Source organism: Cupressus sempervirens, chromosome 4 (genome assembly GCF_028749045.1).
Source record: "Cupressus sempervirens isolate cs-2001-9-10 chromosome 4, ASM2874904v1, whole genome shotgun sequence".
Taxonomy (NCBI): Eukaryota; Viridiplantae; Streptophyta; class Pinopsida; order Cupressales; family Cupressaceae; genus Cupressus; species Cupressus sempervirens.
In genome coordinates, this window is record NC_143121.1 from 625,150,424 (window position 1) to 625,294,602 (window position 144,179).

Sequence of the window (144,179 nt, forward strand, 5' to 3'; positions counted from 1 at the left end):
ATCAAGCTAATTCCTAAAATGAGGAAAAAATATTTTTTATTTTGAATGTGATCAATAGCTACCAAGCATATTGGAGAGAATGTCATCAATGTGCAAGCAAATTGTTGTCTAGTGCTTCTGAAAAATTATGTCTATTTTATGAGAATGTGCGAGGTTTTAAGGTTGGGTATCCTATCATTCTTGTGTGGGGTTTTATGTAGTTCAATGATGGGGCTTTTTCAAGGTGCTTGCTTTGGACTTCTTTTGTTTATTGGTGGTGCTTTCAAGGTGGTTGTTTGTGGGTATTGTTGTTAGCAGGGTTGTGGCTTTTTAAGTTTGGAGGTTTGTTTTCCCTTTGTTTGGATGGAGGTTCTCATGGCTTTTAACAGCCTCATGGTTATAGGTGTTGGGTCATTTCTTGGACCTTATGTAGCTGTGCATGTACCTAATTCTTTTTATATTAGGGTGAGCTCTAAATTGCACAAAGTGAACGGGTGCCTTCCAAAGAGTAATGATCGTCACATTCTTGACATTCATCTTGAATCAATTATGGAAGATGTGGCTTATTGGAGTAAGAATGCTCTCATTTCTAAAGTTTTGGGGACTCAAATTTCTTTGTCAGCTTTAGAAGCTTGGATTCATCAAACAAGGCAAGTTGAAGGAGATACAAAGATTATGCTTGATGCAAACAACTATTTTATTGTTTTCTTTACATGAATCATGCTTTTGAGGGAGGTCCATGTTTGAATAATCATGTGGATTTGTTTTTTAAACCCTGGCATGTGGGATTAAATTTTGCAGAAGAATTGTCCTTAAGGGTGCTAGTTTGGGTTCATCTGACACAACTTCCTCAAGAGTCCTAAAGGGAGCATATTAGACGACAAATTGTTGCTTTGTTAGGGAAGCCAACTACAAAGAAAAGTTAAAACCCTTGACAACAATGTATTTTTTTTTTTTTATATTTATGTTGAAATTAATTTGAATAATTAATTGTCATATTCTTTGGAAACATGTTTAGGCTCTTCTACATGGATGCAACAATTAAATTATGAATCTCTTCCTTTCCAATGTTGAATATGTCATGAGTATGGCCACCTCCAGTGTCAATGTACTCGGGTTAATAAGGGGATTGGTAGCTCTGCTAGTGCATTTACCAGTTCTCCTTCTTCTTCAAACCCAAATATGGATAAAGAGGGAAAAGGGAAAGCTCCTATGAAAGGTGTTAATGGTAAGGAATTTTTTACATCAATTAGGTCTTGTACTAAAGGCTGGGGGCAAAAAAGGTCCTATAAGGATTGGTAGGCTGATGAGAAATTTAACTAGTTTGAGGCTCTGGATACTCTAGCCTTAGAAAAAGGGATTCAAAGTGAGGTTTCTTCTGATGCAACTAGTATAATGTGGGAAATATACATCAGCATATTATTGTTATGTGTTGGGTTGTTATACAACACCAATGGGTTTCCCCTATTACTCCTAGTTTAGAGACTTCAAGAGACCCTGCAAATTTACAAGATGATGTTATGTTGGCAAGTTTGGCTAAGGAGGTGCAAGCATCTGGTAAGGTAAAAGGTATTCGCAGGCTTTGGGATTGCAATGACAACCCCTTGAGAAAGTCTCTTTTGATACTTCCTCAAAAAGGTGTCCACACAAAGGATCAGGTGAAGATTAAATCAAATAGAGAATAATTGTTGGAATCTCTCTGAAATCCTACTACTTCAATTGAAACCCCCACTAGCCATGTGGCCCCTACTAATCCTATTGCTTCTACTCCTATACTACAAGAAGTCTTTGTAGACAATACTTTTGTCTCTTCAGCACTCTAGACCTCGTACTAATAGGTGTCCTAGCAAGGTCTCCTTTGTTGGTGAGCCCAAGGATAGCATCACTTGAACAATTGCCCGACAGCGTAGGAAGAACTATTCTTCAAACTTTCACTCATCTTCTCATGGGGCATGAGTTTGGCCTTTCCTTCATCACTCTCAAGGGCGTCAATTTCCCTTTTCCATACCTACAAACCACCATGGAATGTTGTTTATGGGGTGGTTTCTCCTCTAGCACATGATTCCCTTTTGTCATTAGGTGACCATGTTGTGTTGTTGAATGGAGCTTCTGCTCCTTTGGCACATGCCTCCCCTTTGAAGTTGGATCTCTAGGTTGGTGTTGACCTTTTTAGCAATGTAAGACGAGGACTCGTACCCCCTCCCAAATCTTGAAGTACCCATCCCGAAACTTCCCCACATCGGATCCTGAGTACCCAAGTACCCCCACCTCTGCCATTCTACAACAATGTCGCTATTGGGATGGGTACTTGAGTTTGTATTTGAATTTTGATTTTTTGAATGTTACTATTGGATATGTAATATATTACCATGTTGAATGTTCAACAGTTCTAGTTCATGTTGCAATTTTTCTATACTTGAGTATTTTAATTTGATATGTTTTACTAAAACATCATTTCATAACTAGCATTTCAAGTTCTATATGTATACTATACAACACCCCTCCCTCCCCCATCCACCACTAGTCGTCGTTCCCTGGTCATTCCCCCATCATCCCGAAAATGAGGCTCATTTTCCCCGTCCCGAAAACTTGTCCTGACATCCCCACATCCCAATGTACCTCAATATTTGTGTTATGCTGCTTTTTAGTGTTGCTCTGCCTAGGGTTTTCTCGCCTATTATTGTTGTTGTTGTGGGTATTAGATGAGATCCCGCTTCCATTTCTACTACTAGTGATGGAGAGTTTTGCTTATGTGGTTGGTAATAATGTTGCTCATCCTTTGAGGGAGAGAACTCATCTTATTCCCATTGCTAAATAATCCCCAGCGGTGGTCAACTATCAAGATGATATAGAAAAAGTCGAATTCTACCGATGTAGAGGTCTAGTTTGCAAATTCTAAAACCTTTGGCCTTCTCTTTGTAACCTTCATAGTTGGCTGTTGAATTCCTAGAGGTCTCTTGTTGCAAGTTAGATTGAGCTCTTCACCTATGCTAATTCCTTTCATTGTGCTCTTTGCCCCTTTTGAGGACAAAAATTTGGTGTTGGATAAGTTGCGAGCATGGAGAGTACTCTCTCCCTTGTGCCTTGGCAACTTCCTTCAACAAAGACATACATGAACCTGTATTGTCAGACCAGGACACCATGACCAAAACCTGTACCCATCGACATAGCAGTAAAAAATTACATAGATCAATGCAATTCACTGAAGATGAAAAGCTTGTAATTCAACAAAGTAAACAGATTGTGATAGGCAATCTTATCTTACAATTTATAACCAGAAAATACAAAAATGTATAAAAAAGTATGATACAAAAATAATCTCTGGGAGGAAAACTTAAAAGTTGAACAATAGAATAGAAAAGAAAAGTAGGAAATTTTCAACAGATGGAAGAATTATTGTGATCAAGACTTGGGAAAGTCATTCTAGCATCCAAATAGATGTTCAGGAATTTAAGGATACACAATCCAGTCCAAATAATTTCTAGATTACTGGGGTCCCTGCTAGTATACAATGAAATACAAAACCTATCTGATAGAATTTAAACGTATTATCCAGAGTCAACCTTGGGCAACATATATACATCATTTTTTTCCAGCCCTTCTCAACAAAAAATTTGGTATCTGTCTGTGTCACTGTTAAGGTCCCAAAGAAGTTTTGGTTATTTATCTTGCCACAAGTTAACACTAATAACAACTTCACAATAACATCCAACACTCAAGTTCAAAGACTTTACCTAAATTCCAAGAACTTTCCTTGAGATACACTTTGAATAACAGCATAAATGCCAACCCTCATGATATGCAATAGTTAAGTTCAAGGAGTGTACCTAAGTTCCACAAACTTTGCTGGAGACATACATAATAAAAGAGCACAGAATGCCTACTCTCAGATGCCTCATAATGTAATCCGCCATTGAAGTGAATTAGAAAGTAACATCCAAAAGGTCACAAGTATAACACCAACATTATAATGCATTAATGCAATCACAAATGCAGAATTAATATACAAAAAAAAAAAACTCTTAATCAGTGCCTCCTTTAATTTCATTGCCTTCTGAACACATTTCCAATGTAGCTCCTTCATCACTAGGATCTTTGATTTTATTACGGTCTTTCCTCTGAGCAGCAATTTTCTTCCCATACTTGGCATATGCCAAACTTAGAGCTGACTGTACTGATAGCTCAGGCTGTTTGGCTTCCAAAGCCTCATCAACTTTATCCCTGCCCGTTTCTTTGGATTCTTTAGTTCCTTCATCATTCTCTGTTTTGTCCTGGTTTGTGACTTCTGTTCTCATAGGGCTCCTGCTGTATTTTGTGACCCGCCTAAAGGGCTCATGAAATGCATCATAAAGCCGCTTTACCTGCATGAGTAAGCATGAGAGGTAATGACACTGAAAAGTTTTTTTTTAAAATAGCATGACTGTTAACTAGTACACAAAAAAGTACAAAGATAAGAGGAATTCTCATACATGGAATAATGTAATTCAAACCAAATGACTGTAAAATTAGAAGGAGAAAATAAGTCGGCAACATCAAACATGAAAAATAAAGCTAGAATTGGGAGAAATTTGTAATTGTGCAATAGCTTCGACCCACACATATCGAGATAATTTCAGGAAAAAGCTACACAAGTTTTTCACTGCTCAATTTGTCAGCTGCTAGATAACTTTGTCAAATTTATCTAGTGACAAAATGGACCACTCGTACAAACTGCATACAACCTAGGTTCAAAACTTAAAGAGGACGCAGTCCAAGAAAAAACAAGCCTCATGAGGCTCATGATATCCTATGCAAGCAGGAAGGGAGGAAGGCGCACTCCCAATGAAACAAATGGCCTTTTGACCACTTTCCTTCTAAAAAAGGAAACTGTCAGCCAGGCTTTATCAAAAAATAAACAAAAAAATGTGTTTTTCTTTCCCAGGTTTAGTCTAGAAGGATAGCATTGATAAAAGCATAAATCTACATACTTTTAATAAGCCAAAGTGAATAGGAATAAGATGGTGTGCTTGGGAAAAGAGATTGTTTTTGAAGGGGTCTTTTGTAAAAGATTCAAATTTGTTTTCCTTTTAGTCAATGAAATCACATTTTTGAAGAAAATGTTGCTACACATGTTTTAGTAGTAATAATCTCCTGTCTGTTGTTAAAAAAAATTGATAAATGATGTGATAAAAATAAAGATCATACCTAGTAATACACGCAGCACATTCCCCTTATGTGCTTATCAAATGGTATTTCAATTTTTTATCATAGGATATGTTTGGACTTCGGAGATTATAATTTTATGGCAGCTGTACAAGGAAAAGCATGGACAAAATAAAATTGAAAAATACTGTGATAAAAAATATAGATTATACCTGGTAATACAATCAGCACATTCTCCTTACATGCTTATAAAATGGTATTTTGAACATAAGGTAGGATATGTTACAAGATAATAATTTTATGGCACCTATACCAGGAAAATCATGGACTCTGGGATTGCATTATTCAGGGGAAAAGGTTGAACCACCTTTGATGGGGAGGATTTTTACCCTAACCAGCCAACTGTATCTGAAGCCCTAAAATTCATAAAATCATATAATTCTCTCATAATGTCATGGCTAAGATGGGATATCAAGGATGGGACCTGAGCATTACTTTAGGAGGGGTCCTTGGTCTTGAGTATCCCCTTCACTCAGCAATAGCAATTTATTACTTTTACTATTTTAAAGATTGAGACAAACTTGGTTTGTAAGAGTAAAAGATCATACTCATGTTGTCAACAGGCAGAGTCTAATGTCCCTTTCCAATCTGGACTTGACTTTTTGTTCAAATATTCTTATATTGATGACTTACTTTGCAAGCTTGCTTAAACAAACAATTCAGAACATTTCTGTTTGTAGACATTGGCAATTCTTGAGCCCTCAATATATAAGTTTCGAATTAGTCTCATTTGTAGTCAACACCAATGACGTTTATAGAGAATCTACTATACGAGATTAACATTGGAAACATCAATTCCTACAGATGCAAAACGATAATCATGTTTGCTGCCCATATTACTTATATCCATTGTTTACCACCACAATTTCTATTTAATCTGATATTACTCAATGAATCCGCAAATAATATTATATATATTAATAATTATTACTGATATCCTCTTTAAAATATAAAAATACTTATACTGTTGTGATGGATCTAGTCTAATCACTTGTCTGATCATACATGCACTAATAATGATCTAGCAATGGCCAAAAATAGGCTATTGGTATTTTAAAATGTATCACCTAGTGCTTATGTAATATTGAAACACTGCCTTTGATTAAATTCTCTATCGTATATGTTTCTCTTCAACCTCACAGTTGATTACCTCCCTTGAATTTGAACAACTCTAGGATTAATCAAGTAATGATGGAATGGTCGGTTTGAAAACATCTCCTTGGGACTTATTAAGGCTCTGTTGGTATATGCCCGTAGTCTCATGAATGAATCACTTTCTCTCATGCTCGTAATTTTTAGATATATTCATCATTGTCTTAGTTTTCTGTAGTTTTCAACTAGCAAATTACAACGTATAATCAACACAGCCATTTTTATTTGGTATTTGATTCTTCTTCTTGACCATCTAAGTCCCTTTTTCTCAGATTATTACCGAATATACTTGGACTGAATATTAATCTTCCTGTGTATCAGTATAGAATTGAATATATTTCTGAGTCTTCTTTTCCCACAGTCTGTTCTTTTTCCTTTTTAACATGTATTTATTGTCTTTTCAATCGATGGCGACATAGGATTATGACTTGTCCCATATCTACATCTCCATACCTGGCATTTTGATGCTAGATATACCTCCATTCTCTTCTTGGTCGATAGTCTGTTATAGTTCTCCCTAATATATTTTCTTAATTCTCCTCCTCTAATCCCCTCTTCTTTATTTTTATCATTTCCTTATCCCTGTTCTCTCTTCCATACCCATTTCACTTCCTCACCATGGTTGATTGGAGAAATATTGGTTTGATCTCCTTTATAATCGCTGGTCTTTCCTTACTTTTTTCCTCTGTCTAAGCTCTGTCATTCCTTTGACCTCTGTGTAGAGTCTCCTTCATATCACTACTTCCTTTGTTGTTGGATGACTGTCAGATAATTGGAAAACTGGAAAAGTGCTTAGCCTTCTTAATTTTTTTCCCCTTCTTTCTCTGAATCAATTGCTGCCTCTCTTATACATTTACATACAGCGGACATATCACTTCCAATTCATGAGACACGTCCTTCCATCGTGGTTACTTAGGTGGCTGTTCGATTATATCCGCCTCATTGAACTCTTGAGCTTTTGTTAGATTATGTTTGTTAGCATATTTATCTTTGAGTAACATTATTATTTTATATATATATATATATATATATATATATATATATATATATATATATATATATATATATATATATATATATATTTGTTATAGATGTAATAATGTATTTCACATTGATATTATGATAATATATCAAATAATTAGAAATTAGTAATTATGATGATTATATAGTTTAACATATTGTAAATTAATAACAGTTTAAATTTTATTTTATTTTTATATATTTATTTATTATTAAATCGTATTTTAGAAGGGACATTACTCAGAGATCTTGGGGAAGAATGGATTGGAACTTGATTTTGGCAGGAATATCATTGAGGCCCATCAACAAAGACAGCATCTTTTCCAATTCTTTTTCCAGAGAAAAAATCGGCTCATTTTAGACCAAGACAAATCAGACTATTTATTAGAGAAGCTTATAACATTACCAATCACTTGGCATGCATGTCTACAAGATTCCATGAAGTAAACTTAGACCATAGACATGCAGTATAACGCAGCAGCAACTTACTTGCCAATAAAAAAACTCGCCTTCACTTAAATATGTCCATTTGGCTCCAAAAAGAAAACATCATTTCAGAGTCCTTTATTTATATTGGACAAATGGTGTTTATGTTTGCAAGGGTTTGGTAGGTATTAGTGATATAGAGTCGAGCAGAGATATAGTGCACCATACTTCTTCCATTGGAAGACATATACAGGGATTAGGAGCTGCTGGTCACCATTGCAAAAGGTTCAAGGCCCTGAGCCATTATGAGTTAAATGGATCATCAGTGCAAGATGAATCCACAACACATATTTGTTACTAGATGAAAACTATATATATATATATATATTAGAAAAAATGAGGGGTGAAATGTTTTATCTAAGTGGACAAATGGCAGGAATTATACCTTAATCAACTTTCTCGTGGCCTAAGAAGAACAATTGGTGTTTTTTAAGTCAATTGATGCCTCCAATGAAGCAAAAGATGTTGAGAATTTGTATGGAACTTATTGGATGAGGTGCTAATGGAGGTTGAAGTGATGAATGTTCTCAAACCAGTGACAAACAATGCAACTACATATATGTTATTTGATAGGTCAAAGTACCATACTTTGTTTTGGAGCCCTCCAATATTGCCCACATTGAACTTTCCCTTGTGTATATATCGAAAGTTAGTTGGGTGACACACATGATGAAAGATGCAAGGAATGTCACAAAATACATTTATAACCACACATGGGTAGTGAATCTCATAAGGGTGTGTTGTGATGGCAAAGGGCTTGTGCAACTGAGGCGCAATTTGTGACAAAATTTCCAAGCTTCTAGAGTATCACAGCCACATTGCTCAACCTCAAACAAGTGTTTGTTAACAAAAGATAGTTGGACTGCCATTGTAAACTGCCAAACTAGAAAGAGTCAGGAAGACCATTTTTATCATACATTTGCCAAAGGAATGGAAGAGATGATCGAGGTAAGTTCTAAATCAAAATTTCCTTTGGTTATTTTTAGTTATAATAGTATAATTTGCTAATATTGTAGATTTCTGATATTAAATTTACTAACATTAAGTCTAGCTTTATGATTTCATTTTCTTATGCTCTCAAGTGTCAAAATTGTTGGTTAGAGAATAAGGTAAAGTTAGGAAGCCATTCATGAGGAGTTCATCGCATTCACAACACAATCATATGGCTCAAGATCCCATTGGTGATGATGCAGTTAAAATCATTAAACTATCCAATTCAAGGATGCCCATCCTGTTGCAATATGTTTTTTTGAGCTTTCGTCATATTATTAATTTATAGTTTATGAACATTAAAAGTATAACTTGTAATTTTGTACTAAACTCTAACTTTGATCTCTGCACGAAGGAAATCAGTCATAGGTTCCATAGATACACTAATATGCTAATATATGTAAAGGTCGCCGGAAAATAATTGCTGCTGGCAAGGGTTGCTGTCCTTAAATCTTTCAAATGCTGATTGCAGCCCATTGTTTAATGATTGATGTAGACAGGAGCATGGCAGCATTATGAATTGTGTGTGTGTGTGAGTGTGGGAGGAGGGGGGGGTATCATTGAGTCCATAGATCATCACTTGATTGTATCTTTTTTCTTCTCGAAAGGAGTTTTGTCCCAATGAGTTTTCTCTTTCCTTTGTTTGTGAGAGATCATTTGTACATGGGTGCCTAGCAGGGAGTAGTAGCCAGAACCCATCATAATAATCTACGCCCTAAGTAGCACTTTAGGGGGAGTGTGGAGTGAATAAGGTCTTGTACCAAGTGTTTTTGCTGGTCCCTAGTAAGAGAATTAATCCTAGGTGCCCTTCTAGAAGATTGATTGGCTGTCAAATGATCTTACCTTTTGACAACTAATTTAAGTTATCTAGGTCACCCCTTAGTTGTCTCACTGTATAGGATTAAGACACGTGTCACAATCTCATCTAATCCTACCTCTCACCTTGCCTTTATAAGCAAGGTTACCTCATTATATATTTAATATTCAATCAACCTTGGTATTGTTGAAGCAAGCCGTCTTTTCTATTCGCTCTTGTGGAAGTTATTTTAGTCTTGCAAGGATTGTAGGGGTATTGAGGAGTCACCAATCAACTCCTACACTTCCCATTCAGTCGTGTGGTGATTGAGAAAACTGCGAAAAAAATGTAAGATCAATGATAAAGAATTCCAGGTGAAAATGCTGAATCAGAGAAAGCTGGGATAGCTTTATACATTTCTGTCTGTTCCCCTCTCTCCTTAATGTATATTTCAGAGGAGCCCTTATAATAGAAGATCACAATGAGAGGACCTTTGGTCAGCTCAAGCTTTTTAAGTTTTCCTAACAATTCCATTTGCCTGAGATTTATGGTAATTGCCAACATTGTTTATAGGTCTGAAGTCCATTTACTAAAAATGAAACAACAATAAAAGATGAAAGTAGACACATTATATGGGAAAACAACAAACAAACACTGTCAAGACCAAATGATATAATAATAAATGAGATGTAAATTCTAACAGAGTATTGATCATTAGAAGATAAGAATAATACCTTGTGTTCCCCAATTCCAGGACAACGAGCTAAATCTTCCATAGAAGCCCCAATGATTCCTGACAATGTCTGCACATGTCAACAGAATTGATCAATAAATGCTAGTAGAAAGGAATAGAAAATTACATTTATAAAATATAACAGAATTTCTGTTACATTATACTACTTATAGTTTAAGAAAATAAGTATAGATTGTAATTGTTGAAAAAAATTATTAAAAGATCAATATAATAAAGTTTATAAAGATCGATAAAACAAAATCATGTACCCTGAATGAGAATAGCATACAACAGATGTAAACCATTACCTGTGACTTTCATGCATGTCATACTTGTTTGAATGAAGACCATAGTTATTAGAACCACTGAAACCTAGGGATTCGCACCCCCCCCACTCCCCAAAAAAAAAATTTCTCAAAAGTATTCGTCCGCAGGGCATCCCCGCATCGGGCACTTTAAGTACCTAAGTACCCCCACCTCTGCCATTCCACAACCAAGCTGTGGTCAGGACAATTACTTTTTTTTAATGTTACTATTGTGTATGTATTGAGTGTTCAATGGTGTTACATCCCCTATTTTGTTTAATTTTAAATATTCTATATAGCTGTTGAGACTTCATGCGAATTTGAGTTGGTTGGTTAAATTTGTTAATCATTATGGTTTCATGTGAAAATGAAGTGTTAGTTATTTGTTATGATTTCATGGAATTGGAAATATTGGTTAATCATTATGTGTGAATTGGAAATGGTTATTAACATGGTCATTGTTATGATTAATTTTGATTTCATTAAATAATTTGGAAATATGTTATTACCATAGTAAATTTCTTCTTGCAGGAAAATTTCTTCTTGCAGGAACGTGATGGAGGAAAGCATTGCCAAAGAGGGAATTGGGCATGAGGGTACCAACCTGCCATTGAGCCAACAAGTATGAGTCCTAACCACCATGGCCAGTGGAAAATGAACTAGTCAAGCAAGGGTATACCAAGTGACCACCGTGAACTAACCAAGTCAACACATTTAATAAGATAATAACCCCAATCACCCATCGCCCCCCACCATAGCCATAGCCATAGAACGAGCTAAGAACAATTGTTACCTTGATGAAGTGAGTCAACCTCAAAACTTGCTTGTAATGTCAGACATGTTCTAGTATAATGACACCATGGTACTTACATGTATTTGTAGATGTACATACATATATACGTATGTATGCATATATTCAAATATGGCGTACATGTATGTATGTGTATACTAAAATATGACATATACACAAAAATACATATATTTAGACTACTACGTATACGTACGTATGTGTGTACGTTACATATACAATTGTATGTGAATCTGAGATGGTATCATTATAATTAAACATAAGGAGCAAATTATTATTTCCATCTTATGTCAATACTTCACTATTATTTCCATTGGCCTTTTATTCTAGAACCCATCAGCCTTTTATTTCTTTTATTGGCTTTTGAATTTCAAATCAAGAATGTAACTTATGCCGCCACCTTTCAAGACACCTTGTACGTAAATCCTCTTGGAGATTATAATTTGTAAACCGAGCATGGTTTGAGGGATGCAAATTAGTATACCATTCTATACTCTGCAATAACCCTCTTTCATTTTTGTGATTATTTTTTTAGCAACAGCAAACCATTCCAAGCTCTTCTTTCCTCTTTCATACCAACGATCCTAGTCACTCCAGGAAATTTAGTTTATACAATTTGAGGAGTCGATCTAGGCCATTGCATGCTACTATCCGACAGTCAAGACTTGAAGTACCTCTACCATTGCAGCCTGCCAGGTTGTGCGTCTTTATGCACTTTATCCTTTCTCATTTCTTATGAATTGAAAGCTTTGAGATCGAGCTTTTTGTATGAATGATTTTTAAAAAAATAATATGAACTATGCCAGACAGATTAAGATCCCTGACTGAATGATTAATTATATATGATAGAGTTATCCAGTATGACTGATTTTATGAACAATACCGACCAGATTAAGTGGTGCATGCAATCGGTCTGATTACAAGTTGATTTATCTGCTGTTTATTATCTTGTTTTTCATTTCAGAACTTAAATTAATTGGAGAAGAAAACCAAAACTGTACACTCTTATTGGGTATAAATAATATGCCTCTAAGATAAGATGAGGCACCTTCACAGTGAGTTAACAATACTATCTTGTATTGCCGTGAGGCCTTTTCTAATATCTACTATAGGAACAGGTTGGGCAAAGAAATCTTGTCCATGGTAAACAAAAATTATCCAAGATTCATGGACAGCCACACCGTGATTCATCAAAGATGACCAGTGAGGTTGAAATGAAAGGTGTAGGCTGATAATAATTGATGGTGGGAATTACCTGTGAGACAAGAGGTGGAAATCAGTACAAACCAAACAGTAAATGAACATAAGCAAACATATTAAACCAAGTCAGCTCACAGTGGTCAATAGGGTAGAGGTCTTGTTTGTCAAGTGGAGCAGTGGGTGATCAAGTACAGAGTGCCCATACAAAACCTTGGCCAAGGTAGGTTAGTGGAAATACTTGCTGCTATGATCACTAGAGGTCAGGGTAGCTTGCAGATGGATAGATGGGCTGATGGGAAGGACTCCAAAGTCTAGCCAGCTGTATAGCTGACACTAACACCACGATGCTCGGGTGGCAGGACAAAGTGGTGTCCCATGCCTAATCTCACACAGGGTAGGGCCATTCTAGTTGAGAATGAGAGGGGATACATGTGGTCCATGGTTGGGAGATTAAGCCTCTGACAATGCTTCTCCTCTCCACCGAATGCTAGGACTTGCACAAGACAAAGTCAAGATGTGCATTCTTAAGCCTTCACTATTATCAGGTATCTTTCTTTTTATATGTTATTCAAGTTCAATTAATTATGAAATTATAATGTGATTATTACAAATATTTTCTTCAAATTAAAAATCGTATGATCAGTTGAAATTAGTAGAAAATGATCTCTCTTTCCATTAAGTAATGGTTAGTTATGGTGACAATTATAAATTGCATTTGTTGGTTGAATGCTCTTTTTCAATTGTTAGTTAAGATAATACAGAAATTCAGTTACTCTTCTATAACTGTTAACCCTCTTTCATATGAATTATTTGTTATGACTGTCTTTTCTTGCATGTGAATATGAAAAGTGATTGTGTTCAATAATATGTTAGTTGTTAGCTAAGACTAGGAAAATTAGTGTGTTACAAATGGTTCTAGCTCGTCTTGCAATTTTTCTATGTTCACATATGTCAATTTGGTATGTTATACTGAAATATCATTTCATAACTAGCATTTCAAGTTCTATATGTATCATATACAACAACCCCCCTGCCCCCCGCCATCCCGAAATTGAGGCTCTTTGTCCCGTCATCCCGGAAATGCGCCCCAACTTACCCCAGCACCATTACATTGACCAGAACACATATGCAAGCAAAAAAAAATTAAAAATTTCATTGAGGTATTAGTAATATAATCCTAGAGGTTTTGGTTGGATCTTATAAACAATATTCATTCAAAAGAAAAATATGCGAGTCTGAAAACTTAAAACATTGAAAATATATCTTGCAGTTCAAACATAAATTAAATTTGGCCACATGCATGCCAACTTTTTCCTAGGATTGTTCCCCTCAAGGTCTTCTAAATTGAGATAATAGTACCAAGTATAAAGCCAAAAACTGAAGTTACAAATGTTGAGGTAATTTAATCTATACTAGAATGTTTTTCAAAATATTTCTAGTTAGAAATTTTTTAATGTCTTCAAAAAAAAAAATCTCCATTAATGGGTACATGATATACACACACACTCATAATTTATTAATTGCCAATAAAACAATATTTAAATACCACATAATTGGTAAAAACGAAAAATACTCAAATTCATAATTCAGTATTTTGTCAAATGTCAATACGCATTGATAACTAGAATCAAATAGTTAATAATATTCATATTGCTATTTGTAATGTCTCCTTTTTGGGATTGCCCTAAAATCACAATTTCTATAAAAATAACAATTGTAAGATGGTTAGAGATTTAACTTTACCACTTGAAATGCCTTTTAACAAGTAAATCCTCAATATATATATATACACAAACTAATTATATTGTCAGTGCGGTATAATCTGCCATAAGCTTTATAAATTGATAATACAAAGAGATACACAATCCTAACCTAGGGATTACGTAACAATATAATGCATATTTAGGTTTATAAAAGAAACATGCTTATAGCACTTATCTTCCATGATCTTAACCATAATGAGGAATGAGATAAGAAAAACATGATGAGGTCCCCTTATTGTCTCTGCTCTAGGCCCAAGAGCGAAAACTCTATCCCCTTAGCCCCATGCTCCATAGGGTTTGCATAACTAATAGAACCTTTACCACTCTATCTTACTCACCTCATCTGATTAAAGATCCTTTACATAGCTATCGCAATAACTCTCCCATATGTGTTGATGGAAAGATTACAATAGGGTGGCCTTAACTCAACCCTAGGCCCAAGAGTGGAAATTGTGCTCGTTGGCCTCATGCTCCATGAGGTGGTGTACCTAGTGAGGACTCATTGTTCCCCCGTATGCAATTGCTTCCTATCCATATGGACTATCCTTCACAAATATTGCCTTTGTATGATGATAGCCTATGCCCATCCCACCACAAGCCTTATCCCTTGCCTTTATATGATGTAGCCCATGCCCATTACACCACAAGCCTTATCCATTGCCTTTGTATGATATAGCATAGCTCATTCCAACACAAGACTTATCCCTTGCCTTTGTACAATATAGCATAGCCGATTCCACCGTAAGACTTGCCTATCTTGCAAGCTATTACAACCAATTTTCATTGTTGCCTTTGAGATAATATATTATTTTCCCCTTTTTCAATTTCTTCTTTGAATGGAACCTTCTCTTCCTTAATATCTCATTTGAGTGTAGGGAGTCATGCCAGTTCCTTTGTCAATGCCCTTTATGAAAGGGTCACACCATTTGGTTATAAAAAGATACATTTAATTGACAACTATTGCCCCTTTCCCTCCTTATTTAATCTTCACCTATTTCTCACTTATCAAATCTACCTTTACTACTTTTCATATCTATACATATCCCATTTAAGATCTACACGTCCTCTTATTTCTTCTTTCCTTCTCAATTCTTATTTCAGATCCCTTCTTATAGTTATCATCTAAATCTGCTCTAGATCTTGTCTGCCCCTTTTTCCCCCATTCCATTTGATCCTTCTTCTCCTTTATATCTTCCCATTCAAGGGAGAGGTCACACATCTTCATCGTGTCTTCCTTTAGGAAAGAGTCTTGACCCTTCATAATTGTCTGTGTTTTGAAAAGTCAGAACCCTCCATAATTACAACCATTTTGAAGAGTTGCAACCCTTCACCTTTTAAAAGTCACCTTCTTTTTTTTTTCTTTTCCTTTCCCCTTAACTCTTAACTCTTGTGCCCCACTCTTTCTTCCTCCCATCTTTTTTTTCATATGTGGTTCTCATCTCTACCTTTATACCTCTCATTTGAGACAGACACAACATTTTCATTTGTGCCTTTTGACCTTTTGTTTAACTTTAACTAATATTTGTTTTTTTTTAATGTTTTTTAAATCAGTATTGTTTATCATTTAATCCTATTTCAAGAAGGGTACATGACACTATTCATCAAAAGCATCAAAGTCAACATTTGTTTCAATTTCACCTTACCACAATGAGTTACAATGCCACTTCCACTAGCCATGTACCATACAAGTTGTCTCATCTAAAGATATTTTTGGACAAGTTGTGCAACAATAACATCTAAGTCAACACACTCGAGTTATTTCCCAATTCCTCATTGCCACCTCATTGTAATCAAGTTTCTTACATGACAAAAGATTCTAATAACTTGAGGGGGTTTAGCGTCGCGACACCATTTTCACAATTCTATCATGCAAGGCTGAAATTATGTATATAAGTGCTTTTTTATTTATAAAAAAGCTTGAAAAACTAATAGGACTGCAATGATATCTGATAATGTTTCAATGACTAAGAGAACAGTGATTGATGATTTCCCTCTTGCACAGATTCACCAATCTTGTTCCCCCTCTTGATATACTTCACAAAAACAAGTTATTTGTTTTGTTTGTCTTGCATGAGTCTGACAATGCTAGAATTGCCAAAGTCAATAACCTCAGCAAGATTCTACCTATTGTTGCATTAGAGGCATATCCAAGGATGCTGCAACAGAGTACCCTCTTTCTATTTCTTCTTTATTCTCATTCCTTGAATCAATTAAAGTGCAAGACTAAATCCCTCTCACACAATCATGATTCCACTCATGATGCTCACTGCTCAACCCCCATATCAGAATCTTGAGAGAGATGAGAAGGTAGTATCTGCTTGCTATTTTATGGACTAAAGATTGTAACTATTTGCAAACACATGAAAAAGAGAAAGATGAAGCGTGTTCCCGCTTCTACCTGTCGAAGATAGTAGCTGCGATAGAGATCTTTATCTCTGGAAATATGAACATTATTACCGTTATTGTTATGTTCAGCTGAAAAGGACACTTTTGTTTAATTGTAATATTAAATGTAAATGACATGCGTCATTCTCATGCATTGAGGCATGAATATTCGATGAGTTGTAATTAATTATAGGAGTTATAGGAATCTCAAGACACCTTCAGTTATAATGTGAAGAGTCTCTCCTATTGTTATATATATCGCATCAAGCGATAGGCTTTGTACACTTGAAGTTTATTATCAATAAAATGATCGTTTTGTTGTGTGGCTGGGTTTTTCCCTTCATTCTCGAAGGGTTTTCCCAGGATATTTCTGGTGTTCCTTGTTTCAGTTTTATCTCTTTCTTACTGTTGGTTATTTTCATGGTTTTCTAGGCTCTAGTTTCAACACTACCTACATTTATGCTTAGAAAGTTGTAAACCCATTGGAACACCCATGATAACTAGATGTAAGTTGTCTAGAAAAGATGAAAAACCTACTATTGAACCTAGAAAGTACATTTATGCTAAGATCTCATCTGCACTTTTATTTCATTTTAACATCAAAGATCCATGTTGCAGTGCCCATGAAAAATTTGATAACATTCTCAATTTAATCTTGATGATAATGTTTAGTACAAGAAAACATCTCGATGTCCACAAAAGCCCAGATAAAATGCAATGTTTCCTTTATGAATGGTAACATTTCAAAGCCAAGGCCAAAAAAACATGGTTACATGTACTGCAGATTCAAATCAAAAGGCTCAAAGGTGGGAGCTTTTTTAAAAAATTTGTAAAGGGGCATCATCAAGCAACAAGGAACCAGCTCGATCAACTACTCGAATTCCCCACAGAATAGCAACTACAGGAACACATATTTCTCACATTGGTGTATGTCATCCAACAAGTATGAACCAGTTGATCCAATCTCAGAGAAAATCAAAAACAAGTTTTCCAATTGGTCACCATTCATTGTGCTCCTTGAAGTCACAATTGAATATCTAAAACTATGGCCAATTAAGTCAGTGACATTTTCAGCAGTTCCACTCAGTGCTCAAATATATGTAAAAACTATCCAACATCTTGGGGTCATATTGGAGCTATAGAGCATCAAAATGGAGTCTGGCTTTATAGATTTGATGGTGAATTCAAGCATATCGGAAGATATGTCTTTGGAGGAACATAAATGAAACAAGTAGAGAAACACCACTCATATCACACATTCACTAGAGGACTTGGTCTTTATGCATCTTCAGAAAAATAAGCAAGCATTTCTCAAGCTTGGAGATAAACAAAAGTTGGCATCAAGTTTCAATGAACCTTCCAAAATACTACAAGAAGTTGGAAAAGTTCCCTACAAATTGGATCTCCCTTTGTATTCTAAAATGCACATTGTTTTCCACAACTCCTATTTAAGTTGGCAACATGTTTCAATGAACCTTTCAAAATGCTACAAAAAGTTGGCAATGTTCCCTACAAGTTGGATCTCCCTTTGTATTATAAAATGCACTTTGCTTTCCACATCTCCTATTTAAAGGTCTTTGAAAAACACATTCACATTCAATCAACACTACTCAAATTAGGTTAGGAAGGATTCATCATCCTTGAGCTGGAAGCTATTGTGGTCCAATGTTAGTTATTACCTCATAACCTGACCTTTTTTATGAGTATTATGATAATCGTAGTCAGGTATCTAGTTATTTGAAGTTCATGGGAAGTGTATTGATTTATATTTATCCCACATTAGCTATACCTCATAAGTGACTCTTTGTAAAGCCTTTATATTGAGGTTGTAATAAAAGAGAAGATTGACCTGGATATCATATTGTATTGGAGCAGTGCTCTTAAGAAGGTTGCCCCCTCAAAGAGGCCAGTACTTGTTTAAGATATTTAAATATTCGCAGCTATTGTTCCATGCATTGTGTTTGTTTATTCTCTGTCACATGTTTTGCTTCTATTTGCTCATATTTTGCAGGTGAGATTTTAGAAGGTTCAACATTTAGAGTATCTTTTCTCCTTGGGTTGAATGCATCTTTAATTGAAAGTTAAGTAATTAATAATCTTAAATTATTGAGACATTTTTCTTGTCCTATTTTGGAGTTGTATAAATACAGACTATTTCCATATCAAGCAGAATTAATTTGGGTGTGTCATGTTGGGTGTTGCAAGGGATTTTTTTCTTTTGGTGACATGTGCCCGATAAACTATGTTTTGATTACTCTTTACTTATCCAAGTATAAAGGTCTTTTGTTTTCAAATTAGAGAGGGATCTATTGGGGTCCTTACCTATGAAGAAAAGTTCGGTAAGAAATCCAAAGCATAGTTCAAAATATCTCAGATATATCTGAGATAAGTCTACTTGTGATATTTTTGGCTCCTGAGAAGTAATGTCAAATTATCTCAAATAAGTCATCACAGAGAAGTTTCAGAAAATCACAGAAAACTTAGTAAAATATCCACAATATTTCTCTATTTTATTGCAATAAATAGCAAACTTATCACCTGATGGCTCAGAAAAGGGAAAAACAAACAGATTTGGAGAGGAGAGAGAAGGTTCCATTAGGAAATGGAAAAACAGAATTTTGACTGAAAAACAAATTTTAAGTTCCTGACGTTTTCCCAAAAAATTTCCGACTTATATCCAATATTTTTCGATATCGTTTTTTTACCCTCAACAATAAGTTACTAATAACAATATTTTGAACTATGCTACAAAGAGACGTTGAATATACAAATGAGATTAGACTAGGGAGGCATGATAAATATTTAGGTAAAAAGGTTTTTTTTTTTTATTAAATTAGATAGGGCTCTATTGGGACCCTCACCTATGAAGAAATACTCAATAAGTACTAGAAAGATCCATTGAAAATACAAATGGCATCCAACTACAGAGACACGATTGTTCACCCCACAATAAAAACTCCCAATCTCCAAATCATCAAACAACTGCCACAGACAGGTGTGAAAGGAAACAAAATGGACACTAAACACCCATACCAGCGAGTACAGGACTAAAATTCTGACACCAAACCAAAATATAGACAAAGTGAAGCTGTGATAGATTCCAATCAAGGATCTAGCTCAAGAAACAGCTACCATTCTTCTAACCTAAAGGGATGCGAACTTCGCCATGGTCCATTGGGAGCTTGAGCTAATTATTTCTAATGTTTCCTGTTGTGACCTTTCCACCTCAGGTTTGTACCCTCTGCATTTCTTTTATTTCTCCCAATAGGTGAATTTCTTGTCCTAACCACTCAGAAATTTAAAAATGAATCTCCTCCTCCCAATAAACAACACCCTTTCTAAAAAGGCCTGAATCTGAATCCTTCCCCTCTACTCAACCACTGACTATATTTTTTATGCGGCATTGTCTGCTCCCAGACTGCCATAAAACAGCCATGATTACTCCAAATAAAATCAGCAATGGGCATGTATTTGGGTATAAATCTTGTTTCCAGGACTCTGAGCCAATTGCAAAGGAGATAACTTTTGCCAGATTATGAGGTTCTCTACAGTAGAGATTTAAGAGCATCTGCATGTCTGACCACTTGGTTTGTAACCTAATGGTTAGCTAGAAAGGATGCACACCAGTTCTCTCTATAGGTACTGCTGAGAATACATTGGAGCATAATGGTCCCATAGCATAAAGTTTGTTAATGTTATAAGTGATTTTCTCAGGTCAGTTAGAATTAGAGCATACTGACTTGCAGACATTATGATTAAGTTTTGCTTCTTGATAACATTAGTTGGCTTCACCCTATTTAGTTATATATACATTTATACTTAATATTGATCATCAATGATACTGACCTTGAGAGATTGACTATTATTCTATATCATATTTTTTGAATCTCTCTTCATTTGATTTGGAATTTTTTAGAAAACATTGGCACGGAGGAAAAGCGCTTGCTACTTGGCAAATGTAACTTGCTCTTTGCGCTGAAGTGAACGTGTGGAGTTTCTGGGTGTGATCCCCAAATATCCTTTTTGGGGGTCTACACCAAAGTTTTCTTATGTCCTTTTGTTTGAGTCTGGCTCTTTCGCTCGTGTGTCCCTCCCCTGCTTTTATTTTCCCTCTGCTTTTTTATTGTTTTTTCTTCCCTGCCATTGTACTTTCCCTTGGCTTGCTGTTGGAGCTCGACGGGTTAGACAGGTTTGCATTTTTGTGATCTTGCTTAGATGGCTTCAGATGATCCTGGGGGTATGCGGTAGAGTACGCTTGATGAGACAACCATGGCAAATAGAGAGAACATTGCCATAAATAATGGTATAAACATGGATTTGGTTAATCAGAATGCCCAAATTTTTCAGAACAATCTGCTACTGAAGGTAGTTTATCGAAGGAAGTTAAACCCTCGTACAAAGCCATCCTCACAAAGGATTCTGAAACTATTTGTCCTCCCTCAGCAGAATTTGATGGAAAGTCCGTGGTGGCAGGTGAAACTATTTGTCCTCAAACAGCCGGAGGAGTTTTGGGGGGAACAGCCAAAGTAACTGGAGAATGTGGCGGAATCTCTGTTGGAAATACCGGAGAAGGAGGGGACGGTAAGGTCCCTCCTGCCTCTTGTAAAACTCTTCACTTGTCTCCTAATGAAGATATGGAGACTGCTATTAGGAATGAGCGAACAAGAATGAAGAATTTTGCATTATTTTTGCTGCTGTTGATTCTGAATAAACCTTCAAAAAAGGTTTTTTGATGAATGGTTTAAAAAAGTTTGAAGTGCTAAATTCGGTATTCAAATTAGTTTTTGTAGAATGCTTCAGAAAGGTTTATTTGTTATATAGATTAAAAATCACGCTATGCAGGAATTAGTATTGAAAAGAACCTTTTGGAATGTGGGCAAAACTACCTTTAGTACTTTTCCTTGGTCAGCGGATGGTAATTTTGATCAGGTCATGGCCAGATCCCCTCCTCATTGGTTAGAAATTATCAATCTCCAACCTGAATTTTGGTTGTTCCTTTCTCACATGTTGAAACAATTAGGCTTTGTTCCTCATGCTGAAGAATCTAAGATACCTCACCTTAATGCCAGGGTCCTCATTGCCCTCTCTCCTAAAGTGGATGTTCCTAAGAAACTGGTCTTAAAGCTGGATGAAGTTGTCTTTAAATGGGAGGTTAATCTCTTAGGTAATCAAAATGCTTGTTTTTTTCTGCAAGAAAACTGGCCGTAGTAAGAAGAATTGCCCTAATCTTAATGCTGCATCTAGTAAACCTAAGCCCTCTCTTTGTAGCACTGTTGTTGTTAATCCTCCTCCGGAGCCCTCTAGCCACGGTGTTCCTAAGTCATCTTCTGAGTCTCCAGATGTTCAAACCTATTGTCATCCTGTGCCTGATATTCCTACCAACAATGCTTTTATTTCGTTCTCCAATCCATTGTTCGAAGAAGATTATGAAGTCATTTCTACTAATGATACTTCTAATGTTGAGAATACAGTGATCTATAAGCAAGATTCTTTATGTAAGAATAACCCCAGCAATCCAGTCAGGAAAAATACTCAACTGTTGGCTTTAGAATCTATTAATGACAGAGCAGCAAGAATGAAATAAGGAAACTCCAAAATCATCTACTGCATCATTAAAGCATAGCAACCTTATTAAAGAACAGAGTATTGAGGAAAGGAATATTAATTTGAAGGAACCTGTAAAGGTTACTCCCCAAGTAGTTCCTCAAGATAAGGATGATGCGACTGAAATGACAGAGGCTCACCAAGAAGGTTTAAGAATAGAGAGGAGGCTTCTGTATCAAATAGTGAATATGACACTGAAACTTATAAGGCTCAGGAAAATGTCTCATGCATGAATGCAATAAATTCTAATGGATTTTATTGTAGTCGGGGACAAAAATAAAGAAAAGTAAAGGAAAATGCTTGACACGAACTCAATTTCTAAAAATAACAGATTGAACAATAGGGCCAAAAGACTTGAGATTCCCGATTGTTTTAATAGCCTTTGTGGTATTCGTAAAACCCCAAATAAACTGTGATGTTTAAATTTGCAAGTTGGGATGTTAGGGGACTAGAAATGCCTGACAGAAAATATGTAGTTGGGGATTGGAGAAATAAGTTGCAGTCCATTGATTTTGTATTTTTGCAAGAAATTAAGGTGGTTGGGGATCATGCCTTTACCATGATGAAAATTATCTGGAATGATGCTAAACACTTCTACTCTTCCCATTACAAGGGTAGAGGGGGGGTGGGCATCTTGCGTCACCCTAAATAGGAAGCATTTATTTAGGATCATGGATTCTCCCCTTGTAACAGAGCAATTTGGATTACCTTCACTGTTCATAATACAACTATTGGTATATGTAATGTTTATGTTGCTAATGACTACTGTGATAGAGCTAAACTTTGCAACTTCATGGCCATGTTTTTGCCTAAAGCCCATTGGATCGCTGTTGGGGACTTTATCATGATTGAATATGAAGAAGACAAAAGTATTGGTGTTAAAATCTCTTGGAAAGGCAATGAGCTTTTCTTTTGGAACAAATTTAATAGAAGGCTCAACCTCATGTACCCTATTGGTAAAAAAAAGCTTCTTTCCTGATATTTGCTATACGTGGACTAACAATCAGATTCACAGAAACAAGGTGTATTGTGAATTGGATAGAGCTTATACAAATGCCTCCTATTCTTTCCCTTCTAATCTTGGAGCCTCTCCAATTCAAGTGTCTCCAGCATCCATCTCAGATCACTCCCCTATTTGCTTTACAGTGGAAGTAGAAAGTTTGAGCAACATCGGATCTGACTGTAGACCAAAAGGTTCCTTCAAATTAAATGTCTCCCTTCTCAATGATCTTGAAACCTCTGAAGCTATCCAAATGGCTACCCACATATCTAGACTGTGTAATAAGAATACAAGCTTCATTGATCAACGGAGTTTCTCCATCAACATTTGGAAAAAGTTATTCCAAATCGTGGGGAAAAAGAATGATAAATATAGAACTAGGGAAGAATCCTATCTGCTGAACAGACTTAATGATCTGGAACTTGATCTCTAGAGGCAGAGAGAGGATAATATCACTGCTCGACATCTTTCCACCACCAAAATGGAGCTCAGGAAAATCCAGAATTATAGATTCCAGGGTCAATAAATCAGAGCCAATGCTAACTGGATCCATGAAGGAGACAAAGGATTTAAGTTTTTTTTTAACCTGATTAGATCTAAGCAAAAGAGAGATCTAATAGAGAGTATGCAAGGAGACATGGGTTCCACTAGTGATCCTCGTGACATTACTCAGATCTTCTCTAAATATTATGATAAACTATTTACTTATGAGTTTAGTAATGATCAAGAGATTGCCCTTGCAAAATGTGTGAAGCTTATTCCAAACAAAGTGTCAGAAGAATAGAAGAAAACCTTGAGTCAATCTATATCTATTGATGAGATTAAAGCAGCTACCAGAGATATGGCCAATGACAAATCCCCTGGGATTGATGGTCTCCCGGCTGAATTTTATAAGAAGAATATAGATTGGATTTCCTTGGAATTATTCAATCTATATAATGAAGCATACTTTAGAGGATCTTTGGTTTAAGCCATCAATAGGGGTCATCAAACTCATTCCTAAGAAAGATGATAAATCGCAGATTGGTAACTGGAGACCAATTACACTTCTTAATCTTTCATACAAAATCATTGCCAAATTACTTGCTAGAAGATAGTTGGTTTACTAAAGGAAGTAGTAACAGAGACACAGACTGGATTTATTAAAGGAAGATACATTCTTGAAAATCTGATAACAAATTGGGAGGCTTTAAATTGCACCGAGGAGAGTGGACAAGAGGCTGCTATAATTCTGGATTTTGAAAAAGCTTATGACAGGATTGAGTGGCCATTTGTGCTAGGGATGCTCACAGCCTTGGGCCTTCCTTCATACTTTTGCAACTGGATCAAGGTCTTGTTCAAAGATTCTTCTATTGTACTTGATATCAGGCAATCCCTCTGAACCAATTGTCCTTCAAAGATCCATCCAGCAAGGATGCCCTATTGCACCCTCAATATATGTTCTAGTTGCTGATGCTCTATTCTATATTCTAAGATCTTCCACTCTAGGGCCTCCTCTCAAGAGCATTTCACTTCCTAATCAGGATAATCTCCTCAATACTCAATTTGCAGAATGATGCAACTCTCTTCATTGAGATTAAAGAAGAAAACTTTGATAATATGGTACTCAGACTTCTATTCTTTTGTTCGGTTTCTGGAGCTAAGATTGTCCCTCACAAATCAATAGTCATGGGATGGAATGACTTAAGCCCTACTTGGTTTGATCAGAAAGGCTGGACATGGGGTAGTCCAAACAGTATTGTTAGGTACTTGGGAATCCCTTTTGTTGTATTTCCCTCAATCAAAGATATGTGGAACTGGATATATTCTAAGATTGAAAAGAAACATCAAAAATGGAAGTCTCATCTTTTATCATTAGCTGGAAGAGCACAGATTGTTCAAAAGGTGCGCTCCTCACAATCACTATATTTTGCTTCTGCTTGGCTCTTTAACAGTTATCAGATTGAAAAGCTTGACGGAATATTGAGGGACTTTCTTTGGTCAGATGGTAAGGGCAATAGGAAAAGACATGCAGTGAATTGGAAATGGTGTTGTATACCTAGATCTTGGGGAGGCCTTGGGATGAGAGATCTTAATACACATGAAATAGCATTAGCATCTAAATGGATTCTTAAATCCATCTCTGGCAATGAACCCTGGAAAGTTCTAGTAAGGAACAATATTGTGAGATATGCTATTTAAAAGGGTAAAAGGTGGAAAGATATTCCCTTTGCTGATATTATTCTTGGTGATTTTGAGATCAAGGTTTTTGGATCTAATGTTTTTGCCTCCATTTGGAAAGCCTAGACACAAGTAAGAAGGTTACTATGTTCCAAAGGTGCAGTAGATGGTCCTCCTTGCTTCTCTGTGATTAGTAGAACAATCTGGTGGGGTATTCAGTTCAAAGGTAAGCCTTTACCTCTGACCCAGAGCTGTTCTGAAAAATTTGGTGTGATAAGGCATTAAGCTCATTGGCAATATTCTTATTAATAGCAGGTTGGGGACCTAGGAAGATTGTAAGGCTAAATTTGATATCCCAGTCACCCATACGAAAACATATTCCATCCTTAAGAAAGTGGTAGGATCTTTCTTTCTAGGTAAGCTGGTCTGCAATACAGAAATTTATAAAGAGTTCAAATGGAAAGAAGGATCTGCTTATACAGACATCAATACTAGAAAGATTTATAGCATGATTAAAGAGGACTCATCTATCTTGAAAGCATTGAATAAAAATTGGTCTATAAACTGGCAGGAGTCCAATTGGCATTTCATTCTTGATTTTTTATGGCACCAAGCCACAGAGCCTAAAAAAGTTTGTTTTCGTTGGATGCTCTTGTTGAGGAAACTTGTCATTGCTGACAACCTCTGTCATTATTATGTCCCTCCTGTTGTTTGTATGCATTGTTTTGTTCCTGAATCTTTCGAACATGTTTTTTTATGCAAATTTGCTATTCTGATTTGGTCTTCCTTCTTTGGCAGACCTATTGATTGGAATAAACCTTTTTTTTTCTTGGATTGAAATCTTGGCTGGATTTGTTAACTCCTTTGATCTTAAGCTCAATAAATTTTGGTCTGTCTTTACTAATGAAGTCTTATGGTGTCTTTGATCTTAAGCTCAATAAATAGGGATCTTACTAGGTTTTCTATAAAACTCACCTATTTACTTATCATGTCTCAGGTCTCAGCTGTTTTAGAAATCCCAAAGAGTAGGTTCATGATCTTGCTGCAGGAAGGTGCAATGCTGATATACAAAGCAGATTTCAAATCTGCTCATTACTTCAACACATACAGTGAGTGATATGTTGGATGAAAAGAAACAAAAGGCTTTAAAGCAGTTTGTGGCTAAGGAGAATATCAATGTGGCTGAAAAGAATAAGGAGATCCTTGAAAGCCAGCCCCCTAATGCCCCCTAATTTGGGGTGCTATTGCTGAAAGACCTCCTCTTGAACCACCAATCAATGCCAGTGAAGCAGAATGCTCCATTAACATTATTGAAGCTTGAGACTAAGTAGTTTAGATAGATAGTCTACTTTATCTAATCTCAAGACTATGTTATTATTTTTTCAAAAATGATCTATAACTGTTATAACTTCTAGCTTTCTGCTGTCTGCTGATACTATAACAGCAGAAATACTTTTCAGACATTTTCCTCTTAGCTCTAAGTTATGATGTATTTTGTGCTCAATATTAAAAAATCTCTTTCTTCATTTGTTAACTAATACTCGATTTGCTGCATTTGCATACACTGGATCAGACAAGATCCTCTGTGAATGGTGCTTCTGTATATGTTGCTTTTGTTCCTCTCAAAAAAAGAATGTCCCTGAGCGTATTAGAATCACGGGTCTAACCCTTGAAACAAAAAAGATGGATCCCTATGTCACTTGTAAACATGAACTCAGCACACAACCCACCTTGTACTTTGAAGGCAAACGAATAATGAATACCTGAATTTTCTTTGATAGCATCTACATGCTATCGCTACAGGAATCCACCTCTATTTATGTATTATTTTGACTACGGAAGTTTGAAGTCCTATTTTGGTGTTGTCATGTTACTTTTTAGTAGTGCTTGGGTATATGGCAATTTACAGAGAATATTTATTAGACTATTAACTAGTCAAATTATTGGTGATGTTTGTCTTGTAACTTTACACTTTTTAAAAGAAGTAGATACCTTGGTTATGCATAACACAATGGTTAAACCAATACTAACTTCTTATCATGTTAGCCTTGCCCCACTTATGTTTGCAAATGACTCCCTCCCCTCCTTATCTAGCTGTGCAGGTGCTTGCCATATAACCAATTAATTTTAATAGAGTAGCAAAACCTACTCCGTATACAAAATCAGACAATCAAGGTATAATCGATATGGCTTCAATACAAGCTATTAAATTTCAATAAATCATAGAAATCTACAATGTAAATAAAATCTAACTTCTTAACTTCAAAATCAAAGCCAATTGGATATAACCTCAATTCTACAGTAGTGGTTTTATGTACAAGGGAATACAAAAGAATTGTACTAATATAAAAGGAAGTTACAGAAACTCTTCAGTGGTATTTTAATTTTCAATCTATTAAATGCAATTGCACAGAAAATTGTCTGGCTTGATGAGTAAGATATGATGCAATCATATTAGCACATATTCTGTATTTATAGGTTTAAGCACACTATGTTTTGTAGCTAGTTTTATTACATTAAGGCTCCATGGATTTCATGAAAATCAATCATTGTCCTATGACCTATCAATATATTTTAAATAAATTTATATGAATCATAACTTATAATTGTAGGAACCAAAAAATTCTAACTGCAAGCATAAATTAATTTCAAAGGTCAAACAACACTTCAAATTCTAGGTATGAGGAAAAGCTTACTCCAAATGCAGAACCAAGTGAAACTACATCATTTTTATTGACACGTCGAATAGATGTCAGAGCGCTACTAAGCTGCATGTAAAAACCAAATACAATACAAATTAGACAAAACACAAAACAATTTAACATAAATGTCTTATATTCATTTAAAGAGGTTCTTCTAAATCTATTTCATTTTTCAGTCATTTTATCTCTATTAGTCCTAGACAAAAGAAATGAAAGTTTCTAAGTTTTGAATCTACATGAACAGTGCACAACTTTTATTCAGCAGAGAGGTATGAAGAATACTCGTGATAGATAGTCATTGTCAGTACGCTCCAGAATACTGTCAGCTGGCTTGTTCTCATATGTTTTGATTGTCTCCAAGTAACGAGCACACTCTTCCACACTGAATCTCCAAACAAAAATTCTAATTAAAGACAAAAAATTCTCCCACTTAAAAGAAAACAAATTGTACAGGTTATTTACAACAGGAATAAGGGGCAATAGATCCTCAAAAGATGTGATTAAAAAAGGCACACATAATGAAATTCTTGCAACATCAACCTTGTAGGGAAAAAAAGATTATTTCAAGTTCAAAGTGATTAATATTACAATAAAACTAGAAAATAAATCATCACAGTGTTGCACAGTTGAGCAAGTCTCACCAACAAGCAAGCAATTATCAAACATGAAACAATTACAACAACAGCACTTAAGCATTGTAGGCAAAAGCAGCTGACTCACAGGGATAAAAATCATTTCATTGATGCAGAGTCTAAGATAGTAAAGCCGCCAGTAGAAAGCATTTCAAGTCAGACCCGACATGCAAATGGGCACACAGATGTATTCTGAAAAGGAGCCTATGAATTAGAAAGTCATCATATATTGGAAATGAAAGTTCTTATTGCACAACTGCAGACATCTGACCAAGCCCAGATGAACCTTAAGAATAAAATGTCATCACAAATTCCTTCCATTGAGCTCCAAAATATTTATAAATATTCAGAAAGTGAGATAAGAAATTATATAATTGAAAGGCATTTTTAAATAGGAAATGTATATTTTCATTTGAAAGAATTAAACTGACATCCCCACAAGTTTTCACTTAATTTTTCAGTTGCACATATTAATAGCATCTCAAAATTATTTGCAATTATAACTTTAAATTTTCAATATATTAATTGTTAGAAGACTTTTTCCCCAGAGTGAAACAAGGTAATGAAATAAGCTTTAGCATTAAAGTGGGAAAGAAGAATAAATGATAAGTTGAACCTTTGGTAAAAATGGAGATTAAACCAAAAAAAAATTTAGAAAACTTTTTCTGAAGGGAGGAGTAATTATACTAATTATATAAAAATTAAAGGCAACCTTTGTCAATGGGCGTGATGGTTTGGAAAACACCCCTTAAAGGTAATATGAAGAAGTTATCTGCACTTAGAAAGAACATGGAGATCACTCAAGGAAAAAAGTGCATTTGACATGCTATGGGCATAGGAGAAAAGGCACACAGACTATGTCCACCTCAGCATACAGTGTACGCTCGGGACTGTCCTAGGAAAAGCTTTGTTCATATCTAGTGATTACTCTGGAGTATGCCATGTTGTGCATGTGAGTTATTACTTTGAAGCATGTCTTGTTATGCATGTTGGGTGATTACTCTGGTGCATGCTGTATTCTGAGTAAGAGCCGTTCCTCCTGGAATAAGAGCTGTTACTCCAGGAGTAAGCCATACTTATGAAAACCAAACACTGAAATATTCCAAGGGTGAAAGTGATATTTCCAACTGCTCTTTCAGATAGCTATCGCACTTATCATATCATTCAGCGATATTTAGAATTATTAATAAGTGCAATGGAATTTTTTTTTGTTAAATATTCTCTAAAGATGTTATTTGTTCCCTTTAAATAATGTGCATATTGTTGGATGTTGATCTATATATTAATGATTGTGATCATAATGTGCTTAAGCCTTAAGCTAGTTAATATTTATAAACAACATTTTTGTGCATTTGTTTTAAATCATAGGCATATTCGATAATCTTTAAAATTAGACACTGCCACTAATAAATCCACTTTTACACAAAATTAACTCTGATGGATTAAATCTATCTAATTTTATACTTTGGCAAAAAAGGCATTACAATAATTGCGAAACAATATGGAAACTACTAATGCCATTCTTGTATTTACTTACACTACAATATATATATAACACAGAGAAGCCATGCACATACTAACTAAGAAACATGTGCTTGTCATATGTTCAAAATGAATCTGTGTTTTCCTTATCCAAATGCATACCTCCAACCACATAGAAGAGTACAATCATGAAGTAGTGCTGTTCTTGTAACCTCGTGAAGTGGTTTGATAACATCTTCCTGGTTAGAACAAAGTACAGTAACGCTGATTACATGAAAAGTATATTACTTTATGAATTGGTATTCCCATTTCCTTAAAATGACATCCAGAATTAAAGAAATATTGTTTTCAAGCATAAATCAAACTTTCAAGTACATCATGTTGTCTCCCAAGAACCTGATTTACTTGAGAATAGTCCCAATTATTAGGAAACAATGTTCCAATACAAGTACAAAATGCTGCAAACTTGCAACTGGCCATATTTAAAATTGTAACATGCTAATACTTTTATGTTCATGGCACTCAATCTTACCACATCAACATAGCATAGAACAACCCGTAGCTTAAAGTTCTTCTGCAATTCTCGTATCCGATAGTAAATATAATCTGGATGAAGTAAATGGTACCGCAAACTGCATGGAAGAATAAAGAAAATATTTTATGCTACACACCCCTACAAAAAGAAAAAAGAAAACTCTCATGAAAATCCTAAGTCAATCTCATGAGGAATTAAACCTACTATATTCTTCAAATAAACATTCACTACATATAAAATTAAACTAAGCCATATATTTTACTTCAAACAGCAATCCATGTACAAGTGAGTCCAATCATAATCAATAATTTGCCCAAATAATTAGGAGTTTAAATCAACTAGCATCTGCATAGTCTAAAACCAAAACATTGTTTTTCTTAAAAGCTCACTGCTCAAAATTTTCCATACGTAATGTACAGTTTGTTATTAAATGAAATCCCCATTAGTACTATTAAGTTGCTACAACATTTGATGACATTAGTTGACATTATCAAAAACCACTGTCTGTAAAACATCTTTAAGATATTTTTTGAGATAGAACTTGTATTTAATTAGTGTCAAAGCACATCACTCACTAGGAGAACAAAATACACCTTTGAAGCACCTCAAGCAAGTTGAACATCTCAATAAACTTGGAAGGAATATATGGTAAACTACAAGAAAAAAGTAGCTAGAGAATAAAAACACTAAACGAGAAGCCATCCTATGACGCATTGTACAGTTTCACATCCTAGTGGCTACATATTGCCTTGTTGGATAACAGATTAGAGGAGAGTAGACAACAAGTGACTTTGCACTACTGAGAGACCTGTACCCAAGCATGTGGTCAGCAGCGCCCAAGCATGGGCTGACTTATTTTTGTATCTTTTGGTGGCAATTGGAATACAAAATACCACTTGAATGAGAAGAGGTAAGTTAGTACATTCTAAGCTGCCACATTTTCTATGCCTCAGAGGGCTGAGTTATCCAGTTGTCTTGGAATGCATCTTAAGAAATACAGTACATATGTATGATACAGGATGTTCCATACACCAAATCATTGGTTCCGATGCAACAGTCCAACTTTTTGTTTTACTAAGTTAAGGTAATTTCCCTAGATGATGTTCAATAGGCCATGCATTCTGAATCATATATTAGAGTTTGTGTAACAAAGGAAAAAATCATATCATCCTAAGCAGTAGGGAGCAAATAAAATAGTAGCATTCCATTTGCATGGCATTGACATGGTATTGTTAGAGTATTAATAGAATTCAATTATAAAGGTTTAAACCAGGGCAAAACCAGCAAAGAAATTGAGAACCAAATATAAAAATATTAATTGTAAAAATAGAGGAAAAAACTGTTTCATTATTTCTTGTCAAATATAATGAACATATATGAAAACAAATATCATACATTATTAAAAGAATATGTTGATTATAAAAAAAAATTGTATGACTTTACAAAAATAATTTTACTTTGTAGAACACAATTACAGTACTAAGAGGGGGGGTGAATTAGGAGTGTATAACAGCCTTTAATACAACTTAAATTTTCGGATTAATTTATTTTCATGAGCATTCCATTTTAATATAAAACCAACATCAAAAATCAAATAGAAAACAATGTGCAAGATGTGACATGGAAACCCAATGCGAGAAAAAACCACCAATACAAAGACTACTAGGAGCTACTGTCCTAATCCAGTCTCACAGATCCTTCTGCCAAAAATCAACTTGTTCACATATGACTGAATTTATGTTTGATAATGCTGTGCAATTTCAATCAGATGTACCTTTCCTGAATAACATTCCCTCTGAATTGAAGTTCTGATAATAATGTGCAATTATGATCAAACACATTTAGACTGAATAGTAATTCCTTTGTATTGAAGTTCTGATGATACTGTGCAATTCTGATATAAGCCTTAAAGGAAGGAATCAAAATGAATAATTTAACAAAGCAATTATACCTGTTTTACGTTTTACCTTAACTTCTTATCAATATGGTGTTGCTGAACTTCAAGGAAATGCGTCTCCCCCCTCAGAGACTTTTGGCATCTCCAGAGACCTCAAAAATGGTTGGAGACTTCGTGACAAAGTCTCCTGAAGACTCCAAGTATCCAAATCCAATAGTGAAGTCTCCACGGAGTCCCTTGATTAAAAAATAAATTTAAAAATAATATGAAATTAATTTATATATTTTTCCCTCATTGTAATGTTTTTTAATGAGAAACCAATGGCAATTTAAATGATTTAATCATTTAAGTCATTTTAATATTTTATTTAATAACTAAAAAAAGTTACAAACATTTTTTCAAATTTATTCTATAATTTCAGAATCCATCCCAACCAGCAATCATTAAAAATATTTTATTTTAATAACTTTAAGGTTATTATAAATATTTGATTTTATAAACATCATGCATTATTTTTATTTTTGTTCTCAACCCTACCAGCAACCACAAACATTTGTTGAAATTTGTTGAAACTTGAAAAGTGTAAATCACAGCCTTGTGGAGTAGACGATAGTATCATCATCATTCTAGATACTAGACAAATTTCTGATATTTGTTTACAGTTCTAAGTTTTTTGTTTGTATATCAATGATTTAGCATCAAACTATATATTTTTTAATTTAAAATTTGAATATGGAATCATAAACTCAGCGATTATTAATCTGATATGATGATGATCATATGCGATATTTAGAAATTCATATATGAATATAAGATATACAAGGTGAGTTTTAAACTGTTTGACTCGATACTACTGTGACATTACTATTAGTATTTACTTTAGTATTTTAGTTTTACAGTTTTACTATTTTGTATTTAGTATTAGACTCTTTAAACTGCTAAAACAAATTGCCGTCTCCAAGTGCCCCCGTTTCCTATTTTTGAAAAGTAGCCGTAACGGTACCAGTAGCAATACCAGAGACCTTCAAGCCTCTGTGTCTCCTGGTACCTTGTGCTTCTGGATGCTTTAATCCTTTCTGCAACTGATTGGTTCTCTTTACACAGTTTTCAATCTGTATTCAACCTCCAGATCACTTGGCCTTAAAAATCTCTACAGCATATCACCGTGCGTCAACAACAGCATACTCTTACCTGTTAATAACTCTGCCGCACGCCTCTTATATTCAACAAACATATATATCCATTTCTGTTCATCCAAAAATGAATGCAAGAATACATTTTATATAGAGCTTGATTAGTTGGAAATTTGTTCCAACTTCCACCACCAGGTATGCAAACGGTTCTCTAATTAATACAAATATGTGCCCTAAATATTTTTAACATATACCTGTCTTTGAACCATCTGGATTATTGCATAACAAAACAAATGTCAAGTCCACTGAATCTAAAATCATCTTTTATCAACCAACTCCCAATGACAAGCACCATTTTGTTTCTTTTCCATTCTATTTGAATTATAGAAGTTCTCACATATTCAAGACGGCAATCCTTGTGTGAGGTTTCTGCTGTACCATTATTGCTAGGACATACAAATCACCCTCATCCTGATAACCAGCAATCTTCAAACAATTATTAATGTTTAGTCACAACCACTCCTGTCCAGCGTGAATAGAAACAATGCTTTGAAAAACATAAAAAACTTTGTTTCCACATAGACACTGGTATAAAAAGATGAATTTATATTTGTTTTCATTATACACCATGCTGTCAATATAAGTTTGACCCATATTCTATGCTTTATACCCAGCACTTTTTGGAAACTTCGTCTGTATTCTCCAACATTTGTCAAAGCTTTCAGGATCTAGAAAATAAGAAATAGAGATTTAATATGTCGGGTTAATACATAAACAATCAACATGATTTATCCAGATGCATGTGACTACAGGCCATGCACTAACCTTCAGATTGGAAACTGATGCTGATCGGTATGGTTAAAGCCTTGGTTGCCGATTCGCGAATCCAATTCGGGCACGTGAATCGGATCTGTGGATTCGGGAATTTTTTTTCCCAATTATGATTCGTGGAGGATTCGTGTGTGTATATATATGCTAAAAAATGAGAGAAATATACATAATTCTAAAACTAAATCATTTCATAGTATGAATCTATGATTCTAGTGTGGATCTATGGATCTAGTATACTTGATAATTGATTTATTTTCACAATTATAAAGAAAATCAACACACTCTCACTGAATTACTGAATTAGAAAATAAAAATTTTGAGGATCCTCGGGGTGTGGCTTGGATCCGAGCAGTATCCTTGATTCTGCCTGTGGATCCTCAGGCTGTGGCTTGGATCTGGGCAGGATCCAGGCAGGATCCTTGATGTTGCTTGTGGATCCGTCAAGATCCAAGCACAAATGCGGATCTAGATCCGGCCTGTCTAGGATGAATCCGGCAACTAAGGTTAAATCATGTGAGGTATTCATTCATTCAATCATTATATTCTTGCAGACACAATGACATATTCAATTTCCTGTAAGCAATGAAATCTTCATATAATAGTTGAATAATTTGATAACATAATATATTGATTGTATCCACCTTATTTGACATGAATGACATATTCCAACAACTTTCACCTAGGAAAGTTTACATTAAAACTATTAAACTGGTTTTAAAGAGTGTAAAGTTTCTTAAAATTCTGTAACCTTTGATTGAATGGGAGTATCTCTGAATTAATTGCAGGCTATAGATGCCTAAAGGAGCAGACTTTATTGTAACTGTGTGTCCTCAAACTGCACGGATAATCTTCCTATATATCCTTGCTAAAGGGTATGTCCCTCAAAGGGACATGTCCCTTTCCAAGTTAACATAATTAATCTTCCTATAAGTCGGTGATCAGAAAGATAAACATAATAACATCTAACACACACAATGTGTTAGATTAGTTAAGGATTATCAATCTACTTCTTGAGAAGTCGCCAGCTCCTAAGGAAAATAATCTAATGCCAACTTAATGATATATAAGGGTAAGAAGAAGAAGTACAGTCTGCACTTTCAGACTTGTAGGTTATCTGTTTAAATATACTTAACACGCCCTCTTAACCTGATAATCCTACAAAGAGATATTATATCTAGCAACACCAATACAGATGAATAAGCAAGAATTAATACTCTATATCTGTCTAACTCTTCTTAGTATGAGGTATCATAGAACACATGATACAAAGTCATATTACTAAACTTGTGATATGACAAATCACTGCTACTAGTGATAATCTAGAGGATAAATCTGAAGAGTAATTAATTCCTTCATTTATCCAAGTTGTGACTCATAGAAACTGGTATTTCTATATCACAACAAGATCCTGAGTTTAAGATCTACCAAAATATAGGATAAATCCAGAGAATACTAAAATTCTTCCTTTATCCAAATTGTGACTCATAGACATAGCAATGTTTACATCACAATATGATCTTGAACTCATCTAGATCTTACAGTAGAACTCTACTGTTAGCACATTATCTAAGAGATCATCATCTCTCATAATGTCTTTTATACAAGTGTTCATTATCTTAGAGATCGTCACCTCTTATATAATGAATACAAATGGTGAAGCCCATAACAGTCAATAGCCTGACAAATAAAATTATCATAAAAATACAAAACAATTCAATCATACCTAGATCTTTCCTGAGATGATCACTCTCAGAAAGGTTTGATAAGAATACCTGCTTTCTAATTTCCATTACTTAAGGATAAAGTCTAGATAATAATTAAATTCTCTGTTTATCCAAGTTGTGATTCATAGACATCAAAATGTCTCTTTCACAACACAATCTTGAATCTATCCAAGATTTTCCAGTAGTCCTCTACTGATTTAAAACACCAAAAGATCATATGCTATCACTGCAAATTCGTGCTAGAAGATTGTTTTCTATTACTGCAAATTGATGCTGCAAGACTGTTTGCTGAGAAATGCTTCTACACCATGATGTTTATAAAGGTAGGCCCATCAGATGGTTGCTCACTTTAGATATTCCAGACTCCTACTGGATATCAAATCTTCCGACCTCCTTATTCCCTTGATGAGATGTCAAACTCCCTCTGAATCCAAAAATTCTTTCCTACAAGAACATTCTTCAGAAAAGAAAAAAAAATCAAGGCATATACTCTTCTTAAAAAAATACAAATGAAAGATATTATAGACATAAGGTAAAAAGAAGAGCTCAAGTACAATAGATACTTATCTTTCCATCATAACCTTGATGAAAGCTTCTATACTTTATGAGTATACACCATCTTGACATGGTACACTCAGTCTGAGTTTGCATGACCTAGATACTGGGGAGTCAACTCGATCTTCTAGGTACTCTCTCTGACATATAACCTTCTTATAAGATGATACTTATGATTCTCTGCTACAAATTCTTTATTACTCGGGAATCAATAAAGCATGGTCTACTCCCTCTGAGTCAAGATTCACCATTGCAGATCATTTAGCTTCTCCTTTTGTCAAAAAGGCATACCATGCTAATATCCATGATCTTAGTGTCACAGCATGATGTCACTTTATTCCCTCTTTTCTAAGAGAACCATTACTAATAATCTGAATAGTCATAAGGTTATATAGAATGCATCTTTTCTAAGTCCACAATCATTAACACTCCCTCTTGGACTTGAGGGAAGATCAGAAATGCCTTGAGTAAAATGTTTATCTTAATGATCTGTAATCTCATGATGTAATCTTTATCCATGTGCATCTCATCAGTGATTCTATCCACGAGTTATCTTCATTGATGAACTCCCTCTCAAACAAAATAATCAAGTTTGTCTAAGATGATAGAATCATTTGTTCTTATTCCAAGGTTCCCTTTTATAGTGGATCAAACTTATTCTGAATGGGAGTTTCCTTTCAGTAGAGTGGCATTCGGCTTACTCACTGTAAATTCTCCAAATGTCTCCATATCCTATGATTAATAAATAAATAGAAAAATCATACTCTCTTTGATTTTGAGTCTTAACGGGTGCCAAGAAAACTTTCTAACTTGTTGCCATCTCCCCTTCTGGAAGAACACGTAAGCAATTACCAAGAACTGACAAACAATTCCATATACTATTGATCTCAGAATGGAATTCATCAATCAACCCGATAATTCCAATCACTAATTAAAAACACCAAAGCACTATGTTTGCATCCCAACAACTGCAGTTTTTTTTTTATCCCTGCAACTATTCCTTTCCTCACACCTACTATAGGAAGTCTTAGGGTTTGTGATTAAGAGTAGCAAGATCTGTTACACCCAATTTATAATCTTAATACTTATTTAGTTTTCAAGGCAACGAGCTCATATAACTCAGGTTGGCTATCAGGTTATATTATTGGTTTAAATATTTCTTGAAACCTTCACAAGACTCTCCTTTGTAAGAAATCAGTTAAAATAGAAGCCACATGCTATGCACGTTAGTAGTCTCAAACCACTACCATCTAAGTTATCTCAATAGGCGACTGGGCTTGTATACTATCAGATATGCCCTCCCTTCATGCCGTGTAGTCGTTCTAACTTAATCTTACCAAGCTTAAGGTTTGATATTGATGTTAAGAAGCCAGCTCAAAGATTTCATTCTATCATTCCACCAGTGAGCGCATTTCTAAACTCAGTCTGAATGGTATTTAAATGGACACATGCAGTCTTAAGTTACTTCTTTCCATTAATTCCAGACTTCAATTCCCTTCACACACCACCTTTCATAATGTCTATATGGGCTGATGAATAGGAAATCCATGTTCTCTAGAACCTTTGTGGCAGAATCTATACCTTAGATCATTCTGTTAATTTGGGGCTATCAAAATGGATGGAGCAGCCATTTTACTGTCATTCATGTCTGGATTGCAGCCATGTGTTATTCCAACAAATCGTCTGGTAATTTGGGAATGCCTTTAAAAAGTACAGAAGAGCTTGAATGGAATCATGATGCGCTTCAATTTCACCTGACCCCTCACTCCATTGAAGATACCTCTCCCTCCAATATTTGCGAGATATGATTCCACATGTGCCACATAAGCCCCGCTACAATATCCATTGTCGTGTCTTTGACTTAGGGTGCCTCTTTCTGTGTGATGCCATGTAAATAAAATTAGGATGCCCGATCTGGCAGTAGACAGGGTGGCTTGATAGCAACATGAAGCTCCTCCGCTGACTAAAACCCTCGGCGGACACTACTTCCTTCACTTCCCTCTCCTGCGCGATGGTGTAAATACAAACCAACCAACCCGTCTTTGACAAGAAATGAGAAGCGATGAGCATTTCGTGTGTAATGAAGAACAGGAACACAACATTCCACGAAGGCATCACAATAGACTCCACGCCATACACTATCGTCCCTGAAGACAAGTTCAGCACCACCAGATGCGCACGGTCGTCCATTGAGTGTTGTTCACAAAACTCAGTTATCCTTTGTAGTTGATTAGATGAATACTAGTATTTCACAGTCGGGCCCAAGTCATCCAGCGGCCCTGCCATGAATCTTGCCTCCCTCGACGGACACTGGTGGTGACAAATAGAATGTCCCGATCGTTTTATCTTCTCCCCGTCCACCTCTTCCTCATCGGAATGCCCTGTAGACTAGAATGACAGCAATGTTGTACATCTTTGCTCCCCCAAGAAAGGATCTACCCCTAGCGAATGGTGTTGCTTAGAACACCCTCCTCCTTCAATTGGATTCATGCTGCAACTCTGTAATCAATAGCCTGTTGCCAGATGCAACACTTCTATCCATCATTTATGGCTCCTACAGCTTGTATTTGGCTTTGCCGAATAAGCTGGGTCACCTGTGTGATATTGTTCACCGCCATAGACACACTACATATTTGCGATTAATTCCATACATATCATCTTGGCACCAAATATCAATTCCAACAAGTACCATGACGATTTTCTTTCCATGCACAAACACAATAAGAATTGTCGATTCTAGACAATTCTATATCCCTTAGCAATACAAAGTTCCTACTGTTTTTGCTTGGACATTTTCTCTTCAAAGGCATGATACATAATGACTAAAGAATCTTAGATGTGATCGATAATTTTTCTTTTAAGGTATTGTTGGTCCTTTCTTCTATTCTTACTATCAACACTCAATACCCGCCACTCTTTCTTCCATCAAGATTCCTCCATTGGATTTGCTAGGATTTTGTCATTTGCAGTCTAACTCTGCTAATGATTCTAAAGACACAACTCAGTTGTGCGCAAAATCAGATTGAACTTCCACAGATGTTAATATTATTTCCCGTAATAATATTGGCACTTAAATGCAAACACCAATACCACTTCACAGGCAGGGGGAAATAATTAGTCGTTAGGATCTTCCTTTAAGCGGTAAAGCTTTTCTCAAATGAACTCGGCTCTGATACCATGTAAGTTTCTTAAAATTCTGTAACCTTTGATTGAATGGGAGTATCTCTGAATTAATCACAGGATATAGATGCCTAGAGGAGCAGACTTTATTGTAACTGTATGTCCTCAAACTGCACGGATAACCTTCCTATATATCCTTGCTAAAGGGTATGTCCCTCAAAGGGACATGTCCCTTTCTAAGTTCACATAATTAATCTACCTATAAGTTGGTGATCAGAAAGATAAACATAATAACATCTAACACACACAATGTGTTAGATTAGTTAAGGATTATCAATCTACTTCTTGAGAAGTCGCCAGCTCCGAAGGAAAATAATCTAATGCCAACTTAATGATATATAATGGTAAGAAGAAGAAGTACGGTCTGCACTTTTAGACCTGTAGGTTATCTGGTTAAATATACTAAACAAAAAGTAGTTCATTCTGTTATGAAGCATAACCTACAATTTTAGAGACAGCCCTGTCAATTTAACCTAAACCTTCATTAATGTATAAATTATAAAAAAAATCCCTCACTGTGGTTCTGAATTTCTAAAAGAGATCTTTTAGATTGTAACTTTAAGGAAAAACTAAAATAGCTTGACCCTATAATAAGAATGTTAATTCTGCTATTACTTTTTAGATTTGTTTCTAAGCCTGAAATGAGCAAAAGGATATATTAAAAACCAAAATCACCTTTGAAAAAAAATCTGGAACAGAATGTCAAATGCAGCAGTTTATAATTGCTCAGGGTTAATTTTTGACATTTAATGCTACTACAACTCATTGTTATGAAGTAGATCCAAATAGGACAGGTCAAACATTAATTCTGTGGACAAGTGATACGAAAGATTTCCCTTGCACATACAAAAACCATTATTAATGCACCTCCTTGACATTCACTGGAAGGAGAATCAGTTGAAAGAATATGTTCTGTTATTGTCAAAGGGTTAACAATGTCACCAGTAGGGCTCATGATTCAAAAACACGTTACATTTTTTACACTGGTTCTTGGTACGGAGTATGTTGTACCATTGTAGAGAAGCTATTTGAATAGCCTTAGGTAGAATTCAAGGAAATTGATTGTAGCTGTTAAAAGTCAAAGCCATCCTGATAGAATATGTGAATTAGCTGGAAGGCTTATCAGCAGCTAAAAGAGTCAGTGCCAGACACAACTATTTGGTGGATGAACCCTGCAACCAAAACCAAAATCTAGCTAGCATCAGCAGGTAGTTTGGCAGAGCCCAAAGAATACTATGCCAAAGCGCTGCTGGCTATCACAAGTGGAGTGCGAGAAAAACTGCACCACGAGTTTACAATGCAAGTTCCTTTGGAACTAATATGAAAAAAATGACATTCGGGTATTCTGAAATCGAACTAGCCTTGTGAACCAGATGTCAAGGAAGCCAAGAATAGTTGTCCTTCTACAAAAGAACAAATTCCAAAATAATCTCTTCTTCCCCAATAAAATCATAATAATTTATGCTTAAGAAAATAAGACATACCATACGAAGTGTCTAAAAAAGTAGGTATCTATGTATCTTGCAAGCTGAACCTTTACAGTAAAGTTGCAAACAAATGCCACCAACTGCAAAAGAAAAAAGAAATCATAACAATTCAGTACCTACTATTTAAATGCTTGTCAAATCTCAAACGCCAAGAAAAGACTTCACCAATATCAAACTCCTTGCTCATGACTCCTATGTCAAATGTAAATTTTAACCTTTAAAATGCGCCGTTAACAGACTGCAGCATATAGTCATCATGCTCTTGTAAGCATTAAGAGCTCTGTTATTAATAAGATCCTACAGATTGCGATAGATGACCAACGGTTTTACAATTTGACATATAAACACTATTCACCATGAACTGGAAATAATCTTCTCAAGTACATGCATGTAACTATGTATGCATACTATGTAATCAGATTCATGTTCATAATCACATCCAAGCTTGGGGGAAAATTTAGTACAAGTTTATCAACCAATAAAATTTGAACCAAACAAACATGATTAAGTTTGAATAATAAAAATCTAAATTTTTTTTTATTTTTGTATTATCAAATTACACTTGAATAAATTATATACATACATACATATACATATATATATACATATACATATATACATATTAAAAATAAATAAATATTAAACTGAAACTGGACCTAAATATACTAGATATCCATGTTTGTCAATAAAATTATTAAAAATCATAAATTTTGTTTCCTTAAAAGATTAAAGCTAACAGGAACTATTAGCATCATAAGACTAATGTGTAAATTTCTATTAACAAAAGGTAGCTCACTACACCTGATTTGAGTTGCAAGCTAAGGCACACAACTTTAGCACAAGATACAAAAGGACTTGAAAGTTGAGACGCACGATCCCAGGGCAAGATATAAAAGGACTTGCAAGCTGAAGGGCAAAAGAGATCCACACAAGCCACCATAAGGACTCATTGTCTTCTAGCAAGCACAGAAATGAAATAAATAGATCTCCAAAACATGAAATTGTCCTTGAACTCCTGTGTCAAGCGACCAACTAGATAAAACACACATCAGCTTCTCAAAACTCGTGTCATATGATAGATATGATAATGAAAGCGCATTACAAACTGCTCTTTACGCTTCTCCACCACACATGCTTCCATATCATTAACACTCAATTCACACACACACCTATTTATTCATCAAAACTCTCTACTAGGTCAGCCACAAATAGAATAAGCATAATTCAAAAAAGTCAGACACTATATACAACTGTAGAATGTAGAAAATACAGTACAGTTGAGGAGATAAAGGTGTTAAGTTTGAACAGATTTGTCTCTATTATAACTTGTAATAACACTTGCTGATTTCTGTGTGTTTCAAGTTGCCTTATCAATGAATATGTATATAATATTAAGAGACATGTCTCTTTAACTCTCAACAGTTATTAAATAATATTTGCTTAAGGTATTATCATGACTAAAATATGTGATAATAATTTATATATATGTATGCATGTATGTATGTATGTATGTATGAGATACATACATACATATATATATACTTTATTATCAATAATACTAATGCTTCATGATAATGATAGTGTAGGATAGATATCAAATGTTTAAGGCCATTCAAACATTTGATTTCGTCAATTAGGAATCATCCAATCAACACTCCCTCTTAGCTAAGGAGGATGATTTCTATCCAAATAAAACAACACAATGTACAATTGTTACCTCATGGTAATATCAGGAGTATGGTATGCCCAAGAATATCAACAATATGATATTCACCATAGTCATTTCTATTCTTGGTATGCCCATTGACATCACGTCTCATGATGTCTACCAAAGAAAATATCCGTACATGGTGTCTCCATATACTAAGTCTCGTAGCATACACCATGCCATATCTTAGTAACCTAGATACATGAGATATGCACGGTAAGATCATATAGCATTGTTCATGGATATCTTGATGTGGAGATATCAACCATAATGATATCATCTCATGATCTTAGGAGTAATGGTCTACAAATATCAAGTCTCGTGATATTTACCAAGTAATCATAGTAATGGCCTACAAATATCGTCTCATGATATTCACCAAATACTTAGATGTCCTTAAGGTATGTGCACACGTATCAAGGTTGTGATACTTACCATAGGGACATTACAATCATGGTTTGGTCACAAATATTAATCCCTCATGATAAATTTAGATTCTATACAATATAACTTGTAGATATATATGTGACGATATCTATCTTTCAGTATTAATTCACAATATATAATCTACTTAGATATCGACCATATAATATCCATCATGACAGAAGGTTAGACTATTGTAAGATTGTCACCTTACAATAGTAAGCACAAAGAAACATCAATGAAAGATTGTCACCTTCATGATGTTTCCACAAAGTCATGTAGTAATTCACATGACATTCACCATGAGCATTTTTAGAGAACAAAGGCTTTCACATCAAACTTCTCTCTCACCAAGAAAAACTCATAGAAAGTACTCTCAAGTAATCACTAATGTTGAGTCTCCCTCTCAATAATGGTTCCACTCAATAACTCCAAGCTTGTCTTCAATAAAGTATAAACTTCACTTTGGCACAAGGATGGAACTTCATCTTATAAATCATGGTCCTTTGACTTATAGAGTTGACTAATCACTAAAAAATCCATCTCAACATGGTCTACTCCCTCTAAATCTAAATCAACTGAAGCATATCCTCTTTCTGCTCCTTCCGTTACAAAAGTATACTTTGATTCATAGTAACATGAGTGAATATATTGAAGTATGGGTTTATCCCCAAGTTTGTTTACATCAGACATTCATGCTAAAGTGGCTCCCTTCTGAAGTTCCAAGTTCATGCATCAACCTCTTGACTTCCAAGTTTACCTCTGACGGATGTGCCAGACTCCCTCTTGTTATAGAAGGATACTCGTAGTTCTAATCATACAAGATATCTTGCTCCAATAGCCTCACTTTATCTAGCATGAACATTAGATGACTAATGAATCATACATCAAAACTTCTGTGGAGCTATTGTCATAAGATTGAGTCTTGCACAATAGTTGGTAGCATGCCTAACGTACCATTCTTCTTTTCTTGCAAGAACATCCCCGGAGACAAAGGAAAAGATCAAGGCAAACAGCTCTTATAGTCTGTATAGAAATACAAATAAGAGAGAGACTACAGTGAGGAGGTAAATGTCCCCTTTAGGTCATTTCTCCCTTCAACTCTATTCTGGAGAACTATGAATAGCTGAAGGCAATACTCCTGTCCAGGCCCCTTAAAATAGTAGGGTGCTTGCTTATGGCACTGGGTCTTGATCTACCTTTACTCCAGCTACTAGAGTTTTGACCACAGCTATAGTTGGCTCTGCTTGAAGGATAGTACAAAGCCCTCCAGCTTTTCATACTTTTGAAGAACTTCCAGTCATCAAACAGACCAGCTCTCTCCCCCTATAAATTCAATGGCACCCCCAACAAAATTCTGAGTCCAAGTTCCAATTTACCAAACATAGCATTTTATGAGTGTATTCTTGAATAGAAATTTGTGGAGTTGTTATAAAGCCTCATCTGATAACGTAGAAGCCTTCCACAATGCTTGCAATACTCACACAAAAGAAGGGCAGGGAGTAGGGGATGTGCATATAGTCCCATTACGTCAACAAGATCGTGATCAAGCACAATCATGGCTGATCTCATGGATTGTCAAGGCCACACAAAATATTTTCCAAAAATCAGTCTCAAGAGTGGGCACCAATACCTCAAAATCCAATAAAGGGATTAGTGGATAATTACATTAAACAAAGGTATTTTACTAATTTATATTGGTATGTCTGTATATTAAATTTATTGTTAATGTATTTGAGTTTATTTAGCTATTTAACTTATCTTTATAATAATTTTATATGTTTCTAATATTTTGTACATTGTTTGTATGTTTGAGCCCAGCCGTACTAAATATGGGGGAAAAGAACATGAACCCAAACCAGCAACAGAGGAGATAAATCCCACTTAATTCCTTCAAGTGTCACAAACAGAAGGGCTTAAAATTAGCAAAAATACAATAAGCCTTTTAGAAAGAAATATCAATGTTGAAAAATAACTGGCATACATCACTGATACTTGAAAAGTACAACCAAAAATAATAAAAGTAAAAGGAGCCATTATCGCATCTCCAACTTAGAAGATAAGTAACAAAGAATCTGCAAAATAGTGTAAATCTAAACTCTACAATGAAATCAAACCCTCAAGAAAAATGATGCCAGATACGTACATAAACTTATGTAACATTCAATGACACTATTAGACATAAAATCCACAATCCGATGCAGCAAACAAATTGTTAAAACTCAACTATATAATCATTTTAAGAGAGAAAATGTAATATAAAAAGATAACGATGTTATTGTCCAAATTAATTTCTTAAAAAATGAAATAGCGACAAATTCTGAATGACTAAACCAAAAAGTTAGACAAAAAAATATATAGTAGAAGCAATAAGCCACCAAGAGATGGCATCTTAGGTTATTATGGTGATCCCTGAAAATGTCAAATACTCACTGTCTAACACACATTTTAAGAGGCGAAGTGGAAAAGAACATTCAAATAAGCATTTTCCCAAAAGTAAAATTTATTCTAAAATCATTAGAAAAACTGAATGCATAACCCATCTATGAAGAACATAGGAGGTTGAAACCAAAAGAAAGAAAGAAACAAAACCTGAGGTACAGAGCACATGCATTTTGACCAAGTATATAATCTGGTATTATATCTGCAAATGTCCACCGAACATTCCTAATATGCTTAAGAATTGGATTGCCTTGCTGCACCCAAAAACGAGTGAGTTAATCAAAATTAGCATAAGTCAAAGGAGGTGATCTCACTCTACACCCAAATGCTTAATATTTCAAACTTTTGGAAATATTAGTTTCATATATTAACTAAACAGATAACATTTAAGTTCCTATCTGTCCAAAAGAATCCAAAATTGGTGTGTATCAGGTGATGGATGGTATAAGTCGAGGCACTAGACAATTGAAGGTCAAATAAAGATGAAACGAAACCTCTCATTTCCTTGTAAAATATTTCTTTCTAAGAGTGATGTATATAGCTACCCCATTGGATCAAATTTAGTGTATTCTTCATCTTTCATAAAAGTAATCCACTCCCCTGATCAACAAAAAGGGTCGGAAATATTTACATTCCTGCATGTCTACAATGGTAAAACCTGATGCCAACAGGTATTCTAGGTCAGCATGTAGCATACAGTAATTGATAAGCCTTGACAATGATAGTTTTTCTGAGCAGTTGTATCAAATACCTCACACGTATGGTGACTTGATTACTACACTAAAGAAACACATATACTCAAGAAATGCCGAGTAACAGGACAGTTCAATTTCTAGCCAGGTATACAATGCCACAAAAATCTATGGGGAAAATTGGCAACTCCTGGCTCAAAATTTCCCAGGCGCATTAAGGAATCAGAAACAGAATTCATGATGTAAGAAGAGAGAAAAGAGCTGTTAGAACTATCAAGAATTCTGAGAATAATGTGTATAAAAGAAATCAACTAATAATAAAAGAAAAAGAACAAGAGAATGAAGTTGATAACAGTAAAAAAGACTATAGGTTACTGCATTTCTGTGTTGAGTACTGTGATAATTCTCAGTTTGAATTTGATGTGAAGCAAGGTAATGATACCACATAAAATTTCCATTTTCTTACCATTGAAATTAACCTCATTCACATTACCATTTTTCAGGAGGAAAAGCATATCTCGTAATATAAAAGGGGATAAAATTGACCATATTTTGATTTTCCTCCACAGTAGAGCTCAGACAACCATAAATGATGAGAAACGTCGGATCTTACAGAGAATCTGTTATATGTTATAATATATCTGATAAATGTTTCATGTTTGAATTGAACAGGCAAGCTTCTAACTAGAAAAACGAACGTGATCACCACCACGGTACAGAAAGTCAATTTATTCAAATCAGTATGGTCATCAGAGCATGCAGCAAAAGTTAATGAAGTTGTAACCTGTACTGACCAGACAAAGTTGTAACACCAATCAAATCACAATCTCCTGGTGTGGAAATACTTCCATACAACAGAGAGCTAGATTAAAGGTTATTTGGTTTTATCTTAAGAAAGGCAATTTAATATGTACTACTGGAGTTATCTGTTATTTAGTTACTTTCCCTTTGGAAAATAAGAATAGATAATGTGATAGGAAGAAGCCATTACCAAGAATATTGATTTCATAAGGGCCCGTATTTAGAAAGCAATGCAGAACCTAAGAGCTAAGAAACTGGCATGTCAATAAACAATAGTTTATGGTAGGAAACACTTAAAAGAATAATTGCTTTGGATTTACTTTGCAAAGAAAACTAAAAATGCAAATGGTGCCCTGTGATTTATAACGACAAGAAAGCACAAGGGACAAATATTGAGGATGTTTACTCAAAGAAGCTTGAGAAGAGCTACACTTTTCTTCCAAACCCTCAGGCAAGAATAACCTGAGAAGTCACTGCCTTAATAGAAATAAAAGTTGATTCCCCAAGACTAGTGATAACATAGACGGATTTGTTGAGCACTATAAGCCAGTCTTTATAAATTAAACCACAATGCTCAACCTGAAAAGACTATGGCACAATGCCTCCAAGCAGATCCTGTCAACATCTAGAATGAAAACAAAGAAGCTTGTGAGCTTCATAGCTCTTGATGAGCTTAAAAAGGCTTTGCATAATATGACTGATAGAGGACCCCTAGTATTGATCACTTATGATGTTAACCTACAAATTATTTAAAGCAACATAGGAGTTTATTGACCCTATCCTGATGGCATACAATGAAGCCCTAAGAAATGACATATGAATCCATAATAGAGATAGTATCGTGTTTTGCCTAAGAAAAGGGTTCTGAAGTGCACACTAATTGGAGCCGAATTACCTTTCTTGATATTGCCTGCAAAATCCATGTCAAAAATATGGCAATAAAAACCAAATGCTTTCTCAAAAGTGGCATCAAATAAACATGGTTCATTAGAGGAATATATATTCTTAAACTTTATGGCCATTTAGGAAGCAATGGAATAGGATAATGCCTCAACTCAAGATATTCTCTGAAAGGGGCTGTCAAATTTAGCCTTAAAAATTACAAGAAATCACTACGAAACCTAAGTACCTCTTCCTTTTAGCCCATTTTCAAGCAATGAAGGCTTTTAGAACTCTTTGAACACAGATGATTGACATGGGGTTCTATCCATATTCATACTAGAAAGCCTGAACTTTCTCCTCTAATTCCAAGTACTGTTGTTTGTTTTGTCTTGCCATTAAAAGCCTTCTCATTCTCCTTCCTTGCAACTCGAGTCACATTACAGGCATGCAGCAACTTCCACAACAAGCTGAATATATTTATTAGTGTTGGAATAAAATGATTCACAGAAGCCAAGTGTTCCACAGGGACAAAGCACCTGCTGTCCCAGGTAGTCAAGGAATAGTTGAGAAGCTATCCCCATTTTTCCTGTTTTTTCCTCATATCCAAAAACTATTGAAATTTGTTTGGCATCCCAGGGACAACCCACATTATCACATGTCAATAGTTTACCAACGAAAAAAAAACCTGTAAGAAGCAAGATCTTTTCAAACAGCTTTTTTCCCGAACATTTATAATCTATTAATCTGATGCTTATATTTACAATTTTGTATTTGTAATTTAAACAAACAAAAAATTGGCTTCCTTCTGAGCAACATCGATATATTTTTCAGGTCGGAAAGCTGAGAGGATGGCTCTGAGACAGTGAGCATGTCGAGCTAGGGCCTGCATGACCTCGCTCGTGGCCTTTCTCAGTGACTTTGCTTCGTTTGGGTGGAAAAGTTATCAGCTGTTTGGGGGTGGGTGTTAGTGTTTTTTGAACAGGTGCAGGCGTTGCATGCAAGGATTGGGTATTGGCTGGCTGGTTGCAGTGGGGTTATGACGGCAATAACAGACCTGTGGGCATCTTTGGCTGCGGACACTGGTGGTGTGCCACCCATCTTGAATGAGGTGTCGGGGTGGTGTGGGGGAGTGCGGCACTGCCATCCCTCCTTTCTCTCCTTTTCACTTTTGGTTGCTGATTTAAGGAGTGGGGAGGGCGATCCTTTTCGCAAATTAATTCTAGAGACTTTGTGATGACCGATCAATCAACTATGGTGCGTGCAAATAGTAGGGAGCCAATTGTTTAAGTCCTAGTCTAATGTTGGGGTTTTGTCTGCAGAATGAAAAAAATTAATGGTTGCTTGGAAAAATCCCAGGAGCACCTGGTTCTCGTTATTCAGCCCATGCAGGTCCCGGATGAGGTTGAATACTGGAGTACTCATGCTCTTATATGTAAATTCTTACAGCTTCAACTTTCTTTGCCCGTGTTAGAATCTTGGGCCTATCAGTTTTGGAATCCGGAGGGAGACATGGATATTCTTATGGCTGCCAATAACTACTTTGTGGTTATTTTGTCCAACATGACAGGCAGGAATAGGGCTCTTGAGGGTCGTCCTACTCCTTACTTCTTTAGCCAAGTAGGGATTTTTAACAAACCCTGGCATATGGGCTTCAATTCTATTGAGGAGATTCTTTCCCGAATTCCTGTGTGGGTTTGCTTGCCAAAGCTTCCTCTGGAATTTTGGCAAAAGGATATTCTTCACTCAATATCTCTGCTCCATGGTAAATCGGTGGGTTCAGCCATGCAAACTCAAGACCGAAAGATAATTTCTTATGCACGCATCTGTGTTGAGGTTGATTTGAGTGGTCCTTCAGCAGATCCTATGGAAATCTGTGTGGGAACATCCTCTTGGATTCAGCAATTGGATTATGAAACCCTGCCATTTAGGTGCAAAATTTGTTATGAATATGGCCATTTACAGCATAGATGTCCCAGAAATAAATCTTCTCAAATAGGGGTACCCAATCCTCCTCAAATTATTGGGAAGGAGAATAAGGTGAAAGCCCTTTTGGTGGGAAGGCCTTGCAAAAAAGAAAAAAATTATTCATAAAAAGCCCCGGAATAAGGTGAAAGAAAAGAAAAGAACTTGGATAGATAAACAGAATGATATTACTTTAAATAGGTTTGATGTTTGGATGGGCCGACCGAAGAGGAGAGAACTCCAAGAGATCTTATCACTAGAACTTAGGCTTAGGGTGACATTCAGGTGGAGACCCAAAGCTAGAGAGTCAAGATACTTCTTCAAGAGATCCTCAGATGGGGCAGACATATATGGGTTTGATCTCTCAGACCAAGGACAAAGGAGATCTTAATAAGATTCAAACTTCGGTTGGTACTTTAGTGGCGGCACTTGTGCCCTCTTCTTCTATGGTTGCCTTGGATTCAACAAAGATCTCCTAGGCTCCTCCAGTCCTAGGACTACAGCAGAAACCCCTTTAAATAGGGTGCATTGAGAAGCCCACCCAGAGTAGACAGAAGACAAATCAAGAGAAGGTCAAGCTCATTGGAGAAACTTTCGTTGAGTCAGGGTCAGTAAAGCCCATTGATACCCACTTCTCTCAATCTCACAAACGATTGTTGTTTCATGGAATGTAAGGAGATTGAACAACATCCCTAAACAAAAGGGTGTTCAAAGATTAATTGATTCTCAATCTCTAGATATAGTTTTTATTCTAGAAACTAAGCTCTCTATAGAAGGTTTGGATATTTGTGCTTCTCATGTTTGGCCCTTTGGTTGTTGGCAAAGGGTGAGTGCTTAGGGTAATTCAAGTGGTGTGGCTTGATTCTAGAATCCAAGTAAAGTCTCCCCTGTGTGGGGACTTCTAGTAAATCTTCTATATCTATGGTTGCATCCTATTTTGAGAATAAAGAAAGGTACATCTTCCCTAATATTTATGCTCCTACTAATCTTTTGGGTAAGTCTCATCTCTGAGCTCACATCAATTATGTGAGATCTTTGGAGCCTTTTCTTCGTTGGATTATGACGGGTTGACTTTGATGTGGTTACTAGTCTTGATGAGAAAAGGGGTGGGTCAACCAGGCTGGATTTTTCTTCTAACTAGCTTAGAGATAACATCAATTTCTTGATACTTATTTGATGGCAAGCAAATAATGGGATTTATACTTGGAATAATAGGAGTAGAGATGAGGCCATTGCAGAGCGATTAGATAGGTTTTAGGTTTTAGGTTTCTTGCTTCTGGATGCATGACAAGTGGGCTACCATTTGTTAAGTTTGTAACAATGATAATCTACAGGTCTGAGTGTGCAGACTACACTTAATCTTCTCCATCTTAAATATCATATGAATAGCATTGAATATATTCCTATACACCTCTTGTGATAGGTGGCGACTTCTAAAGATCGATTGATATTTTATGCTAACTTAACAATTGTGTTAGTTGCTGATTAAGTGTCAACCATTTTAGCAAATCGCCGATTTCGGGGAGAGGGTATTTGTGTCAACTTAGGAAGGGACATGTCCCTTCGAGGGACATGCCCTTTATTCATGATATTTAGGGAGGTTATTGTTGTAGTTTTGAGGACACACAAATACATTAAGTCTGCTCGCTCAAGCAACAATATCCAATCGATCTATTGCAGAGATAAAACAACTTTCAGTTTGTTGCCCCACTCTTCACCATGTACCAATTTTGCAAAGTGGGAATTAACTTGTATTGTGTTTAGTCTGGTCGAGTCAGTTGGTCCTTTCTTCCTCAAGTGATAAGTATCTCCATCGGGTTTTCATCTTTTCCCTTCTCCCACATTGTATAGTTGGGTGGGTTTTCTTTATTATCATGAGTCTTTTGGGTAGTTTAGGACCTTGCTCGATGGAGATTCTTGAATTATGTTACTTCAGATGAACTTACTTGCAGCTCATTTTGTTCCGAACATAAAAAAAGTTGAACTGGCGGAAAATCTAGTTTCGTCTTCTCCTTGGCGGGTTTTCGCACCCCGAAGGTGAAACTCCGCCGAGATTTACAAATGCGGTTTGTGAGCTTAAATAAAGAGAGGCGAATTATGTTATGGATAGATCATTCAAGTATTGCCATGTTTTCACTGCGAGAATCATTCAAAACTCACTAAGATGATAAAAAAAAGATCAGCGGAAAGCTCAAAAACAGCTTCTCCTCGGCGGGTTTCGAACCAAGAAGTCAGTTTTTCGAAAAGGCATTTGTGAAAAGGCAAAGTTAGTCAGTGGGTCCCATTTTTCACTCGCAAAGCCGCTTTTATATTTTCCGAAGGCTTAAAGTAAAGTGGTTAGGGCAGAGAAGGTAAAACAAGGGCAAAAGCGAAAAAGTGGAAATTGCTTTCTCCTCCGCGGGCTTTCTACCCTCGAGAACAATTTTCAGCATGTAATGGAAAATCGTTCCTGCATGCATAGTAATTGTGTAAATTGATCATGGGATGTTTTGGGAAACATAATTGAAGCAAATCAGTTGAGTTTGTGAAGGTATTTTAAACAAGATCCAGTCAGGCGGATTTCTTCCCAAGGAGTACTCCGTTCTTATTTTTCCGAAACTAGGTTAAAACGGAAAATAACCCTGTAATAAAGGAAAGTTACCGTTGGACCAGCGGAAATAGTGAAAAGACAAGGGAAAATCTGTTAGAACCCTCGCATTTACTAATCCAACGGATTTATCCTTAAATTCGCTCGTGTGGCGCGGAGCATGAAATTCAATGGGCAGATTAAGGGTTCTTATATAAAGATAAGCATAACAGATTTTCAAATTACCGCTTTCTCTATTAAACTGTTATGCCCTTGTATTGAATAGCGCTCTCAAAAACTTTTAGAGTTACAGGGTTTACTCTTGGCACTTTTCACAATTGTTGAGTTTCAATTCACCTCAATATCAGACAAGATTTGCTGGTTTTGATGGGCTGGGTGGAGTTAAGTCAACATGGCAGAATATTACAGACACTTCACTCCGTTTCTTTCACATGCAAGACTTCCAAAGGAGACTAAGGACGGAGCCAATTCAACCCATAATGGAGAAACTTCGAGGAAGTGGATTAGTAGAGGCAGCCGGATTTCAAGTAGCAGTACAAGCTCCAAAGTTGATTATTGAATGCATCAATCATTACAATCCGGATACAAAGCAAATCTTAATACCAGATCAAACAATGCTAATCTCAATTGATAGGCAAGTGGTAGTGAACTGCCTGCAGATTCCAGAACGAGAGGAGTTTTTTGAATTAACAATTGGAGGAGCTACGTCTGAATTCTCTCTGAAGCAGATGGTGTGGCGAAAAGAGATCATGAGTTCTTGGTTCCAAAAGCCAAGGGGAGCTAAGAGTAAGGTCCCTAAAACCCTTTTCGGCACTGATCTCAAGCCTGAGATTGTGGACATTCTGGTCCTCTTGCATCGACTTAAAGGTGAGGTAGAAGCCCTTAATTTTGTAGAACAATACTTCTTTTTGGTGCAAATTATTTGCTCAAATACACAGTATGTTGATTGGGCGTATGAGGTTAGTGAACATCTATCGAGGGCTCTCAGTGCAGCTAAGTTCTACAATTCATTTTATATGTCTTCTTTCTTGATATATATGTTGGCTTCCCTACAATTGTGGTCGGGACTCCCCAGAATAGAGAATTTTCCTGATGATGTGAAAAGCTATAAATTTTATCCATGCCTGCAGTTGCAAAATCGTTATGCGGAGTATATCTGGGTAAATGATGCATTCACAATGAGAATATGCAGGGAACTCCAAGGATGTCCGGAGCGGAGATTCAGTCCAAAAGCAATGGCGGTCATTAGTCAATTTGGCAATTATTTCATTCAATTCTCATCTTTTTCTTTTTTGTGTCTTGCAGCGTTTGATGGATTTCCTCTGAAGCTGCCTAGATACCCAAACGACATGATTGTACTCATTGAGATCGTGAGGCAAGCAATTTAGGTGAACGTGTTGAGTGCCAGTTTGAGGAAGAAGGGGTATGAATTCCCCATGAAAGTTGGGGCCTACAGTTGTGAGTCTCGATCCAATGCTAAGAACATGCTCAAGGCATTCGAGAACAAATATAGACTTGAAGAATATGAAGTGGTAAGGCCCATGTTTGACCCTAATATGCCAGAGATGTGCTTCAAATTGGAAGCGTAATCAAGCACGTAACTACCATAGAAGATTACTAGGCAGATTGCAGAGATGAGCTGGAGAGCCGAGACCGTGCTTTTGCCAAATTCACAATGGATCAAATAAAGACATATGGCATTGACTTGGATGTGGAAGGTTTAGAAGATGATGGGCAAAATATGTATAGTAATACATATTTGACAAAATTGAGAAATACTCCAATCAATTCTGAGCCATATGTTGATATAGAAGAAGACTTTGATGTTATGATGGCCTGGATCGTCAAGAGAACCAGAAAATGGATCGAGTGGACGACAAAAAAGAGCCGGAGTAAGAGCAAGACTACTCAAGCTTCTCCAGCTACTGCTACTCCCACTTCTTCTCAAAGTGCCACACCTAGTGTTACAACCACAGCTACTCAAGGACCAGCTCAATCTGTAGGAGGAGGTGATCAACCCTTAGAGAAGAACATTTCAATAACTCCAACTTGCCAAGGCGGTTCTCTACCAGTTATTGGAGCTCAAGCCGAAACTGAAGAGAAAGGGATGGAAGAGTCGAAGGATGGTGCTACTGCTCTAATCCCACCGCCTCATGCCACTCCAACTCCATCTCCTCACGTTACTCCAATTCCATCTCCTCATCATAGCCCTATTCCATCTCCAAGTGTTCCTCTTTTGAACTCAACTGGTTCCCCCATTTAGATAGTAGAGATTGGAGATGAAAAGAGTAGTAGCAGCGAGTCCACTGAATCTGATGAAGCTGCGAAGGAAACTCAAGAAGAAGAGAAAGCCCCAAGTTCATCTAGGCTTCTTTTTCAAGATCCAAAGAATCCTTTTTTTGCAACTACAGTGGCAGTGACTCCGGTGAAGAAGAAAATGTTCAGTATAGAGTCACTTGGGGCTGCTTCTAAAGTGATTAGTACAGAGTCCTGGCTAGAAGACACCTTAGAAAGGAAGAGAAAGAGAAAAGAGGAGAGTATCCCTGCAAAAGATATTGTGTCTCAAGTAGTTCGCTCTGGGTCTGCAATAGTGAAAGCTAAGAAGCAGAAGACTTTATCAATACTTGGGCAAGATCCAGAAACAGGACACTTAACCATGGAGATAGCAAAGCCAAACAAAGCAGGGAGAATTGAAGACATGACGCCTAATGATTTCACTCTGCATTCAATTCATCTTGGAGAGGCCAGACATGATACAAAGGTGGGCCTATGGAGATCAAGTAATGAGGTGATAGAAGAACAATTGGAGAGCCTCAAATTGTCAAAAATCAAGATGAAGGCCAAGATAGAAGAATTGAAAAGATTTATCAGGCAATTAGTTGTTCCATTGGCAACCATTACTGGTGTGCCTGCTACTGAGAACCCTACAACAGAAGAAATGCAAGCTTTCATCTCATAGCTTCAGAAAGATAGGCATTTTGGCCAGGTCGAAAAAGAATGGATTGAGAAACTCAATGCAGATGGAGTTGCTCTGATCGATCAAATTGGAAATGTTATCCTTCGGTTGGAAACTGAGAAGGATAATATCATATCTAATCGCAACACTTTGGCTGCAGAGAAGGCAAGATGTGATGAGTGAGTTTCCCTCCTGAAAATGATCATCCAGATGAAGGCAAAGGAGGCGGTTGAAGCGAAAATTTTGAAGAAAGGAACTGAGTCTCTGTTTGAATGGCTTCAAGGTATGCAATTCAAGCTGGAGATGATTCAAGAAGCTGAAGAAGGACTCAAGGAAACAGGAGATAAAGTGAAGAGAACTCAAGACAGGGCATTTGAACTGATGAAAGGATTACACACTGATCAAGGGAAAGCTCTTATTGAAGTGGAGGTAATGAAGAACAACTTCTCCATGTACTTGAGTAACCTGTCGGGAATGGCTTCAAGCAGCCAAAACAGAGTGGCAGAGCTACAGACGCTTGGTGGATGCGTACACGTGGCTGCTGAAGAATTGACAAGTCAGCTAAATGCAGTGAAGGAGCTGGCTCGAGAGCATTCGAAGTGGCTCTTAAGATTCACTAATGTACATGTGCCTAATCACGAAGAATTGATTCCAATCATAGTTGTTGCTAAAGCATATAGGGCAAAAACTGAAAAAGGAAAGAAGTCCAAGTGATTCAGTTGACGCCCCCTTTCATTTTCTGTTGTAAACTTTGCAAATTTTGTAAATTTTGTAATACGACAAACTAGCATCTTGCCATTTGTCATCCTCAGAAGATGAACCGATTAAAATTCCTATTGGAACGGTCATCTCTCAAACTCTATATGTATGAAGTTGAATGATTAATGGAGGGTTGGCAAATTTTTGGTGTAGGATACTTGATGTTGCAGAGTCAATTAAAGGGTATTTTATGTCAATTATTTTCTGTTCCAGTTAGTTGATAATTGTTAATTAGCTGATTCTTTCTCTTAAACTAAGTTACAGTAGGAAGGAAAGTATGTTTCATTCCTTTGTTTCGAGGTTGTGAATAAACCCAATAGGATGTGCTGTGGAATATCCGAAGGACTCATTAAAAAAATTTCATTATTTCATTTATATCTCTGTTAATAGTTGTTGTAGATTAGTTAAGTGTTGAGTGTATGAATTCATAGGATGTGTGAGTTCTACCATTTGGTTCATAGACTAGAAAGCTCTCCTTGCCTGGATTAAGTTCTATTTAGGCTTAATTCGGTCTGCCTCTTCTACTCTCGGGTTAAGAGCATACCCTATGTTAGTTTTAGGATCAAAACATAATTCATTGCATATCATTCCATAAGGGAGCTATACCTACCAATTCAGAGAAAAGCCAGTAATCAGAGAACGGCTTTTCAATTGTTGTAACCAGATATTGTTCATGATTTGGGCACTAAGAGTCATATTCCTAAGAAGCAAGAAAGGACAAATCTGTTTACCACCACAGTTCAAGATAAAAGAAAGCAACTCCTTCATAATTTAGTTTATTAAGAAGTTCATTTTCAACAATCAAGATAGATTACAAGTCTTATAAAAAGGTACAGAATTTGTAGAAACTTTATATGGTATCAGAGCTCTAGTAGTAAAACCTAGGCTCTGCAAAATTCAATAATCAGACTTTATATATATCTAGCAACTATCTCCTATCTTCAATGGCATACACAATCAGACCTAAGGATAGGTCTGATGGGAAAGAACGCTTTGATGACTGAAAATTCAGAATCATGATGATTCTTGAAGAGAATGATGTAAAACAATTTGTTGATAAAGCATCCAAACAACCTCCAATTGAACCCCCCTATAAATCTATCTAAAGCAAAGGAAATAGGAAAGCCATTCAAATCATATTAGATGGAGTAAAAAATGATATTGTACCCATGCTTACAAAACATCAAACACCATTTGATATGATGAATGCAATACTAAATGCATATGAAGTCAACAATGCAACTAAAGTTCTTGCACTGAAAAGGCAACTAAATCACATACAGATAAAGAAAGGAGAATCAATGAATTCTTACTTCCTAAGGGTTGTCGGCATTAGAGATGAACTATCAAGTATAGGAACCATTATTAGTGACACAGAATTAACACTGATGGCTATAGATGGACAGCCAAATTTGTAGGAAACTTTTGCACAAGGAATGAGTGCCAGATATAAACTCCCTGACTTCAACAGACTTAAGGGGGATTGTCTTCAAGAAGAATCCAGAAAATTAAAGAAAGGAGGGAAACTGAAAACAGAAAATGAATTGCATGTCCTTAATAAAAAACTCCTATTAGGGCAAGAAGAAGCATTTCAAGAAGAAAAAGGGAAATCAAAAGAATGGGAAACCCAAGAAAGATCTATCCAAGATAAAATGTTTCAGATGTGAAAAGTTTGGACACTACAGACCTAATTGTCCTGAGAATGCTAAACAAGCAACAAACTGTACAAATGTTACTAGGGAAGAAGATACCTATGATACTGAGAATCGTGTATTGTATTCATCACTATCAAATGAAATCTCAAGTAAAGCATGGGTAATTGATAGTGGGTCTTATATAACAGGATACAAAGAAGCACTAGACTCTATATCAGAAAAGGTTGATGGCGTAGTTACCACTGGTAATAATTCAGCATATTCCATTGAAGGAATTGGAAACTACACCTTGAAACTAAAATCAGGAAATTCTCTTCTCAAAGGTTTACTCTACGTACCAGGAATTAAAATAAATCTAAACTCAATTACAGCACTTGAAGATGATGGGCATAATGTTGCATTCGTGGACGGCAAAGTAATAACTTGGGCAAAGAACTCCTCAATCAAGAAAGTGAAGTTGATTGGTCAAAGAAAAGGATATTTGTATGAATTGAATACAAAATCTAGTCGACCTATTCAAGCCTTAATTCATGAAGCTACAGACATAAATGAAATATAGCACAAAAGATTAGGGCCTCTAAATTTCAAAACCTTATCAACTATAGAAAAGATGGTTACTGGGTTACTTAAACTAAATATCAAGCATATGCAAATGATGCGCTCTGGATAAGAACACGAAACGTCCATTTCATGATAGCACTAGCAAAACAAATAATGTTTTGGAATTAATTCATTCAAATCTATGTAGACCCATGTCTGTTCCTTCTCTTGGAGGATTCTAGTATTATATTTTGTTCATAGATGACTTCTCTAGGAAAACATGGATTTACTTCTTAAAATGCAAAGAATTAGAAGAAATCCTAAAGAGATTTAAAGAATTCAAAACATTAACTGAAAACTTATCAGGACATAAAATTCAAACCCTTAGCACTAATAACGGAGGGAAATACACCTCAGATTTGTTTAAAAGGTTTTGTAAAGAATCAGGGATTAAGAGGAAGTACACCATTCCTTATAATCTAGAACAAAACGGGGAAGCAAAAAGAAAGAATAGAACAATTATAGAAGCTACTAGAGCTATGATTTTTTATCAAAATCTAGAATATTATCTTCAGCCAGAAGCCTCTTGTATTGTTGTCTATATCCAAAATCAAAGCCCTCACTCTTACCTTAGAGATAAAACTCCTAAAGAAGTCTTTACTAAAGTTAAACCCAATATAAGTCATCTTAGGATTTCTAGGTGCCCCGTATATATCCATGCTCCAAATGAAAAGAGAACCAAGTTAGAACCCTCTAGGAGGAAAGGTATTTTTGTAGGGTATAGTGAAACGTCTAAGGCATATAGGATTTTCATACCTGGAGAGAAAAGTATTTAACTTAGTAGGGAAGTAATTTTTGAAGAAGCTCTAGCATTCAAAAGAGACCTAAGTTTTGATGAACCTTCTCCTTTACCTAGTTCCGAAAGAAATACTGAGTCTGAGTCCCAAAGGGAGAACTTAGATGAAATTGAAGATGAAATTCAAAATCTAAATCTTGAAGAAACTCAAAATTCAAAGAAAAGACCACTTTGGGCCATTAGAACAGACAAGGAAGCTCAAGACTTTGCTGCACCTTCTGGAACAATCGAAGAAAGCAAAAAACCTAAAAGATTTTCTAGTTATACAGCAAACATGAATGATTTGTCCAAAACAAAACCTACCAATCCTTCAAATGCTATTAAACGTTCAGCCTAGAATGAAGCTATGACAGAAGAATACCGATCTATTATGAAGAACGATGTTTGGGAAATTGTTCAAAGACCTAAAGGAAAATATGTTGTTTCTTCCAAGTGGATATTTAAAATAAAACATGTTGTTGATGGTAGCATTGAGAAGTATAAAGCTAGATTTGTAGCCAGAGGATTTTCTCAAAAAGAAAGGATTGATTATGAAGAAACCTTTGCTCATGTTGCCAGATATACCTCTGTAAGAGCAAATCCTAGCAATTGCAGCATCGAAGGGATGGAAAGTAAATCAGATGGATGTAAAAACAGCATTCCTAAATGGAAAGATTACAGAAGAAGTATATCTAGAGCAACCTGAGGGATTTGAAACTCATGATCCTAACGTTTTTTATTGCAGGCTCAAGAAAGCTCTCTATGGGCTTAAGCAGGCTCCAAGGGCTTGGTATGAAAGAACTAATAAGTATCTCACCAGTTTAGGATTCTCCAAGAATGAAGCCGATCCAAATTTATATTATAAAAGAGATAAAGATGATATGGTAATTTTGATACTGTATGTTGATGATTTACTAATAATAGGTGAAGATCATCTTATAGATCAATGCAAGAAAGCTCTAACTAGAGAATTCGAGATGAAAGACTTGGGACTCCTTCATTATTTCCTAGGACTCGAAGGAGGGCAGAATTTTAACAGTATCATACTTAATCAAGGGAAGTGTACATCAGACATTTTGAAGAGATTTGGAATGTGGAATATACAGAAACTTAAAGAAGCAGCAGCAAAATCACCTTCCATAGATTCTACTCTCTACAGACAGATAATTGGGTCCCTTATGTACTTAGTAAATACGAGACTTGATATTTGCTATGTTGTGAATGCCTTAAGCCAGTTTATGTGTGAGCCAAAGGAGATTAACCTAGTTGCAATTAAACACATTATGAGATACTTACAAGGCACTCTTAATTTTGGACTCAAATATGAGAAGGCTGGCTTAGATTTACATGGATTCACTGACTCGGATTGGGGTGGAAGTGTTAAAGACAGGAAAAGTACTTTTGGATGTTGTTTCAATTTAGGATCAGCAATGATATCTTGGATATGCAGAAAGCAATTTTCAGTAGCTTAAAGCTCCACAGAAGTCAAATACATTGCAACAGCAATGGCCTCTCAAGAAGTAGTTTGGCTAAGGAAGTTACTTGTGGGATTACTTGTGGGATTATTTGGGCAAGCCATGAATCCTACGATTATTCATTGTAATAATCAGAGTTCCATCAAGCTTTCGATAAATCCAATTTTTCATGATAGGTCCAAGCATATTGAAATTCCTTACCATTATGTAAGAGATATGGTAGACAAGATTTCTATAAAATTAGAATACATTTGCACTACAGATCAAACAACGGACATACTCACCAAACCTCTATCTAGAGTGAAGATAGACCACTTTAGGAGAAGACTTGGTATGGTTAAATTGTAATCCATTTGTATTCTTTAAATTATTAATAAAATAATTTTATTTGTTAAGCTATTGACTGTTATAGGCTCCACCATTTGTATTCATTATTTATGAGGTGACGATCTCTGAGATAATGAACACTTGTATAAAAGACATTATGAGAGATGACAATCTCTTAGATAATATGCTAAACAATAGAGTTCTACTATAAGATCTAGATGAGTTCAAGATCATATTGTGATGTAGACATTGCTATGTCTATAAGTCACAATTTGAATAAAAGAAGAAATTTATTATTCTTCGGGGTTTATCTTGTGTTCTGGTAGATCATAACTCAGGATCATGTTGTGATATAGGAATACCAGTATCTATGAGTCACAACTTGGATAAATGAAGAACTTAAATTGCTCTTCAGATTTATCCTGTATCTTATCACTAGTAGTAGTGATTTGTCATATCACAGGTTTAGTAATATGACATTGTATCATGTGTTCTATGTTACCACATGCTAAGAAGATTCAGAGAGATACAGAGTATCAATTCTTGCTCGTTCATCTTTACTGATGTTGCTACATATGATATCTCTCTGTATGATTATCAAGTTAAGAGGGATTGTTAAGTTTGTAACAATGATAATCTACAAGTCTGAGTGTGCAAACCGCATTTAATCTTCTCCATCTTAAATATCATATGAATAGCATTAAATATATTCCTACACACCTCTTGTGATAGGCGATGACTTCTAAAGATTGATTGATATTTTATGCTAACTTAACAATTGTGTTAGTTGTTGATTAAGTGTTAACCATTCTTGCAAATCACCAATTTCTAGGAGAGGGCATTTGTGTCGACTTAGGAAGGGACATGTCCCTTTGAGGGACATGCCCTTTAGTCATGATATTTAGGGAGGTTATTGTTGTAGTTTTGAGGACACACAAACACATTAAGTCTGCTCCCTCAAGCAACAATATCCAATCGATCTATTGTAGAGATAAAACTACTTTCAGTTCAAGATAAAAGAAAGCAACTCCTTCATAATTCAGTTTATAAAGAAGTTCATTTTCAGCAATCAAGGATAGATTACAAGTCTAATAAAAAGATGTAGAATTTCCAGAAACGTTACACCATTCAGAAATTCTTGATTGCGGGGACTCCGATCATTGGCCTATAAAGCTTTCAATTGCTTCTTATAGAGTGATCAAGAACCCTTTGTTCAAATTTCAATTAATGTGGCTTAGAGATCAATCCTTATTGGACTGTATAGCACCTTGGTGGCATGAGGGACAGCCTACTCATGGCACGGCCATGTCATCTTTGGAAAAAGGCTTCAGCATGTTAAGTATAGGCTTAAGAGGTGGAGCAAACAATGTTTTTGGGAATCTGCAGACTCAAAACTTGGCTGCTCAACCTAAGATGGATAATGTCACTCATCAAATTCTAGACCACGCGATAACTTCTGAACAAAGTAGGGCTGAATCCTTGGCTCTTAAGAATTTAGAATAGTAGGAGCTACAAAAAGAGAATTTTTGGAAGCAAAAGTCTCGAGTTGACTGGCTTTAGGAGGGGATTGAAACATAGCTTTTTCCATAACTACGTCAAAGCCAAAAGGTCTGGGAATTTTGTCTCATCTCTTGTTTCTTCAAAAGGGGTACATCTTTCCTCTCATGAGGAAATATCTAGGAGGTGGTCAGTTATTTCTCAAATTTGTTTACCAGAGAGGATACCACGTCTTTGGATGAGGTAGGGATTATTTTGGATTATATCTCCCCCCCTATCTCTATTGAGATGAATGAGGCGCTTATGCGTCCCATTTTGTTATTTGAATTGGAAAAGGTGGTGTTTAGAATGAAAAAAGGTAAGGCTCCTAGCCAAGATGGATTTCTGACTGAGTTTTTTCAAGAATTTTGGGAAATACTAAAATATGATCTTCTAGAAGTGGTTTTCGAATCCCAAAGAAATAAACAAATGCTGAAATCTCTGAATTCTACTTTTTTGGCTCTTATGCCTAAGGAGGAGGGGGATAGTTGTTTAGGTCAGTTCAAGCCTATTGCTTTAGTAATGTTACTTATAAGATCATCAATAAATTAATGGTGGAAAGACTCAAGCCCTTCTTGAAACTCTAAATTCTACTAAGGCGGTTTTGTGGGAGGAAGATAAATTCTGGAGGGGATTGTGATTGCTATGCAGGCCATTCATTCTATGGTTGCTTCAAAGGAAAAAGCTATGTTTATTAAATTGGACATGGCTAAAGCCTATGATCGGCTGAGTTGGGAATTTCTACATCGTGTTCTCTTAGCTTTTGGCTTTGCTAAGGAATGGGTGGTACAGCTCTTAGCTATGTGACTTCATCATCCTTCTCTGTTCTCATTAATAGGGAGTCATTTGATTTGTTTGGGACCTCTCGAAGACTTCGACAAGGTAATCCTCTATCTCCTTATTTATTCATTATTATGGCAGAGGGCCTTGGCAGGTTTATTAAGTCTCAAGTGAGACATGGGCTTATCCAACGGTGGTGTTGGAATGGTGTGCTCCCCTCCCTATTCCCACCTTCAGTTTGTGGATGATATTGTAGTGATGGGAATGGCTAGAATCAATGAAGCAATGCATTTTAGGAGAGCCTTAGATATCTATTTGAAATCTTTTGGGCAGTGAATTAATGAAGACAAATCTTCTATATATTACTTTAATACTCCAAGGCTAATTCAAAATAGAATTGGGATCCTCAAGTTTCAGATTGATTTCCTTACCTTGATGTATCTTGGAGTTCCTCTAGCCTTAGGTTCTCAAAGAATGCAGTATTTGCAAAGCATCTTGGATAAGTTTTGTAGCAAAGTTAGCCACTGGACCTATAGGTGGCTCTCTTTTGCTGGAAGGGTAATTCTTTTGAAGACAATGATCTAGGCCCTCCCTATTACAGGTGTTTTGTGCAGGTTCCCCTTCTGCCTTTGTGAAGGAATTTGATGCCCTTTCCACCAATTTTTGTGGACTAGAAATCTTCTCTCCTCAAAGTGGAGTTTATTTAACTAGGAGATTGTATGCAGGCCAAAGCATGTTGGTGGTCTCAGCCTCAAATCTATTGGGTTAGTGTTAGGGCTTTGGCTCCAAGCTTTACTGGTGGTGGTTCAAGAGGAGGATTGGGCGAAGATTCGGACTCACAAGTATCTTCCTAGTGCTTGTGGTTGTTCAGCCAGTAGATGAACAGGGAAGAAACATATAATAACTTATCAAAGTAAAATACCATTCCTTAATCAAATGCTTCTATACATAATAGTAATGTTCCATACAATGATGCCAAATACATAAGTGAAAGCCACATTTATAATATTTGATATGGTGCTAATGAAATGACACAACCGTGTTTACACCGGTAACTGTCTAACTACCCAGTTTGTCAAACAACATCATCCCCCCAAAAAAAGAAAAATCGTCTCTTGGGGACTCAAAACTGACAAAATTAGGAGACAACATACAAACATAGAAACTACATAGACTAGGGAGGAGGTTGTCCCTGGAGTGTTCAGCTGCTGGCGCAACTCATAAACTTGATCAATACGTATTCGTAAGTCCTTTTGCGTCTGTGTGTTAACTTCCACCGCCTCCTTTAGGAGAAGTGTTGCCTCCATGGCTTGAGTCTGGGCCACCTGCAATCCTTGTTATGCTGCCTGCAATCCTTGTTCGGCTTTTTCCTTGTCTCGCAAGAGCGTTGCTCGCTCGGCCACCCATGCTACCTGTTGGCTAACCAATTCAGCAGCTAGCTTCTCTTGAGCTTCTACCTCAACTACCTTTGACCTCGCAGCTGCAACCCTCTCTACTTCCCTATCTACCTTTGTATATCGATGAGCATAGTAGACGTCTTTATACGCCCCTACTATCTCATGTGCAAGGTTCTCCATAGCAGTGTTGCACAGTCCCAACTCAGGCTCTATAGCCCAATCAGCCAACATCTCTGGTGTTTCCATGGCTGGCCATCCTCTGGCCTCAAAGCAAGAGCGAAAACGCTCTTGACAAACCCTCTGAATATAGGCTCAGACCAACTGCAACTCCCTCCTGCGGATCAAAGCCTAATGCCCAACAATTTGACCTCTCTCCAGTACAACCTCCATGGCTCTAATGTATGCCTTGCATCTCTCCTCATCCGACCCATAATCCTCTCTGTCCTCAGTGTTAGCATCCTACTCTTGATTGGGGAGATCTCAATTGTGGCAAAAGATAGTGGAAAGACTTCGGTAGACTATTTGTGCTTAGTGTAATATGTCTGAAAGTATTAATCTGGGCGATCAAGTGATTGCGAGGTACTTGAACTTGAGGGATAGAACTAGGAGCTGTATTGTGGGCAGAAATCCCAGGCATGTTAAGCAGCGTTTTTGACAGGATGGGAGATGGATGCTACCCAGAGTTGGGGAAGCCATGGCTATTAAGGTTGCTATTGAGAGGAGTTGTTCTTTGGGATGGAGGAGAATTATCTGAGTCAGACTCCAATGTTGTGGCGGATATGTTAAATAATCAGAATTTGGAAGATGCTAGCTGCAAGTTAGCCTTGATGGCTCGACAAAATTTTAGTCTTTGTAGTTTGTTGGATTTTGTCTCCTTTTCTCATATCCACAAGGAATGGATAGGGTTGCTGATTGCCTAGCAAAATGGACTTCTGAACAGGCGGATGGCTGGGATATTGGGGACAGGGATAATCTTCCACATGATTACCTTGTGACTTTGGAGAACTTATTGTTGGAGGGTAGGAGTATAGAGTGATGTTGATGCTTTTCTATTGGGGGCCCTCAGGTCCTCCTGCATTTATTCTGGCCTTAGGCCTCTGCTTTGTATTCTGTATGTGTTTTAATAGATTTTTACCCCTCTTTTTTCAAAAAAAATTAAAAAAGAAATTACGATTTCCAATGGTTAATGTTGAAGTTCATTATTCAATAACTTGAATTGATATTTGAAGGCAAAGATATTAATGTTATTTTTTATAGTGGCACAATGTTTAATTACACAATTGAAAAGTTACAAAATATGTTCTCTTCTAGTATTTTAATATATATTTACAAACTCATTACTCACTGTTCCCCAGACTTTCCTCTGCCATCTCCAAAGTGCAGGAAATTTTTGGGTTCTGAAATTGTGTCCTGGCATCCCAGAAACTAACATACAGCATCAAAAACCATTTATTTAGCTCTGTAATATTATCCATGTCCCTCCAAAACTAGGACTAGATAGTTTAGTCAAAGCTATTTAAAAACATCAACTACATATAAGCTGCCACTCGGCAAAAATATCTCTAACACATGCAGGAAACTTTCAGTAATCTCTCTCCAGCATCTACTAAAATCTCCCTCGATGGCATATCCTCAATTAAGAGGAACAATTGATGGAGCTGTAGCAACCTCCATAGGGTGCTTTTCTTAGCTATCACTTAACAGCATAAACCATTCCTTTCCAATTTTGTATTTTTGTTTTAATTCATTCCAAAATAACAAGTATAACCATATCTTGTTGTCGAATGGATAATCTTAAGTGAGAAAACCAATTAAAATTTGTAAGAAAGCCTAAGGTTTAAATCCCAAGAAGTGCTAAAACTGGATAAAATGCTGCATCTAACTTGCTGGTCGTGGTATACCAAAATAGTCAGGGCAAAGTACTGGCCCAGCTAAATTTGACAGGAGATACATCTCAAAGGCCAACTTGAAAACGGGAGAATTTACCAAACCAAAAATATTATATGTTGTTTTGGTTCAAAATCGTAGAAGCTGAATGGATTAGAATAAGTTTTTAACATACCCAGCTCATTTCCCACGTCCTTCAAACACACTGTCAGCGCAATATTAGAATCTAGATTTGAATGAAATGGTGATGAGTGGGAAAGAAAAGGAAAGTGACTAAATGAAACAGTAAAATACACAGAACTTGAGTTGTTAACATCAGAAAAATCTACTTTTTTTGCATGTCCTTTTTAGGAAAAGAAAAAAGAAAAAAGAAAATAAATCGCCCATTAACAATTTCAAGCTCTAGAAACTCATAAACACTTACACCTCAGCCACACCATGCAAGTGTAGACTACCAGGCTTCAAATATAGAACAAGTTTTATAAAAACTGTAAACTTTTCCTCCTTGTTTCCTTTCTTTAATCCATCACAGATCATATTTTACAGCACAATCCAAACTCCAAACCTCAAAAAATTGACAGATACCTTAAAGATAAAAACTAGGGCTACAGTGATTCAATAGCTAAGTCTTCTATGCATACCTGCCTGCGGCTCACCATAATTCCATTCCTTCCTTGAAAGACTGGACCTGGAGCTATATTCCTGCTCAATACAAAAATATCAGCAAATCAAAATGTCCTTCACAATTCCAGAACTCTATTTCCCAATAAGTTATTCCCTTGAAACTTTGAAAAGTATATTTTCCAAACTTAGTTCCATTGCTCCAATTCATCAGACACGATCTTCAAACATAAATCTTTCAAAGGAAAAATAATGCAAAGCACCTAAACTACAATAAAGTTGAAAGATTGAAAAGATTTAAGCACCTAAAGTCAAAATAAAAAATCTTTTAAAATGCTTCCCCAAATATATATATTATCGAATTCCTGTCTGTCCTTGTTCTAACATTTTTCATCCCATACTTATATCTTAAATATAAGGGGACATAACCTTTAGGAGCAAATAGTCATATCTCTTTCTCAATAAACAAAACAAAGGTTTGTAATTAAACCTTATACAAACTATCAAAAACATTCTTTTGTAAAGCTTTGAACATTTATTAAAATGTTTTGATAATTTAATCAATATTTTAATCGATCTTATCCCTGACTCTTCGTAGTCTTCATAGTTATGTGTAATGTCCCCATTTTAGCAGTTGACCAAGTGTGTGTGCGTTAGCCTTGTTCTACATGGTCCCAAGGGCTAACGAAGGGTTTAATGGGATCTTGGAGTGTTTTGGCCTAGTCATTTCCAGTTTGGGCCAAAACGAAGTTGATTTACTCAGTTTCAGGCATACTTACTATTTTTAGTAAGTCGGCAGGACACAGTGCAGGTCAATTTTGGTGATTGGATTCGATACTCCTCGGTGAGAGCTTTCCGATGAGCTATCACTCGCATTATTCGGAGTCCGATTGCTAATACATTTTAATGCCTGAAGTTTTATTAAAGTAACGTCTAACTTAATTGCAAAATATTAAAGTGTTACTTTAATATTTATTTTATGGTGATGTGTACCCAAGGGAGACATAAGGGGTATTTTAATATATGTTTTATATTACACATCTTTATCCCACATTGCCCATATGAGTTGAACGGACCCGTGGGAATAAAATAAAAGGAAGCATTTGTAGCTTCATTAGACAGGTTGAATATGAGAAAAAATTGGTGTGTGAGTTGCAGCTTTGTTCTTGGCATTTGAGGACGTCTATCCTCTCTTGTAACATTCTAGACGTCATTCCCTTGGGGTTTGGCCTTTGGAATTCTTTCTTATTGGCTTCATTATCAGGCAGTTTAGTTGCATTTCCGGCTACAGGCAGATTTGATATTTTGCTCATATCTTCTTCACTACTTGTCCGACGCTTATGCCGCTTGGAGGGAATGGTATTATGAAGGTAGTGGACTGATTGGAGGACAAAGTATTGTAGCAGCAAGTTCGTAAGCATGGGCTGGAGTATTATGACAATATTGCTGAAGTAATTAGTGAGTTGATAAATCTGCCATGTATTTGGGTTTATGAATTCTGAAAATAACATTTTATTAGCAGCAGTTAATTTCCACTTTGCATATTGTTGTAGTTTCTTTCTTGTTTATGTTGTATGATACCAATTCCATGCACGAAACACAACAAACAAATAAACGTTTGATTTCCAGAGTTATAAGGGGTTTTAAGAAGTTGAATGCAAACTGTTTGACATAATTCCTTTCAGCAATTTGGTTTAGTTTTTGGGACATTCAGGGGTGCCCATTACAGTGGTATCAGAGCTATAAGTCCTGCCATCCTATGGAGGTCTTATAGGGAATTTGGAACAGCCGGATAGAGGGAAAAAGTAAGTAAAAAACACAGGCTAAGCATTTATGTTTGAGCATGCGACAGGGGTCTTATAATTTCCGCGATACCAGAGCAAGACAAAATAGGATTTCAGACTTGCAAAGCAAACAGTCTAGTACATCCGTGCAGGGGGACATTGAATTCAACCATACAGACACAGAGGAGATATTTTGTGATCAGGACAATAATATGGGTGATCGAGATGACAGGAATACAGGATTAGGTGGAGGCAGAAATGCTGGTCCAAATCAGGGGGAGGTACTGTTCCGACAGTTACTGGATACATTAGAGCAGGGGCAGCATATGCAGCAGGAGCAGAATAGGCGAATGGACATGATGTTGCAGCTCATGGCTAGACAGATGGGTGTCAACATTAATCCAGATGATGCCAACAATAGAAACAATAACAACGAGACAAACAATAACAACGGGGGAAACAATAACCATGAAGGCCAAGGCAACAACAATGGTCCTGAGAATAACATTAATGGTAATAATGGACACGGCAACAATGGTAATGAGGCTGATAACTTTAGACACGTTGCACGCCCAGCACGGACTACGAGCTCAAGACCTCTTCTACCCACGTTTCCACCCAGAGATCCGGTTCAACCAGTAAACGAACCGCAAATTACCGAGTTACAGGATCAGTTCAGGAGGGACTGGGAGGCTAGTGGACCAGAGTTTCAAGCGGATATTTCTCTTAGAGATTATATGGACTTGAGGATGAGACACATGCCTAAAGCAGGAGGGAGGAATCAAAACTTTGAGCTGAGGAAGAAAGTTGGAAAACTTTCTTTACCTTATTATGATGCTTCAGGGAAGATGACTGCACGAGCTTGGGTGTAGAAGGTAGATACATACTTGCAGCTAAATCCTATGCCTGAGGAGGAGGCTATCAAGTATGCGGCTATGCACTTGGATGGCGTTGCACATGAATGGTGGCATCATGGCATGGTGACTTTGGGGCATAATCAGATTACATCCTATGAGGAATTCACCGAAACATTGATTGGGAGATTTGACACTAAGGATCCCGAGTTACATTTCAAGGAGCTAGCACAGTTAAAACAGTCAGGTTCTGTGGATGCTTACATTGCCGAGTTTCAGCGCTTGTCTGTACTTGTTACTGATATCTCTCCTAGGAGATTGGTGGTGTTATTTTGTGATGGTCTTGCTGATCCATTACGAGGTTGGGTGAAGGGACATGATCCACTCACGTTAGCTGAAGCAACTAAAAAGGCACGAGATTTAGCCCCTTCGGTATACAAAGGAAAAAACCATTCAACAGATTCTTCCTACTGCAAGGACAAAGACAAGAAATCATTTCAGAAAGAGTATAGCAAACCCAAAGAAGGATCAAAAGGACTAGACAATGAAACCTTGAATGAACTTCGAAAGAAGAAGCTGTGCTTCCATTGTAGAGAGCCTTGGGACTTATCTCATAAATGTTCTCTCAAGGCTAAGGCAAATCAAATGGAGTATTTTTCAGCAGAAGAGTCAGAATCAAAAGGGGAGGATCAGCACTCTGATTCAGATGAGGGTAACACTATAGAGGAGAGCAACATTCCAAAGGATGATAGATCGTTGGCACGCTTGACAGGGGCCCAAAAGGCAATCACATTTAAGGTCAGGGGTACTATCCAGGGGCAGAAAGTGATATCTCTTATTGACACTGGGGCTACACATAACTTCATAGATGCACAGTTGGTAGCCAGGAGAGGGTTACAGACAGAGGAGCATGATGGGTTTAGAGTCATGGTGGCTAACGGTGATAAGTTATTATGCACTCGGAAGATATCTAATCTTCGCATCAGGTTTGGAGATGGCTACGAGTTGGAGGATGAGTTCTATGTTGTGGACATGGGAGATTATGATGTCATCCTCGGCATGACATGGATGGCTTCACTAGTTGAGTTCACACTCAATCTAGCGAAATTGGAGATGAGATTCCAGCATGAGGGCAGAACTGTGGTACTTAGAGGGCTTTCAGATGGAGGTTGCAGAGTAGTGTCCTTGAGGAGAATGCAGAGACTTTTTCGTCATGATGACATAGAGTGGGTGGCAGAGTGCCACATTATGCCAACTTCACCAGAGCCACAAGAAAAGAGTCATCCACTAGATGTCCAGAAGATACTTGATAGACACGCTAAAGTATTTAGCGATATTCCTCATGGGGTTCCTCCTGACAGAGGGATGGAACATGTTATTGAGCTCGAGGAGGAAGCCAATCCAGTTATGATTACTCCCTATCGTCATCCTAAGAAACACAAGGATGAGATAGAGAAGGCGATTAAGGATTTGTTGGAGATGGGGCATATCAGGCCCAGTAAGAGCCCTTTTGCTTCAGCAGTAGTATTGGTAAAGAAGAAGGATGGGACGATGCGCATGTGCATCGATTACAGGGCACTGAATAAGAAAACAATTAAAAACAGGTATCCCATTCCTAGGATTGATGAGCTGATTGATGAGTTGCATGGGGCATGCTTCTTCACCAAAATTGATTTGCGATCCGGATACCATCAGATCAGGATGAGAGCAAAGGACATTGAGAAAACAGCCTTCCGATGTCACTATGGCCACTTTGAGTTCATGGTTATGCCATTTGGTCTAACCAATGCACCTGCTACATTTCAAAGTTGTATGAACCAGGTATTCAGGAAGCAGCTGAGGAGATTTGTCTTGATCTTCTTTGATGACATCTTGGTCTTCAGTAAGACCTAGGAGGAGCACTTACATCATCTAGAGGAGGTGTTATCTATTCTGGAGAGAGAGTCATTGTATGCCAAGGAATCTAAATGTGAGTTTGGCATGACTGAGCTCCTTTACCTGGGGCATATCATTAGTGCAGATGGCGTTCGGGTTGATCCCGAAAAGATTAGAGCTATTGTAGAATGGCCTACTCCCACAAACCTTACACAGCTTAAGGGATTCTTTGGTTTATGTGGTTTTTATAGGAGGTTTGTTAAGGGATTCTCACAGATTGCTACACCCTTGACAGATCTTACCAGGAAAGGAGCCTTCGTGTGGACAGGGGCAGCACAGAGGTGTTTTGAGCATTTCAAGCAGGTAATGTCTTCATGTCCAGTTCTAGCTCTACCGGATTTCACGAAGCCTTTTGAGCTTCATTGTGATGCATCAGGTGATGGGATTGGAGCAGTATTGATGCAGGAGAAGCATCCCATTGCATTCGAGAGTAGGAAGCTCCGAGGAGTTGAGAAAAGTTATTCTGTCTATGACCGGGAGATGTTGGCCATAATGCATGCATTGGCCAAATTTCGATCATATTTGGTAGGTGGACGTTTTGTGATCAAGACTGATCACAACAGTATTAAATACTTCATGAGCCAGCGTGATCTTAATGACCGGCAACAAAAATGGGTGACTAAATTGCAGGCTTATGACTTTGACATAGAGTTTGTCAAAGGTAAGAAAAATGTGGTGGCTGATGCCTTATCTCAGAGACCTCACTTATGTGCTCTGGCAGAGATTTCAGGAGATTGGAGAGATCGGATTATAGAAGAGTATGTCGGAGATGCTTGGGCTTCTAGATTGATTTCAGGTACCATACAGGATGATCGCTATGAGGTGATAGATGGATTGATCAGAGTTCAGGACAGGATTTATTTGATTCCGTCATCACATTTGAGAGAGGCGATACTGAAGGCATTTCATGATGCACCCACAGCTGGACATTCGGGGGTCTTCAAGACCTACAGGCAGATCCGAGAGCGGTTTTCATGGAAAGGGCTCAAGGATGATGTTCAGAGGTATGTCAGGGAGTGTGTGGTTTGTCAACAGAATAAGGGAGAACACACATTTCCTGCAGGTTTATTACAGCCCTTGCCCATTCTTGATAGGAAATGGGAAAGTATTTCGATGGACTTCATCACTGGTTTACCACGAGTGCAGGGAAGGGATTGCATCTATGTGGTGGTGGACCGCTTGACAAAGTTTGCTCACTTCATTGCTATTCCGTCCACTTACACAGCAGCACAGGTGGCAGATCTTTTCTTTAAAGAGATATTCAGGTTACATGGGTTGCCCAGATTCATTGTCAGCGACCGGGATAGTAAGTTTATGAGTGTTTTTTGGCAAGAGTTGTTTAGGTTGTGTGGTACAGATCTTACACCTAGCACTAGTTATCATCCGCAAACAGATGGGCAAACAGAGATTGTGAATAAATGGGTGGAAGGATATTTGAGGAACTATGTAACTACACAACAAAAGGCTTGGATCAGATGGTTGCATATGGGAGAGTATTGTTATAACACCACTTATCATATGTCCATCAAGATGACTCCTTTCATGGCACTCTATGGTTATGAAGCACCTAGCTTCATGGATTTAGTTTTGGGGGACAGTAGAATGCCCAAAGCCAAAAACTTATTGCAGGATAGTCAGGACATTCTGAAAGTGCTCAAAGAGAATATACAACAGGCCCAGAATCAACAGAAATTGTATGCTGATCAGCACCGAATAGAGCGCAGTTTCAAGGTAGGGGATATGGTTTACTTGAGGCTACAACCATATAGACAGTCATCACTCAAGAAGAGCAGAGCTGAAAAGTTGAAACCTAGATTTTATGGTCCCTACAGGGTGATTCGCAAAGTGGGCAAAGTCGCCTATGAGCTTGAGCTTCCAGAGGGCAATCGAGTGCACAATGTGTTTCATGTGTCTAGGCTTAAGAAAGCCATTGGTCAGAGTGTAGTGCCTTCTGCAGTTTTACCCCCTTTGGATGAGGAGGGGAAGCTTGTGTTAGTACCTGAGGCTATTCTGGATACCAGAGAGAGGAAGCTTAGAAATAGGATAGTGAAGGAGTATTTGGTCAGATGGAAAGATCTGCCGGAGGAAGATTCTACATGGGAGAGTGAGCAGGTTATTCAGCAGGCTGGACTGAGATTGCTTGAGGACAAGCAATTTCAAGGGGGGCGGACTGTAATGTCCCCATTTTAGCAGTTGACCAAGTGTGTGTGCGTTAGCCTTGTTCTACATGGTCCCGAGGGCTAACGAAGGGTTTAATGGGATCTTGGAGTGTTTTGGCCTAGTCATTTCCAGTTTGGGCCAAAACGAAGTTGATTTACTCAGTTTCAGGCATACTTACTATTTTTAGTAAGTCGGCAGGACACAGTGCAGGTCAATTTTGGTGATTGGATTCGATACTCCTCGGTGAGAGCTTTCCGATGAGCTATCACTCGCATTATTCGGAGTCCGATTGCTAATACATTTTAATGCCTGAAGTTTTATTAAAGTAACGTCTAATTTAATTGTAAAATATTAAAGTGTTACTTTAATATTTATTTTATGGTGATGTGTACCCAAGGGAGACATAAGGGGTATTTTAATATATGTTTTATATTACACATCTTTATCCCACATTGCCCATATGAGTTGAACGGACCCGTGGGAATAGAATAAAAGGAAGCATTTGTAGCTTCATTAGACAGGTTGAATATGAGAAGAAATTGGTGTGTGAGTTGCAGCTTTGTTCTTGGCATTTGAGGACGTCTATCCTCTCTTGTAACATTCTAGACGTCATTCCCTTGGGGTTTGGCCTTTGGAATTCTTTCTTATTGGCTTCATTATCAGGCAGTTTAGTTGCATTTCCGGCTACAGGCAGATTTGATATTTTGCTCATATCTTCTTCACTACTTGTCCGACGCTTATGCCGCTTGGAGGGAATGGTATTATGAAGGTAGTGGACTGATTGGAGGACAAAGTATTGTAGCAGCAAGTTCGTAAGCATGGGCTGGAGTATTATGACAATATTGCTGAAGTAATTAGTGAGTTGATAAATCTGCCATGTATTTGGTTTTATGAATTCTGAAAATAACATTTTATTAGCAGCAGTTCATTTCCACTTTGCATATTGTTGTAGTTTCTTTCTTATTTATGTTGTATGATACCAATTCCATGCACGAAACACAACAAACAAATAAACGTTTGATTTCCAGAGTTATAAGGGGTTTTAAAAAGTTGAATGCAAACTGTTTGACATAATTCCTTTCAGCAATTTGGTTTAGTTTTTGGGACATTCAGGGGTGCCCATTACATTATGATATCTGTGGCAAATAATTTGTGATTTCCGTGAGACTCCATTATCATTAGCGAGTTTCAAATAATTGATCTTTATCATCTCTGATCTCCGTTTCCATCATTCCTGTTCATAGTTATCACTTGAATCAATCTCTTCGAATTTGATATTTGCCATTATCACTGCTTGATACTTGGTAACAGGAGGCATTTAGTCTCATCGCTCACTGAAAATGTGTGCTCCAAGGTTATTGGTTGTGCCCTATGCGAGTGAAATGTCTAGAGGTATTCAGCGTTTTCTTCTTGGCGCGAATCTCCATGGCATAATATTGTCTCATTCTGATGTGGACGATACCTCTTGTTGTGTGGCTCAGCACTTTCTTTGGCTCTTGTCTCAGATTTTACCATCCGACTCCTGAAGAAATTCGTGAGCTTGCTCCAGTGCCTTATCTTTGTTCAACGCTTTTGCGCTCCGGTTTATATATCAGGCTTTCTGTGACTTCGCCAATTCATGACACAAATAAATCAAATACTCTGAGCAAAGTTATTTCTGACGGCTGCATAATTCTGGCAGGTCATCTGAATATAGAGCAACGATCCTGTGTTCTTTCAAATACTTATATCTTCATTGGAACTATTATTTTGTTTGAATCCCTGTACACCGGCATCCATTGATTATTGTCTGGCTTGAGTTCTTTCAATCTCTTCTCTTCCTTGGTTTGTGTCTTTAGTTTAAGCTTTATCTGATGAAATACAATTTGCTTGTAATAGGAAACAACTGGTCTGTAAAATGTGAATTTCTGGGTCATTTGTTGTGCAACGGCCACTCCAATACAAATGCCACAAAGTCTCCTACGACACTAGTAATGCAAACTGCTTACAATGGAGGAAAGAAATAGACAAAAACATCATATTGCAGCATCCATTGTTCTCTATCAATACTACTAGAATCTTCCCAGACAATGTTACAGTATTTCTCTGAAAGATTGATATCAAAGGTAGATTGATACAAATGGTGCACCCTTTCAGCAGAAATCCGATATCAAAGGTGTCTTAGATAACAAAGGCTTCATCTGCATTAGCTTTGACTGGATATCAAAATTCTCGAAGCCAGTTGTTTCAAATACAACTGATCTTCTTTCAACAAAGTCAACATAACATAAGCCATCTGGAGGAGGGAGCTGAGTATGTGTAAAGACCACCTGACTCCTATGCCAAATCCATCATCTTTCTTTGGTTGAAGAGCCCCTTATAATTTATTTTGTCTTCTATCACACAAACTAGCTTAGTAAATCTCTCAGACTTCCATGATCCTTGTTTTGTAGACTTATATTGAATGCTGTAAATAGCATAGTAAGAATCATCATTACTGCATCCTTGAACTTTCTTTTCTTCAGCAAACCAACATTGCTTTCAATTTTTTATCAAGTCTTTGACATTATTTCAAAAATGGATGTTCTAAATTTTGCCAAAATTTTGAGTTCCATCAGGTCCAAGGATCCTAACTCACAGGAACTTGCAGTTATATGGGGAGTGGAAGCACACAAGGAGATTGATATAGCAATAGCCGCCACTTATTCAGATGTGTCATTTGTCAAAGTACCCAGCAGCAGTACCTCCTTGCTGATGTTCGTGAGGATGATAGCACACATGATGCTGATGCAGATACAGTTTCCTATCATAGTAAAGAGTTTTGGTTGCAAAGAAGGATATTACTTATGAGCTTGATTGACTCGCAATCATACTGATCATTCGGAAGGAAGGATCTTAATGCCAAAAGGTCATTGTGTTACGAGGGCAAGGGTAAGGAAGGAACTTATGTCAGAAGGTCTGGCTGCCTATTGCCCAATCAGATCAATTAGTGGACGAGAGTTGGCAAGAGAGATAGTCGGGCATTTCTCGGCTATACAGACTAGACAGTAGTTCCTCCTCAGTTGATGACTAGACATGATGGTGCAGACGAAGGGTTTGGGTCAGAGGACATGTACAAGAGTCAACAGTTACTGGTTCCTTATCATTTCAATGGGCAGTTGAGGGTTAGCGAGAGCATGATTGTCACAGCTTTAGAGAACTTTGATGTTGTGATGTGAATATCAGGATTTAACTGTGTGATTTTTGAGTCAAACTCGATGACCCATGTTTCATGAGTAGTGATTCAACATGAATCCATCTCTCATGAGAATAAATGGAACACTTAGCACTCATTGGATCTAGGTGATGCTCACAGGGGTGAAGCACCGGGACTTCCCGGGAGGTCACCCATCCCAGTACTACTCCAGCCTGAGCGCGCTTAACTACGGAGTTTCCTCCATAGTTAAACCCAAAGCTTGCAACCCCATTTGCAAAACCTTCACCAAGTGTTGTGCCTTATGAACCATTCATTGGAAAGCCCCTTAAGCTCATCAATTGATAAGTAGGAGATGATTTCCACAGCTAGTCAAATTGTGATGTGAATATCAGGATTTAACTGTGTGATTTTTGAGTCAAACTCGATGACCCATGTTTCATGAGTAGTGATTCAACATGAATCCATCTCTCATGAGAATAAATGGAACACTTAGCACTCATTGGATCTAGGTGATGCTCACAGGGGTGAAGCACCGGGACTTCCCGGGAGGTCACCCATCCCAGTACTACTCCAGCCTGAGCGCGCTTAACTACGGAGTTTCCTCCATAGTTAAACCCAAAGCTTGCAACCCCATTTGCAAAACCTTCACCAAGTGTTGTGCCTTATGAACCATTCATTGGAAAGCCCCTTAAGCTCATCAATTGATAAGTAGGAGATGATTTCCACAGCTAGTCAAATTGTGATGTGAATATCAGGATTTAACTGTGTGATTTTTGAGTCAAACTCGATGACCCATGTTTCATGAGTAGTGATTCAACATGAATCCATCTCTCATGAGAATAAATGGAACACTTAGCACTCATTGGATCTAGGTGATGCTCACAGGGGTGAAGCACCGGGACTTCCCGGGAGGTCACCCATCCCAGTACTACTCCAGCCTGAGCGCGCTTAACTACGGAGTTTCCTCCATAGTTAAACCCAAAGCTTGCAACCCCATTTGCAAAACCTTCACCAAGTGTTGTGCCTTATGAACCATTCATTGGAAAGCCCCTTAAGCTCATCAATTGATAAGTAGGAGATGATTTCCACAGCTAGTCAAATTGTGATGTGAATATCAGGATTTAACTGTGTGATTTTTGAGTCAAACTCGATGACCCATGTTTCATGAGTAGTGATTCAACATGAATCCATCTCTCATGAGAATAAATGGAACACTTAGCACTCATTGGATCTAGGTGATGCTCACAGGGGTGAAGCACCGGGACTTCCCGGGAGGTCACCCATCCCAGTACTACTCCAGCCTGAGCGCGCTTAACTACGGAGTTTCCTCCATAGTTAAACCCAAAGCTTGCAACCCCATTTGCAAAACCTTCACCAAGTGTTGTGCCTTATGAACCATTCATTGGAAAGCCCCTTAAGCTCATCAATTGATAAGTAGGAGATGATTTCCACAGCTAGTCAAATTGTGATGTGAATATCAGGATTTAACTGTGTGATTTTTGAGTCAAACTCGATGACCCATGTTTCATGAGTAGTGATTCAACATGAATCCATCTCTCATGAGAATAAATGGAACACTTAGCACTCATTGGATCTAGGTGATGCTCACAGGGGTGAAGCACCGGGACTTCCCGGGAGGTCACCCATCCCAGTACTACTCCAGCCTGAGCGCGCTTAACTACGGAGTTTCCTCCATAGTTAAACCCAAAGCTTGCAACCCCATTTGCAAAACCTTCACCAAGTGTTGTGCCTTATGAACCATTCATTGGAAAGCCCCTTAAGCTCATCAATTGATAAGTAGGAGATGATTTCCACAGCTAGTCAAATTGTGATGTGAATATCAGGATTTAACTGTGTGATTTTTGAGTCAAACTCGATGACCCATGTTTCATGAGTAGTGATTCAACATGAATCCATCTCTCATGAGAATAAATGGAACACTTAGCACTCATTGGATCTAGGTGATGCTCACAGGGGTGAATCCAATGAGTGCTAAGTGTTCCATTTATTCTCATGAGAGATGGATTCATGTTGAATCACTACTCATGAAACATGGGTCATCGAGTTTGACTCAAAAATCACACAGTTAAATCCTGATATTCACATCACAATTTGACTAGCTGTGGAAATCATCTCCTACTTATCAACTTTGATGTTACTCAACATATGTTGGCTACCTACGGTTGGAGCACTCCTATGACAAATGAGCATTATGATGGTAGTCTTCCCTTAAGGAGTTTCATGCTTTCCAAGAGGCTATCAGGATTATAAGACATAATTATTTACAGTTTCTCGCAGATCAGGATTTCCTTCTCGAGAGAGACTGTATTTGTTATGATGCTCTGAAGGGAAAGGAGGTTGACGAGCTCATCCATGAGCTTGAGGTGAGTGTGGACTCTTTGCAATGTACTTAGTTGGCTCTCCATGAGTCACAGTCATGTTTGGATGACATGATTGAAGAGTTGAGATCAGTGCAGTCTTCACTGGCTACTGTTACAACATGGTTATCTATAGTAGTGCCTTGTGAGAATCAGATAACCATGGAGTGTAGTGAGGATGTGCCTACATTCATCACCAAGTTAGGCGCAATTGGTTCTTTGAAGATGAGTACTACAGCTGAGAGTAGTATAGAGCCATAGGTTGTATCAGGTTCTCTGGAGATTAATACAGTGTAAGATGATGTCAATTTGATTACGAATAGTCCTAAGGTGGTAGTGATGGACTCCCTCGAGAGTTGTGTGTTGGTACATGATTCTTCTCTGTCACCTTCACAGGAGGAGCATAGGGTATCATCTAGTCAGGAGTATAGCTCTCAGGTTGATTTGTTTCCTTCTCCTAGAAACAAATCCGTCACTCCACCTCATGCCATTCAAAATGATAGATAGCTTACCAAAGTCAATATAATCAATTGCAGGTTTCAAAGGACAAGATTGAACTCACCTTATTATGTTTCTATCACACTGACACTTGTGAAGAGTATTTACAGTCTAGACCTGCAGTTATAGGAGGGACAGTACAAAGTCTCTAGAAATACTCTCATGCAGAGGTCAAGAGTTATCAGACGTTTTATGGGAACTATTATAGATACTCTGACTACACTGCTTCCTCACAAGGATTTCGTGGTGGGATTTACAAAGCATGTTGTCGAAGATCCTTCACCACCAACAGTTGCAGATCAGAGACTTTAGCCATCACATGATTCTGGAATAGTTGATGATGAGTGGTTGACAAAGATTGGAATGTTTTATTGCAGACTGACAGTTGTGAGTGCTCATTATGTCAAGTTTGATTCACATTAGGAGGACTTGTTGATTCGTCAGTGTGGATCGGCTCCAAGTTTGTACCATGTGTTGTAGGATGGGTTAACACCATCTTTCGCAGATGGGGCAATAGCTATAAGTGAGATTACTTGCAGTGTTGGCACATCCAAGACACTTCAACAAAGGTTAGTGATTATGGTTATTACCATCTCCAAAATGCAATTAAATGTGAGTATCGATTGATTGGGACTTAGGTGTTTACAAAGTTCGTATTACAGTTGGGTTGAGGTCCAATGAGTTGTTAACTCCAGCAGTGCCTACAGTTAGTTTCCAGATGATTCTATTATTGATGTCAGTTATTCGGGTGCTAATGGTACAAGAGTCGATTGTGCACAGTGGGGAAATTATAGTTTTACCCTTGGGATCCGGGTGGACTATGATGCTTATTTTTTCTCTAGGATTGCTTGGGGACAAGCAATCTTAGGGAGGGCAGACTATAAGGTCGGCATTTTTGCTACTATCAGAGTTTAAGGGATTAGCCTATTATTGGAAATCCTCGAAGACTAATTAGTGTAGATAGAGGATCTTATAAGGCAAAGGCTCATTTATGGTAGGGTCTTGCCTTCTTCACAATTCAGTATGTTCCGGTTTGGTCTTTGTTTGACTAAAATAAACTTCGTTTGGGTTTAGTTTCATGCGCCTACTATTTATGGCATGTCTGGTGATGGTTGAGAGGGACCCTTTCTATTTTAGGAAAGTGCACTTAGTCACGTGGGGAAATAATAGGTGTGACTCATGTTTTAGACACCATATTTAAAGGATAAGTATTTTGGGAGTTATTATTATTTTAGTGGCCAAATTATTATTACATCATCAAATGGCTTATTATAAAGTTATAATTTCACTTAAGTTGAGGTTTGAGTCGTCCTTGGAAGGAGCCATTTATTTGATTAACTCATGGAAGCATATGCCAAGGAATTAATTAAAGTTTTGGAGTAAATGATTATCATTTTATATTATTACAAATTCAGATATGCAACCAAAAGCAAAGTTTGCATTTAAGTGAAAAGCGTATGGAAGAAGCTATTGGTCGTTGGTGTGTTGACAAGATTTTGTCTTTATTTGTTATAAAAGCAAGCCTCTAGCTTTGATTTATTCATCCTCTTGCTTATTGATAGTTGATGAAAGTGATGTTTAAAGTATTCAAGGCTTTTGAGAAAATGAGTTGGCTGAAGCAATTGTGAATTCCTATCAGAATTTTGTGCACTTTGAATTGGTTAAGTTTTGCCAATGAAGTGTGCTTTATACTATCAGACATATTGCAGCGATTGAGGTTATCACTCTGGAGAAAATTTGAAGCAGGCGTCCATCATTTTCTGCAAGTAATTGGGTTAGGGCATTTGGAATTCTAGCAGATCACAGCATTACCTACGGACTGCGTTGGGTTTTCTTCAAGCAGATCGGGTGTTAGCAAGGCAACGTTGGAGTTAATACAAGGCTGTGGATTCATTTTGGCAGCGTAGAATTTCTTCAAAGAGCTGCATACTTTTACAAAGAGTCGAGTCATATATATTGGAAAGTTTTTGGCAAAAACACATGAGCCACATTTGATTACCAAATTCTCTCTAATTTTGTAATAACATTTTAGAATATCAGAAATGGTAATTGTATGCATTATGAATACTTTGATTTAATAAAGGTTTGCATGCCATTTGGCTGCTTAAATGCATAGTGGTTGTAGGTGTACACTAGAAAGCATGGCAAGTATTTGACTTAATGTCAATTAGCTGTAATAGTTAATTTCAGTCATGTATATGTTTATCAAAGGTCTAAAACATTAGTATATCGTTTCTATTACAACCTTGCATTGTCAAAAGCATTCAAAAACTTCATTTGCAGCCTACAAACTTAAAAAAGACAAACAGAGAATTCATAACAGCGGTTTCAAACATTGTATGCTAAATGTTTGATAATATTCGTTGAGTTTCATAGCAGTAGAGTGATCAGATTTACAAGGGATGTTACACAAGCCCCTTGCCAAAGTAAAGTTTACACATTTTCAAAATAAGCTTGGAATTGTGGAGAGAATCCCTTGTTGAGAAAGAGTCTTAGTATCAGTGAATTCCAAAGATGTACTATAATGCATTCTTCTCTATGGAAGAGAAGTTTGAGGTGTGAGCCCTTGTTAATGCATTCTTCTTTGTTGGAAAGAAGTTTGAACTGAAAGCCCTTGTTCCACTATTTGGGAGTAGCGATGGTGGATGTCATGCTAAAGAGACCACGACTTAGCACTTGTGTTTGATCACCCTCTAGGAGCAGCCATGGTGAACATCATGATGAGATCATGTTGAGTGACTCTATGATGGGCACTTGTGCTCATTTGCATTTCCATACATGGGAGTAGCCTTGATAGGTCCACCCTCTGGGAGTAGTTATGGTGGATGTCATGTGAGAGACTCCATGACTTAGCACTTATGTTTATTCACCCTCTGGGAGTAGCCATGGTGAATGTCATCATGAGATGGCAACATCACACTGAGTGATTCTGTAAGCACTTTTGTTCATTTACATTTCCATTCATGGGAGTAGCCATGATCGACCCACCCTCTAGGACAAGCCGTAGCAGTTATCACTACATAACTCAAATTTGATAAAAATTCCTCCTTCACTAAGAGGGAGTGTTGATGTTACTTGCAGCTAGTCAGATTCCTTCAGGCCGAATTAGATTAACATAAAGGTTGTGATAATATAATTTTGTGATAAAATAATTCTATTGATAATATAATGATTATATTGATAATGTAATAATTATATTGATATTGCAATAACATAAATAGATAATTCCCTTTCTATTGCCGAGTGGGAGGCTATAGTGCTAGATTCCACCCGGGGCTTCCAACTTAGAATATGCCTAGGTCTTGCTCATATGAATGCCACTAGAGGTAGATTATCCCAACATTCATTCCATGTGTGTGGGGATGGAACTATCTATAGTTTCCTACCCACCCTACTATTTTAAGGCTAGCTGGGTGGTATGATTGGGGCAACCAAGACTGGAACTATGGCAGATGAGTTGATTGCCCTCTCTTTTATTGGGAAATGAATGATACACTTTTTTTGAAAGCGGTTATAATTAATTATGAGACACACACACATATATACATATATATATACACATACGTATATATGTGTGTGTGTGTGTGTATACATATGTATGAGACGTTTATATCATTAATGGGGACAACTTGGAAGAGTGGTGACCCTTGGTGAAGGGGCACCACTGATAGGTATAAAAGAAGATTAACTCTTCCGCTCTTGAAGATTGAATATGCACATGGAACATACACAACTACATATCAAATAATAAATCTGCATTACTTAGATGAGAAGTGCTTGGGGGAGACGATAGTTGTATATCATCCATTGTTGGGACCATAGTTGGAAAACTATCACTTAGCAAAACTCGAGAAAATCTTGGCCAGTTTTGAAAAAAAACTCAAGAACCTAAAAAGCAACTTAAATTTAATTAAAAGTACTTTATTTTCACAAAATTCAATGAGAAGATGCATCATGCATCCAATGAGTTAATTAATGAGAAGACAAAAGAAACAAGTAGAGTTTAAATATATATTATTAGAATAATCTTTATGTTTCTTTTTAATGCTCACTATTGTATCTTATTGTATCTCTCTAAATATTAGAATTTTTCTAATATTTAGGTGTAGTCTAGAATAGAATGTTTTTATTGTATTCGACTCTCCTCTTTGTATATATAGATCATTTGATCTCTGATTAATAAGTGAAGTATTCTGCCATTTACGTTTGTAACATGGTATCAGAGCTTATTTCTTAATTTTTTCGAAAATTATAATTTCTTTTCCAAAATTATCAGAGCCAATTTTTAAAATTATTCTGTGATCCTTGCTTTGTAATCTCAAAACCCTGAGATTTTTGACTAGGTTTTTGTCTGAGGTTTTTAGAAAATCGCAAATCGCGTATTGGAAAAATTGAAGACCAGTCTGCCCTAAAAATCGTGACTACAAAAAGCGTTTTTCTACTGCTTTTGTTTTTTACTGGCTGAGGGACTCTGCTTTGCTACCAATCATGACTTCCACATTTGGTCTTCACGATTTTTTGGTATCACGATTTTCTTGGCATTCATTTTTTTGGCAACCGCAGCAAATCCCTTGAAAAATCACGAATTCCGACTCAATCACTTTTCTGTTTGCCATTTTCAGAGGACTGCATTTTTTTACAACCACCTCGGCTCTGCGTTTTTTTAGATGGCTCGGATTCTGACTACAGTTGTTCTTGTTTGACAACTCTGCAGTTTTAATCCATTTTATCCACAAAATTGCCTTTTTTCTACACTCAAAATCTCCATTACCGACCTATTTTTTTGCTCATAACCCTAATTTTTGGGTTCGGAAAATTTTTTTGATTGCAAATTCTTGATGGGTTTTTTGAGATCTCAAATGGGTTGTCAAATTTTTCTAGGTGCATCGATTTTTGTGCCTTGATTTTCAAGTCAATGGATTCGGATTCTGACAGCATATTATTTTTGGGTTTTCCGAGCTCTATTCTGGGTACTTCTTCGTTTTTTTGGATATTTCATTTTCTCACCTCGAAGTTTGTGCCATTTGAGATATTCACATATTATGAGCATCTGTATCAACAGCATCAGAAGTCAAACTCAATTAAAAAGCAAGCCAATGCTGTCCAACACTCAGAGCAAAAAGAATCTATCTACCATGCCTTTATGGCCAGCATACCTGCAGATCATGTGAAATCTTCTGCCTGGTACGTAGATTCCGGTGTCTCTCGACATTTCACTCACAAGCGTGATTGGTTTGTTGAATTCGCTCCTTATTCTGACTAAGTAATCTTTGGAGGCGGCGAAGAATACAATATTGTCGGCAAGGGCAATGTTCAGATTCAGTCCAGCGGAAGAAGACTCATGTTCCTCAATGTATGTTATGTTCCTAGCATGAAACATAATCTCCTGTCTGTTAATCAAATTATGAAGCACTCCCCTCAGTTGGATGTCGTTTTCAATGGAAATAAGTGTTTGATTATTGATCGTGCTTCTCGCACTACACTTGCTATCGGTCTTGAGGATCATGGTATTTATAGGCTTGTAGATTCAGGCGATTCCCTTGAGCGTGCCTTCATCGCCAGATCATCCGCTCTTAGCAGCCTCTGGCATCAACGATATGGTCACTTGAACATTCAATATCTAGCACAACTTGCTTGGGATAATTTAGTCCATGGCCTACCTAATATCCAGACCCAGAACCATACCATTTGCGGAGCTTGCCAAGCAAGGAAGCAACATAGGACACCATTTAAGGATGGTGAATCATGGCGGGTGTTTAAAGTACTCCAGCTGGTCCACGTTGATGTATGTGGTCCTATGAATACTCCTTCTGTTACTGAGAACAGGTACTTCTTACTCTTTGTGGATGATTTCAGTCGCAAAATGTGGGTATATTTTCTTAAGCAAAAATCAAATGCTTTTTCTGTATTTTAGCACTTTAAAGCCCTAGTAGAAAAAGAGTCTGGTTCCCCCATTCGTACTCTTAGGACCAATAATCAGGGGGAATTTTGTTCTTCTACTTTCTTTGCCTTCTGTACTACTCATGGCATTAGACGTCAATTCACCACACCTCACACCCCTCAATAAAACGGTGTTGTAGAGCATCCAAACTGTACCATCACAAAAATGGCTAGGGCTATGCTAGAACATAGAAATGTTCCCAGAAAATATTGGGCAGAAGCAATATCCACAGCTGTCTACCTTCTTAACCGGTCACCCACCATTGCAATTAACCATAAGACTCCTGAGAAAGCCTAGTTTGGTCGCAAACCTAGGATCAACCATTTGAAAGTTTTTGGCTCTCTCGCATATGTATGGATTCCTGATGCCAAACGCACTAAGTTGGATTCAAAAAGCCAGAAACTCATGTTTACAAGATACAGTCACACACATAAGGCCTATAGACTAATTGATGTAAACACTGATCGTTTCATCTTCAGTCGTGATTTTGTGTTTGATGAGCAACCCGGACCATTTCAGCTCTCTGCCTCCCCATCGCATTCTGAGATTTATTCTTCAGCAATCTCTGACTTGGGTCCTTCTATTCTATATGAGTCATCTAATGCTACTGATACACCACCTCAGCCACCTCCAGATAATACAGCTCCTACTCCTACTCCTCATCCAGCTATTTCGACAGCATCTAATATTGGCTCCTCTACTCTTCGGCCAAAATGGTGGGCTCAAACGATTAGTGATCTTTGTCCTGATGAACTCATTGAGGGTAGAACCTCAAGAAATAAGAGCATTTAGCACAACAGAGTTAATGTTGCTCTTATGGCCAACATCCACAGTATCCCTAAGCCCTAGACATATGCAGAGGCCAAAGGAATTCCAAAATGGGAACAAGCAATGGATGCTGAGCTTCAGAGTCTTCAAAAGAATCACACCTGAGTTCTTTCAGATCTCCCTCCTGGGAAGAAACCCATTCGCTGTAAATGGGTCTATAAGGTCAAGTACCATGCAGATGATACCTTGGACAAATACAAAGCTAGACTTGTTGCTCGAGGATTCACCCAGCACGAAGGCATTGACTATGAGGAGACTTTTGCCCCGACAGCCAAGATGAGCACTACTCGCCTTCTTCTTGCCATTGCAGCTCAGTATGGTTGGAAAGTTCATCAGATGGATGTGAAGAGTGTTTTTCTCAATGGTGAATTACAGGAAGAAGTCTACATGACGCAGCCCCCAGGTTTCAAGGTTGTCGGTTCAGAACTAAAAGTATGTAGACTCCAGAAGGCCCTCTATAGTCTTAAACAGGCCCCTCGGGCTTGGTACATAAAGATTGATCAGTACTTGGTTGCTTAGGTTTTTCAGCAAAGCCCATCAGACAGTAACCTGTATATTAAACACTCTGATAATGATATTCTTTTTCTTGTTGTCTATGTGGATGATTTGATCATTACTGGGAGTTCAGAACATTTGATTTCAAAAATCAAACAAGATCTATGCAGAACTTTTGATATGACAAATCTCGGATTGCTTCATTATTGTTTAGGTATTGAGGTTTGGCAAACTGACAACAGTATTTTTTTGTCTCAGTCCAAGTATGCCAGAAATTTGCTTGACAGGTTTCGAATGTAAGATTGCAAACCTACCTCCATTCCTATGGAGACTGGTTTGAAATTGTTTGCACAATCTAATTCTCCTCCTATAGATGAAACACTCTTCAGGCAACTAGTAGGTAGTCTCATCTACCTTACTACTACTAGCCCTGATCTCAGTTTTGCAGTCAACTACATCTCACGGTTCATGACGAACCCCAAGATTGATCATTGGATTGCAGCGAAACGTGTGTTGCGCTATGTACATGGTACTTCAAATTATGGTCTTCTTTACACAAGGAGTGCTACTCCTCAGCTCAGTGGATTCATCAATTCCGATTGGGCCAGCTCAGTTGATGACAACAAATCTACTCCTAGCTATGTGTTCAGTATCGGATTTGCAACAGTTACCTGGACCAGTAAGAAGCAACAGGCACGAGCACTCTTCTCTACAAAAGCAGAATATAGAGGAGCTGTCAAGGCAGCTATGAAGCAATTTGGCTCTATCAGATGCTTGCAAATGTGCATATTCCTCAAGCAAGTCCAACTTCTTTGTTTTCAGACAATCAGGGAGTACTCAAACTTGCCAAGAACCCAGTGTTTCATTAACGAACCAAGCATATCGAGCTTCATTGCCATTACATCCGACAGTTAGTAGAAGATGGATCTATTCAGTTACTCTATGTCCCTACCTCAAAGCAACCAGCCGATATTTTCACAAAACCCCTTGGTCCTGACAAGTTTATTAAATTCAGGGGATCTATTGGTGTAGTAAATAGATTAAGCATTGGGGGGGTATTAGAATAATCTTTATGTTTCTTTTTAATGCTCACTATTGTATCTTATTGTATCTCTATAAATATTAGAATGTTTCTAATATTTAGGTGTAGTCTAGAATAGAATGTTTCTATTCTATTTGACTATCCTCTTTGTATATATAGATCATTTGATCTCTGATTAATAAGTGAAGTATTCTGCCATTTACGTTTGTACCATATATAAGGGTACAAAATTGGATTCTCGTGCAGAATGTTGATGTCAAGATGCAAACTAGTAAATAGCTTTTATAAAACTAGAAGTAAATACATCATTGTAGTTAGTTTCTATAAAACTAGAAGTAAATAGTTTCTTTAAAACCAGGAGTAAGTACCACATACCAAAATAGTCTGAGCGTGAGTTTGAGCAATTCTGGACTGCTAGAAAGTAATGCTTGTCTTGGGTGTGAGCAAGAGGTTAAGCTAAGTCTATTAGGACTCAGCAATGTAGAATTGAAACAAAGTGATTTGTGAGAGAATGAGTTAGAATCATTAAAAAATCATTGTTCTCGCGTCAATTTGACCTCAAATAGCCAGGACAATTTGTGGGAGATAACAATACTGAAGGCATGTTGAATCTTGAAATTTGGCTTGGCTAAGCCTAGGGATTTTTTAAAACGCCCAAAATCTAGAATCTGCATTTTAAGAATCATTGTTCTAGTTTCAATTTGACCTCGAATAGCCAGGACAGTTTATGAGAGATAACACTATTGAAGGCATGTTGAACCCTGAAATTTGGCTAAGCATGAGATTTTTTGAAAACCCCCAAAATCTATAATCTGCATTTTAACTCCTATGAAGCTGAAACCTGTCTCAAACATCCTGTCCAGTATTTATACAAATATAATTTAAAATATAAACTTACACTTAAATGTTATATTTGTATAAATCCTCCTGCCCTGAGCTGCAAAAATGACTAAACAATGCTGCAAATGCAAAATGGTCTCAAATAATGACATTTTTGGGTGTTTAACCTCTGATTTCACTGCACGGGCGAGTGTTGAGCCAAAACTCGCCGAGTTTTCCCTAAAAACTTTGTGAATTGTGCCCCTATCGAGTTGTGATTTTTTCTAGGAAAAACTAGAAAAACTCGCTGAGCAATTCCAACTATGGTTGGGATGGCAATAATGATCTGAGTCATTGATCGTCGTAAATGAGCACATAAAAAACAACCCTAATCCCCTAGCTCACCAAAGGGCTAGTAGAAGTGAGGTGGTACAAGGAGAAGCTCATTCTTTGGGGCTCTAATCAGTCTTGAGGTTAGTGAACTTTTTCCTTCTCCATAGACATCAATGACAACTTCCAGCAGTTGTTTCTCTTGGGAATTTTCTATCACAAAGGAGAGTTAGAGAATCATCTCAATACAATCCCTAATGAAATTATGAAAGTATAAAGCCATTGATATCCATGATGTTTTTCTACCATAACGAACATTTGAATTTACTCTAGCATTTGATGAATCCAAAATGATCTCTCTCAAAGTGTGCTTTATCTTTGCATATTTGGTAGTTTGGTTCTCTAATGGAATTTTTATGATATTATGTGCATATGTTATCCTAGCTTTGGCTTTGTTTATGACATAAAGATGCCTCGACATGAGACAACCCTTTATTATAGTTCTGAGACTGTAAGGTTGAAATAATCCATGAAATAATTCAAAATTCACAGTAACACTACATCACATTTAACCTATGTACTTGACCACTGCAAGCATTATTACCAGTAAAAAACGAAGGTCTATCATGTTACTGTCTTGATCATAACAATTTGAATGCAATGAGTGTAAATAGTCAAAGATAAGATTCCCACCACCCCAAAACACAAAAGCAAGTTGAACAGTAAAATAGAAAGCATTCAGAGAACAATGAGAAAACTTAGTGGTTTTAGCGATCTGCAAAGAAAAAATAAGGAAAATGTGAGCATTATATTTATCCCTGATTTCAAAACAGACAATTTGCATTCTACAACAATTACAATCAGCAAAGTTATTGGCATTCACTAATTAAAGTCCACAGGTTGTGACATTGAGATAATCAATGAAATACTTCAAAGTTCACAGTCACACCACATCACATTTGACCCATGTGCTTTACTCCACTCCACCTCAAGTTGCAACAGGTAAACAACAAAGGCCATAATGTCCCTTTTTGACCAATAACACTTTGAATGCAATTAGTGAGTATAGAAAAGGAGAGATCTCGCCACCTCAACTGTAGAAATTCATCCAACACTGAACTATTATTAGAGACTATTCAGAGAATAGTGGTAAAATCTAGAAATGGCTTTAGCCCTCTGCAAGGAAGAAAAAAGAAAGGTGAACATGGCATTTTTCCTGATTTCAAAACAGAAAAACTGCATTATCAAACAATTACACTCAGCAAAATTATTGAGAATGCAAGTTTTATACATTTTATTGGGCTCCTTTCTGCATCTATTTGGGATGTCGATCTTATGTCTTTTCCTCATCCTATCACCCCCACCCCCCAGTTCCCTCCCTCCAGACCTATGAATGCTTGTCCCATGAACAAATGATACGATGAGGACTATAAAGCTCACCATCATGTTGTGCACAATGCTTCATCCATCACCAACCCTCCTACGCGAGCTAGGCTGAAAACCTCTTACTGCCACCTCCTCCGTTGCAAGAAATGCCTCTACATCTCCCAACACAAGAAAGCCCTCCATACCTCTCTTATCCACTACCCTAAATCCTTTTGAAACACTCTTTTCCCCCACCGCTCCCCACTTTCTACCGAGTTGCACCACGGTTCCTTGGTCTCCCACACATCTTCACTCTATGGCATCCCTAGCCAACCCCTCATCCATGTCTCCTCTCCTACTTCTTGCCATCTTGTCAGCCCCTTAAATATCAAGCAGGTAGTTAAAACTCTCAACAGCAGTAGAGTGGCCAATGAGGAGGGTTTTCAAATTGAGTTCTTCAAACATGGTCTCAAAGTCCTGGGCTCTTACTTATCCGACATCTTCAACCACGTGACTTAGAATGGGTTTCCCCATCTTAGTCACACAACATTATTCATCTGATCCACAAATAAAGCCTGGCTTCCGACCCTAATAACTATATGACCATCATGTTGGGCCACACTTTCTCCAAACTATATGAAACAGTCTTACACTGGATTCTCTCTCGCGAGTTGGACCAGCAAGGTATTTGTGCTCAAGGGCAAGTGGGTATTCATGCTATCATTAAGGAGGCTCAACATCACCCCTCAAAGGTTTATAGTTGCTTTGTGGATTTCCACGAGGCTTTTGACTCGGTTTTGAGCACAACCCTATTTCAAAGACTTCGCGACATTGGTATTTTTTGAGACTCCTCACAACTATTATGAGACTTTACAAGAGAGTTATGGGTTGTCTTAGGACCCTGATGGATTCTCTAGTTTCATCAAGAGAACCATTAGTATTAAGCAAGGTTGCCCCATATTCCCCTACTCTATTCGGCATCTCTACTGATGAGCTTGATGGGTTCCTTCTAGAGCGCTCTCATACTAGGGATAGTTACCTAATCCACCAGTTCTAATTTCTAGTTTTTTCTTTGTTGATGATATTGTTCTTTGAGCTTCATCCCCCAAGGGTTAACAAAGACAACTTGATAGTCTTACACCTTTTTGTGGCTTACGATAGTTGACTGCCAATTTGGGAAAAACTAAGGTGATGATTTTCAATTGTCTCAAGGCTTCTTACTAAGGTTCAGAGGTGCAAATATCTTCTTCTTGCACCTACCCGAGGATTATGTTCTTTGGTCCTCGTTTCAACTTTTGACCCACCATCCAACCTCGCATCAAGAAGGGGTATGGTTATTTCGCTGTCTTTGAGATACATTATTTCCAACACCATTTCTAGGACACCACATCCAAATTAAACCTCATGGATTCTCTGATTAGACCTATTCTTTATGGGTTTGTGGTTTGGAGACCTTCCTTACTGGACCCAATTGAGCTTTTGTGGAGCAAGTTCAAATTCTTCTTCTATGACACATTAACAAGTGCAAGCAATCCATCTCTCACAAAATTATTCTTGTGGAGTTTGGGCCACACCCCTTCATCCTTGGGGCTATTTTTTATATTGTTTGGTTCTTGCATCGCCTACATGGCTATTATCTACCCTTTTTACTTATCTCACCACTAGTCACATTCCCTTCGGATCCCCATTGGTTCTTTCAAAGTGGGCTCTCATCGACTCCATATTAAGACAGGTCATCAACTTGATAGAGAGAACAAGATTCACCAATTATGCAATATCATGAAGGTTGTGACAAAGGAGTATTTCATCTTCCGATGTCCTATATACTGTGAGATAAGAGGGAGGTTCTACTTCCTATTCAAAGGGGTTTAATCTCGCTTCACTCTTCTTAGGTTCACGGATCAGAGATACCTCGCCCTCTATTTTCAAGAAGTCATTAGACTTTGAGACAATTTGCTCCCAACATTAGCACCTTGTTGGTATGTGGTCTTGTTAGCTTACCACCTCCTTTTTCTCCAAGCTTCATTTAGCACATGGTAGCAAGTGTTACATCCCAATTTTTGACCTAATTTAAAATATAGCCATTGAGGTTCATATGAAGTCAGTTGACAGTTAAATTGGTTATAATCCTATGAAATGATAAGATGGTTAGTCGTTAAAATTTCATGTGAAGATAACATGCTAGTTGATTATTTATCACGAATTCATGGAATTGAAAAGGCAACTAGCCGTTATGATTATTTATAACTTGTTATGATAATATGATTTAACTGCGGAGAATTTCCTTGCAGGAAACACGTCGAAGGGGTGGAAGTATTGTCAGAAAAAAATTAGGCAAGAACATCACCTCATTGGGCAAATGGGTTGAGGACCTAGCCACTTGAAAACGGGATACATTTGTGGGACCCGCATGAGCTATTTAATTAAATAATTTGAGAAACATAAAATAATTGAGTTAAAATATAAAACGTACCTCAAAGGATTTTAAATGATCTTTGACCCTATTATTATAATATATATGTATATACGTACATATAGATATAAAAATGAAATGGCACCATTATATTCTAATAACTTAATATAATGATGTCACCCCATTGATATATTTACATGAACGTATGTAAATACATATTATAACAATAATCGAATTATAACCTTCCAACTCTTTTTCCATCTTTTATTCGTTTCCTTGTTTGTAACCGATTAAACACTTGGCATTCTTATTTGGCAAATATTCTTTAAGTTACAGAAGCCAAAGAGTCTTCTTTAAACCATTTTATATCATGAGTCGAGAAGGAGGCAAGGGATTTCTATTTTCTCCAAGTATCCGACTTACTTCATTCACAGGACCACAATTTCCCAGCTTATGTTTTCATGGCACCTGTCTTGTGTTTTCATGGCACCCGACTTATATTTTCATGGCATAGATTTCCATTCTTAAGCACCCGACTGCCTTATTGTGGAAGATACATTCAGTAATAACATTCATACACCCAACTACCTATCTACCATGATCTACATCCTTACCAATAATTATTTCCGCCTTCAAACACCGATTTCTTAAATTTTATTTGTGACGATTCCCTGCAATATCGTTTGTAAAGCTTTGTTCAAGCAACCTGTCGTATAGGTATACTTGCTGAGGATAAAAGCTTCTATTCACTGTGGTGACGTCTTCAAGCAACTGGAGGAAAATTGTTTCCCATCAATTGGCAAGTTCTCAAGCAACTCCAAATTTCTATCAGGTCATGAGTTATCTTTTTAGATTTTGAATTACCAATACTTTATTTCTTTTTCTATAGCAGTCGGCTAGGCTCTGAAACTTCCTTTTTATCCATGATCACTGATTAATCCATGTCATTGATAATGATTTCCTTCTTAACTCTCATAGTTCCAGAATCATCATTAAAAGAGAGTCGAATAGTATCTTTTTGAGAGAGTTTTCCAAATACAATAAAATCTGAAATAAGAAGTACAATAACATCGAATTTCATAGCAATAAGTTTCAGCATGATATCTTGTTTGATATCTTGTTGAATTTACAGATTGAACTTCCTTTAATCTAACCTTGTTCATGGTAAGTGATAACCAAGTAACCATAGTATGGATTCATAAATCATTATGCCACTAGATATTAGAATTAAACAATCAATTCTGAAATCTTTAAAGAACATAATAATGTAATCACAGACTGTGAAATGTTGGATGTATGTAATCTTCCTGAATAATTGACAGAGTTGTCTGCTCTGAGATTTCGAACACTTGGGACTCACCCGGCTATATAGCCAAGGAAAAGGGTGAAGACGTGAGAGAAAGGAATTTGCAATAGTATGAAGCAGTATCAGTTATGGCATAACAATGGTTATCATTTTTAAAAGGAAACATTTAATAGCTCATGCATGATCTTGTTATTGTAACTCCTGCTATCAAGTAGAGTGGTGTGGTTAAATACCAGGATGCTCAGTGGATGACAAGATTCTCTTGTCTATTCCACGTAGGGAGGGCCATTCTCGATAGAGATTTTTGTGGGAATAAGTTATGGTCCAAGGTTGGGTGGTTAAGCCCCTGACAATGTTTCACCTCTCCCCAAGTTGTCAGACGTAGAACGGACAAAGATAAGCTATACATTCAATTGTTGTCGGAAATAGGTATTTTTAATTTTATGATGTACATACAAGATGAAGGTAAAAATAATTGAGTTATATCATCGTAACAGTTATTTTACATTTAGTTGCGAGAAATAGATTTATCTGATGAATTGTTATATCAATATTTCATTTATATGAATAATAAATAGGAACATATCTTCTAATCTTATGTTATTGCCATAGAAAGCAATTGAAAGAAAAGGAATGATACAATATTATCTGAAGCCCTAATTGATGCAGTGGTATCTAAAGCCCTAATTGATACAATGGTATCTGATGCCCTAAATGATCCAATGGTAATTGAAGCCCTAAGTGATATATAGGTATCTGATACCCTAAATGATCCAATGGTAATCAATGCCATAATTGATATAGTGGTATGTGATGGATGCCCTAATTTTATATAGCAATATTTTTGGTAATCGTCATTTGATGTTTGATATAGCGGTATTAGATGGAAGTCATTATATGATATTGTTATAGTAGTTTTTTGTGGACTAATCTAGGTGATTGCAGAAGCATCCCTACAATGATTTCTCGGTTCAAATTGTATGGTATGTGGATTTTAATTTCTAAAGTAAATTCATTGATGGTGTTTTAAGTTCTTAGTTAAGAAATTTTGTTTGATTGTTTTTAACCGTCAATCTCTTTCATATGAATGAAACTGATATAACTGTTTTCCTATGAAATGAAGTCATAACAGTATTTTCTTGAGTATGGTAGTTGTTAATTAAGACCCGGGAAAACTGGTGTAGTCATTCCAAATTCTAGAGACACTGGAGGAACTATTTTCAGCAGCAACTTTCCTCTTTTTCTTCCTCTTCCAGGAAGTCTCAGAGATGCTCTGTGCGTGTGCTACCAGCCCCTCGGCTTATCCTTATGTTTTGGGGTTCCTCTCTACTGTTTTGGTTTTGTAGTGGGGTTTCCAGGGTCTTGTTGTGGCCCCCTTCCCCTCTCTATTGTTGTTGCTTGTTTGCTCTAGTTTTTGTGGTTGTTTTCCCTTAGGTATTGTTTGGTGTCTTTATTGTAGGTCTTCTTTTAATCTTTTGTTCGGCAGTCCCTTGGACCCTTTGTGGTCTTTTGTTGGACAATAATAATTTTATCTTAATTATGGTTGCTATGTCAATTTGGTGTGGAGTGTATATACGAATAAGCTTTGGCAAGTCCAATGTTCTAGAGATTACAAAAGAATTTGATTTTTTTTGTGCAAAAGTTGAACAGTTTTGATGTTGTGACAGCAAATAACTCATGTGTAACATATTTTTGAATATAAAGATTTATAAAAATTAAGATCTGTACAAGTATGATTCAAATATATATTCTTTGTCCAAGGGGTTGAGCTTAATCGGTTAGAATGGTGGGTTCTCATTGTGAAGGCCTAGGTTCAATTCCCCATAGGGCCATCAAAAGTGGAATTCTATGTTGTGACTCCTGTTCTTCAAGAGGAGATGGTTTCTAAATAAATATGAGTTCTAAGTAATGACTCTTGGTCTTCCTTAGGTGATTTCTAATGTGTTCACTCATAAAAAGCTCTAATGTTGATGCTTGTATGAGCAAGATATTTATAATCAATATTCAAGTCAATATATATACATATTCTTTTGTTTAAATATTGATATGTAATGTGTTATTGGAGATCTTATTGATTTCGACTTTTCAAATATTAGCAAGTATAATATAATAACTATGCATCCCTCCCAGTTGGATAGCTATCAATAACAGCTCTTAATTGATATGCAAAACCGAGTTCCTCTTATTGTTATGTATTCACATATGATAGTAATGTATTAATTTGCAAATTTTTACTTTACATATTTTCTATTAATATAATAATGTAATGTTTCTAATGGTCATCTATAGTGAGTTAAGTTTTATCAGTTTCTATTTCCATATTCAGTTAACGATTGTTTCAATTAGAAACATTGTCTTGCACTTTTCTATTTAAGGAAACTTCCTAAGCTTAATATCAGAATATCAAACAAGTTTTATAACATGGTATCAGAGTAGGTCTAGGTCTAACTCCCTCACAGGAGGCCCAGGGTTTGTGGGTTGCATGTACTTATATGTTACTTGCATGGGTTGCTTTCTGCACGAAGAGTTTCTTTCTTTTAGCATGTGATGAAGTTTGCCCATCACTTTAAAGATTTTACTACACAAAGTTTGGAGTTTTGTCATGTGAAGGTTTCTACAATAGGTGATTTTGTTTGTCGCAGTTGTGACTTGTTTTCAGTGCGAGGTTTTGCATGATTTTGTTCTAAAATCATGATCTGTTAAGCTTTCTGATTTCTTTACATAAAAAGAAAATGGGGGTGGGTTTTCTGGTTTTTATCAAAAAAACACATAATGTTGGGTTTTCTAACTTTTGTCATTAAACATCTAGTAGGTGAGTTTTAATAATTTTGACCTCAAAAATTATATTGTGGGTTTTCATATTTTTTCCCTTTAAAATTCAAAAAAAATCATGGAAATGGGTCTACTAATTTTTATCATCAAAAAATTAGTGGGTGGGTTTTAATATTTTTGACCTCAAAAATTATATTGTGGGCTTTCATAATATTTTCCTTATAAAATTGCAAGAGGGTTTTATAATTTTTGTCCATTAATAATTATTGTAAGTTTTGTGCAATTTTTTTGCCTCAAAATTTTGTTTTGTTACTGTTTTTCCTCATTAATGAAGTTTTGTAATTTTATCTGTCTTGGAATTTGTGTTTTTTAATTGCTTTTTCTCCTCAAAAACCCTTCCTAAATTTTTTTATTTTTTGTTGTTGTTGGTCTCAAAGTTTATTTGACTTTTTTTATATATAAAAAATCATTAGACAGTTTTGTCAAATTTTTCCACAAAAATTGTGGTTTCTTGCAGATGTTCTAGATCACACCTAGAGTTGCTAGAGCAACAGTCTGCACAAGGGTTTGCCGATTTTTCTTCAAAATTGTGGTTTCAATTTCATATTGGTGTCCCTGGCTACAAGGAGTGATACCTTTGTTTCCCAATATCAAGTTGGATGGTTCGCGATTATCTTGGTCATTTCTAGAAGTTTTGTAGATGATCTCAACAGCAGGCTCATGTTGCAGTCTTCTGAAGAGAAGGGGGCAACCTTTTATGGCTTTTTGTAGTTAGTGTGATGACCATTAAGGGAAGGTACTAAAATAATGTAATGCTTCTAAAGGTCATCTTTAGTGAGTTTATTTTTATTAGTTAGTTTATATTCTGTATTCAGTTAATGATTATTTCATTTAGAAACACTGTCTTGTACTTTTCTATTTTCCTCATTTTAATGTTTAGCGAATTTAGTTTTATTAGTAAGTTTTTATTTCCGTATTCAGTTAACGATTAGTTTCTATTTCTGTACTCAATTAAAGATTATTTCATTTAAAACATTGTCTTGTACTTTTCTTTTTAAGTACTCCGTCTCCTCAATTTAATATTTAGTGAGTTCAGTTTTATCAGATAGTTTCTATTTCTGTATTCAATTAACGCTTGTTTAATTTAAAAACATTATCTTGTACTTTTCTATTTAAAGTGACTTCTCAATTAAATATTGAAATATCAAACTATCAAGTTTTATAACATTTTCTATCATTGGAAGACACAAATTATGGGTTGCAGCATGTCCATTACACTTTTAGGTACAACTGCTAGTTTAGGAAGCTACAAATGCTTAGTTACCAGGTTTGTACCCACAGACCCCGTACCAAGTTTGAATACACCCCAGTTCGATTACGTCTATGGTTACCTATTGAGTTCGCACAGTGTACTTGGTAGGTACATCATGCTTCTTCGAATACTTTTCCACTATCAATTGGCATCTAATATGTATCTTCGGCATTTGGCATTGATTTAGTGATCAAGAATCATACTAAGAAATGATTTGGTCTTAGAATTCTATATATTTCTCTCATTTTTGTGTATATGTGTGTGTGTATACACACACACATAGCCATACATCACCAAACCCCTAAAAAAAATCACGTACCCACATAGCAAGTCCTCATACCTGCACCGTCCACAAAACTGAACCTGAATTGGTAACTTAGTACAAATAGGTTAATAACTTAACTGTGTTTGGTCAATGTGGTTATGTAAGTACCTTGTGTGAGATGCTAATTGCTTATTTATATTTATAGTCTCCCTATGTAATCAAAACAATTTACAGATATATATAATATTTTCACACACTTTGGAGAAGTAACTTCCCCATTTTTTCTAGTTCTTCACACACATCTCACCTTTTAGGTGTAGAGGTGCCTCTACTGATTCTATCTTTTGTGTACTCATGCCTCTCATGTAAGACAGAATTTTTTTACAATTCCAAATCACAGTTTTGTAGTTTATGGTTAATTCAAGGCTCTTGTTATGGATTTAAATAAACTTGGGACTTTTTCATATCACTGTCCCATTAGAAACTTGAGATTTTGAATGAGCTTAGAGCAGCAATGCATAAACTCTGTGAGCAGGGTCAGGCCAGAATCAGTACAAAAAAAGGCATGTCAGAATGCTTTGGCAATGATATTGTGGTAAAATAGGGCTGCCCTCTCTCACCCACTCTATTTGGTTTGTATATTGATAAACTTGAAGAATGGCTAAACAAAATAATGGGGGAGAGTGTCCAGCTTACTCGGTATGTGGTGAAGTTACTTCTTTATGCATACAATCTCAATCTAATTGCACAAACAGACAAGTATCTAAAAGAATACTTGAGAGCATTAAAAAGTTTTTGTCAAGAGGTTAGGATGCAGGGGAACACTAGCAAGGCTAAGATCATGATTTTCTCTTTGACGAGGAATAAACAGCAAGTCAATTTCCTCTTTGAAGAAAATATGCTAGTATAAATACTTGGGAATTGACTTTCACAGCAAGCTCAGTTGGTTGCAAGGGGAATGGAGAACTTATTTTTTGCTACAAAACATGTGTAGACAAGCAAAATTATGGAATAGGAAAACCAAGAAGACTCTTTTTAGCCTACTAGTCACTCTGATTGTGCTATGTGGATGTGTTGTTTTGGGGAGCAGCCTCTCTAACCACAAGTGGAAACAAATTGAAAGAATACCGATACACCTTACCACTACTAGTCTTAAAGTCAAATCAACAATTCCATATGATATTCTCATGGCTGAAGCAGGAATGCTCCCAATGGAAGCTTCAATTGCTATCCATTTGTTAAGCTATTTAAACAAAGTTAAAAATATGGATAAACAACGCTAGCTCAATTTACTAATTTAGTGATCGAGAAATATTAGTCTGCAAAAAGATGATACAGATGAGGCAAAACAAGAAATGGTTAAATAAGTGGGCCATTGGCATACAAAAATGTCCCAACTCCAATGAAGAGATAAAACAACCTGTGCTGGAAAAATTCAAGGCAGCCATGTGGGCAAAGCAGATGAGGCGGCGAAAAATCCTGCAATGTGAAAGATTTAAATCCAACTTCGGGTCATGAGGATAAGGACTACTTATGGGTGGCAATCAAAGATAAAGCTAGATTGTTAGAGGCACAATTGAGAATCGGATCTCATCATCTGTGGTGCGAGACGGGGAGATGGAGGAGGTTTAGGACGATTCTCAAGGAGATTTAGGAAGAAAGAACATGTACTTTATGCAGTAGAGGGTGTGTTGAAACAGAATAGCACTTTATTTTTAAATGTGCTGCTTATTTGGATATCCATGAGCAGTATTTGAACAACTTTAAGAAGGGTCGTCAAAATCAACTTTTTGACAAAGCAAGGCTGCACAAAACCACTGATTTTTAATAAAGATTCATAACATGAGGGCTAACATCAAAAAGAACGTGAAAATAGTGTTTTTTTTTAATGCATGGTCCCTTAGACTATTTGGTCTCCTGGACATCACTAAAATATCTTCATTCATTCATGGTTAAAAGGCAGCAATTTGAAAAACTTCACTCTTATGCTGCCCATAGTAGTTGAACGACAGAAATTTTTGACAGAAAAATAGCTTAAAGATTATATTTATGTTTTCGAAAGCATCGACGTCCCCAATCTCCCCACCATAGTTAAAAGGAACAACGTTTAAAGAGCTCCGGTCTCTTGAGTGCATAGTTATTGAGAGACCAAGATTCCTGCATTAAATGTACTTCCTATAAAAACGCCAATGCCTAGATAGCCCTGTCATGGGTGAAAGGATACAATTTTTTTAAATATCAATTCCCTGCACAGACGGAAATTTCTAGATAAAAATGGCTTCGACAGTGGTCTCTACAACATCAACTTTGACGACAAGGGTACTTCAGGAAACAAATTGCAGACTTTCATAGTTATTGAGAGACAAAACCATTTGAATGAAAACGGTGTCAAGAATTTTTTTTGTTTCAAAGCATCGACATCTCGGTCTATCAAAGGGATAACTAATGAATGCGATATAGCGTTCAGTTATGTAAAATTTATGATTGCCGAATTCGGAAGATTTTAAGAGAGATAAAACTTACGGGGATGAGTTAAATGATGTTCCAGCGGAAGTAGACGCCTCATTTGAAGAAGATGTCGGTGGCGGTGGAGCTGGCGGTGGCGTGTAAAATTCGCTATTTTTTACGAAAGAAAAAGCTTGAGTGAACGAGGCAGGAGGCTCCGACGAAGGCCGAAACAGTGAAGGAAGCCGCTGAACCTCGGATTTCTCCAACACCTCTTCGTGGGAAGGAATTCTTACCAAAAACTTCCTCAACTCCTGCTGTTGTTGATCTTTCTCGGTGCCCATTTCTTCCACATGGATTGCTGAGGAAGTCGGACTCGGCACCTTGGATTCCTAAAATTGGCCAGTGTTATGAAAGGGAACATTACGAATGACAAACGTGTACTTGGGGTCTCTCGGAAGGTTTGTAAAACAGGGCTGAGAAAAAGGTTGAATTTATTGCTTCGTCTTATGCGGCTTAATTAGTCAGCGGGCATTTTCTTGGGTGACAAGGGCTTGGAAGGAAATGTGAATCTTGAGTTTTTCATGTGAGATTTAATTATTTAAAAAATTCTACAGCCTCCTCTCCCACATGCATCTCAATTGTCGCCTCTTTTTCCTTACTATATGTCTCTCTCTTACTCCCTCATTTCAATTCTCGCTCTTTTTCCTTCTCTATGTCTCTCTTACTCCCTCATTTCAATTGTAACGTCCATGGGTTAAAATACATTTGATTATAGCCTCCTCTTCTACACTCATCTCAATTGTTTTGGCCCTCTTCTTTTCTATATGTCCCTCTCTTATACTCTCTTATGGTTAAGGTAATGTCTAGGGGTTAAAATACATTTAATTATAGCCTCCTCTTCCACACTCATCTCAATTGTTTTGCCCTTCTTCCCTTACTTCGTTATGGTTAAGGTAATGTATATGGGTTAAAATACATTTGATTAGATAATTTATTTCAATTTTAAAATGGCAATAAAATATAGCCTTTGTAATAAAATCGTATGGTTATTATGATTTTAATGATAGTGAAATCTTATGGCTCTGTTATGCGAAATGGGTTCGCAATATGCAAATAAGCAGGTGTTGCTCATATAGGGCAGAATTTAACGTAGTCAACATTGTGAATCAATCATATTTACTCAAGACAAAATATGTAGTCTACATTATGAATCCTTTTGAAGCTTTTTGAGAGGAAAATGTGAAGGGGTTGCCACCATCAGAACAAGATCGAAAGGGTCACATGTCTTTTTAACATATAGCAAAGGTCAAAAATAATTTTATAGACCTAAATAGATTAAGATTGTCTGTGAAATCAAAGGAAGTGTAGGGTAACAATGGCAAAAATTAATTAAATCTTACCAAATATACAATATCTACTAAAGGAAACCCTAGGAGGGCTTCTAAGAACCAAGGGCAGGACAAACCAATCTGGACAAAACAAATGGAGCTGAAATGGCTAGGGAAAACATGCAAAAATTATTTCAATCTAACAAAATATGCCCTACTGAAAGCTAACCCTAGACAAGATTCTAAAGGTCAACGACAGAATGAACCAATACGAATAGAGGGTTGGAAGAAAAGGCACAAAACCCCTCCTTCACAAAGTAAAAATCCTCATTTAAGCAGAATATGACAACTAATCCCAAATCATTGCTAAAGGTTGCAACTGGTGCAAATCTAATCATGATGGGCCATAAGCAAAAGCAAAATAAAGCTCTTGTGAATCACAACAACATAGAAAATGATGGCACCATGATAATCATTAATGATAATATTTCCAACGAATTATGGGAAAGATGTGAATCTAATGGGATCTTTGCTATCTAGGAAGGAGGATCAGACCATATCTCCTCTATTGAAAACTTGTACAAAGCAGCCTTAGATCGACAAGTAAGTATTTCTATCATTAATCAAAATGTGTTATATCTAGAATGCTCTTCAATATATTTAGTAGAACTTTTAGAAGCTAGAAATATTTTCTTTAAAGGATTCAATGTTAAATTTCAAAAGTGGCAGCCAAATTTCAACAGTAGTTTGGAAGATAACTTGAACTACGAAAAGGGGTATGCTTTTGAAACTGTCATGTGGAACTTATGCATCATGGCATAATAAGGAGGATAGGCAAGAGTTTAGGCACAGTGATTGGCTTTGAAAAATGATTATGGTTGATTTAATAGTTAAAATCTTCATGAAAAATGTTACCAAAGACCTTAAGCCCATTAAAATAATAACAAACCACTCTATTTTCAACTTCCAGTATGAGATCTATAAGGGTTTTGTCGATAACATTGTTATTTTCACCTCTAACTCTAATGATAGATTCACATGCATACTCCATACCACTAATATTCATGTACGGTTGGGAGACTTTATAAACCCCCAAAGCTCACAAGAATCTGCTCAATCTCCTACTCGATCCCTGAACTCTCCTAATTCCCCTTCTACTAGATATAGCTCCACCAAATCCCAAATGTAAGAAAGGTGTCCCAGTAGGACAATGGAGGAATGGAAAACCCCAAAATTTTCACATAAGGCAAGCAACCATTCACAGACATTGCCTATTGTACAACTAGTCAATCACCATACCTCCCCTCAAATCAAGACAAATCCCCTTAGAGGTCTTAGAACCCCCCTCCCCCCTGAGCCACTCATTCAAAAATCTCCTGACAAGCTTTATGCACCAATCAATACTAGGCCTTCATCCCTATTAGACATTACCCCTTCATTTATTCCTCATGATCCAATACCCATTGGCCAAATTGAATGTCCAATCAATCCACCAAGCCATAGATCACCCATCTCTCAACATACGATTAATACCATCATTAATGATACCTTGGAGGACAATTTAGACAATATCTTAGAAGATTTCATTGATATGGTTTTAATTAATGTTGAAAGAGAATTATTAATCAATAAGGTCCAAGAGTTGGATGTTGAGGAACAAGATGAACAAAGATTTTCAGATGAGATAGTGGAACTGGATACCATGGAAAATAACCTAGCCTTGGATATTGTAGACAATGAGGAATGTCTAGCTATGGTTGATTGTGCAAAATCTCCCAAAAAAAGAGGAAGAAAATCTCTCTCCGAACTAAGACAAAAAAATGGAAAATTAGTTAACCAAACAAAAATGATTGATTTATTTTATATTGTGGGGGGGAGTTCCCTCCGATGGACCAATGAAGATACTATCGTGGAATGTTACCTGGGTTGCAATTCCCCTAACAAACAACATTTACTTAAATGTTGCATTAATAAATATAAACCCAAATTGTTACTTATATACAAAAAACCAAAGTTAATGAGGAAGAGCAAACCAATCTTAATAGGAAATTTGGTATTTGAGAAATTCATACTATTCATGTTGAAGGAGCATCAAGTGGTCTAGCCATCATAGTTGATCCAAGGAAATTGATCTACACACCCATATCCCATAATAAACATTGGATGTGCAAAAAAATCAAAAGCCTGAAATCTAATCTAAATTTTAATATTATTAACATTTATAGATCAATTCAACAGATAGAGAAAAGAGTAGTTTGGTTCAAAAGTAGTACTTTCATGGTGCAATACCTAGATCAAACCTTCTTTTTAGGGGGTGACTTCAACACAATCCTTCATCCTTCAGACAAATTAGGAGGCAGACATAACTACCCAAGATCTATGATGGAGTTTGGAGACTGGGTCGAACACAGTCATCCAATGGACATAAGCACAAAAGAAGGTATATATACTTGGACTAACAAAAGACAGGACAATGAGAATATTGAAGAAAAAATGGATCATTTTTCTTTAAAGGTGACTAGATAAAATTTCCATTTTCCATTAAGGAAGAACTTTTATCATTCCCAAGCTCTAATCATTTATTAGTCGCATTGAGCATTCTAGATGACCCAAAAACACATGGTACTCCATTCAGATTTGAACAAATGTGGTTCAAAGATGAAAGATTGTTGCCCCTTATTCAACAATGGTGGGAAAACCTACTCATTTAGTCAATAAATTAAAAAAGATCAAAAGTAAACTAATTAATGGGATAAAGAATGGTTCGGCAATATTTTTGAAGATAAAGCAAGAACTGAAATCGAACTAGAAAACCTTTTTTAAAAAATTATAGAGCAAGTAATGGACCAAGAAACCTAACAAAAAAGAAAAAAGCCTGAAAATTGAACTTGGAGGCATTTTATCTAAATAAGAACTATTTTGGAGGCAAAAATCTAGAAAACCTAGCTAAGTGTCAGGGACAAGAGTACAAAGTTCTTCCACAATCAAACCAAAGCAAGAAGAAACATAAATAAAATTACAAAAGTTAAAAGTTCAAATGGAGAAGCAATAGAAGATACCAAGGTAATTTTCAAAGAAGCAATCAACCATTTCTTAAGGACCCTAAATAATTATAAATCCTCGAAACTTACTTACCAAGAAATGTCCTTAATAATATGACGCAGTGCAAAGTAGGAGAATCCCCAAAGGAGATGTCCTAGCCCCGGCTATATAACCACGCAACAGAAACAACACAAGAACAAGGAGCAATAATGCAAGATCTGATACCAAGTCATAATAATATATTCATAAAATATAACTGATTGCATGCAATGTGTTGGGCTGTAAGGCCTTCCCGGTTACGGCTAAATACAAAGCAAGTAATAGTTCTGCAAGATCCCTCAAGATCCAATCCCAAAACCCTAGCTACTAGCCCTTCTCAAAATTCGCTCTTCCAAGCTCCTCTACTTCTCCTTTCTAGATGATCATGCCTAAAGACTTCCCCACAACCCCTACTTATACCAATCTGAGCCACAGGTCAGCCCAGAACACAAATTAAATACAAATACATAAATTAAATGCCAAAATTGGCCTCCTACAACAATTAAATTCTCAAAATTGATGTCTTAGTAAAATTTTGATATCTCCTAGCTCCGGATGAATTAGAACTCGATCTTCAAACAGTAGTTAGAAATCTAGAGCCTCTTCCATCCCTAAAATTTTCATCCTCTAACTCATTGTAGAAAATTGGATACACGACCTACAACAGGCACCAAATTCCTAAGCAAAGCCGAGCTCCTCCCAGACCATGCCAAGTAACCAAAGACCATGTCGAGTGACTAGAGACCATGCTGAGTCCCAAGACCATGCCAAGAAACCAAGGACCATGCTGAACTCCCAGACTATGCCGAGTAACCATAGACCATGCCGAGCTCCCAGACTATGTCCAACAACCATAGACCATGCCAAGCTCCCAAGACCATGCCGAGCTCCCAAGACCATGCTGAGCTCCCAGACCATTCCGAGCTCCATAGACCATGTTGAGCTCCCAGTGTGTGCCAAGCTCCCAGTGCATGTCTAGCACTAGTATTCACCAAGCTCCATAACCCTTAACCAAAATCCCTCTCAAACATGCAGGATTGCAAGCGAACCCAAGATGCTCCTGCATCAGACACCCCAAGTTTGAAAAGATTTTCTAGTAACTGGAAGAACATCTTTTGGGATTCAACACATAAATCCCAAATTGGTTCTTCACATACATATCCTCTAAGCCTATAACTTGTACACTCTTTCCCTTGTTTTTCTTCTGCACATCCACCATAGGTGTTCCATAGGTCTGATTTCCATGCTAATCCCTGACTTTCTCAAAATTTGCCAATTCAACTCGACTGCCAATACTCAAGTTCCTCCTACTAAGCTCTTCATTCTGCAAAGGAATCAGGGAAAACTTCCTACCACCTTTTTCAATTGTAAACACATTTTTGACACAATCATGCACAGCCCTGCAATCATACTGCCAAGGTCTACCAAGCAACACATGACAATTGTTCATATCCACAATATCACACAACACTTTATCCTTATACTGCCCAATCTGGAAATCAACAAGGCATTGCTCCCTCACTTCCAAAGCATGCTCACCTTGCAACCAGCCAATCCTATAAGGATAAGGATGCCTCATTCTCTTCAAACCAAGTTTCTAAACCATCTCTTCAGCAACAAGGTCATCAGTACTACCACCATCCACAATCACTTTGCAGACTTTACTACCAGCCTTACAACACATCTTGAACAAACTAGTCCTCTAACAAGAATCTAATGCCCTCTCACCAACTAGTACTTGTCGAGCCAACAAACTTTCTCCTTGCTCAGGCTTACTTTTTTGTACTTCAACCTCATTCACAATAGCAGTTGTCTTACCAATTGGACATTCAAAAGATCTATGCCCTTCTTGACCACACTTAAAACAATTACCTATGAATCCACTTCCACCTGCCCTTCTTTTCTGTTCAACAGGTTTTGGTTCACCTTCTGCTTTTGGTTTAGCTTGTGCTGAACTATCCTGCTTCTCCTTCCCTCAGAAACCACCTTGATTCTTCCTCTTTAGCTTATCCTCTGCTCTCAAAGTGTACTGATAATCATCCTCAACTGAAGAAATATTTAGCATACCAACCTCATCTTGAATATTGAATCTCAAACCATTAATGTACTGAGCTACCTTCTCCTTTGACAATTCTCTATGACCAAACCGAATAGTCAACTTGTAGAACTCCTCTGTATAATCCTTCATAGACATATCTTTCTGCTTTAGATTCTACAATCTTTTAAACAACTCAAGTTCATAATCAGCAGGAATGAACTTAGCCTTCAACTTAGTCACCATTAACCTCTATCTAGTGATCTTCATTTCACCTACCTCTTCTCTGTCTTTTTGTAGTTCCTTCCACCAAAGAGCAGCATGCCCCTTCAACTTTGTTTGTGCCAACCTCACTCTGAGTGGATCCTCAATATCCTCAAGCTCAAAGTAGTCTTCCAATTCACCAATCCAATCAATCAAGTCTTCAGGATTCAAAGTACCTAAGAAATTAGAAACCTCCATCTTATGCTTCAGCTTCAACTAAGATCCAAGTCTAGCAAACTGACCAACCCTAGTTCCAATAGGTCTCTCCACATAATCAGTTCTATCCTCACCACTAGATCCAACAACTTCAAAGTCTTCTGCAACTTCCTCATAACTGCCTTCAGTACCCACATGTCTAGGTACGCCACCTAAAGCACTCACAATTTCAGCAATCATGTCACTCTTCATCAATGTTATTTGAGATCTGAACTCTGCCCTAACCTCCTCTATTTCAAATCTAAAATCTTCTTTAATCTTCTCTAAGAGCATTTCTTCCATAGCATCATCAATTTCCTTAGGGTCTAATCTTTTTGGAGGCATCTTCCAAATTATTAGAAAACCCTAAGCAACAAATCCACGACCAAAATTTACCTCTTCAACCCAAATCTTGGTGCAAACTGCCTCAACTTCGACGATCTATCCACACACTTAGGAACAACCTTCGCTCTCATACACCTGACGCAGTGCAAAGCAGGAGAATCCCCAAAGGAGATGTCCTAGCCCTAGCTATATAAGCACGCAGCGAAAACAACACAAGGACAAGGAGCAATAATGCAAGATCTGATACCAAATCATAATAATATATTCATAAAATATAACTGATTACATGTAATGTGTCAGGCTGTAAGGCCTTCTCGGTTACGACCAAATACAAAGCAAGTAATAGTTCTGCAAGATTCCTCAAGATCCAATCCCAAAACCCTAGCTACTAGCCCTTCTCAAAATTCGCTCTTCCAAGCTCCTCTACTTCTCCTTTCTGGATGATCATGTCTAAAGACTTCCCCACAACCCCTACTTATACCAATCTAAGCCACAGGTCGGCCTAGAACACAAATTAAATACAAATACATAAATTAAATGCCAAAGTCGGCCTCCTACAACAATTAAATTCCCAAAATTGATGTCTTAGTAAAATTGCAATATCTCCTAGCTTCGAATGAATTAGAACTCAAACTTCAAATCATAGTTAGAAATCTAGGCCCTCTTCCATCCTTGAAATTTTCATCCTCTAACTCATAAAAAATTAGATACACGGCCTACAAAAAGCACCAAATTCCTAAGCAAAGCCGAGCTCCTCCCAGACCATGCCAAGTAACCAAAGACCATGCCGAGTGACTAGAGACCATGTCGAGTCCCAAGACCATGCCAAGAAACCAAGGACCATGCTGAGCTCCCAGACCATGCCGAGGTCCCAGTGTATACCGAACTCCCAGTGCATGCCAAGCACCAGTATTCACCAAGCTCCATAACCCTTAACCAAAATCCCTCTCAAATATGTAGGATTGCAAGCGAACCCAAGATGCTCCTGCATCATAATATCCCCAAAAATATTAATCATGACACAAATAAAGCATTAAAAGATAAATTCTACAAGGAAGATATTGAAAACATAAACAAATACAACCTGACAAAGCACCTGAACTAGGCAACTTCCCAATAATGTTCTTTCAGAAGTATTGAGACTTGATTGGAAATGAAGTAACTGAAGCTTTAGAAGGGGTTAGGAACTCTGGCAACTTAAGAGATTAACAACACTTTTCTATCCCTTGTTCCGAAAAAAGAAAATATTGAAACCTTCAATGATTGTAGGCCCATTGCATTGTGCAATACCATATATAAATTACTATCCAAAATAATGGCCAATAGAAGGCAACAATTACTATAATTATCAGCGAAGAACAAACTAGCTTTGTCCAAGATAGATGCATTTCTAATGGAGTTATCATAGAACAAGAAGGAAATCACTCTATCTACACAAACAAAAGACCCAGTATGTTTATAAAGTTAGATATAAGTAAAGCCTATGACAAAGTAGATTGGCAATTTCTGTGCAAGGTTCTATAAAATTTTGGTTTTGACAAGCAATGGATCAACCTGATATTTTAATGCATTTCCACACCTAAATTTTCAGTTATGCTCAATGGGTCCCTAGAGGGATTCTTCGAGGCATCTAGGGGCATTTGATAGGGTGACCCCCTATCACCATTTGTTTTTATTATTATGGCAAAATCCCTAGGACGCTCCATCACTAAAATTAGATTGGATAACCAAATTGAAGGGATCAAGGTAACTTCCAATGTCAAGGCAATCACTCATCAACAAATTGTGGATGATACAATGCTCTTGGGAAAAAGTTTTATATAAGAAGCTAATAAATTTAAAGATATCCTTCATGCATACACCAAAGCTTTTGATTAAGAAATAAACCAAGATAAATCGAAAATTTACTTCCTTAATGCAAACCCAAATTTGGAAATCAACATTGACAATATTCTTAATTTTAGAAAAGGGGAGCTACCATGCAAGTACCTAGGTCTTACCTTGGATAAAGGTACTAAAAGCTTGAAATCCTGGGAACACACCATCTCTAAAATAAAAAATAGAATAGCTTCATGGAATGGAAAATGGCTCTCATCAATAGGGGAAATGGTTATGCTTAAATTAGTTCTCTCATCCATTCATATCTACTAAATGTCATGTTATCATCTCCCTACCAAAAACATAAATGAAATCAACAAAACAAAGAGAACTTTTGTTTTGGCAAGGAGCTAGTGATCAACATAAGATACCTCTACTTGTGTGGGAAACCCTATGCACCTCCATAGAATACAAGGGCTTGGGTTTCAAAAACATTAAAGAATAAAGCAAAGCTTTGGGGGCTAAATTATTAAGGAACCTCCTAAATAAACCTAATCTAAAGTGGGCTAAAATTTTATGCCACAAATATCTCAATGGGGAGAAGCCCAATCATTCTATTTATAATCACTCACCTCACTAAGGGATCCAAAATATGGAACTTCATGACTGAATGTAGAAATATTATAGCAAAAAAATTATCTTAGAAATAATGTTTTATTTTTGGAGGACTCCTAGAAGGTCTTCCTCATATTTTAAGACAACTTAACTGGGAGAACATTGTTCAAACTCTCCAAGATACATGGGGAAATTATGTCAAAGATTATATTATCCCTCTGGAGGATAAAATCTTAAAAAACTATAAATGGAAGTGTCTAGATAATGTTAATATACCCACACTTTATAAAATCAACTTAAATAAAATCCTAACAAATAGAAAAGTAAACTGTAATGATAAAAATGACACCCTAATTTGGACAACTTCCAAGACTAGCAAATATATCCCCAAAGATGGTTATAATCAAGTTATCACTGAACTACACAACAACAAAATTGATCCCCCCTTACACCTCTACTTAATAAAAGTATATATTCCCATAGGTGGCCTATTTACATGGTTTTACATTCAAAGGAACATCCTCGCGATAGAGCACTTCACCAAGGTGGGCTATGAAGGCCCTAGTATATGTTGCATTTGCAAAAAAGGAATTAGAAATAATAGGTCACCTATTGTTGAACTGCCCTTTTACAAGACATTGTTGAGACTAGTTAAATAGGAAATTGGGTTTCATTTAAGCCACCCCAAATAACTTATCAAATTTGTTCAAAGCATGGCCAAACCTCCATAATGATAGTATTTACAACATTATGAGGAAGATTTGTCCCTCCATTTTGATTTGGGAAACCTGGAAGGAAAGGAATCAAAGAATTTCCAAAGACAAACGAATGCCTATAACCCAACTACTAAACAAAATTAATGCAATCATTATAGAACTTACCAACAATAGACTCACAAATCTATCTAACAATCACAAAACCATTAACACATGAGATGGAATAACAAGAGACCAATAGACGAGTCTCAAACTTCTACCCTTTGCCAATAAACCAAACAAAGACAAATCTAAAGCATGTCAAGAGTGCACTTGGTGACCACCTCCACATGGAAGGTTCAAACTAAATTTTAATGGTGCTTCTTAGGGTAACCATGACCTTGCAAGACTGGGATGTGTTGTCCATGATTTAGAGATCAAATAAATAATGACTCTCACCAAACACTTAGGCCATATAGCCAACAACCCGACAGAAATTTAAGCCCCAGTGGAGGGACTCAAATTATGATCCAAACTAGGAATCTCAAATTTGGATGTAGAAGGAAATTCAACAAACATCATTAATGCTCTTTGTGATGCCCCATTATGGAACCCAAGAGAAATTAACCTATAATGTCAATAAGTTTGTTAAACATTTTTTTTTGAAAGATTAAAACAATCAAGAGATAACATAGTAGAAGCAATAACTCATATATATACATAAACAATTCAATAAAAGTTACATCTCTCAAGGGTTCCATAACGTTGAATCACACACATAAGTTTTAATAAGATTAAATTTGATAAGTAAATAGAGTCCATGTCATAGAATAACCAAATGTACACAAACACATGAATGAACGTACAAGTACATAAGATGCCACATGGCATAACCAAAATGCATACTCATCCTCTGCACATGTATCATGGTATGAAATGTTAAAAGAATATACATCATGATAAGATACAACATCCCATAGGATCTCAAATAATCAAAGTACAACATACTAGAATATGACCATAGAACATAATCACAAGACAAGAAGAATAGAATAACTACACAAGGTACATCCAGCATCGACATCTAGTTGTCGGATCTCAATGGTATAAGAAACACTACCACTTGACCTCGTGGAACCTAAATGGCCCACTCCTAGCATGCTGAGGAGATAATCCCCCAAGTCCCAAAAATCTAGGTCAAGGAATCTTGATAGAAATCTATCTCAGAGGTACTAGGTATACAAACTATAATCTAATCCAAGAGGCAACAAAGACATGTAGGAAACCTAATATGCATGTAGGCAAGTGTCATCACATGAGTCAACTCTAAGGTTACCCTGGAAGTCTCTCTAGACTCTGGCCCGTAGTGACTCTATGTGTCATATGTATCATTTCTTACAGACAAGGCATACTAACGAGGCAAGGTCACAACCAAGCATCCCCTCTACTCTCATCCTAGCGTGTAATAACACTCAAGGCATATGTGAGGTAATACACTGACTCTTGTTAATTCATTTTAATCCCATTAATGAAATGTTATCACTTATTAATACAACTTACAATGGGTTACCTAGGTAGCCTCTTTAAGGTGTCGACCTCCATTGCAAGCCACTTCCCAACATACACATAGATAACCTACCCTAAGCTCATAAAAGTATATCTCATAAAATCACAATATTAACCTTAGTCCTATATAAACAACTGAAAAACACTAATAGATAATTGATCAAAACCTCATAGATTACAACAAGAAAATCACAATATTCATCTCAATCTTATACAAGCAACTGGAAAGCACCAATAGATAACAAATCAAAAACCTCATAGGTTACACCAAGAAAATCATAATACATGACCTTACAAAAAAGAACTCGGTCTCACCTCAAAAACACATGAATATAACACATTGGTTGGAAATGATATAATTGTGACAAAACAACATCACGTAGCAGCATCATAAAACCATCACTTCCCAAACCTCTAGTAAACAATCCTATTTGGCTGAACTACTAGGTTTTCCCAAAAAAACATCACAAGATAAAACATGACATTTTGACATACATTTAAAACAAGTGTAGTTATTTAGTCATTTAAAAAAAAAATTATAATTCCGTAAAAAATTATTGCATCAAATTCAAGTTTTCATTTTATAATCATTTCACAATTGGATAAAGGTTATCAATCATATAATATTATCATGTTATTAATTTAAATAATCTTAAATCATGAATGATTTAATCAATAACATAAATGTATATTATTAGATTAAAAATAATATCAATTTCATTTTTAAAATATTAATTTGACTTTTTTTTTTTTTTTTTTGATCAGTAAGAGGCCGAAGCCAAGATTAATTATTATGTGTTGTAATTAATTATTATTATAATTTATTAAGTGCGATCATGAGTAGATTCGAACCAAAGACCTCTTCAATAAGAGGCTCACAATTTACCATCGTGTTGTAGGCTATTGCCTAAATATTAATTTGACTTTTATTTAAGTCCAATATTAATATTTATTTTTCCTTTAATTTATAATGCAACTCAAGATAACTCAACTTGAAATTTTAATTATAATTATAATTGAACTATTTACAATTTCTCTCATAATATTTAAATATTTATAACTAGATGATTATATAGTTAACTCAACTATAACTCTTCTTAAAATATAGCTACATCACAAATATATATTTATTAACTTATAACTCCACTTGCATTAATAAATATATAACAAGTTATAACCCACGTAGAGTTTTTAAAAAGAATTAATATTAAAAACTCACTTACAAGAAAATAACTAGTATTTATTTATTTAATTTTATAAATAAATAAACAACTTTTTAAAATTATTTATTTTTTAATAATAATTTTTAAAAATTTTAAAATTAATAATTAATCATAATTTTTTTAGAAAATTAAATATGAAAATTAAATTATGTTTTTATAAAATAAAAATAAGCATGCACATGCATATGATCTCTAAATCATGCAACCATAATATACTTAGTTTTCTATGTTAGCATATTTTTTTTCACATGCATGTATAAGTTTAGCTATAACATGCTTTCCTCTCAATTAATTTTTTACTTTTCCAACAAATTTTGCAATTAAATAATTTTAGATATAAGAAGAATATGTATCTTTATTTAGAAAATTCCTTATAATCACATGACAAAATTAAAGTTCAGACCCTACCTATTCAATTTGTTGTTTTCTTCCAATATTCTATAATTGATTTTCCCTATATTAAAAAGGGTTTTAAAAGAATACAGTCATAATAATTTTCTAAATTTTTCTACAATTTTCTTTAGTCATGGTTTCTTGATTAATAAGTTTTCCTTTTCAAAATGTACAACATAATACTTTATCCAAAAATTAATACAATAAATTAATAAGCATTATACAAGCATCGGAGAAGACACAAAGTAGATAGATCTTCCAATAAAATTCTGCAATGACCTTTCAAACCCTACCCCAAAATAATAGCTAAAATCTGAGACAACCTGTAAATGCATGCAAATCCAAACCCTCTAAAACTTTCAACAATTCATTTGCTCCAATTCCAAATTTTAAGTTGAGTTATGTATTCAGGAATGAGCTCGAATCTCTTAATAAATAGTTTAACTCTACCTAGAGTTTTTAGTTTTTGAACATGCAAAGACCTTTCCTTAAAATAAACTTCTATTATTTTAATTTATTTAACTCCCTTTTGCATGTTTTTTTCCTTTCATTAGAATAAAAAAAATTTAATATTTTTTTTGATTGGTAAACAACTGAAGCCTTTGATTATATTAATTTTAATAAAATTACATCAGAATATCTTTGTCCAAACGGGCACTGGTAGGAAAGAATGGAGAAGAAAACCTCCAGTCTTTCCTGGGATCATAATCCTTTATTATTACATTATTAAAAGGGGCATACCCCAGTTACCAATTTTTAATTTTTGTTGTTAAATGCAATATAAATGATTAGATTCCTTCTCTAAATTATACATGCTCCAATGATCTCTATAACTAACATTTGAACTATTCAGTGTTTGGGATGAGAGTGACAAATTTGAACAAATCTTTATATACTTTATAGATGACTCTTCTTTTGCAATTTTGAATGTAGTGGTTACACCATGTTAACCTGCTGCAACTCAAAATGAACATTAGTGTTATTAATTAAAAACATTGATTTAGATAACCTTGAATTCCTGGTTGGAGATTCCTATGTTTCTTACATTTAACCGTATGGAAAAGAATATTGATCAGTAGGACATTTTATGAATGGTCTCACTTAAATCCTGACATGTTATCCACCTATGTTACCAACTTAAGCCTAAAAATGTTGATTAGTTTAAAATCTTTGTCAGTTAATCTGAATCCCTCTTAAGATAGTTTTTTACTTAAAACCCTTATACTTAAATCTAAGACTTACTAAAAATGTGACTTCAATCTAATGATCAATACTTCCCAAACAACGAATAGGAACTCTACCCTTAGATGTCAATTTAATGCTAGATCAATTAATCATATTACGAATTTGTTCACTTTAGCACTGAATCAGTAGGTTCCTATACTTAACAGAGTATGCTTACACTAGATTCTGATTACCAACTAACCCCTTCTTAATCAGTTTAAATTAGCAGAAATTACTAAATGTTGGTCCGAAGATTAATGTAAATCATGATCGACTCTCACATTATGGTATCAAGCACTCTATCGCATCTAAACAATTAATCCAAAGAGAGTAGGACCCAATTTTATCCATCCAGTTCATTGTGTATATAAATTGTCCTTGAAAGTTTCAACCATGACGATTAATCAACAACCATTCTAAGGTGGAAAAAACAAGAAATAAGCCCATGCCATTAATAAAGATACTAATGTTTATATGTATTTATAATGTCCAGTATTTATAGAAAGAGCTTTCCATAGAAGGAGGAACCTGAGCTTCTATACACTACTGCCAAACTACAAAATCTAACTCTGTATTACATCTAAGAACCAAATCCATAAAAACCCAAAGTCTGATGGATTGTGGAGCTCAAAAAAAAGAAAAATATTATCTGTGAGACATAAAACGAGACACCAGTAGAAGCCCTAACAGACGCCTTGTGAACCAAACACTAAATGTCTATGAACATTAATTACAATCTTATCATAGTAGATAGCATTCAAAACAAAATAACCTTAATCCACACACCTAAGAAGACATAACCTCAGAGGCCTGATCTGAGCCTCTAGCCATACATATACCAGGGTAGGGAAGGCTAATCAAGAAAAAAACTTCAACCAATATCCGAGATGATCAATATTAACATCAGCACATACTGGGGAACTCCAACCAACTCCAACCACCTTTTTTCCAAAACACCATGATGATTTCTCCTATGTCCTTAGGATTCTTAGTTTGAAAGTTTGGCGAGAATTCGAAGGTACTTTTTTCCCTACTGGATTTTTCCATATTCGGAATACAAAATTCCAAAGCTTCCAAGTTATCAAGCTCCACTCCCAGATGAGTATATGAATTGAAAATGTTGAGGTAATTCTTGAGCCAACCCTTGTTATGTTCTTTAATGATCCCTCTCCATCTAAGAAGGAAGTGAATACTACCTTCCATTTTTTCCCACTCCTGGAAAAATAAGTCATTCTCTTGGATAATTGGAGCATGTGCCATGTCAAAACTCCCTAGAGGATGCACCATGTAAAGCTCTGGCAGGGGGATCCTAAGCTTATCATCTATACTCATAACAACATCTTCAAGCCCTACACACCAAGTTGGGTTGAAAATGTTATAGCATAGTTTGATACCTGCCCACTTCTCCACTTTTACTCTAGCCAGACAACCTATAAAGGAGCTGACAATGCCACGGTTGGTCCTCCAAGAGAAGTCATAATTGAAAACACCCTCCGCTAAGACACACATGGTAGCAATCCTAGTCATATTATCCACTAAATTTAAGAGGCAATTCCATCTTTCTGGTTTTACATTGCCTCTGAAAGCCATGGTATGAACCTCTAAGGCATGAAACAAGCTCACATTTGTTCTCATTCTAATAATGGAGCTAAAACAAACCCTTAATAGACAAGACAATATATGCCATAAATACCTGACCAATTTTAAATAGAAAATTGAAAAACTCATTTGAAGAATCCAAAAGCACCTAGATTGTTTGTCGTCATCATCTGAAGTCAGCTAGATGAAACTGCATAAATCAGTAATATGATATAGCTTGGTTTCACACAGTGATGAGAAGAACATGGGTGATATAAAGCGACTGAACATAATTGTATTAATGGAGTTAAAAAGCATCCCTGCATGTTCGAGTAATATATTAGGAATACTCGTTAATAGATATGAATGTATCTATCTAAAAAGACTTACTGATTTCCTAAATCATAGATAGATTTCATTTCTTAGATGGTCGAGTTATTTTCTAACTATTTTAATTTTGAATTATAAAACCCTTCTTTTTTTAATTTATTATTTTCAAATTACCTTTTGATTCTGTCAAACTCTTGATTAATATCTATAAATTTTCTCCAACTAACCCATTGATAACTACGCGAGTCAAATGTTCCAATGACTATATAAGTCACAATCACCTAGATATATAGATTTTCTATATATGTATTGTTGAATCATCCCTTTTACCCATATAGACATAGATATCTAATGGTGATGCAAATATATCCTTAATCTCTGGCTTATCCTCCAAAGCTAGTTTTGCTAATTAGTATAGGATTTCCTAATCCATTTATGTTATTATGGCTATTCAATTCACGTTTAAATATTAATTCTTATGGATTAAAAAAAAAATTGTCATCAACACCCTTATTTGTCTGCTAATCTTCCTTTTTGTTACCTTCCGGGAAGATATGGAGAATTTGAATATCTTCAAAGTGGTCCAGAATATTTAATACTTCTTCCAGTTTAGAGTTTAAAACCCAATTAGGCATCTTCCTTTTCCTAATGGCATTTAAGATAATCCGTGAATCTCCTTCAATAATAAGTTTTGATAAACCTAGATTTAGGAAAATTTGGAGACCTTCTTGCAGAGCTTCTAGTTCAACAAGGTTATTATTGGTTGATCCTATGTATTTAGCCCTTTTGGTGATCCACTTGCCATAATCATTATTAATTATACATCCTATTCCAGTAGTACCAGGATTTCCTTTTGAGGCTCCATCAAAATTTAATTTGGTCCACCCATTCAGTGGAGGGATCCATCTACATTTGTCCCTTGCCTCTTTATTCTTCTTTTTATAAATAAGCGGAAGATTAATTAGGCTTTTCCAATTCTTTTTCATTAATCCATCCCAAAATGAATAGATCCTTCCTCTTTCTGGGTTTTCCTCTGGTGAGAATTTAGAGTTTCAACTATACATGCCTTGCTTTTTTAAATAGTCTCATCTTCCATCATATCCTTGTCACAAAATATTATTCTGTTCTGTTCTTTCCATACTTTCCACACAAGGATAGATAGACAAATATTCCATAATTTGTTATATATACATTACTGCTAACTGTTGGCCAACTCTTAAGAACATTATCTAGGGATTCTGGCATAGGGGTAGTCCAACCCAGCATATGTCTGAGCTACTTCCAACAATATTGAGTATATGGGCATCTATATAAGATATGATCAGTATTTTCACTATCGTGCTTACACAGCACACATCTTGATGGTCCCTTAATACCCAACTTACTAAGTCTATCAATAGTTAAGATTGTATTATGAGATGCAATCCACAAAAAGAAACTTGCTTTTGGCAGACAGAACGAATCCCAATAGAGTTTAAGTGGAATGTTCACTTCTTCCCATCTTTGGGAATGAGTGATAGCTCTATATCCTTTTTTAACACTATACCTGCCATCTTTTGATGCTACTCAAATGAGTTTGTCATTTTTCTCTAACTGCTTTATTTTCCTTTTCTGAATGATTTTTTCATATGCCTTTTTTTTGTTGGTTCCACATCTATATTCTCCATATATTTCCATTCCCATATTATAATTCTATTAATAACTTTTTAAGTTTTATAATTGCTGACCTTACTCCCCCAGAGTTTATCTAATTGCTCTTTGATGCTAGCGAGGATCCCCATGCTATCTATTGAGGGGTAACCATCCCATGAATCCTCCTAGAAGAGAGTTTCATCACCATTCCCAACATCCCATGTGAGATATTTACTAATAAGGGCTCTTCTTTTAACTATTAAATCCCTACTTTTAGATCCTTTAGGTAGGATCCTCATTCTAAACAAGGAATAGGGATCATCTGCATTAAGGTATTTGTTATACGTAATTTTAGCCCTTTTATGTTTCCTTTCTTCAAAAAGATGCCAAGTAAGTTTTGCCCCTAATGCTTCATTTTGCTAGCTTAAGTTTTTGATACATAAGCCTCCTAATTCCTTTGGCTTACATAAATTTTCCCATTTAATAACACCAATTTTTTCTGTTTGTCAGTGTCATTCTAGAGAAAACTTTTGAGTGTTGCCTCAAGCTTATTTTGGTACTTTTTTATAAGGGTAAGCAGGAAAGGGGATATGTTGGGAGGGCAGATAATACTGCTTTGATCTTAGTAACTTTACCTATTTTAGTGAGCTAGTTATCTTTCCACCTTCCTATCCTTTTATCCATTCCATCTATAATATTATGCCATCCTTTGTTAGTATTACAACCTTTTTCTATCTCTATTCCTAAGTATTTACATGGGAATGTACCTCTTTTATACCCCATAATGTTGCAGATTTATTTTTCCATTTTAGGTTTGCTGTTAATGAAAATATTTCTAATTTTTCCACATTCACTTTTTGACCTGAAGCTTCCATATATTTTTGAATAACCATCTTAATGTTTAAGGCCTCATTTATTGTACTTTCTCCTAGTAAAATGGTATCAACTGAATATTATTAATAGGTTATATTAGCGACATTCTTGGTTTCAGTAATACCCCTAATTTTTCCATTATAGTACACTTTTGTAATAGCTCTACCAAAGGCTTCTGTCGTGATAATGTATAGGAAAAGAGATAGTGGGTCTCCTTGTCTTAAACCTCTAGATGTGTAAAGAAGCCTTTGGAGGTCCCATTAATGAGAATTGATGTTTTAGTTGCCCAAATGCATTGGTAGATAAGATTTATCCATTGGTGAGAGAATCTGAAAGCTTCCAAGGTTTTGCATAAAAACCTCCAATCCACCATATCATATTCTTTTTGAATATCTAGTTTCATGAATATATTTTCCATTTTATTTTTATTTGGCTGAGTGTAATGTTTCCTAAATAATGAATATCCCATTTAGAATTGATCTTCTTGGTATAAAACCCGTTTGTTCTTCTGATATAAGCTTAGGAAGGAATGCTTTTATTTGATTAGTTAAAATTTTGGATATGATTTTATAGATGGTGTTGCAAACAACTATAGGTCTAAAATCTCCTAGGTTTTCAGGATCAACTTTTTTGGGTATTAACGTAAGAAAGATATTATTAATTTCTGATAATAATGATCCACCATTTCTTGATGCCTCAATGGCTTTCCAAAGATAAGTTCTGATAATATCCCAACACTTTTGATAGAAGAAGACTTGGAATCTGTCTGGTCATGGAGAGCTATCTAGATTCATGTTGAATAACACAAATCTGACTTCTTCCAAAGATATGGGTGAGTTTAATGCTTTATTATCTTCTATAGAGATTACTTTTGGTATAGTTTCCAACATTTTTGCTTGAGCTATCATGTTCAAACTCGTAAAATTATATAATAAATTATTAAAATGATCTACAAAAATCTTTGATATACTATTAAGATTTTCCATGATAGTGCCTGAGGAGTTTTTAATTTTAATAATTTTGCTTTTAACTCTATTGTTTAGCGTGCTATTATGAAAAAATTATGTGTTATGATCTCCTTCTTCTAGCCATTTTTTCTCTTGATTTTTGCCTCCTAAAGACTTCTTCCTTCGCAAGAATGTTTTTTGTGTTTAGCAAGGAGTTCTTTTTCTAGTAAGAAGTTTTCATTATTCATACCTTCTTTAATTACTTCTATGTTTAATTTTTTAAAACTTTCTTCTATGTCTAGTTTTTCTTTAAATATATTATTGAAATGTTCATTGTTCCACTTTAGTATATTTTCTTTCAGCATTTTCATCTTAGATACAAATATATACATTTTTGAACCTTTAAAATTGCCTTGATTCCACCATCCTCTAATGAGATCAATAAAAAATTTGTCTAAAAACCACATATCTAGTAAATTCAATCCTAACCAGATAGTGATCTGATCCTGCTATGGGTAGGATTGAGGCTTGAATATCAAAATCTATTTCACTTAGTTCTCCTTTGAGGAGGAACCTATCCAATTTCTTAGCGATATAAGAGAAAAATTTCCTTCTATTATTCCATGTATACTTACCATTATTAATAGGGATATCAACTAGGTTATTATAGTCTATCCATTTTATAAATTCCAAAGATGCTTGGGAAATTTGTTGGATACCACCAATTTTTTATTATCTATATTCATGATAGTATCGAAATATCCACTTATAAGAATGAGTTCATTGCTGTGATTTTTAATAAATAGACTTATTTCTTTCCATAACAATTTTTTCTCTATTATGGATTGGACCATAGATGTTTATTAGAGTTAACTGTAAGTTCATCTCTATGCTTTTAATTTTGCTGCTTATTCATGCATTGTTTGAATTTATTATATTTATGTTTACTTTCCTAGGATTCCAAATCATTCCTAATCCCTTTGATGTTCCTTTAGATTCATGTAAGTGAATGTTCTAGCTACCTAATTTAATTTCTAACTTGATTCCTTCTTCCTTATTTAGTTTTATTTCTTGTAACATAATAATTTTAGAATCAAATTGTTCTAAATTATGTTTTAATAAATGTTTCTTGCTAGGTGCATTTAAGCCCTTAGTATTCCACGTAGTGATCTTCATGCTATTATGGGAAGGTTCTTCCCCTTTCCTAGTTTAAGTAACTGACTTATCTATTGCTATTCTTTTGCTTGCCCATCTGCTTCTCTTAGTTCTTTCAAAGACTTCCTTCCTTTCTTAGCTTTTCAATTGCCATATTTTAGGTTACTTGTCCCTTCTTGATTCATTAGAATACCTAAATGTTCTATGTTCTCATGTGCATTTACTACACTTTCTGATTGCTTACCTTCTTTTAGATCTATTTCATCATTTTCTAATTCTTTCATTATCTGATGACCAAGATTTATCTGATCATCTACACTATATTAACTGCTAAATCTGGTGTATTTCCTATTCTGCTCACATCTGTAACATCTCCTTGTCCTATGAATATTCTATCTTTGATTGACTATTTTGCTTTACTCCTCTTATCTTCATCCTCAATGATTAACAAACCTCTTCTTAAATCTTCAAAAGTGTATCCATCTCATCCTCGCTGAATTAGTTCTTCTTTCTATAGATCACTACTTTTATCAATATTATCTTGGTTAAAGACTTGTATCAGTTAATCTATTAATAGTTCCAAGTTTTCTTTCTGAGCTTCATCTGACATTGACATTTCCAGATCATCAATATTTGACAACTCATTATTTAGGAAGTCATGAAAATCTTGTATTGGTATTCCTTTTATCTTACTTTGATCATTCTTTCTTACAATGTGCTCACTGAGGTTATTAATTGGAGATTCTTTTGTTGTATTTGGTGTTTGCCAAAATTTGGTGCACTTCTTGACTACCTCCTTATTGAAGTCTATGGTCTCCTTTATATACTTTTCTTTCTATTGCAGTGGGGTTTCTAATACTTCTTTTGTGCGTTTATCCTTACTTCTCTTAGGAGATGCAACAGAGAAGAGACCTTCGTTTTCAATTTCTTCAATAGTGCTAATAAAGTTATCCAAGATATTTTTGTTCTATGACCAAGGTTCTTTTCCTGATGCTTTTTCTTTCCACCCAATTTCTTTTGTAACCTTCATTGTTTGAGATTTTTTTGGTTTCTTGTTATTCCTTCTATATCTATTTGTTGTCTTTTGCATCCTAATATTAGATATCTTAAGTTCTATTTTTTCTCCCTCTCTTCTGTTGATACCTTTATTACTTTAATCTTCATAGGTGGATTCACTTCCCCTTTGTGGATTAGTGCCTTTATTTTAAATTATGTCTAACAAATCAATCAAAATATCTAATATTGAAGACTTTTGCTTTTCTTTATTTTGCACTTCTTTTTCTTTCACTTCTTGTAGAGTTTCTATAATTTCCTTTTGATCTTTAAATCTGATATCTATGATTGGAGTTATCACTGTTGTTTTTTCTTTACCTGTTTTACCATCTTCCAAATCTAAAACTACTTTCCCTACTATAGAGTGGCTGTACTTCTCATGAAATTCTTTTTTGTTCCTTGTACTCATCATAGGGAAGGTATCTTTAAGATCTAAAGTTGGTTGCATAGTTTTAAATGTGATCTTTCTTTCATTATTTAATATGATTATTTTCAAAATTTTGCCTTCAAATCTATAAGGATTTAAATTATAGATAGATTTGTTGGTTATTACCTTAATAGGTTGGAATTCAGGTGTATTAATCTCAATATTAATCAAAAATTTAATGTTATTACAATATTTGTATGAAGCGTCTATTCCTATCAAGTTCCCCAATAATGAACCTATATTCCTGAGAATCTCTAATTGCAAAAATTTTGGGGAGAGAAAATGAATTGAAACCCAAGTTGGAATGGAAAAAATTAACAATTCTTCCTTAAATTTTGGTATCCATTCCAAGAATTTAACAACATAACCCTTAAAATAGCAAACAGAGATAAAGAGGAAATCTTTTTTGACATTTTCATCCCTACACTAAATGTACATTACTATATTAGAATGGTGAGATATACTTATCTAGTTTTGACAAAAATCCTAGAGCCATTTAATTAGATTGATCATATCTTATTTTGGCCCATTCCATAGTGCAAATACACCGACATTCTTGCATTCATGTCACTGCTCTTCACTATCTTGATTGTTGATGATCAATATCTGTTCTTCAGCTTTACCATCGGATTGAGCAACCTTTTGAGGTTGATCGGGGTATTGAGAGGGAGAATTGGGCAAAATATTCCTACGATGAGGGGGAATATATGTTTTAGGAGGGTTATGAGAGGGATTGAACTTTGGTGAATTAGACTTACAAAGATGTGCTTCATGGATTTTGGGTGAATACTCATAGGATTTATCTATAGAACCTGTTTGTTAGGAATACAAGGGCAATCTCTTGTAGGAAGCATATTTAGTGTGATTAAAAAAATGAAGTTGATTGTCAAGACTATCAATTGAAAAAATGATATTAGGTCGAAAGCTTTTCCAGGCCAAAGGGTTTCCATATTTATGGAGAGCATTACTATTATCTATTTGTTGATTAAACATAATCTTACTTTCCTTGTTCACAACTGGGGTATTTTGGTTCAAAAAGCTCTGATCCATGTTGATATACCCATTTGGATTTATCACTGTCCGAACCCCTAACTTCTTTCTTTATTTCTCTGAAAATTTTTGGTTAATGGTGCCCAGTGTATTATCAATGATCTTGTGATTGAGACTCATGTCCTATATCTTCGCATGTTCTAGATCATTTAGCTTTTCTAGGGCTGAAAAAGCATTAGTTGTCTCCACTGTATATCTCAGATTTGCAAACGAAGAGCAAATGAAGGAGTGGTTTCTGTTGTAGCATCTCCCATACTTATTTATTCCCTCTTTCTTGCTTTGATGCTTTGACAAAGATGGATGTTGTGAATTCGCTCTAGGGTTTTGGACATTCATTTGATACCTCAGTTTAGACTGTCTGCCTTCAAAACTATCAATTGTTATTAAGTGCATAATTCGTATTATTACACTCTGCTCTGCTTGCCATCATTTTCTTATTATAAACTTTTTAAAAATTATTTCCACTTCTTCTTTTAATAAGAAAGACATTTTTAGAAAATATATTTATTAATTTAACTAATAATAATTTTTAAATGCAACTTCTAAATTAGTTATTATCAAATTAAATAAATATAATTGCACCAAATTTAGTATTTTAATTAAATCTTTAAATTATTTATTCCATTAAATAATTTTCTCAAAATAAAATAAAAAATTTCTTTATTAATTTTTTTAATTTAATAATTTAATAATCTATTTGGTTGATTTGATTCTGCTTCAAAATCAAAACATGCCCACAAACTCAATAAGATAAAAATCGGCTACACAAACAAAGTATGAATCAAACTCAAAGGTTAAAATCTCAAATTCATGTCACTTTGACAAACCTAAAAAGGTGAATAACTCATGTACTTGTCCTTTATTCTAAGACAATTAGGCTTGGGTTTAGGATTTGGACGTAAGAACTATCTCCCCTCTTTTACCATTGATATATTGTTATAGGGCACACTCATCATTGCAATTCAAGGAAGTTGATGCCCAATACTTGCAATCTGCATAAAAGTTGAACATATATATATATATATATATATATATATATATATATATATATATATATATATATATATATATATAGACAATAGTGGGGAGTGATACATCATGTAGATCCCAACTAGTAGGTGACTACAACTCCCTCCCTCAACCACATTAGATATGTCAAACATAAATATACATGTACACCATATACATGCAAGTATGTATTAGTAACCATAAAAGGATATATAAATCATCCATATAATTGTCATCATGAAAGCAACTATAATCACTATATGAAGTATTTAGAACATCATCATCAAAAGAATAGCCATGAACACATCAAATATCTGAGTGTAAAGTAGCTCATCAAATATATAATCCAAACATGTAAATAGTATCAACCAAATCAGGTAACCAAGTACCACTAAATCAAATCATGTAACCATGAAAACTGACTTAAAAGAATTCAACAATACAACAACACAAAAAACTAGGGGTAGGCACTACATCCTCCCCCCAAGACTTAGGCTTACTCTTGAAAGCCGACTATCACTATTAATATAGTAAAGATGAAATATAAAGTCACAAAATAACATTTGAAACACCAAATGTTATGAATTCAACTTTTATATTCATAGTTCTATTTGTAGACACCCTAAAATTGGCAAACCTAAAATAACAAGAATTTTGATCAAACAATGAAAATTAAGGACAAAATTAGATTAAGGAGGAAAACAACAGACTTTCCAATGAATGGTAACATTAGGTCATTCAAGCGATTAAAATCAATCAATCACCTATCAAATTTAAAAGGACCAAAATGTAATCTCCCCAAATTAATCCCTTGTAATATTGAGATAATCTATAGCTTGTAGGAGATTTCTTTCTATTAAGACTACTACTCTTAATAATTTACCTTAATGTTATCCATGATTAGTTGGTCCACATATCCATCTTATATATTATTCATCATCTGAATTAAGCATAGACAAAGATCATGAGAAATATCTGAGTGCTAAAAACTTTGAAGATTATGCTTCACTGCATTTGAATCATGACTGAGGCCTGGTAATAAATGATGATGTACTAACTCATTATTGTCCATCCCCTTCTCTTTGTTTAAGGAAATCAGAATGCTAGAATATAAATTCCAATTGCTGACAATCACTATATTCATGGTCAGTGCATGCCTCATATTTTACTCTCAATTCTTAAATGGCAATCTATGGGAGATTCAATAAAAGTATCATCGTAAAATGTAAGGAATGCCAACTCATAATACTACATAGGTATAATATCCCTTATACCTTTGGAACATCCTTTAGAAATATTTGATTCCTTTCCCACAAATAGGAATTATTGTTCTCCTGAAAAGTAGTTCTATCTCTCTACTAGAGTCCTGTGAAGAGGTGGGTCGTCTAGCTTTAGTAGATGATTGCTCGAGAATATGTTATTTAGTTTTTTTTGTGGGTTCCTTGATATAGGTTATTGATAATGGCTAGAAGTTTTGAGTATACTGGATTACAGTATTGCTTAAACCCATCATTGTTCTCTGTCCTTCACTATTTGTCTTTATGGTGAATCTTCTTCCCTTGTGTTCTTCTTCGTTTTGTGCTTTTGGCATGAAAAGCTCCTTCCTTCTGATTGATGTTTCTGGGGTAGAGACGTTGGACTTAATTGTGTGTACTTTCCTGATATCTCATGACCACTAGTATAGTCTTCACACACCTATTGATGATGGTGTCTATATTTTCGAGGGTGTCAATGGCAATCACGTTTTGGAGACATCTCGTATTCACCATCTCTATTTGGTCAAACCTGTTGTTTCTGTCTCTGTCTACATTTTATATCATCTAGTTAATAGTGAGAATATCCAATGCCTTCTTATTTCACCTGTGACTTCGATTTATATTTTATCCAATGGCCATAGCCATCTAGATTGACTTGGAGTCATTATGTTTATGTAATGACAGTTAATGGTCAAGTATTATTAAATTGACCTTGTCACCCAAAATTATTATGATTGATAAATGCCAACACACGGATAATGATATTTGTACACTTTGGTTTATTATAATTTAATAATTGATCACTGATATTATTTCAAATAGACACCTTTAAGAGGCATGTCAAATAGATAATATTATATTATTATTTTATTCACACATTAAGAGTTTTGTTATATTATAATTCTTCTATTAATTATAATCTTTGATTTATAATATACTTTTATATTATCTTATATTATTTAATAATAAATTACATTATAATTTATTATTAATTTGATTCATTTAAAAATTATTATTAAATACTATTGTAGGAAAATAGGGGACATGACACAAAATTACTTTGAAAAGATGACAAATAATTTGTAAAATCATAAAATGAAATTAATAAAGGAAAAAGGTAAAGACAAAAGTTGAAAGCAAATGCGACATTTAATAAATCAAAAAAAGAAATTTATCCTTTCAAAAGTAAAAATCCTTCATTTTGAAATTAAAAGAATTGAAAAATCCTCATTTATTCTCACAAACTAAGTCTAATGGACTTTTCCTCTTGGTGCCTTATGAGATATTTATAGTTCACCATTACCCTCCAGTGAAAAGTAAAATCCCGATCCCTACCCAACCCCCTCCTAAAATCTAATAAATAGGAGGGAAAATCAAGAGCAAAAGGGGACCCAAATTTTATGCATCTGCACTATAGGCATATCTAGAGCTATCATCTAACAATGTTATTATAGAGAATCAATGTCATTTTAGTGTCATTTTAGCACCATTCTAGCATTTATCTAGTATCATTTAGCATTGTATATTCTTATGCATGAACATATTCTAGCATTCTAGTGTTATTATCTTCATATAATTTGCATCTTTGTATTGATCTTGCATAGACTTTTGTAGATCTACAATCATAGCATACTCCCATTCTAGAACTATCACCAAGATGCTAGTCTAAGAGCAATTTTAGCAGTTGTAGTTAGGGAAACATGAGATGTTTGTGGAGTCTTTGTTTAGTAGTGATTTCTTGGGTCTAGATTAGTTCATTGTTATTCTGATTGCACTCTGCACTAAGATCTCATGAATACATGATTCCACCATGTACAAATAGGTGCCCTCTATGGGGCTTCATCTTAAAACCTCTTTGTTCTTTAACTTTTCATTCTAATGTTTGATTTTTCTTGTAGATTTGTGTATTTCTATGGTTTCTTGTGTAGATCTGACTTGGTACATGTTTTACAACACTTGGGAAGACCCATAACAGGAGCAACAAACTTTTGAAGACATTCCTGAGCTCACAAACACCGGATTTGAGTTTTCTTTGACATTTTGATGCTTATGAACATTGTTTTAATGCTTCCACATTATTTTCTAATGCATTTGAAGTATTTTGTAACACATCTACATTATTTCATAATGCATTTACCAGATCCTGTAGCACATTTACATGTTCAATTAGCACTTTTGACTGATTTTAGAGCACATTTTCCCATTTCTGTAACACATATGAAATTTTCTATAGCACATCTAATCAGATCTATAAACTGCCATATCTAACTTACAGATCTGATTACTAGTTATTTATAGGTCTCTTCTAGACTAGACTAAAACCCCCATGCCACTAAAAGTGCGAGAAGGGAATGAAGACAATAAAAAATGTGCCTAGCCTTTGTTAGCATCGAGTTAAGTAGGCCTAAACCCTTGTCCATTAGATTGTGACATTTCCAAATTTATAACTTAGCTTAAGTAGGAAGTTTGATTTTATTGATCTGTTTAGAAGTAGGCCTATGTTCTAAATTCACTAAGTTGATCAGAATGTCAAACCTTCTATAAAGGTCAGTAGGAATTAATTTGGGAATGAACACACATGTAGACTAAATAGGAGCCTCTTGTCTTCTGTAGTTAAAGACTTGTAACTAAAGAATCATGTTTGTCATATTTGAGAGACTAGAGTAGTAGGGATATGCTCTCACTCTTTTAGGTGATCAAACTCCCAAACTTACTTCCGATTTCTATTTTTTCTACTTTTCACAAGGTATATTATTCAGCCATAGAAAGGCTACCTCTAGAGATTTTCCTTAGCAGGGCTGACAAGAGGGAAAGCCTTCCATTTTTCATTCCCAATCGAATGCAAGTCAATCATGTTTGAAACATAGCCTTCCTCTAGTAGTATCACAAGAGATTGTGCCAAACCTCCTTTGTGTTGGTGGGAAGCTCTTTGTCACAAGGGAGATAAATTTGAACACTATTAGTTAAACACCAAATCCTCATAGGCACCAGCCTTAGCAAGACTTTTTAGGAAGCCTTTTTTTTTCATATTCTAGGAGTATGCGGGTTTATTTCATTGTCATTTCTACTATTGTTGTGCTTGAATGTGTCTGCTTAAACACATGTTAATAAACATTAGACTACAATCCTTCCAAGTGTTGATATAAGATTGTTTTGAAGTGAAGAACCTATAATGGAACAATCATTATTTTGTCAATGATGTCAAACCTGCTACCTTCTAGCAATACAACTGCTTTTTGGTCTGAAAGCTATCATTTAATTGATTAATGAAGAGGATTTGAGAAGAGGAGATAACAATAGCACCTAGAGAAAGGTTGAGTTATTTGGTATGTAAAAGAAGCACTAAGACCAAGTAAGACATTGATACTATAGTGTATTTTTTATCTACTTAATGTCTAAAATGAAAGATTACTCAAGTTAAGACTAGAAGAAAATGAATTATGAAAAGTGTCCGTCGAACCTTTTTGAGTAGTCAATGTAAGCTAAGAAAAAATTAGTGGAAGCCAAGTGAAAAGCAAGAGGTGCCAAGCAAAGATGCAAAATAGTGCAAGCCGAGTGATTGTCAATATATGCCAAGTCAAGTTTAGTTGATGTCAAGCATTAGTAAACTTTAGTGTGTGCCGAGTAAACTAGTGTTGACCGAGTGGAAGAACAGTATAGAAGCTGAGTGACAACATATTGATGTCAAGTGCTAGTAAATATGTTAAATCGGAGATTTGATGAATCTGAGCCCACTATTTTGTTTTCTTGGATTGTGTGAAGCTTGTGGAAGATAACTATGATGAGCTGGTGGTACAAAATTCAAGGTAGACCATTTTGAGGAAAATTCAAGGAGGATTGAGGAAAAAATTTCTAGAGGAACCAAATGGAAAAGTGGTTAGATTCATTATATCCTACCTAACCCTAAAATGGATGATTGTGGTTAAGTGACAAAAGATCTTAATTCTCTATTTATAGAGATAGTTGGTCAGAAGAAAATGCTATCATATGCGAGAACCTAACGAAGAAAATGATTCTAGTGTATTGATTCATTCAGTGGCCAAATAGAAGTGATTGTAGTTGGCATGCAAAGCAAGAAGGCTTAAGAGTATGAATGCTTGAAGGGTGAACAAGCTATTAGGGATGAAGTGTGTGAATGCCCAAGCATAATGGAGGACTGAAACAGAGATTTGTAATCTGCAAGTGATTTGTAATTTGTTATCAGATCAAGCCTTGCTGTTACTTTTTAATCATTGTATCAGTCTAGGGTAAATCCTTTATATTAAAGTTGACCTAATAGTCACTTGTAAATCCTTTAATTGGGTGACATCCTAATCATGGAATGGTTTAAAGTCCTCTAACAAAGCTCACTCCTAACATGGTGATTGAAATCCTTTAACCAGGTCACATTTAATAGTGTGTATTGTAACCTTTAATAGGGTTGGCCTTTCACAGGGCATCACTTTAATAGAGTGAGAATTAATAGCATGTTACGATGGTTTTTCCCAAATTGGGTTTCCTCGTAGAACCATTGTGTCAAATGTGTTATTGAATCTGTTATATTTCATGTTTACATTTTTGCAAAGTTGTTTTGACCTAGGATGGTAACCTACAAAGTTTAAGTATTATATGATCTAATGGATGTATGCATAATAAGATTTTATGGATATGGGTCTACTAAGAATTGAAAAGTTTTATTTGTATATCTAGACCTTGGATAACTGATTTAACCCCCCTCTCAGTTATTCTAAAGAATTCCAACAATTAGTATCAGAGCGCCACAGTGATAAAGAGGACTAGTTTGAAGGTACTAGAAGTAAAAGATCAAGATGTCTAAAAGAGAGGTACCCAATCTTAATAAGGAGAACTTCCCTACATGGTAAAGTCTGATGAAGCTACACCTAGGAGGTCTTGGAGACTATGCACAATCTACCATCACTACTGAGCATGCCAACCTTGTTGGAGCCCTAATTGCTAATGATCTGAAAAAGAAGAAAGAACATAATTAGGTAATGTTGGAGATTGCCTCTGTCCTAAGTTATTCTGAGTTCAATGATATCAAGGGTTGTGATACTACAAAGAAGATGTGGGATGCTCTTCACATTGTTTATGGAGGAGACACAAATGTTTTGAGAGCTAAATCTAAAAGTCTTAGAGTTAAGTTTGGTGACATGAGGATGCAAGGTGAGAACATTCCTTAATATTGCTCTAGAATAAAAGATGTTGTTAATGCTATAAGAGGAGCTAATAGTAAAATTGACAATGAAACTGTGTTGAGCAAAGTATTGAGAACATTGCGGCCCATCTATGCTATTAGAGTTTTTTCCATACAAGAATTAAGTTGTATACTAGATTCTAATCTAACTCTTGAAGGTTTGGTACATAGACTCAATGCCTTTAAGCTCTCTAATTTTGATAATTTCAAATCTGAGAATATTGAATCTTCTTTCAAAGCTAAACTGTCATTAAATGAACCTAAAGAGAAGAAGAAAAAAGGTCAAATATGTTTCTAGTGATAGTGATACAGATGAGGAAGATGTAGAACAACTTGAAGCACTACTAGCAAGGAGATTTCATAGAGGCAAAGGTAAATTCAAAGGCAAGTTACCTATCATGTGTTTTAATTGCAATGAGGCTGGTCATATTGCTACTAGATGTCCAAAGAAGAAGAACAATGAAAGTGGAGACAAATACAAAAGTAAAAGAGATGAGGAAAACAAAGATTATAAAGATAAAGGCAAGAAGTCTAGCTACATTACAGAAGAGGAAACCAAAGATGGATTTGATGACCATGATTATGAAGTGGTGTATGTTGCAATAAAGGATGATTATGATGAGGATGAGGCAACTACACTAGTGTCTTATGTGAACAAGAGTGACAGATGGATCATTGATAGTGAGTGTTCACATCACATGACTAGAGATAAAAGTAAGTTCATTACCTTGGATTATTATGATGAAAATAGTGTAAGGTTTGGTAATGATGCATCCTATTTGATAAAAGGAAAATGAGGAAAATGATGCACAATATCCATTATTGAAAATGATGCATCTTGTTGAATGGAGGAATAAATAAATAATGGCTTGTGCTAGGACACTCATGATGGAGGAGGATGTTGGTTTGAAATATTGGAAAGAGGCTACAAGTACAACTATCTATACCTTGAACCATGTGTAAGTCAAGAAAGGTACTCATTCAATACCTTTTGAATTATGGTATGGATACTCACCCAATGAAAAATATTTTAAGGTATTTGGAAGCAAGTGCTACATTCTTAAGGATTTTAGGAATGATAAATTAGATGTTGAAAGTGAAGAATGTATATTCCTTGGCTATTCCATAAGAAGTAAAGCTTATAAGTATTTAAATATGAACACTAACAAAGTTGTGGAAAGTGAAAATGTGAAGTTTGATAAATATACAGAGGTACATGAAGCTGAACCTATGAAGGAACTTGAGGAGTACAAATCATTTGTATACTTTTATGAAGGTATGCCTACTAATAAAGATGTTGCAAATTAAGTTGCAAATCAATAGCTACTGTTGAGTCACATACAATGAATGTCAAGATGCATTTAGGAACTGAGCTATAGTTAGGTGTCTAGTTGCAGCATGAAGCTAAGGCACATTCTGATTAGTGTACATGAAAGAGACATGGAATAGAGAAGTACATACTAATTCTAAATTTGGTAGATCTAATGAAGAAAGAAGAGCAGAACCAAGGTTGTCGATGTATGTTAAAAGACATCACCCTGCTGAACAAATTAGACAAAGATGCTAGACCAATGATAAGAAATGGGTTGAGAAGAGATACATATTTGTTGAGCATGCATGAGCCTAAGACATTGAAAGATGCCTTAGAAAATGAGGACTGGAGTAAAACCATGAAAGAAGAGATTGAATGGATTGAGAAGAACAAGACATGGGCTCTAGTTCCCAGACCGAAGGACAAGAATGTGATTGGAACCAAGTGGGTGCACAGAAACAAGTTAGATGAAAATGGTGAAGTCACAAGGAATAAGGAAAGATTTGTTTTCAAGGGGTATGAACAAGAAGAAGAAATAGACTGTGGAGAAACATTTGGCCTTGTTGTAAGATTAGAAGGAGTAGGAACTCTGCTTGCTTACTCTGCATACAAAGGTTTCAAAGTTTATCAAATGGATGTGAAGTCAACATTTCTGAATGGCATATAAGAAGAAGAGGTTTACATAGAACAACTAGAAGGATTTGTTGATGCTAACAACAAGAACATGGTATGTAGAATACACAAAGCTTTATATGGTTTAAGGAAAGCCCCAAAAGCATGGTATGAAAGGCTTCACAATTATCTTGTGAAGATTGCTTTTGAGAAGATTGACGATAACAATAATATGTACTTGAAGATAGAAGGAGGTAAAGGTATTTTACTAGCTGAATTTTTTGTTGATGACATAATATTTGGAGGTCAAGATGCTTTATGTAAGGCATTTGCAATTGAAATGAAGAAAGAATTTGAGATGTCTATGTTTGGAGAGATCAAGTTCTTTGTTGGTTTGCAAGTATATTAGATGAAATATGGTGTATACATCACTCAATCTAAGTATGTGAAGGAAATAGTGAAAACTTTTGGATTGGAAGATTCCAAACTAGTTAGCACACCTATGGTAATAGGAAACAAGTTGTCAAAGAATGATGATTCAACTGATGTGAATCAAACATTGTACAGGTCTATGATTGGCAAATTGCAATATGTAATACATAGCATGCCTGGCATTGCATTGTTTGTTGGGATTGCTGCAAGATTCTCTGCAAATCCTAATGAGAATTATTTGATGGTTGTTAAGACAATTATGAGATATCTAAAAGGAACATAAGACTATGGTCTATTCTATAAGGAAAATGAAATGAGTTGAGAGCCTGCATAGATGATGATTGGTCTAGAAACATTGATGACATAAAGAGCACAGGTGATGGAGCATTTTTCTTAGGAAAGAGGTTGATCACCTAGACCAGTAAGAAACAAAATTGCATATCTCAATCTACTGTTGAAGCTAAATATGTGGTTGCTATAGTAAATTTTACAAACATTGTATAGATCAAGCAACTACTCAAAAGTATGAAGGAGAAAATCACTAAACCTATGGTACTTTATTGTGATAATACAAGTGTTATAAATATATCAAAGAACCCTGTGATGCATACAAAGATTAAGCACATTGCAATCAAGTATCATTACTTGAGAGTTAGTTCAAGACAAAGAATTGAGGATGGAATATGTGAATAAAAAAGAGTAGATAGTTGATATCTTCACAAAATCTTTACCTAAGGATGCTCATGAGTATCTTAGAGGTAAACTAGGGGTGATACCCCTATCCAAAGCTACTTAAGAAGCATAAGTAGTGTCATGCATCAACTAAAGTTGAATGTTGTATCTTACAACTTGATGCAGTGGATATTACTTCAGGAGTCACCTTAAGTAATGATGGAGATGAATTATAAGATTTACAGTCATAATGAAAGGTGATAGAGGGAGAATTTGAAATTGATTATATCTACATACAAAGATTTCAAGTCTTTGGCATTTTTGTCAAAGAGGAAAAAATGACCTATTGAGGGAGAAATGACTAAAATAAATATACATCTACCTAGTAAGAGGGAAAAAGTACTAAGGGAGATATATGAACAGATCAGAGAGAGATAAATTCTTGAATATCAGAAAGAGGGAGATATAAGTTAGAGGGAGAAGATATAGCAAATAGTAAAGGAACTTGACAAAGCTCACATTACCCTATACAGAGGAAGGACATATACTACATTGATAGAGGCAAAAATTTCAAAGATTTATTTTCTTTTTGGTATTGGTGTTGGTATTGGTTTGCCATTAATGCCAAAGAAGGAAATTGTTGATATAAGATTGTTTTGAAGTGAAGAACCTATAATGGAACAATCATTATTTTGTCAATGATGTCAAACCTACTACTTGTTGGTGAGACAATTTCTTTTTGGTCTAAAAGCTATCATTTAGTTGATTGATGAAGATAATTTGAGAAGAGGAGATAACGATAGCACCTAGAAAAAGGTTGAGTTATTTGGTATGTAAAAGAATCACTAGGACTAAGTAAGACATTGACACTATAGTGTATTGTTTATCTACTTAATGTCTAAGATGAAAGATTACTCAAGTTAAGACTAGAAGAAGATCAAGTATGATCAGTGTCTATCGAGCCTTGTCGATTAGTCAGTGCAAGTCAAACAAAAATCAGTGGAAGTCGAGTGAAAAATAAGAGTTGTCGAGAAAAGATGAAAAATAGTGCAAGCCGAGTGATTGTTAGTATATGCTGAGTAAAGTTTAATTGATGCCAAGCATCAGTAAATTTTAATGTTCGCTGAGTAAACTAGTGTTGATCGGGTGGAAGAACAGTATAGAAGTTGAGTGACAACATATTGATGTTAAGTGCTAGTAAATATGTTAAATCGAAGATTTGACAAATCTGAGCCCGCTATTTTGTTTTCTTGAATTGTGTGAAGCTTGTAGAAGATAATTATGATGAGTTGGTGGCATAGAATTCAAGGTCAACTATTTTGAGGCAATTTCAAGGAGGATTGAGGAAGCAGTTTCTAGAGGAACCAAATGGAAAAGAGGGTGGATTCATTGTATCCTACCTAACCCTAAAATGGACAATCATGGTTAAGCAAAAAAGATCTTAATTCTCTATTTATAGAGATAGCTGGTCAGAAGCAAAGGTTGTCATATGTGAGAACCTAAGGAAGACAAAGAGTCTAGGGTATTGCTTCATTCAATGGCCAAATAAAAGTGACTACAATTGGCATGCAAAGAAAGAAGGCTTAAGCGTATGAATACTTGAAGGGTGAACAAGCTAGTAGAGTTGAAGTGTGTGAATGCCAAGCATAATGGAGGACTAAAACAAAGATCTATAATCTGCAAGTGAGTTGTAATTTGTTATCAGATCAAGCCTAAATGTTAATTTCTAATCATTGTATCAGTCTAAGGTAAATCCTTTGTATTAAGGTTGACCTAAAAATTATTTGTAAATCCTTTAACTAGGTGACATTCCAATGGAATGGTCTAAATTCCTCCAACAAGGCTCACTCCTAACATGGTGATTGAAATCCTTTAATCAGGTCACATTTAACAGTGTGTATTGTAACCTTTAACTCGGTTGGCCTTTCATAGGGCATCACTTCATAAGAGTGAGAATTAGTAGCATGTTACTGGTGGTTTTTCCCAAATTGGGTTTCCACGTAAAATCATTATGTCAAATGTGTTATTCAATCTGTTATGTTTCATGTTTACATTTTTGCAAAGTTGTTTTGACCTAGGATAGTAACCTACAAAGTTTAAGTATTGTATGATCTAATGGATGCATGCATAATAAGATTTTATGGATATGGGTCTACTAAGCATTGAAAAGTTTTATTTGTACATCTAGACCTTGGATAACTAATTCACCCCCCTCTCAGTTATTCTAAAGAACTCCAACACCAAGCCAATTCAAATGCAACTGCAAACCAATACTAAACCAAACACAAACATTGGTGTATACTCAAAATAACACATAATACTTGAAACAACACATCTAATCACTTCCTAACGCATTTAAGGCATGTACCAATGCATTTGATAAGTGAAACAATGCATTTGACCTACAAAACAACATGTCTACATATACAACAATGCTTACACCCTACATAAAACTCCTAACACACCATAAAATAACGCATATAAGCACTTAAATAATGTATTTGAAGGTTCCTACAGTGCATCTGAGAGAAATTTCAAAATAGAGGCTATCTATGCACAAAATATTATGCCTTTTCTTTCATTGAGATTATGCAAAATTGAGGAGTCTTGAAAATGACCAACATCTTTAAAGCGAGCAATGTTCCAGCCCTACATTGTGTCTCTTATCCAATATCCATCATTACCTAAACTTTATCCATCAAGTCAGACACCAACAAAAACATACATTTGTCCCTTTGACTTCATGGAATTGAGTCTTATCATCATCAACATCACTGAACACCTTTGAAACATAGCTTGATGTTCCAACATATTTTGGTCTAAAAAAAATCCTCACACCATTGAAATGTAGAAGAATTAAAGGGGTCTCACCCATGTCTCACACCACTACGTAGAACCAATGTAGTTGCAAAATAAAAGGAACCTGAAAGATCGCCTATACGGGTAAGTGCTAGAATAGCAAAACAAACTATCAAATATGTGTAATCCCTAAATATCATTGATCCTGCTACACCTATTGACTTCTTATCAACCACCATTGCCAATGAATCACCCTTTTTCAAACAACAGAACTTAGAACCCTCCAACAAAATGGGTTCATCTCAAATATGGGATGAAAAAAGCCTTGAAACTAAGATTGAAGATTTCCAACAAAATCCTGAACTCATTGACATAATGGAAAAAATACATGAATGACATAAAGAATGTTACCTGCTATTATTGGCACAACTAGGTGCAAAATTACCATCTAACTTTGATGTATCAAACCTTAGGAGACATGAAGAAGAATCGCCCATAGAGGTTGTCACTCAAAAGCATCATGACTTGCAATTAGAAATGGAGAGAATGAAATGAGGAAAAGTCCAACTGGTTGAATTTAGCCTCGAGAAGGTATGCCCTATGACTATCCCATTTTATATAAGCATTACCTTGACACCCTTTCCATAGAACATGTAGATATCAAAATATGACAAGTATTTTGGTACATGAGATCCTCAAGACCATCTTCAACAATTCTATACTTTAAGTATGGAATTTATTCATGACACGACCTACCTTATGTGACTATTCCCTAGGAGTTTAGGGGGACAAGCCATGGAGTGGTTCTCCAAACTCCCCTCCAATATCAAGTCATTCAACCAACTAGGGTTAGTTTTCATTGCACAATACTCATACAACATTGAAAGGGAGGTGACCATGATCGACTCATGTAATACAAAAAAACTCCTAGGAGAGTCCTTTATGGTATTTTTATAAAGATGGTGAGATACCTTTGCCAAGTATCATTTGGATATTTTAGATAAAGAGAAAACAAATATTTTCATCAATAACCTATCTAAACCTATGAATTACTGGCTATAGCTCCAAGGTCCAAAAGACTTTAAAACCACTTAAAAAAATGTAGATAAAGTGGAAGAAACCCTCTTAAACAATGACATCATTAAGCTATCAAAAGATGGAAAAGTTTTCTCAAGTAGCTCCTCACAACCACACAACTCCTTTGGCCAATTGAATGATAAACAAAATTTTTGGTGCAGGAACAATAATAAAAACATGGCAAATGAGTTGTACAATAGAGCAAAACATAGCATAGCAGAGAATTGAGTTGTATAACTTAAGAAATTGTTTTGGTAACAAAATAATTACTAAGTCATGATGAATCGATTTTGTGAATATTATTCTATAAGTTATTTTATATTATATCAAGTGTGTGAACACGAAGGTTGACTGAGCAGAGAATTATCAATTTGTGAAGTATAAGAGTAGATCTTACCTTGCACAAAGAATAGAAAGTTGATGGAATGATATATGACATGTGAACTATTGTATAGATAGCTTGAAAGATATATTAGCCTTATGTGATGCAAGACATGATGTATGATCAAAGCAAGTGAAACTTACAACAGTGACAAAGTATTGTATGCATATCTATTATTGTGAAGAACTTTATTGTATAAATACATGTTAGGGCAGTGGGCTCTTCTTGCATACATTGTATTTGATCTACCAACTCCTAACAAGGTTGAGGCTTCTAACAAGACCTAGTCCTCTAACAAGGACTTGAGACATTATATGTACTTCATAGACTCCTAACAGGGTCAATATCCTTAACAAGATCCTTTTGTTTAGTGAATCATCTCATGGGTATCATCCCTACTAGGGTTTTCCCTAGTTAACAAATAATGGTGTTATGAGTTCTCTATGTGTATGGTTATATTTACTTTTCAACATTGTTGGTTTACTTTCATATGCAAGTTATAAAGTAATTAACAATATTCAATTATGGGCAAAAGTTTGTAGAATATTGATTCACTTCCCTCCCCCCCCTCTCAGTATTAACTATTTCTAATAATTGGTATCAGAGCCCATTTACTCTAAAGAAGTTTAACAACTTGAGTAAGATCTCTATGGATATGGAACAGTTAAAAAAAAACCTTGAAGAAGCTCTTGAATAGATTGACCTTCTCATAGAAGAAAGTGATAACCTGAAAGATAGTAAAAAGATGCAAAAGTCTATAATGGCAAACTGAAAGACAAAATTAATGATCTAAAATCTAGAAAGGAATCAATTGTGTAGAATAATGATAATGATGAAGTAGGAAATCTCAAGAAAGAAAATGAAATCTTGAAACATGAATTGAAAATTGTTGAACTTAAGTTGAGTCTTAAGAAAGATGGTAGTAAGAGTGAACCTAATCTGAAATATGAGAATGTAGACCTTAGATCCTAGTTGAGTCAAGTAACATTTGAATTAGATTCTATTAAGATTGAGCATGTAGAATTAGAAAAGCACAATATCATTGTGAAAGGAGAATTGACACAAGCCAAGCCACAGTTAGAGAAACTTTATTCCAGTAGTGTGAAGATTGATGAACAAATATTTCATGAGAGACCTTCTTATGATAAGACAGGACTTGGATATCTTATTAGTAATAAATCAGCCAAGGAGGTTGAAATCAGAAGAGAACCAAATCCAGTTTTTCAATCCCCTAAAAAATTTGATATAAGGGTAGAATCAAGCACAACTACTAAAGTATCAAAAGAGATTGAATTAGTTAATTTGTCAACAAAACATAATGAACCTAAGAAAATAGAGCAAGTTTATAAACCTAAGCAAGATGAACCACCCAAGGAAGTGAGACATGAGTTTAGAGGTAGATGTTTCATATGCAACAAAGTTGGTCATATGAAAAGAGATTGCACATGTAAGTCTTTTAAACCTATTACTAATTTCTATTGTTATAATTGTCATGGTTATGGACATAAAGCAGTAGATTATAAGAAACCTAAGTTTGATGGTAATAATCCAAATAGTAGAATGTTTAGGAACACTAACCCTATAGATAATGAAAGAGGGAGATCATAGATTAGATCTAATGATGGAGAAAACAACTAGTTTGTGTGTTATGAGTGTAATAAACCTAAACACATTGCAAGGAATTGTAGAGCACCTGATAGTCAGAATGGAACGAATAAAAGAAGGAATGCACTTGTATGTCAGTTATGTAATAACATTGGACACACAACAAGATATTGTAGAATGGATAAAAGAAATTCCAATAGGATTCCTAACTACAGAAGAACAACAACAAAAGTGACAGAAGGAATAGAAATGACAGTGATAACAATCAGAAGGAAGCAATCAAAGAACATGTTGATGAATTAAAAGAAGTATTTATGAAAGCTAAGGAACCAGAAAGCTCTTATACTATTTTGGAGGAACAACATTTTGATGCACTTGATAAGAGATTGAAGTCAAAAATTGTTTGTGACTCGTCCTATCTGAATTGAGCAGTTGTAGTAGAGATAGAGTGTCAGTAGGTTAGAATTGATGATAGAGAAAGGATTATAAGTTGTGCAGTTAATACAAGGTAGAGGACATAGAAAGGAAGCTATGGTCAAATGTGCAAGAAAAGATATGATCTTCGGAAGATTTGAGAAAGAAAACTAAGTTACTAGTAAATAGAGACAATTTCCAAATTTGTGGTAGATAAACATTTAATGCATAGTGTGACTTAACATGATTTAAGGATCACAAATAAGATTGTGAATACCATTTGATCATGTGAAGTGGCTTGAGTGAATTGACAATGAATTGAAGTGTGAAAAGAAGTTCTTAAAGTGCGAAGTTTCAGAAGCCCTAAACATGATTTTAAGGTAGTAATTGACAATGACCTAATTCATAAGGTCACATGATTAAGTAATGAGGGATGTAATCCTGTTAATGAAAAGAATGTAAGGAAGATGGTTGAGGCAAACCTAAATACAAGATTTGACGAAAGAAACATGAAGGTTGATACAATTCAGGACAAAGGAGTTAAATTATTGAGTAAGATAGTAAGGTACAATTTTAACCATGGCTCAAGGGTTACCTTAGTACCTGCCAAATTCTTGCATGCAATGTATGTAATGGCAGTTTAGGGAAGAAAAGTAAATTTGTGTGATATTATCAAATTATAATTGTTGGATAACATTGCTAAGTTGAAGAAAACCAAGAACACATTATTCAAATTTGGGTCCTTATTGACTCATTTGTTTTTCTATGCAACTAAGAAGTTTTTAGGGGTAACTAATTAGGATAACAATGAGTGTGCAATGAAGTTGGTGACTTAATGCTATAGATCAAAACTGGAGAATGTTAAAGATAATGACATTGATAGAATGATGAAGATTTTCCAGTTTGAGATGAAATAGAGGTGCAAAATACCTCCCTCCATGGTGGAGAAGTACAAGAATGATTTATGCTTCATGGTGAAAGCTGATAACACCTACATGGAAGCTGTGGAACCAAAGGTAAAGTTCATTGATCCCATTGGATATGAGATGAGCACAAAACATATTCAAGGATATGCATAGATCATAATTCAATCTGAGAAGGACACTGAGTGCCCTAGATGGTGAACCTATGAAGAGAAGATGAGAGGAGTTCATTCTAAACTTCATTATAAAGAGCTAAAGAAGGGTGTGGATAAGAAGATAGATTCCATCCTTGAGGAATCAAGTATGACTTGTGAGGAGTTTAATAAAGTTAAAGGCATTGCACTAGAGATTAAGGCAAGTGGGAAATTCAAAGTGATAGCAACAACCCCAATTTCTATTGTAGGACCTTGAGAAGGTATAACCATTGCACACCCATGTGTGCAAGCTCCTATTACACCATGTGTAGAAGTTGCATAAGTACAACTAATAAGAACAATAAGTGATCAACCAAAGAGGTAGTCAGAGGTAGATACACTAGTA

The 144,179-nt window shown here is 35.9% G+C and overlaps 1 protein-coding gene across 1 annotated transcript; it reads right to left on the bottom strand.

Moving 5' to 3' along the window:
* Window positions 1–3,615: 3,615 nt before the first annotated feature.
* Window positions 3,616–102,641, bottom strand: ERCC1 (nucleotide repair protein). Its single transcript, XM_089826197.1, has 9 exons — window positions 102,202–102,641; window positions 68,027–68,087; window positions 46,465–46,568; window positions 30,932–31,031; window positions 30,562–30,638; window positions 28,568–28,667; window positions 28,280–28,351; window positions 10,360–10,428; window positions 3,616–4,340 (listed from the first exon to the last, which is right to left on the bottom strand). Exons 1-9 carry the CDS (start codon window positions 102,465–102,467, stop codon window positions 4,002–4,004), a joined length of 1,188 nt encoding a protein of 395 aa, XP_089682323.1. The 5' UTR covers window positions 102,468–102,641; the 3' UTR covers window positions 3,616–4,001.
* Between the last annotated feature and the right edge of the window lie 41,538 nt (window positions 102,642–144,179).

What these genes read in the sequence shown, in the direction of transcription:
- ERCC1 (XM_089826197.1), bottom strand. Translation starts at nt 102,467, where the DNA reads ATGGGCACCGAGAAAGATCAACAACAGCAGGAGTTGAGGAAGTTTTTG. An exon ending in GCATGTGCTCTGTACCTCAG is followed by an intron (nt 31,032 to 46,464) that starts GTTTTGTTTCTT and finishes TCTTCCATGCAG; the next exon opens with TTTGCGGTACCATTTACTTC. An exon ending in ACTCTTCTATGTGGTTGGAG is followed by an intron (nt 28,668 to 30,561) that starts GTATGCATTTGG and finishes TTGGAGATTCAG; the next exon opens with TGTGGAAGAGTGTGCTCGTT.